Consider the following 144179-nt stretch of genomic DNA (forward strand, 5'->3'; position numbering starts at 1 on the left):
GGCTATGAAGAATTGGGCTCAGAGAGAATGGGGCCACATCTGAGCAACAAAAGAGGTCCTCCAGAAGTAACTCTTACAGCCTCCAGTGTTTTAGAGCAGCTAGAAGGAAAAATCTGAAATAGTGGAATGTATTTCATTATTTCACATAACAAACTCTGAAATCTGTATCTACTTCTTGAAGTGTACTTTGAAAATAAATTTTAAAAAATCCAAACCTTCCCTTAACTCTTGTCCTTCCCCCCAAATTATTTACCCCTGGTATTTCTATGGTATTATTTCTGCCTACCTGTAAAACATAGCCCATAACAAGCAATAGGAGTTTCCCTCCATATCCCAATATTATTTATTCTTTGTACATAATTCATCCAAAAATTTATTTATGGGTGCAAGATGTTGGCATAGTGAGGTGTACAATTTAGTTCATCCTCCAGAACAGCTAGTAAATAAGCAGGAATGGTACAAAACAACTGCTAGGGTGTCCGCGACTTCTCGCTCAGCTTCTGGTCCCCGGCCGGCGGAGGGAACAGGAGGGAGAGAGAGACAGACGCAGACAAATCCGCGCTGGTGAGAAACACAGGTCCAAGACACGTAGCAGTTGTAAGCACAGACCTTTACTGGAGTTAAGCTTGCATTCTCTGTTACAGGTTCCGCGCGGGACAAGATGCCCCGCGGGGGAACAACCTCTATGCGGCCGTCAGGCACGGCTCCCTGTGGGTTGTCTCCGCCCACCCCGTCCGGGTAACCTCTTATATACTGTGCCCAAACCCAATAGGTTAGTGCCACGTATACAGAGGTGATTGGAAGATAGGGTTGGTGGGCGTGTGCGTCATTTGCAAAAGCAGGATGTGAGCGCCATCTTAGCTCACTCGATGGGCGGGGGGAACTCTAGAGCAGGCTGCAGCGTGTCCACTAGGCCAAACCCGGAAAGCGGCTCTCTACATCTCCCCCTTTTTGTTTTTATAAGAGGCATGGTCCGTAGACCGTATTCTTGTACCCAGTGTCTCTATTGATGATGGTGCTCCCGTGGGCCTGAGTGGCTCACAACATAGTTTGGTGCTTTGGGGAGTCTGGACTAGGCTCGCGTCATCACACGACGGAGCCTCTGGCACCGACCAGAATGCTCACCTCATATAGAGACCGGAGAGTCCGTGAACTGGATACCACGTGACTCCTCCCTGCAGTGCTTCGCCTCGCAACTGGGTCAAGCGGGGATTATGAGAGCGACAGCCAGGGCATAGGAAACGCTGCGGAGGCCTCGGTGCAATGGCTAGAGCCAAGCCCAGTCTGGCCAGGACTGCGGCCGCAGCTCCACCGTCGAGGCGGCTAGGCGCGCAAAATTAACAGCCTCTGGTGCCTAGCTAAACACGGGTAGTGGCCAGGGAGCCTGCAACAAACCTTGCTGACAAGAGCTTTGCCCCAGGTGATTCAGACGGGCTATCTATCGAGGAGGGACGCACACCCACATTTGACTGGGAAGACATAGCTAACATGGTAGAAACACGTAGTTGCTGCTGTGTCTGGAACAAGCGTTCTAACAAACATTTAACAGTGACTAAGCCCACTAATAGTCCCACTGCCACGAGAATCCAAGTAGTCAAATTGGGCCAAGAGAACCATGAGGTGACTCGGTTCCACAGACTTTGTACAGTCTCGCCCAGTTTGGAAAGGTCGAAGGCAACGGGGGTTATTAAAACTGGTCCCCCTTCTAAACAATCGAAGGGTGACCGGCGTTTTCGTTGCCATCTCGTCAGTCGCCGCCGTCATCAGCAGAGTTGGAGGCCTGATCTGATGGTTCAGGTTGAAGGCTTGTTGGTTTTTTAGGCAACAGCTCCGTGGCCTCCTCAGGCGATGTCACGGTTCTCACCAGTCTTTCCGGAACCCACACTGGTTGACGTCCTGGCTCCTAGGGAAAAACACAAACAGAGCCTCTGGCCCAGCTGAGCACTGGGTCAGGGCCTTGCCATTGTCCTGACAGGACATCCTTCCAACGGACTAGACTTCTATGTGGAGGACTCGGAGTGGTGTGCTGTAGGGTAGGTGTCATTCCTTGTGCATTTTCATTTAAAAAATTGTACGTAAACAAGGCTATAGACAGTTGAGCCTTTGGGGACAGGCCGTGGCCTATTCCCCCTTTCTGTTTCTTTAGTAAGTCTTTGATGTCTAAGATGAAAATAGACCAATGCTCTGGCAGAGCTGAGAGAAGGGGCAACCCCATCTGAACAGGTCCTAAGGATTCCATGCAATTATTAACGGCTCTTAAATCATGTAACAATCTCCATCTGCCTGATTTTTTCTTTATGACAAATACGGGTGTGTTCCAAGGCGATGTGGAGGGAATGATATGGCTCTCTTTTAGCTGTATAGACACTAGAGTATGCAATGCTGAGAGTTTTTCCTGTGATAATGGCCACTGAGGCACCCACACCGGGGTACTGGTCTTCCATTTTAGTTTTATAGGTGTGGGTGGGAATCTCCCCTCAGTGGCCCCTAGGAAAAACCCAGGCCTCGTCTGTCAGAATTGGAGACAGCTTGTATAGGCCTTGCGCGCCCGTGCAATGAGGCTCCTAAGCCTTTGCCGGGGACATATCCCATTCCTTTTAACAAGCGCTTAGAAGTTGGAGAACAGCCACTGTAATTACCTGATTCGGCCACCAGAGGGAGCCCGTGGTGAGGGTTTTTGGCGAGATCACCAAAACCATTCACCGGAAGCCGCCGCGTCCCTGCAGCAGGCGCTGGCGGAGCGGAAGGCTGCGTGGGTGAGACAGGGGGCCTCCCCCAATCGATCAGCGGAGGCGCGTCTGCACCCTCGGTCTCATTACTATCTGACTCCGAGTCAGAGCTGTCTGAACTGGCGTTTGACTCCGGCGGCTTGCCCTTACAGGAGCCGTCCGCAGACGAAACTGACTGAGTTTCTTGGAGCGCGTGCCGTGCCTGCAGCAGGGCGGAAGACGGACTTAGGCCTGCAGCATTCTCCGCCTCAGGGCAAGCACGGACGGTTTCCCAGATAGGGACCAGGATCGGGTCCATACAAAGGCCCGTCCGGCGCGCCCGTTCTATGTCATTACCAAGTTTCAGCCAAGAAGGCAGGCTGAGGCTACCGGAATGGGCGAACCAAAGGGCAAAGGTAACAACATCGTCAAGGAACCGCAGGAGGGAACTCTTCTTAACTGAGATGCCCCGCTGCTTCAAAAGGGTTTTTAAAGGGGGTAATAAAGGTGAACTTCCTGACTGCCCCATGCTTGCAGTCGGCACTGTCTTTAATCACTCGGAGAGCTCTTCCGAGTCACTGGGGCTACCTGAACGCCCACAGCCCTTAACTCTCACGTAATAGGAAGCACTCACCTTCCCACGGTGATCAGGCATGGAAAGTCCGCCGCGAACTCAGGATGCGCGTCCTCACCAGCTCGGGGAAAGGCAGCAGAAGGGTTCCCCGTACGGGCCACCACTTGTCCGCGACTTCTCGCTCAGCTTCTGGTCCCCGGCCGGCGGAGGGAACAGGAGGGAGAGAGAGACAGACGCAGACAAATCCGCGCTGGTGAGAAACACAGGTCCAAGACACGTAGCAGTTGTAAGCACAGACCTTTACTGGAGTTAAGCTTGCATTCTCTGTTACAGGTTCCGCGCGGGACAAGATGCCCCGCGGGGGAACAACCTCTATGCGGCCGTCAGGCACGGCTCCCTGTGGGTTGTCTCCGCCCACCCCGTCCGGGTAACCTCTTATATACTGTGCCCAAACCCAATAGGTTAGTGCCACGTATACAGAGGTGATTGGAAGATAGGGTTGGTGGGCGTGTGCGTCATTTGCAAAAGCAGGATGTGAGCGCCATCTTAGCTCACTCGATGGGCGGGGGGAACTCTAGAGCAGGCTGCAGCGTGTCCACTAGGCCAAACCCGGAAAGCGGCTCTCTACACTAGGGGAATGTCAGTGACCAGACACACAGTGTACACCAGTCTGGAATGAGTGGAATGGCTGAGATCCCACAAAGAACTGTGAGTTCCCCAAGCTGCAGAGGCCAGTGCCTCTCCCCCATGGGAACTTCAGGCTGGTCCCCCTAGGAGAAAGGAAACAGACTTTAGCAGTAGCAATGGCTTAGCTCAACCAAGCTCCACTTGCAGAATTTATGGACAAATTCTCATTATTGAGAATAGGTCCCCAGCACGGTAAGCCTGGTATAAGCACTAAAGGCACTAGGAGTTTTTGCCCCAGCAGAGAGGGGTAGGGCTGATGAAAAGTAACTACAGGCTTTTTGTGTTAGACAGCACAGAATACTAGAAAAGAGCTAGATTTCCCAAAAGGGGACACATAGTGCCTGGAGGTACATAGAGCATGTACCAACTGAAGCTCTTGATGGGCAAACCCAGGGAGCAGGGATCCAGTTCCATAAAGGCTTTTTGCTTTTTTTTTTTTACTTGATACAACTGCATGCACACTCAGGCTCAAGCACTACCCTAAGCAAAGTCAGAACTAAGGTATGTCTGAGAGACAAAATACTAGTCAGGTGAAAGGGGTTAATTCCCTAAAGGAAAAAGGGGCTGGAAAAAAAACAATTAAAGCACCCCCACTACCTCACCTCTGTCTCATCCATGTCCATGGCAGGCAGAAGCTGCAGAATTTAAAGGCATCTTATCACTTTAAGTTGGTGGAAAGCCTCAGGAAGACAAGTGCCACATGCTGGGTGGGATAGGAAAATCACAGATCCAGGAAAGTTTTATAATCTGCTGCATCTTACCCTCAGGGAAAACTGATGCTGGCTACTCTCCTCCTGAGACATGGTTCTGTGTGGTCTGGGAAAATCTGACTGGGGTCTATAATATTTGAGGAGACCCCATCAAAAAAAATCCATATAGTCAGGGCAAGAAACAGAAAAACAAGAACTGAAAAATTCTGATCAGTTAAAAAGAACCTATGCTAGAGGTCTAGAATAAGTTGAACTGAATGACAAAGAACAGATAGAGAACAAAGCCATCCAGCCTGAAAACTCTAAGGTGAAGTGTGAAAACAACCTCCAGAATAAACTAAGGAAATTAAATGCCTACATGTTAGCAAAAAATAATGTCATATTATGAAAATCAAAGATAAGGCCCAGTCAAAGGAACAAACCAGTACTTCAAATGTGATACAGTAGTTCAAACAATTTGGCATGTTCAAGCTGACATGCAAACTCTCATCAAAAATCAAATCAACGAGTTGAGGAGGGATAAAGAAGATATTGGGCAAACATAAAACTCTAAAGTTTGAAAAAACAAATCAAAGACCTTATGGGAATGAAAGTCACAACAGAAGAGATGAAAAACAATGGAAACATACAAGAATAGATGTGAAGAGGCAGAAGAAAAGATAGTGAACTAGAGGACTGGACATCTAAATCTGGCACAGAAAAGAAAGTATAGGGAAAATAATGGAAAAATATGAGCAGGGGCTCAGGGAATTGAATTACAACATGAAGTATATGAATATACATGTTGTGAGTGACCCAGAATGAGAAGAGAAGGGAAACAGGAGCAGAAAGGCTAATGGAGGAAATAATTACTGAAAGTTTCCCATCTCTTATGAGTGACCTAAAATTAAAGATCAAATAAATGTAGCATACCCCAAACAGAACATATCCAAATAGACATACTCCAAGACACTTACTAATCAGATAGTCTTATGTCAAAGACAGAATTTTAAAAGCAGAAAGAGAAAACCAATCCATCACATATGAGCAATGCTCAATAAGACTATGTGTGGATTTCTTACCAGAAAACAATGTAGGTGAGAAGGTAGTGGTATGATATATTTAAGATTCTAGAAGAGAAAAACTGCCAGCCAAGAATTCTATATCCAGCAAAACTGTCCTTCAAAAATGAGTGGGAGATTAAAATATTTTCAGACAATCATTGAGAGAATTTGTGACTAAGAGCATTTAGAAATACTAAAGGGAGCACTATAGGCACAGAGGAAAAAGCAGGAGAGAGAGGTCTGGAGAGGAATGTAGAAATGAAGAATATTGGTAGAGGTAAAAAGAAAAAAAAATAGATGTGACATATAAAATCCCAAAGACAACATGGTAGAAGAAAATACTGTCTTTATGTAATAACCTTAAATATTAATGGATTAAATTCCCCAATCAAAAGACAGACTGGCAGAATGTATTAAAAATTAAACCCATCTGTATGCTGCCTTCAGGAGACTCACTTGAGACCCATAATGAAAAATAAGTTGGAAGTGAAAGGCTGGGAAAGAAATTTCATTCAAACAACCAGAATGAGCAGGAATAGCTATACTAATAGCTAATACAAATTAGACTTCAAATGTAAAACAATTAAGAGTCAAAGAAGGACACTATGTATTATTGAAAGGAGAAGTTCAACAAGAAGACAGAACAATCATAAATATTTATACATAGAGCCATAGTGCTCCAAAGCACATGAGGCAACCACTGACAACATTGACGGGAGAAGTTGACATCTCTACCATAATAGTGGGAGACTTCAATTCCTCACTGTCATCAACGGATAAAACATTTAGACAAGAGGGATCAGTAAGGAAACAGGGATTTTGATTAATGTGGTCAGGAAGGCTTTTTCACTCTCACATTGCCAGGGCCAGGCTCATTCCTAGGAGTCATGTACCACATTGCCAGGGAGACTTATGTCCTCAGGAATCATGTCCCAAGTAGGGAGTAGGGCAGTGGGTTCACCTGCAGAGGTGACTTAGAGAGACCACATCTAAGCAACAAAGGGGTTCTCTGGGAGTGACTTTAGGCATAATTATAAGTAGTCTCAGTTTCTCCTCTACAGGAATAAGTTTCATAACAGCCCAAGATCAAGGGCCTAGCCCATCAACTTAGCAATCCCCAATGCTTGCAATAATATTAGGACTTCCCCAGGTGGGGAAGTTTAATATTTCCTTTTTCCTCAGTCCTTCTGGGGAACTTTGCAAATACTTTTTAATTTTCTGCTCAGATTACTCTGGGATATATCAGGGCATCACACCAGCCTATTCAAGATCTCACTTCCTATTCACAGTTCCCTTTAATTATAATGTCAAAAAAGCTGACCAGACAAGTTAAATTAGATGGTGTGCTAGTGAAAATATAAATTTTACATCAAATGAACATATATTCCTTTGGTCTCACGCTGAAGTTGAAGTTTTAAAATTCATTCAGTATCATCCTTTACCATTTAGTCTAATATACCTCAGTCTTACCCACATCAGCTTTATTCATGTTTCTAAGTGGTCTGATTACTTTTTCATCCAACTTGGGAACATTTTGTTTTCTCTTTTCCTGAGAAATTCATCTGTATGTGAACTGCACTAGGCAGTTGCAGTGGATTTATTGTTCCTCACAAGTTTTGGACATGGAATTGACAAGTGAATTCTGAACCAGAGCTTTTCATTTTTTGATGAATATTTGACTCCCCAGGATCTTGCTAAACTTCAGATTCTGATTCAGCAGGTCTGGTTGGGGACTTTGTGTTTTTTTACCAACCTCTCAGACATGCCTTGCTGCAAATCCACTTACTGCACATTATGAAGACTTTACCTGTTTGAAGCTGTTATGTATCACAGAAAAGTCTGGTCCAATCCTGTGGGGGTGGCCATGTTTCTTTTAATCCTGATTCAGTATTGTGCAGTGGAAACTGGATTGTTTTCATGAAGATTTGACACATCCAATTGTGGGTGGGACCATTTGATTGGATTGTTTCCATGGAGATGTGACATACCCAAATGTGGGTGTAACATTTTGACTAGATGGAGATGTGGCTCTTCCCATTTAGGGTGGGTCTTGATTAGTTTCCTGGAGCCCTTTAAAAGAGGAGACATTTTAGAGAGAGCTTCAGAGCTAACACAGAGACCTTTGGAGATGCAGAAAGAAAACGCACTTGGAGAAGCTGTTTGAATTAGAGGCTAAAGGACCAGCAGATGCTAGCCATATGACTTCCCAGGTCAGCTTTTCTTGAATTAAGGTATCTTTATCTGGATACCTTAGTCTGGACATTTTTATGGCCTTGGAACTGTAACTTTCAATTTAATAAATTCCCTTTTTTAAAGCTGTTCCCTTTTTTTGTATTTTGCATTCAGCAGCATTGGCAAACCAAAACAAGGACCAAAGCCCAGGTTGGGGTGTAAGCTCCCGTTTCAGTTTGCTAAAGCTGTCAGAATGCAATATTCCAGAAATGGAATGGCTTTTAAAAAGGAAATTTATTAAGTTACAAGTTACAGTTCTAAGCTCATAAAAATATCCAAACTAGGTATACAGAGAAAGATACCTTGACTCAAGAAAGGGTTGATGATGTTCAAGGTTTCTCTGTCAGCTGGGAAGGCACATGGTGACATCTGCTACCTTTCTCTCCTGTCTTCTCATTTCAGGTGGCTTCCCTGGGGACATTTTCTTTCTGCATCTCAAACATGTGTCAGCTCTGAAGGTTTTTCCAAAATGGTCCCCTCTTTAAAAACTCCAGTAAGCGACCCTAATTTGAATGGGTGGAGACACATCTCCATGAAAACCACCTGTTCTAGTTTGCTAGCTGCCAGCATGCAACACACCAGAGACGGATTGGATTTTAATAAAAGGGGATTTATTTTGTTTGTTCTTCAGAGGAAAGGCAGCTAACTTTCCACTGAGGTTCTTTCTTACGTGGAAGGCACAGGATGGTCTCTGCTGGTCTTCTCTCCAGGCCCCTGGGTTCCAACAACTTTCCCTGGAGTGACTTCTTTCTGCATCTCCAAAGGCCTGGGCTGAGCTGCTAGTGCTGAGATGAGGAATGCTGAGCTGCTTATCAGTGCTACATTGCGATCCCTCATTTAAGCACCAGCCAATTAAGTCAAACGTCACTCATTACAGCAGACACACCTCCTAGCTGACTGCAGATGTAATTGGCAACAGATTAGGTTCACGTACCATTGGTTTATGTCCGCAGCAACAAGACTAGGTATGCTCACCTGGCCAAGTTGACAACTGAATCTAACTAACACACCACCTAATCAAAAGGTCCCACCCACAATTTGGTGGGTCACATCTCCACGGAAAGAATTAAAAAGGTCCCACCCAACAATACTGAACCAAGATTAAAGAACATGGCTTGTCTGGGGTGCACGACAATTTCAAAATGGTACAGCCATTAAAAATGAAAATCAAACTCAGGAGATACCATTTCACACCCACTAGAATGGCTCTTCTCTTCATTTTTTAACTGCTAAAACAAACAATATGCAATGTGTTGGCTTGCCAACAGAGATTTATAGTGTCTGAGTTTCAGAGGCTAGACTTGTTTCTACTTGGGGTTGGTATCTTCTGGCTGGCTGGAAAACTTGGGTTTCCTTCAACCTTCTATCACGTGACAATGCTTTTGTCAGGATCTTCTCTTTTTCGTTTGGGTTCTCTTGACTTCCAGTGTCTGGCTGCTTTTCATGGTGTTCTCCTCTGTGTCCAATTGCCTATGCTTACTGGGACTTAGGCATATTGGATTAAAGGCCACCCTCATTCAGTTTTGGCACACAAAGCCAGGGGTTGGGTTCTGGATATGCCTTTTGTCAGCGACATGATTCAGTCCCCAACAGTAAATCTTATGAACCCCCAAAAGAGGTACTTCCATAAGCAAAATGCTTTCATACCATCACAACATTCCAAAAGTCTTAAAGTCTTAGTTATTTTAGTGTCAACAATTGTAAATACAACATCTCATTGAAATTATTTATAGGTATGGTCTATCTTGTGTCAAAATTCTTCTATCTGATGGATCTGTAAACATACAGCTATACCTGGAAGACAGTGTATCTACTTTATACAGTGGTGGTGCAGGCATATGTAGAAGCCACGAGTTTAAAGCAAGACCTACAGAATTTGTTGTAAGCTGCTGGCCTCGGGATGGCAGCGGTAAATTGTGGAGATTGTTATGTAGAGCAGTCTGGGAGGAAGAGAATGTTTACCCAAAACAGTTATGTTAAGTATGAAGAACACTGAGATAAGAATCTTGCTCCCTCAGGAAATGCCTGCATATCTATTGACATCCTGTGGTATATAACAAGGATCTGGTTGAGAATAAAGTTGTCCGAAGTCTGTTTGAAGTAAACTCAAGCTTTAGACCCCCTGAGCCCGTCTGTGTCTTTCTTTCTTTCTTCCTCATCATTCCTTAATATCCTTCGAGCTCCATCTCAATAGGAAGCAACATTGGGCACCCAACGTGGGGCTTGAAGAAGAAGACTCCAAATCAATATTAAGGAACCAAGGAAAAGTCTCATTAGAGGCACGTGTGTCCAGCCGATAGAAGAGGACGCGAGTCATATTGGTAAAGTAAGCATTTTCCTTGGATCATCAGGGTAACGGGTAATCATAATAGGCGGCTGGAGGAGTATGTGTGTGTGTTAAAGCTACTGGGGTGCCTGTTAAAACATCTGAATTAGTAAGCTTATTTGATCTCATTCAAAAACATTGTTGTTGGTTTCAGCCTTAAGGCCATAATGTTTTAAATCTTAAGTAATGGAAATTCATTATGAAGGCTTTGCAGTGAACATAAGATGGGGAAAATATTCCTGTTTCTATTTGGTTATTGTGTTCAGTCAGGCAATGAACTACCTGGCTCATTCTTTGTCTTAAACTCTAAGTTGTGTTTCTTTTCAATCTCCCACTACCACTTCTTACCCTGTTTCGACAGTTGCTTGAGCCGGACTCGGCAATTGGCACCCAAACAGGGATCTAATAAGGGAACTCTTAAAGCATAAAGTGAGGAGATGCTCCAGGGACATCCACTACAAAAACTACAGGTGGGCCTTTTTGGGTTGAGCAGTGGCCCTTATCTGTAGAGAGGTTTGAGGCTCTGACTCGGTTGATTTGGGAACAGTTTGGAGTAAGATGTTTAGAGGAGTCTCGTGGTTCTTGGAATTCTCCAATATTTATTGCAGGAGGGAGGTCAGGAAAATGGAGAATGTTGATTGATTTGATAAAAGTTGATACTGTGGTTCAGCCTATGGAGTCATTGCAGCCTGGCTTGCCCACACCAGTTGTAATTTCTAAGAACTGATTTATTATGATAGATTTTAAAAATTGCTTCTTTGCTGTGCCTTTGGCAGAGCAGGATAAAGAAAGATTGGTTTCTGGGCTTGTTCTTGATGGGCTGCCTTTATATAGGGATTCATGTACACCTGAGTCAGAAAGGATTCAGTGAGAAAGGTGCCATACCAAATGGGGGTCAGTGCTCATTGATGGTTCCTGTGGCAGGTTGGTCCCCAATGGGGTGTGCAGTTCGGGATTGTAGTTCTGACTCAAGGTAGGTTACCTTTGTTTAGTCTGAATGATTATTCTATGAGATTTATACCAATACTACAGGTAAAGTCTTGTGAAGGAGAGTGGGAATGGTAGCCCCATCTTCTTTTGTTGGCTTAAATTCTCGACAGGCAGTGGTTTGGAAACTGGCCATGAGTTTAGCTCCTATTCATATTTTAAAAAGAAATATATTTTAAGAACTTTAAAACTAAAAATTCTTGTTAAAAACTATATTGATAGTTAATGCATATTTGAAACATTAACCAAAGTATTTTAAGTATTTAACATTATTCTAACAAATTTAATTTTGATGGTAATTACATATGTGGTAAAATATTTGTTCAAAGTAATGATTCAAGTATGAAAAATATGAAAGATGTATTTTTATTAATAGGAAAACAAAATAGTTTTATCCTAAAATGAATAACTGTTACTAAGTGAGAAAAATATAGGACAAAGCCTGAACTAATATAATAAGTGCTGAGGGTTTGTAAAAATAGAAATTATGGTTAAAATCAAGAAAGATTTAATGAGTCTAAAATGACAATGTTTTCTTGGACTTTTAGCCTGTTCTAATGAAAAGATATAAAAAAATTCTGAATAATTAGTTAGAAAGCAAAGAGTCTGTGTTTTATCAAAATAACTTATGTTAACTTTTATCATGTTGTTATCTGTATAAAAAAATACTGATTTTCTCCTGGGTATCATTATACTGGCAAAAGGTGCTTCTTTTCTTGCCCTAAACCAGGTGGCTTAATCTATTAATCTAAGTACTATTACTATAAATGAATCTGACTAAATAATATTCAAATCATTTAAATACCTAAATTCCTTTAAGCCAAAATACTTTAATGCTTTGTCCAGTGTTTATATAAACTATATATGTATAAACTAAATTTATCCCAAGATAACCATGGCTTATATTGGAAGCAGATCAGATTTGAGGGTTGAATACAAGGAAAAAATATACTTGTGGAGTCTTTTTTGTTCACCTGATGTTGCCATTACATGCAACTGATATTGCTATCACATGACCTTGGTAAGAAATAGTTAAAATGTACACTCTAGCTGGGAGGACTGGCTATCCCCCCAGAAGGAGGTGTACTTTAATAAAGATATCTAGGTCCCAGGAAGCTCCTCTTGGTCCCTAGCCAGTTCCCAGAGAACCCAACTGGGCCCAGTCATGTAAGCAAATCAGAATTTGGCCACTATTGTGAGAAAATATCATAAAAACTGCATGAAATAAATTTAAAATTAGCAAAAATGCACAACCAATTATAAAGAATCCACATTCTTGCATTCCTTTTTAATCAATCCAATGAATTTAATTTTAAAAATCTGGTCATTTACTATGGGTACACGTCACTATTGACACTCTGCTTTCATTTTTGCTACCTGCCACTTTAGGGATTCCTAATTATATGTTACAAAACTTGTTTAATATTTTACAAGGAGATTCTGATTTATTAAGCAAAAGGCAGTTAACAGCTGTGGCTGAATGAGAGTTACAATTAATTGAACAATGCATTCAAAAAGGACAGCTTGTTCAAATAGATCTAAAAAAGCCTGTTGATTTTATTATTTTCTTTACCTTGCAATCTCCCACAGGCCTATTTTAACAAGACAGTGTTTTAAAATGGATTTTTTTACCAAACAATTGACAAAAATGTTTAAATACATATTTGCAAAAGATTATTTCTTTAATAGTTGAAGGTCACCAAAGATATTATCAATTAAGAGGTCATGATCCTTAATTGCATAGTGTGTGATCTCACAAAGGAAGAGGTTCAAAGTCTATATATTTTCAATACCTCTTCGCAAATAGCATTAAGTGACCTTAAAGGACAAACAAATAATCATTTGCTATGTCAAAACTTTTACAATTTTTAAAAATGAACGCAATGGATTTTGCCTAAAATAGTTCCAGCTTCCCCGCTAGCTATTAGTGTCTTTACCAATGATAATATTAATGGGAAGGCTGCATATGTCACCCCAGTGGAAAACAAGTTAGAAAATGCCTTATACCTCAGCCCAGCTTACTGAATTAGCAGCTGTAATTCAAGTATTGCAAAGTTTTCCACAATCTCTTGATATTGTTTCTCATTTTGAATATGTTTACCAAACAGTTACTCACATTGAGACGGCTTTTTTGTTTAAAAGAAATGAATTGTCCTGAATGTTTTTACATTCACAAACATTAGTCAAAAGCTGAATTACTCCCCTTTTTATCATGCATATAAAGAGCTCAAACCAATCTTCCAGGTCCTTTATCATTACAAAATCAGCAAGCAGATACTCTTATGGGGGTAATGCAAAATCCCACAACATTTCACAAATTGACTCATATCAATAGCAAAGGGCTGTGAAAGAAATTTCCATCTTTTTTAAACAGCAAGCTCGGGACATTGTTAGGACTTGTCAAACCCGTGGGCCTTTAAATGCACTCCCATTTGCATCAGGGATTAATCCTAGAGGTCAAAAAGCAAATGAATTACAGCAAATGGATGTTACTCATATTTCACATTTTAGCAAAATGCAATATGTACATGTTATCATAGACCCTTGTTCTCATTTCATCTGGGCTACCGCACAATCTGGAGATCGTTTTTGCCATGTTCAATCACATTTACTTAATGCTTTTGCTGTTGTGGGATGCCCTCAATCTATTAAAACAGACAATGGTCCTGTTTATACAGGAAAATAATTTCATAAATTTGTACTACTTTTAATATTACTCATATTATAGGAATTCCACACAATCCCTCAGGGCAAGGAATTATTGAACGAGCAAACTGGACGCTAAGGTCAATGCTTTTAAAACAAAAAGGGGGAGACGATGATCAGGAGGATGATGTTATGAAAATAAGTACTCCTAAAGATCAATTAGTAAAGGCATTGTTTACTCTAAATTTTTTAAACATTTATGATAATTCATCACAGACTCCAGCAGAACAACATTTTAGCAATTTGGAAAAGAAAAATGATATGTCCCAAACAGAACTGCAGCTGCAGCCAATCTATTGGGAAGATGTTAAAGATGATTTATGGAAACCAGGAATGGTAAAGGTGTGGGGTAGGGGATTTGCTCTTGTCATTGCAGATGACGGAACCTCGGTTTGGAGTCCCTCGAAGAGAATAAAACCCAGACATATCAACCTGGACAAAAAATAACTAAATGGGTAATGTATACCATAGGACATACAATTTTAATTGCTGAAGGATAGGGACATATTTATACTTACTGGGATTATCTGTGAGCCCTAACATGGGCCAATCCAACTTTACCAAAATAACCTAAATACAAGTTTAGGATTCCCAGGTCCAGTAAGAAGAAAACTGGTGTCAAATTTAATTCTATTTTTAGAAAGACCTATATGCTTAACTCTATGGATACAAAGGATACTTGCCTGTTAGGTGGGAAAGAAAGCTGTAATGGATGGCAGTCATGTCAAATGGATCGAGCAGTTATCATAATTAATGATCCTGTGGAATTGTAAGATTTCCCTGTGGGGTTGAAGATAATTGAGACTATATGGATAGGCAAGCTAAACCAGAGTTATTACATAGAGGATGATTTGTGCCATGATTTGGGATGATAAATACATTATTCAGAGAAATTTATGGGGAATTTTCCTAGGACTGGGACCAATTTTCATAGTGAATTCTAGTAACTATAAGTTTTCTTTAGCAGCCATAAAAACTATATACAAATATGTATTATATTAGAGATCCATATATACTTGTTAAAGTTCATATGCATATAAGAAATCAAACTTCTAATTGTGAAAATTATTCTCTATTCTCTTTTCCCCAAGCATTTATGTTGCAGGAAAATGAGACAATTATAGCAGCAAGGAGAAGAGGTATTTGGCTGCCGGTGCAGATGTCAAGATCTTTGCAATCCTCTCCAGAAACACATATACTGATCCATTTGGCAAAAGAATATCTAAAAAGGACTAATAGACTAATTGGATTCATTATTGCATCTGTCATTGGAATCATTGGAAGCATCACAGGGGCTGCAGTCGCTGGAACAGCATTGCAACAAACTATACAGATGCAGCATTGTTAGAAAAACACCAGTGAACTGTGGCATAGACAATCTCATTGATGAGCAAACTAATAATAGACTAAATGATATAGAAATGACATTCATTCATATTGGAGATCAAATGTATAATTTAAATTTTTTACAAAGTTTAAAGTGTAAAAGGAATGAGAGCAGTTTTTGTATTACCCTCTTTTAACATATGGCCTGTCTGAAATAGAATGGGAAAAGGGAAAAGGCATCTTTTAAGGCTTTCAGATAGTTTAAGTCCTGATATCCTAGAATTACAAAAAAAAGGGTATTAGAATGTAAATTAGAATAATCTACATATAGCCTATGGAAGTAATGTTACACAATCACTTACCCAAGAGCTAAAAAATCTTAGGTTTGGGGCTGTTTATACTTCACTTCCTCCTCAGCTGTGTTTAACAACCAAGAAAAAGGTGATTCTTGCAAAAACTCGTTGGCTCCCTCCTGAATCAAAGTCAGAGAGCTTGACTGGCAGCCAATGACGGGTAAGACCCTTCAGAGCCTAAGGGCAACCTAAGACAGGCGCAGTCACCTCTGCTTATAATAATGTGATTCTTGTGAATCAAAGTCAGAGAGCTTGACTGGCAGCCAATGACGGGTAAGACCCTTCAGAGCCTAAGGGCAACCTAAGACAGGCACGGTCACCTCTGCTTATAGTCATCCTAAAAAGGTGATTCTTGTTTTCCTCGGCTTATAAAATAAAAAGGGGGAAATGTAGAAGCCACGAGTTTAAAGCAAGACCTACAGAATTTGTTGTAAGCTGCTGGCCTCGGGATGGCAGCGGTAAATTGTGGAGATTGTTATGTAGAGCAGTCTGGGAGGAAGAGAATGTTTACCCAAAACAGTTATGTTAAGTATGAAGAACACTGTGAGATAAGAATCTTGCTCCCTCAGGAAATGCCTGCATATCTATTGACATCCTGTGGTATATAACAAGGATCTGGTTGAGAATAAAGTTGTCTGAAGTCTGTCTGAAGTAAACTCAAGCTTTAGACCCCCTGAGCCCGTCTGTGTCTTTCTTTCTTCCTTCCTTTCTTTTTTTCTCATCATTCCTTAATATCCTTCGAGCTCTGTCTCAATAGGAAGCAACAGGCATGGGATAAACATTTCCATTCCAGAATGGAGAAATTGGAAGGAAAACAGGGTTCACAGGTCCAAAAGAAGTCTGAAACTTGGCCAGGAAAACTGCAATAGCTTTCCAAGCCTGAAAATTATCTATCCATTAATGTTTTGTCCTCTGTGACTGCTGGAGTGGTAGCTCCACTCTTCTCAAGTGCTTGCATTGAGGTCATATTCTTCCAAAACACTGCATTATAGACCACCCTCTGAGCATTGGGATGGCAGTCAGGCTCTCTGCAAATGCTGCAGAATATAACCCATCATCTCTAAGCATTTGGCTTGTGGTACTCTCCCTGAACAATGAGGGCATGTGCCTTCCCCCTCCAAGTGCTAGAGCAGATGGCCTACCCCTTCCAAGCACAGGAACAGACTTACCTTTTCCATACAGGTGCGTGGCCCTGCTCTTCTGGGCTTGGAAATCTTTTTTGTCCAGACCTTTGTTTCTATGGTTCTGCCCATGAAATCACTCTTCCTTCAATTCATCCCTTTTCCTTTCAGGCATTGTATTTTTTCATGCAGATTTTGCAAAAACCTTGTTGCATAGTTCAAGGGGACCAATGAGGATCACCTTTCCTTCAGTTTCCATTAACATATTCATTATTTCCTTCTAAGGCATCTCTGAAAGTACCTTTATTGTCCATATTTCTACTAACATTCTGTTTGTTGCAAATTATATATATTTTTTACACACACAAATTTTCTCTACAGCTTTCACTCATTTTTGAGATTCCAGCCTCTACCCATTGCCAAAATCTAATGCCATTTCCATGTTTTTAGGTATTTTAAATAGCAGTACCCTGCTTTCCAGTTCCTAAAATTAGTTTCCTAGCTGTTAAAACAAAGAACATGCAATGAGTTGGCTTACCAACAGGAATTTATTTGCTCATGGTTTCAAGCTAGAACACTTGTTTCCTCCTGAGGTTGGTATCTTCTTTTAGCCAGAAATCTTGGGATTTTTTGGCTTTTGCTTCATATGATAACTGAGTCTTTTTCCTGTTGGTTCTATTGACTTCCAACTTCTGGCTTCTCCCATGACCAATTTTCTTTGCTTATAAGTTATTTACCCATATTGGATTAAGGTTTACCCTCATCCAGTTTGGGTACACCTGAACTAATAACATCTTCTAAGGTCCTATTTACAAGTGGGTTGAGACCTGAAATTGTCTTTTTTGGGGGGCGGGGTGTTGCCAGTTTGCATTTGTGGACCCCAGAAAAGCCATGTGCTTTAATCCTCATTCAATGTTGCTGAGGTGAGGGGGAAATTTTGTGGGGGGGGGTTTCATGGTCCAGGAATCAAACCTGGGTCCCCCACATGGAAAATGAGCATTCTACCACTGAATCACCCATACAGTCAAGGAGGGAGCGTTTTTTATTATTTCCACAGAGCTGTGACTCACTGAATTGTGGGGATTAACCTTTGATTAGAGGGGGATGTGAATCCACCCATTGCAGGTGGGCCTTGATTAGTTTTCTGGAATCCTTTAAAAGAGGAAGCATTTTGGAGAGAAAAAGAGAGCCATGAGAACCAGGAGAGCCCATACAGCCAGAGACCTTTGGAAATGAAAGAATACACCCCAGGGGGAGCTTTATGAAGCAAGAAGCCTGGAGAGAAAGCTAGCAGATGTTGCCATGTTTGCCATGTAACTTTCCAGTTGAGAGAGAAAGTCTGAACATCATCAGACTTCTGGAACCAAAGTATCTTTCCCTGGATGCCTCAGATTGGACATTTCTATAGACTTGCTTTAATTGGGACATTTTCAGCCTTAGAACCATAAACTAGCAATTTGTTAAATTCTCCTCTTTTTTTGGCATGGGCAGGCACTGAGAAATGAACCCAGGTCTCCAGCATGGCAGCATGGCAAGTGAGAACTCTGCTTGCTGAGCCACCATGGTCTGCCCTAAATTCTCCTCTTTTAAAATTTGTTCTATTTCTGGTACATTGCATTCTGGAAGCTAGCAAACTAGAACGGGGTGAGGGGAACATTATTTAATTCCCAAATGTTATTCAAAAAAATCTCCATCAACAGATGAAGAGATAAACAAAATGTAGTTGTATATATACATACATAGGAATATTACTTTGCCATAAAAAGTGATGAATTTCTGATATATGTGAGAATATGGATGAACCTTGACGACATCATATGTTGATTGAAATAAGTCAGACATAAAGAACAAATATTATATGATCTTACATCATATGAAATAATTAGAATATGCAAATTAATAGAGTAAACAACTAGAACACAGGTTATCAGAGACCACGATGGGCATAAGGAATGGAGAGTTAATTTTTTATTGGTACAGAGTTTCTGTTTGGGGAGATGGAAAAGTTGTAATATCGGATGATGGTGATGGTAGCACAATATTGTGAATGTAGTTAACACTACAGAATTGTATTTTTGAAATTGGTTAAAATGGGAAATTTCAGGTTGCATATATTTTACCAGAGTAAACAATTTTGAAAAACTATAGAACTGCACAATACAAACTGTGACCCTAATATAAACCATGAACTACAGTTATTAGTATAATTGTAACTATTATTTTATTAATTGTAACAAAATTGCCACACTAATGAATAGTGTCAATAATAGGGAAATTGTGTGTGAATGGGGGTATATGTAAATTTTACTAAATGATTTTTCTGTAAACTACAACTTCTCTTAAAATATATATATATATACATTTATATACACATTCAATAATTTTCATGTCCTCATCTGAACAGTAAAAGTATCCTTATCTTCTTTATTAACCAGAATAGCCAAGACCTTACTTTGGGCCTTCCCCATATTTCACTTGGAGCATACTTCATGTTCCTGTTGATTTGAAGGGTTGGGATTTGTACCAGTTTGAAAGTATTGTGGACCTGAGAAAAGTTATGTTTTAATCCTGATCCAATCTTGTGGGATAGAGGTTTCTTTTAATCCTGATTCAATATTGTAGGGTGAAAACTTTTGATTAGATTATTCCTCAGAAATGATGGACTCAGTTGTGGGTGTGCCCTTTTGATTAGATGGAGATGTGATTCCACCTATTACAGGTGGGTCTTGATTAGTTTTCTGGAAACTTTCCCAATTGGAGCAAGGAGGGGAGCTGTGGCAAGAAGAAAACCTGAGTCCAGGTGAAGAACAGTAACCAGTATTTCTGTATAAGGAGGAATCTGGTCAGTGAATGACAGGTTTTTGGAAATATCAATTGCAGAATTCTTTATGAGAGTTATCATTTTTGAAATGATGTAGGTAAGGATATTGAAGAAATTTTTGTCAGAGGTAGTCATAATTTCATACAATTATCAATCTCTATTCAAGTCTTAGACTTTAGCAAAATGGATATTCATGTACTATTGGAACTAAAGTTTCACCTTATAGCCCTTGCCCTGGTCCTCCTTTTTGAAGGTTTTCCTTTTCTTTAACTCCACAAAACTGTATTTTCTTTTATTTTTCTCATATTTCAATCCTGAAAATCTTTTCTAATTGTCAGTGCCCTATAATGTGTTTTACTCCTTGAGTATTCCTTAACTTGATATTCTTTCACAGTTAATGGTCAATATTTGAAACATGCAGTGACATTTGGGTCTTTCCAACATTTTTTCCCTAATGCTACCCAAGAAATTTATTGTGTTTTTTATTATTTCAAGCAGGGAGAATGGCTCTGAAAAGCAAGAAGAGACACCCATGCAATTTATCTACAGGAGAGACACATCTCCTATCACATCATTGGTAAGCTTCATGAGTGTGAATCTCCTTCTTCTAAATAGATAACTAGAAATTATATAAATGATGAATTCAGTATAACCACCTAACTGTAAATAAAGTTCAGCTTAAAGGCTAATTAATGTAGAAAAAAGTCTCTGATATTTTGAAATTTGGGAAAAATTAACCTGAGTTCATAGCTTATTGTTTGAACATTATAAAGTCTTAAAAATTGATCAGATAGCTCTGTAGTTGGGATGCTGCAAAAGAAAAATTCACCATGCATGCAGGAAAATAATGTTTGTGTAACTGAGGGATGATTGTAAATTTAGACTATCACTGAATGATTAGTCTAGAATTCATTTGTAGAGAAATTGATAAAAGAATGTATATGGACAGACCTTTTAAGTCTCTCACTTACTTCCCAAATACAGAGATCTTGCATCACTTCAAAAAAATACTTTAAACGTAGTGATTTGCAAGAAAATTTCACTCATGGATCCACAGTGACTCAACATGTGTTAATTCACATGGGAAGCAAAGCCTATTTCAGAAAAGAATTTAAAAAAATTCTCAGTGACCAGTCATCTTTTACTCAACATAACCAGTTTCCTACTATATGTACATCACATGAATATCATCTAAGTGGCACAGCCTTTCCTCAAAATTCTGGTCTTAGAGAGTACAGTGGAACTGATATCAGCAAGAAACTCTGTGATTGTCATCTGTGTGGGAAAGCCTTCACTCGTTGTTCTGCCCTTAAATGACATAAGAAAAGTCACAATGGAGAAAAGCCACATGATGCAATCTTTGTGGGAAAGCCTTCTGTAGATCTTTTCTCCTTAAACAGCATGACAGAATTCACACTGGAGACAAACCTTATGAATGCCTTCTATGTGGGAAATCCTACACTCATTGTTCTGTCCTTAGACAACATGAGAGAACTCACAATGGAGAGAAACCATATGAATGTTATCAATGTGGGAAAGCTTTCACTCATTGTTCTGCCCTTAGGCGACATGAGAGAATTCCCACTGGAGAGAAACCACATCAGTGTCATCTCTGTGAAAAAGCCTTCATTCATTGTTCATTCATTAATTGTTCTGCCTTTAGACAGCATGAGAGGACTCACACTGGAGAAAAGCTATATTGAACGTCATCTACATGGGAAAACCTTCAGTTCATGTTCTCATCTTAGAGAACATGAGAGAACTCACACTGGAGAGAAACCACATGAATGTCATCTATGTGGCAAAGCCTTCACTCATTGTTCTTCCCTTAGGTGACATGAGAGAATTCATAATGAAAAGAAACCCTATGAATGTCATCTATGTAAGAAAGCCTACACTCATTGTTCTGGCCTTAGGTGACATGAAAAGACTCATACTGGAGAGAAACCTCATGAATGTCATCTATGTGGTAAAACCTTCACTCGTGGTTCTGGCCTTACACAACATGAGAGGATTCACATTGGGGAGAAATTATGAAAGATTGATGTAAGAAAGCCTTCACTCAATAGTCTCATCTTAGACAAAGCAGGAGAATGTCCTTTGGAGAGAAACCATAAGAATGTTATCAATGTGGAAAAGCCTTAACTCATTATTCTTCCCTTAGGCAACATGAGAGAACCTATCCAGGAGGGAAACCATATGAATAGCTTCTATTTGCAAAAGCCATTTCTTACTGTTTTGGCCTTAGAGAACATGAAATCTCACACTGGAAAGAATCTCCATGAATTCTTGTATATGGCAAAGGCTTCACTTACTGATCTGACCTTTGATGACATGAGAGGACTCAAAGTAATGGAACCTTATGAAAGTCATGTTTGTAGGAAAGCCTTCACTAGTTCTGTCTTTAGATGAAATGAAAGTCTCACTTTGGAGAAAAAAAAATTACAATATTATCCATGTGGGAAAACCTTATTATTTAACCTTAGGCAACATGAGAGAACTCAAACTGGAGGGAACCCCTATGAATGCCATATTTGTGGGAAGGTCATCAGGTATGATCTGCCCTTAGACAATATAAGAGAACTCACACTATAAATTTTTTGAATATAGAAGAGATTTCAGCCATAGAATTAACTTTTAACATGCCAGAGAACTAGTAGACTGTGTAAAACATTCTCAGGGTCATGAATGGAGGGAAGTCTTTGGTGATCAGTGATCATTCATTCCTTTCTCAGCACAAATGTTCTTCCACTGAGGAGTCAACAGTCCTGAAATCAGATGAGAAACTTTCAGCTGGATTTCACATCAGAAACTTCAGGCTGGAAGATAAACTACTTTAGAAGCACCCTAGTGTGCACAATTTAGTAAAGAACCCAGAATTTTGAACAAGATTCATGAAAAACATGTAGGTTTACAATGCAGGATTGTGAAGTGGCCTGGGAATAGTGTATTAAGAATTTTGTAAGAAATGATATGAAATGAGGTTAAACCCAGTAGATTCATACTTGCATATATATAAGCAATAAAATTGTGTCTAAAAATTCTAGTATGTTTACCACATACTACTTTTTTTTATGTAGTTGTAAATAAATATTTGGATCAGTCAGAAGATAATTTTGAATGTTAACTGGAAACATTTAGAAAGAAAATTGTGCTTTAACTATAACCTTAAGTGTTGTAAATGTATGTGCATGTTAAGGATGAAGACAAACCTGGATAAATACACTTTAGAAGTATAGTCTAATAGTACATAAAATCTCCTTTTCTAAAATGCTATTTAGTATTGCCATCACAATTTACAATGGTATTAAGAATGAAAGTGCTTAAATAAAAGAAGAGGAAATGTTCTGGAGTTTGTGGGTACCTTGGCAGGAAAATTCCCACAATCTGAAATCTGGCAGTATGTTATTCCACACTTTGAAATTTTGTTGCAATAGGACTGTTGCCAACAAGAACACATCACAACACACAAGTACATGGAAAATACACTGGAGAAGTGAGAAGTGTCCAAGTTTCAGGACGCCTTGTATACTTAAATGCTAGTTTGTGTAACCACAAAGAACTGCTCTTCTCAGGCCAGACGGAACACTGGCATAATCAAAAGAGCAGAAAAAAGTCATGAGAATATGATTTAGTCTATGTGTCTGAGACACATCCTCAAATCACTCTCTGGAAGTGACTTGCAGCCCCTACACATGTGGACTTGGGTAGCAAAGGAAATGGTTGTCCTCTCCACTACTGGGATGAGAAGAGAAACTGTGTTTCTTGTATGAATCTGTAGTTTATAATAATCCTTGTTTCTTGAATGGGAAAATGAGAACTAGATGATTATTAATCAGCTCATATTTTATATGGGATTATGTAATACCTTCATCTCCCCCACCCCCATTTTTGTGATTTTCTTTGACTATTTTTTACTTATGGATATTGAAATTCACTAATGTTGGCTTCTATGTGTAGTGTGTGAACCCCATCCAATGAGTTTACCCATGGACCATAGTTTGCTAAACCCTCTGCTGGTGCATGTCTCCATTTTTTTTCATATATTTTAATCATTTTATCAGTTTTACATAGCATATGCTTGTAATTTTTAAGCTGCTAAGACAAATACCATACACTTGGTGGCATAACAACAGGAATTTACTGGCTTACAGTTTGCGGGTAAAAGACTTGCTTTTTCCCTAAAGATTGGCATTTGATGCTGCCTTACTGGCAATCCTTAGGGTAATTTGGATTCCCTGTCACATAGCATTTCTCCACTGTGTTCTGCAACATCAGCTTCTACTACATGTGGCTTTCTCTTCATAAAGCTTTAAGTAAAAGGATTAATTTCCACCTTCAGTTTGGTCTGGCCTTCACTAAAAATGACATCTTCACAAGGTTTTATTTACATAGGTTCACACCTACAGTAATGGATTAAAATTAAGAACATGTTTTCTGTGGTAAATAATTCAACCTGCTGCATATACTTCTTTCTTTCTTTTTTTAAATCCTTTTATTGAGAAATCTTCACATACATACATTCCATACATGTCATATAATCAATGGCTCACAATATCATCACAAAATTGTGAATTCACCACTGTTCTAGTTTGCAAGCTGCCAGAATGCAGTATATCAGAAACAGAACAGCTTTCAAAAAAGGGGATTTAATAAGTCGTAAGTGTACAGTTCTAAAGTCATGAAAATGTCCCAGTTAAAGCATGTCTATAAAAATGCCCAACATTAAGACTCCAACGAAAGGTTACCTTCACTCAAGAAAGGCCAATGAAGTTCAGGGTTTCTCTTTCAACTGGAAAGGCACACGGCAACATCTGCTAGCTTTCTCTCCAGGCTTCTTGTTTCATGAAGCTCCCCTGAGGGCATTTTCCTTCTTCATCTCTAAATTTCTCTGGGTGTGTGGGCTCTCATGGTTCTCATGGCTCTGTTTTGCTTTCTTCGAAATGTTTCCTCTTTTAAAGGATTCCAGAAAACTAATCAAGACCCACCTGGAATGAGTGGAATCAGATCTCCCTCTAATCAAAGGTTAATACCCACAATTGGTGCATCACATCTCCATGGAGATAATCAAGTTTCCACCATGCAGTGCTGAATAGGGATTAAAAGAAACAGCTGCCTCCACATGATGTATCAGGAGTAAAACATGGCTTTTCTAGAGAACATAATCCTTTCAAATCAGTCCAATCACCATGAGCATTTTTTAGAACATTTGCATCACTCCAGAAAAAGAAGTAAAAAGAAAAAACTCATACATGCCATACCCCTTACCCCTCCCTCTCATTGACCACTAATATTTCCACCTACCCAATTTATTTTACCCTTTGTCCCCTCTATTATTTATTTATTTATTGTTTGTTTGTTTACTATTCATATTTTTTTACTCATCTGTCTGTACCCTGGATGAAAGGAGCATCAGACACAAGGTTTTCATGATCACACAGTCACACTGTAAACATATATTTATACAATTATCTTAAAGAATCAAGGCTACTGTAACACAGCTCAACAGTATCAGGTACTTCCCTTCAGCCACTCCAATACACCAGAAGTAAAAAGGGGGATATCTATATAATGTATAAAACCTCTTGACTCTGTTTGAAATCTCTTAGCCGCTGAAGCTGTTTTGTCTCACCTCTCTCCCCCCTTTTGGTTCTGCATTCCTTTTATTCTAATTCCAATATTTATTTTTCTATATGCATGTACATGTCTTCTTTGATTGTTCATCACATTCTCATGGTTTGCACAAGTCATATTTTTCAATGTTATGTCAGACAATAATCAGGCAGAGATTAAGGATGATGTTTTTCCCATGGAAGTTCACTGTTGCCTCTTTTAAGCAAAGAAAAAGAGGGTTCAACACTTTCTTCTTCACAGGAATGAACTGCAGTCTGAGTGGGTGGCACCTTTAATTACACACGGTCTAATCCTCATGCTTTAAGGTCAGCCTTCTGGATTTATTGCAGGCATCTTCAGAGAAACATGGAGTTGCAGGGATACTATACTTCCTTTCTTTTCCAGCCCCAGCTAATAGCCTGTGAGGAAATCATGCCTGAGTTTTTGGATGCTCTTGATTTTAACCTAACTTCCACACACTCATATCACATGTCCATCTGCTGTTTTGTACCTTAGTATCTGCTTATGGTTTTCAGATTCTTCTCTAAGCAAACTCCTTCATGTGGGGAAATGTCTGGGGACCTTCCCTCTCTTTGCAAGGGCAATTTTCTGGAAGCTTAGTTCATGTAGTCCTCTCTGCAGAATTCCCTCATCCTTTAAGCATGCATATTTTAATGAGTCATTTACTTATTTGTCTTGCTTTTAGTCACCACCTTCTATCTGGAACCAGAAGTCCTTGTATTTTGCTTTTGGAAATTGTCACTATTTGTCCTCAACCCAGAAAGGCTGCCTCTTCCTTCTGGAGCTTTATGTCACCCTGAAAATTGTCAAATACCTAAGCAGAAAATCCAGCACCATTGTGCATTGCTTTTTCTCGGAGGTTATAACCCCACTATTCCTGTCTATACTGATTGTTCTCCAGTGCTTCTAAACAGCTGTTTTGATATTTTATCCAGGTTTATCACTGCTTTGGGGGACTACCTCATAAAAACTTCTCAGTTGTAGTCATTGTAGATACTTGGAGAGTGTGTGGTTATGTGTGTGGTCTATATGGAGGTGTGATAGAGTATATGTGTGTGTTGTCAGGTATTTGTGCAATCATTTGGAAGCTCTGTGCTTGTGTGTGTGTATGTATATGAGTTGTTACTGTTCACATTTGTTCTGGGAGTGGGTGGTAAGCATGGGGACTCTGTGATCATGTGTAGATAGAAGCATAACTTCCTAGCTTCATTTAAACATTCAGCCACCCCTGGAGCTCCAGTGATTCTAGCACACAAAGAGGGATTCCCTAGGGTCTGGGAACAGTGAAGGGTCGCTGTAACCTGAAGAGTGCTACTGAGGTAGTAGGGAACAGGATTTTGGCCATTGGGGTCAGAATTCAGAGACACTGCCCACCACTGGCTTTCACATACATGAACAGTAGCGTATCCTGGCTCCACAATAACCAGACCCCCCAAAACAGCACATTTCACACAGGTTTCAGTCCTCTGTTGGGATTTTAGCACAGACTAACCAACCTTATTCCTTAAAAGTGTGTTTAAAAAATTGAGAACACAAACACAGATTATAGAATAAAATGATACCTATGCTTTCATATATTTGTATACAAATATTTCATATGTATTTGTCAAAGCCTAAAGTAAAATTCCACCAGGAACACACCTGTAATTGAATTTATTACTCCTTTCATCAAGAAAAAGAGCACAATGGACTATTGAGAGCTACAAAAAGAAAGAAGTTGTGAAGCATCCAATGAGGTAAATGAATCTTGAGAATAGTATATAGTATGTTGCATGAAATAAGCCAGAAATGAAAAGACAAATATTATGATGCCTCACTAATATGGACTAAATATAATGTGCAAAATTTGAGAACTGAATTTGAGAGCGTAGGTAAAGGCCTGTTGTAAAGGTTTCTAGAAGGTGAAGACCTAGTGTAAAGGTTCCTAGATTGTAAGCTCTTACAGCAGTCACATCTATTCTGGAATTGTAACCGCAGAGAAGCTAAGACTACTTATGATTATGCCTAAGAGTCACCCCCGTAGAACCTTTTCTGTTGCTCAGATGTGGCCTCTCTCTCTAAGCCAATTCCACAGGTAAGCTCACTGCCTTCCCTCCTACATGGGACATGGTTCCCAGGGGTGTGGATCTCTCTGGAAACATGGACATGTTTCCTGGGGATGAGCTTGGCCTTGGCATCATGGAATTAAGAAAGCCTTCTTGACTAAAAGGGGAAAGAGAAATGAAATAAAATGAAGTTTCAGTGACTGAGAGATTTCAAATAGAGTCAAGAGGTCATTCTGGAGGTTATTGTTATGAATTATATAGCTATCCTTTTTCAGTTTTTGGTGTATTGGAGTAGCTGGAGGGAAGTGCCTGAAGCCATTGAATTGTGGTCCAACGACTTTGTTTCTTGAGGATGATTGTATGACTATGTGGCTTTTGTGGAGTGAGTGTGATTGTGGGGAGCTTTTGATTGACAATCCCTTCATCCAGTGTATCGGTCAATGAGTAGAAAAATAAAGATAAAAAAATAAATAATGGGGTGGAGTTGGTTGTATGGGAAGTTTGGGGTGTTTCATTTTACTTTTATTTTTGTTCTCATTTTTATTGTTTTTGAAGAAAATGCTCAAAAATCAATTGTGATGATCAATGCCCAACTATATGATGGTGTTGTGTGCCACTGATTGTGCACTTTGGATGTTATATGGTTTGTGAGACTATCTCAATAAAAACACATTAAAAAAAGAATGGAAAGTATTGCTGACCTGTGATGATCATACTATGGTTGGGAGCAAAAGCAATGTTCAAGTAGAGACTTCCTGGGCAGTTTTGCTCAAGATATATCATTTGTCACTATGTAGCCAAAGATGTTCCATAAACAGTCTGCCCATCTTCAAAATATTTTTCATACCAATAAAATGTAAACTGCATATTACTTTCATTTATTATATCTTTAATGTAAATAAAATAAGTAAAATTACCAAAAAATGAGTATAAAAGCAGCCCTCTTACTAGACTATATATACCTTAATATTGGGGATTGAATCATGTATCTTACAAAAGACATGCTCAAATCTTAGTCTGTGTTCCTGTGGATGTGAACCATTTGTAAATAGGATCTTTGGAAGATGTTGTTTTTAGTCAAGGTGTAGCCAAATCGAATCAGGATGAGTCTTAATTCATATTACTGAAGGCCTAATTATTAGAGGAAATTATTAGAAGAAATTTGGACACAGTCATTGAAGCCAGAAGTCAGCAGAAATCAGAAGAGCAGACATGGGAGAGAGAGGGACAACTTCGTAGGAGATGGAAGACCACCATCACGAGAATGCTACTGACCCTCGGAAGAAGCATCGTCTGGCCAACATCTTGGTTTGGGATTTCCAGCCTTCAAATATATGATCTAATAAGTGTTTGTATTGAAGCAATATATACATATATATATATATAAAACTGTTAACTCTATTCTATAGTTGTAATAGGTGTATTTCCCCCCATACACCACTCTATTTCTAACTCCTTGCAATGCTTAAGTGAGTTATTCAGACTAAAAGGAAAGGGCACTAAGCAGTGGTTCAAAGTGGCATAAAGAAACAAAGATCTGTGGTAGAGATAACCATTTGTGTAATTATAAATGCCTGTGTTATTGTAAATATTATTTGGCATGTAACTCTACTTTGTACTTCCTACAGGTGCTAAAATGCATATGCATAAAAGCAATAGTGAGTCTATGACCTTGGACATATAATATACAAAGTTAGAAGCAGTATCAAGTATAAAAAAAGGTATGGAGGCACAGGGGTATAGGAAAAGTATATGCTCATGCTATTAAAATTTGTGATTATTATGTATTTAGGATGTTAAATTTTAACTCCATGGTAAGCACAAAGATAATAGTGAAAAATACATCCAGATAGAAATAAAAAGAAACATAATATGGTACAATAAAAAAATCAAATTAATATAAATGTAGGCATTAATGGTAGTGATGGACAAAAGAAGTATGACTTACAAAGGGTAAATTAGCCTTTTAGCTATTTTAGCTATTTAAATAAGAATGCCCACTGTCACCACTATTATTCAACACTGCACTGGAATTTTTTGCCATAACTATTAAGTAAGAAAAAAGACATACAAACTGAGTTGGAAGAAGTAAAACATTCCCTGTTTGCAGATGATATGATCCTACAGATAGAAAATCCTGGAAAAAAAAATCCCACAACAAAGCTTCTAGAGCTAATAAACAAATTCAGCAAAGTAGCATGGTACAAGATCAACACCCAAAATCAGTAGTGTTTTTACACACAATGAACAATAATAAGAAGAAATCAAGAAAGGGATTCCATTCACAATAGCAACTAAAATAATCAAATATGTAGTAATAAATTAAAGCAAGGATATAATAGATTTATACACTGAAAAGTACAAAATATTGTTAAAAGAAATCAAAGAAGACCTAAATCAATAGAAAGACATTCTATGTTCATGGATTGGAAGAATAAATATCATTAAGATGATACTACCCAAAGCAATTTACAGATTCAATACTATTCCGGTCCACATTCCAAAAACCTTCACAGAAATGAAAGAGGCAATTGTCAAACTTATATGGAAAGGTAAAGAGCCCAAATATGACTTAATTTGGAGGACTCAGATTTTCCATTCTCAAAACTTACTATAATGTCACAGTAATCAAGATAGCATGGTAGTGGTACAAGAACAGACATATAGACCAACAGAAATTAATTGAGAGCTCATAAATCAACCCTCACATTTATGGCCAACTGATTTTTGATAAGGGGGTAAAGACCACTCAATTGGGAAAGAACGGTCTTTGCAACACATGGTACAGATCCATGCAACTGGATCTCCACTTGCAAAAAAAAAGGAGGACCTCACACCATATACAAAATTTAGCTAAAAATGTGTCAAAGACCTTAATACAATAACTAGAACTAACAAACTCCTAGAAGAAAATCTAGGGAAACATCTTCAGGGCCACCTGTCAGGCAATGGCTTCTTAGACAATACACCCAAGGTACAAGTAAAAAAAGAAAAATATAGATAAATGAGACCTCATAAAAATTAAAACCTTTTGTTCCTCAGATGACCTTATCATGAAAGTAAAATGACAACCCACACAATGGAAATATTTGGAAACCACATATCCATATGGGTTTAATATCCATAATACATAAAGAAAATCTTCATGTTAACAACAAAGTGACAAACAACCCAATTTTAAATGGGCAAAAAACTTGAATATACATGTCTCCAAAGAAGATATACCAATGGCCAGAAAGCACATGAACAGATGCTCAACATCATAAGCGATTAGATTGGCTGCTATTAAAAAATGGAAAATAGCAAGCATTGGAGAGGAAGTGGAGAAACAGGAACACTCAGTCATTACTGGTAGCAATTTAAAATGGTGCAACCACCATGAAAGACAGTTTTGTAGTTTTTCAGAAAGCTAATTATAGAACTACTGTATGACCTGTCAATCCCACTACTAGTTATTATATACCAAAATAATTGAAAGTAATGACTTGAGCACATATCTGCATACAACTATTCATAGTGGCATTATTCACAATTGCCAAAAGATAGAAGAAGCCCACGTGTCCATCAACCAATGAATGGATAAATAAAATAGAGTGTACCTGCAAAGGAATATTATTCACCCCTAAAAAAGAAAGAAATCCTGATACATGCGACCAACATGGATGAACCTTGCAGACATCATGCTTAGTGAAATAAGCCAGACACAAAAGAACAGATATTGTATGATCTCACTAGTTTTAAACGATTAGAATAAGGAAAACAGAGTTAGAATCTAGAATCTAGGTTACCTAGAATCTAGAATTCTAGATTCTAGAATCTAGAATCTAGGGGATGGAATGGGGATAGGGAATGGGAAATTAAGTCTTAAAATGTACAGGATTCCTATTTGGAATAGTAGAAATGTTTTTGGAATGGACAGTAGTAATGGTATCAAAACACTTTGAACACAACAGCAGCACTGAAATATATATCTGAATATGATTAAATGGGGAAATGTTAGATTATATATTTATATATATGATAACAGAATAAATTTTTTAAGTTCTTGAAATTTCACTAAGCAATCAGTGAATGCTGATTAAACCATGGATTTAGCTAATGGTACAATTTTTAAAATGACCTATGAACAAATGGTAACAAATATTCCACACCAAAGCAATGTGTTTGTATTGGGGTGGTGTTTGGAAATCATATATTTTATGCATGATTTTTCTGTAAAGCCACAACTTCTTTAATAAAGCAGAAGTTTTTTAATTCTCAAGGAGATGAAGATAAATACAGTGAAAGAATCAAAGTTATCGGGAAAACAATGAATGAGAATCTTAGCTAAGAGACAGAAATTTTAAAAAAGAGCCAAACACAACCACTGGAACCGAAGACCACAATACCCATAATGGAAAATTCCCAGGAGGGTTTCAACAGCAGATTGAAGCTTGCAAAAGAAAGAATTGGGTATTCAAAGACAAGATATTTGAAATTATTCAGACTGAGGAGGAGATTAAAATAGTATTAGAAAAAGCAAAAGTGGACTAAGAGACCATTGGGATACCATCAACTGTACCAATAGATGAATTATGGGAGGGGAAGAATGAGAACATTGGCAGAAGGAATATTCAAAGAAATAATGACAGATGACATAAGAAACTGAGCAAAAACCCTAAAGATTCACTTGCAAGAAGCCTAGAGAACAAACAGGATAAACGACAAAAATACACCCCAGCGTATATTGATCACTCTATCAATGCAAAGGACAAGGAGAGAGTTCTGAAAGCTGTAAGAGATAAGCAATGTAAGTATTCTAGTTTGTAAAAGTTGCTGGAATGCAATAAACCAAAAATTGAATGGCTTTTAAAAAGGAGAATTAATAAATTAGCTTATTATATTATATATTATTTAATATTTAATATATTGTATATTATTATAATAAAATAATTTATTATACTATTAATTTATATATTTACTATGCTAATTTATATAATAAGTTGCAAGTTTACAGTTCTAAGGCTGTTAACAATCTCCAAACTAAGGCATCCAGTGAAAGATACTGTATGAGTGAAGGTTCTCTAGAGAAATAGAATCAGCAGGAAATATCCATAGATACAAAATTTATAAAAGTGTCTCACATAACCATGGGAACATAGAGTCCAAGATTTGTAGGGCAGGCTGCAAGCTGGTAACTCTGATGAAGGTCCGCGACGAACTCTCAGGAGAGGCCGCCTGGACAACCATGGGAATGGAAGGGTCCCAGGTCTGTAGGACAGGCTGAATGTGATAACTCTGATGATGTTCCTCAACAAATTCTCAGGAAAGGCTGGTTGGTCAACCATAGGAATGGAAGTATCCAGAATCCATAGGGCAGGCTGTGAACCTGATGACTCTGCTGAAGGGTCTGGATGAACTTCACGGGGGAGGCTCACTGGCTGAAGCAGGAAGAGAAATTGTCTCTTCTGAATCCTTCTTAAAAGCCTTCCAGTGATTAGATTAAGTGTCACTCACTGCAGAAGACACTCCCCCTTGGCTGATTACAAATGCAATCAGCTGTGGATGCAGCTGATGTAATGATGATTTAAGTCCAAGAAATGTCCTCATAGCAACAGAAAGGCCAGCACTTGCCTGACCAGACAAATTGGCCAAGTTGACACATGAACCTGACTGTGACAGGTTCAACATCGCAGCTATACACATCACTTTCAACCATATGTAACCGCTAAGTAGAAAACAATAAAAGACACATTTTTTAACTCATCTAACAATACTCAATTGTCCTGCTTACAACTGGAAATGCATTAAATCTCCCCAGAATACAGTAAAAGTACTTGGGTAATATTCACTCTTAAACTTCATATCTTACAACATAAATACTATAACATGAACAAAACAGCATTACAGTCCTTGTTTCTGTAATTGATCATGTGGTCATAGTTCATATTGATCACTACCTTCTTCTACTACCCACTCCACATTCCCTTTACCCTCAAAAGCACTTCAGCTGGCCGTGGTTCTTTGCCTGGTGGGGTGACCCAAACCTTCATTGCTGAAGTTTCAGAGCCATTGGTAGTCCTACCTGGATTGAGTTGTTGCAATTTTCCATTGATTTTAATCACAGGGCATGGTAGTACTAAAAGATGCCCTAGAGGATCTCCTATATTCCATGACACCTCTTCTTTACCTCCATTGTGTAGTTGCAGTCCTCTTTCCCCCTGATAGGGTCAATCACCCCAGCCAGTAAAGAAATCCCCTTGTTGGCTTATTGATCCAGGGGCATGAGTAGCCCAAAGTGACCAGGCGGCAGTCTTAGATTCCAATTCAATGGAATTGTTGTTTCTCCTGGTGGAAGCATTCCCCCTTCTGGAACTAAAACCTGTAGACAAGCAGAGCTCAAGGTCGCAGGGATAGGAATAAAAAATTTTCCTAATAGATCACTAGGGGTAATAGTGAGTGGTGCCACTCTCATTTCCACCCCTTGGTTCCTGGACCCATGGATCCTGCCTATGAGAGAAACAGCACCATACAGCAGATGCTGATTCAGACCATACACAACCTCCTGGAGAACATTACCCCAGCCCTGCAAGGTAGTGTCACCTAGTTGGAACCATAATTGAGTTTTCAAACAGCCATTCTACCATTCTATCAATCCAGCTACCTCTGGATGATGGGGAACATGGTAAGATCGGAGAATTCCATGGGCCTATGCCCATTCCTATACTTCATTGCTGTGAAGTGTGTTCCTTGATTAGAAGCAATGCTGTGCAGAATACTATGATGATGGATAAGACATTCTGTAAGTCCACAGATGGTAGTTTTGGCAGAAGAATTGCATGCAGGGAAAGCAAGCCCATATCCAGAGTATGTGTCTATTCCAGTTAGAACAAATCACTGCACCTTACATGATGGAAGTAGTCCAATGTAATCAACCTGCCACATGTAGCCAGCTGGTCACCTCAGGGAATGGTGCCATATTGGGGGCTGAGTGTGGTTCTCTGCTGCTGGCAGATTAGGCACTCAGCAGTGGTTGTAGCCAGGTCATCCTTGGTGAGTGGAAGTCCATGTTGCTGAGCCCATGCATAACCTCCATCCCTGCCACCATGACCACTTTGTTCATGAGCCCATTTGGGCAGTGATAGTAGTTGCTGGGGAAAGAGGCCGACTGGTCTCCACAGAACAGGTCATCTTATCCACTTGATTAGTAAAACCTTCCTCTGCTGAAGTCACCCTCTGGTGCACATTCACATGGGACACAAATATCTTCATGTTTTTAGCCCACTCAGAAAGTTCTATCCACATACCTCTTCCCCAGATCTCTTTATAATCAATTTTCCAATTATGGTCTTTCCAAGTCCCTGACCATCCAGCCAAACCATTAGCAACATCCCATGAGTTAGTATACAAATGCACTTTTGGTCAGTTCTCCTTCCAGGCAAAATGAGCAACCAGGTGCACTGCCCAAAGTTCTGCCCACTGGGAGGATTTCCATGTTGCTTCCTATGGAACCAGAGCATGAAGGATATTAAGGAATGATGAGAAAGAAAGACAGACGGGATCAGGAGGTCTGAAGATGAGTCAGAACAAACAACAGACAACTTTATTCTTAACCAGATCCTGCTTCTATACTGCAGGGTGACAAAAGGCATGCATGCATTTACTGAGGGAACAGAGTGCTTATCTTTCTTCATACTTAATGTAACCATTTGGGGTAAACAAACATTCTCTTCCTCCCAGACTGTTCTACATAAAGTATATAATAATCTCCACAGTTTACTGCCACCACCCTGAGGCCAGCTGCTCCAAACAAATTCTGCAGGTCTTGTTTTAACCCTTGGCTCCTACATTTCCCCCTTTTTATTTTATTAGCCGAGGTGGCTGTACTGTCTTAGGTTGCCCTTAAGCTCTGAAGGAAGGCTCTTACCCATCACTGGCTACCAGTCAAGCGCTCTGACTGATTTGGGAGGGAGCCAAGGACTTTTGTAAGAATCACACTGTTAGCATGGCTTTGCTTAGTGGCTGTGCCTGTCTTAGGTTGCCCTTAAACTCTGAAGGAAGGGTCTTACCCATCATTGGCCACAAGTCAAGCTCTCTGACTTTCATATGGGAAGGAGCCAAGGGCTTTCACCAGAATCACAGTGTTAGCATGGCTCTGCTTAGTGGCGCAGCTTGCTATTTTGAACATTTGTTGTTTGACACAGCTGAGGAGGAAGAGAAAGAATATAAACAGCCCCAAACCTAACAATGCAGTACCAGAGACCACAGCCACTGTGATAACTCCTGTGATCCCAATGACAGCTGTAATAATGAGTCCAATTAATCTCTTAGTCCTTTTCAGATATTCTTTTGGCAAATGGATCAGGACTTGTGTTTCTGGAGAGGATGCCAGGATCTTGACATCTGCACTGGCAGCCAAATACCTCTTCTTCTCCTTGCTGCTATAATCATCTCATTTTCCTGCAACATAAGTGCTCAGAGACAAGTGAATAGAGAATAATTCTCACAATTAAAAGTTTGATTTCTTATATGCATATAGTGTTTATGGCTGCTATTTAAAGAGAAGTTATAGTTACTAGAATTCACTATAAAAATTGGTCCCAGTCATAAGAAAATTTTCCATAAATTTCTCTGACTAATGTATTTATTGTCCCAAGAATTTGACATAAATCATCCTCTATGTATTAAACTCTGATTTAACTTGCCTGTCCATATAGTCTCAGTTATCTTCAAGTTAAAGATGGGAGACCCCACAGGGGCCGCATCTCTTACAATTCCATAAGAATCATTAATTATGATAACTGCTCCATCCATATGACATAACTGCCATTCATTCCAACTTTCTTTCCCAGCTAACAGGCAAGTATCATTTTATTCCATAGAGTTATGCATATGGGTCTTTCTAAAAATGGAAGAGTTAAATTTGATACCATTTTTATTCTTCCTTAATTAGTTTTGGAAGTCTTGAATCTACTGGACCTGGGAATCCTAAACTAATATTCAGATATTTTGGTAAAATTGGATCTGCCCATGTTAGGGCCTGCAGCAAAGGTGGGTTAGGAATATAAGCCCAATAACTATAATTATTTCCCTGTCCTTCAGCAATTAAAGTTATATGTCCTATAATATACATTACCCATTTAGTTATTTTCATCCAGGTTGACATGTCTGGGTTTTATTCTCTTCAAGGGAATCCAAACTGAGGTTCTGTCATCTGCAATGACAAGAGCAAATCCCCTACCCCACACCTTTATCATGCCTGGTTTCCATAAATCATCCTTAACATCTTTCCAATAGATCAGCTGCAGCTGCAGCTCTGTTTGGGTTGTATCATTTTTCTTTTCCAAATTACTAAAATGTTGTTCTGCAGGAGTCTGTGATGAATTATCATAAATGTTTTAAAAATTTTAAGTAAACAGTGCTTTTGCTAATTGATCTTTAGGTGTACTTATTTTTGCAACATCATCCTCCTGATCATCATCTCCCCTTTTTTGTTTCATGAGCATAGACTTTAGCTTCCGGTTTGCTCTTTCAAGAATTCCCTGCCTAGAGGGATTATGTGGAATTCCTGTGATATGAGTAATATGAAAGGTAGTATAAAATTTATGTAACTGCTTTCCTGTATAAGCAGGACCATTGTCCATTTTAATAGATTGAGGGCATCCCATAACAGCAAAAGCATTAAGTAAATGTGATTGAACATGGCAGAAACATTATCCAGATTGTGCAGTAGCCCAGATGAAATGAGAAAAGGTGCTATGATAACATGTACATATTGCTTTTTATCAAAATGTGAAGTATGAGTAACATCCATTTGCCATAATTCATTTGCTTTTTGACCTTGAGGATTAACCCCTGACGCAAATGGAAGTGCATTTAAAGGTCCACTTGTTAGACAAGTCCAAACAATGTCCTGAGCTTGCTGTTTAGATAAAGACAGAAATTTCTTTCACAGCCCTTTGCTATTAATATGAATCAATTTGTGAAATGTCGTGGGATCTTGAATTACCCCCACAAGAGTATCTGCTTGCTGATTTTGTAATGACAAAAGACCCAGAATGTTAGTATGAGCTCTTATATACATGATAAAAAGAGGATTAATTCGACTTCTGACTAATGTTTGTAAATGTAAAAACATTCGATATGGTTCATCTTCAAAGAAGCTGTCTCAATGTGAGTAACTGTTTGGCAGACATATTCAGAATCAGAAACAATACTAAGAGATTGTGGAAATTTTTGCATAACTTGAATTACAGATGCTAATTCAGTGCACTGGGCTGAGGTGTAAGGCATTTTCCAACTTTTGTTTTCCCCTGGGGTGACTTATGCAGCCTGTCCATAATACTACTACCATCAGTAAAGACAGTAATGGCTCCCTCCAGCAGGAAAGCCTGAACTATTTTAGGCAAGATCCATTGTGTTCTTTTAGAAATTGTAAAAGTTTTGACATAGGCAAATAATTATCAATATTTCCTTTAAAATCACTTAATGCTATTTGCCAAGAGGTACTGAAGATAAATAGACTTTGAACCTCCTCCTTTGTGAGATCACGCATTATGCGGTTAGGATTGTGACCTCTTAATTGATAATATCTTTGGCAACCTTTGACTATTAAAGAAATGATTTTTTGCAGATATGTATTTAAGTGTTTTTGTCAATTGTTTGGTAAAGAAATCCATTCTAAAACACCATCTTGCCAAAACAGGTCTGTAGAAGATTGCGAGGTAAAGAAAATAATAAAATCAACAGGCTTTTCTAGATCTATTTGAACAACCTGCCCTTCTTGAATGCGTTGTTCAATTAATTGTAGTGTTCAGCCACAGCTGTTAACTGCCTTTTGCTTAATAAATCAGAATCTCCTTGTAAAATATCAAACAAGTTCCATAACATATAATTAGGAATCCCTAAAGTGGGTCTAATCCCTAAAGTGGGTCTAATATCTCCTAACAGTTTTTGAAAATCATTTAAAGTTTGTAAATTATCCTGTCTTAATTGTATTTTTTGAGGTATTGTTTTATTAGCAGCTATTTGCATTCCTAAGTATAGGTAAGGCTTAGTCTTTTGAATCTTTTTTGGAGCTATTTGCAGCCCATATTGAGGTAAAATTTTTGTGATTATGTATCCCAACTTAAGTTATTTATTTACTGTCCTTTTCTCTTGCCTCAGGTTCACACTTCTGTATTTCTATTTTGAAGATTTCTTTGGATCTTCTAACATAGTCTCCATATCCTTGTTTTGTTTGTCCTTTCTCTCCTTCAATTACTCCAAATATTCTCCCAATTTTTCTATCTTATTTTTTAGAAATAGCTCCTTTTTTGAAGAAGCATTTTTAGCCTCATTTCCCAACTACAGTTTACCTTTTTCCTGGCTATATTTCCTGGCTGTGTCATCCTTATGCTATTAACTATTTCCCTTTACTATTTTCTTCCTAACAACAAGAACTTAGTTTCTTTATTTTCTCTAAACTCCCTTCTGTTATTGCCAAATGTGGCCTCACTGTATTGTTATGGAAAAATGTTTTCAGTTCAGAACTTTCTTCACTCCTTTTTCCTAAATGTCTCCCATCTCACTAAGGGGAATCTGCTTTAGGCTCTTCTCTGCTTTATCCACAAAGTCTTTTTCTTCAAAATACAAATAACTCTTAAACTTTATCAAAACCTTATTTTTGTAATGGCACCCTAACGATGTTTTCAACACACAAACATACAAACATACATACATACATACTCCTCCAGCCACCTATTGTGATTACCCATTACCCTGATGCTACAAGGAAAATGCCTACTTATCAATATGATTTGAGTCCTCTTCTATTGACTGGACACATGTTCCTCTAATGGAGACTTTTTCTTGGTTCCTTAATATTGTCTTGGAGTCTTCTTTTTCTTCTTCGAGTCCCACGTTGGGCACCAGATGTTGCTTCCTATGGAACCAGAGCACAAAGGATATTAAGGAATGATGAGAAAGAAAGCAGATGGGATGGGGGGTTCTGAAGATCAGCCATAACAAACAACAGACAACTTTATTCTTAACCAGATCCTGCTTCTATACTTCAGGGTGACAAAAGGCATGCATGCATTTCCTGAGGGAACAGAGTGCTTATCTTTCTTCATACTTAACATAACTGCCGCAGTCCAGCCGCAGCAGAGGGAATGGGCCTGAAGGTGTGGAGGGTCGTCGGCATGAGAAGAACACCAAGAGACAGCTTAGAGTGCTCTGAGAAGAGTTGCTTAGATTTATTTTTGCTTAACTGATTTATACCCTTATTCTTGGCAAAAAAAAACAGGTATCACAGGATCATGGTTGTGTCATGGCTTACATTTTTAGGTAAAGTTACAGGTTCAGGGAAGCAAAGCGAAAGTACACGTTCTGATTTTCTTAGGAACATTTACACAAGATTTCAATAGCAGCAAGATATTGGCTTAAACCGCAGACATTGTGTTTGCAGTTTTCTGAGTTTAGACTTTCTGTTCCTATTATTCTACAGGTGAGGCTATATGTCAAGACCTATTTTAATCTGGTTAAAGGTTAGCTTGTTTTGATTAAAAGGTTACATTTGTCTACTTAGATTTTTTATTGTTTCATAGCAATGGACCGGCGCCGTGGTGGGGGAGATTGGGTGGTGATAGGTATCAGTTTTTTCTTATTCTTTTATTTTCTCTTGAAGTTTTTGGACAGGTTCCCTGAACCAGGGGCAGCATGTTAAACTCCATCTTAACTGTGATTTCACTAACTGTTGTAAAAGATCTCGTTTCGTTTTAGGCCCCAAAAGACACCAAGGGGGGCTTGCTCTTCTAAGTTTTTCTATAAATGATAAAGAGTTAAATCTAACGTGCCTACTGTTGACATTTACAATTCTATGGCCATCTTTATTGTAATGATTCGTTTTGATATAATGCTTGGAGCACAACCAGCAACAAGGAACACACAATTAGTGTCGTTAATCCAAGTATTTTTCTATTACACCATTTTATGCCTCGTCCTCTTTTGGGGCATTGAAGGCCTTGCCACCGCCCTTCCTTCCAGGGAACCATGTCAAACCGGGGAGGAAAAAGAGGACGCGGCACATAACCATTTGGGGTAAACAAACATTCTCTTCCTCTCAGACTGTTCTACATAAATCAGATAATAATCTCCACAGTTTACTGCCACCACCCTGAGGCCAGCTGCTCCAAACAAATTCTGCAGGTCTTGTTTTAACCCTTGGCTCCTACATTTCCCCTTACCACTGTCCTTCTGGGTCATCCTGGAAAGGGGTTGTAGTGCTGCAGCTGTCCACTTTTGGGTGGTACCTGCATATCATGCAGAACCATCTGTAAATCAGGCCCAAGTTTTCGCTTCCTCAGTCAGTCCACTATAAAGAACTCCCCAAAAGGCCATGACTCTGGTCTGGGAAAAGAAGGTAATTTGGCAGGAGTGGAGACCATGGGCATTTGGGCCAGTTCCTCATGTAAGTTGTGGCTTCAGGACCTGCCCAACCCTATCTCTCATATATCATTTCTATTTTATGGTGGAGTGCTGCTGCACTCACCCAGCTTTGTGGCTTGGTGAGTGAGACAACACCCAGCTCATGATAGGCAACTCAGGTCTCATGGTAACTTGGTGGCCCATTGTTAACCATTCAGTCTCTACTAAGTCCCAGTAGCAGGCCAATAGCTGTTTCTCAAAAGGAGAGTAGTTATCTGAAGCAGTTGGTAAGGCTTTGCTTCAAAATCTTAAGGGTTTGCTTTGTGATTCTCCTATAGGGGCCTGCCAGAGGCTCCAGACAGCATCTCTATTTCCCACTGACACTTTCAGCACCATTGGATCTGCTGGATCATATAGTCCAAGTGGCAGAGCAGCTTTTACAGCAGCCTGGACCTGTTGCAGAGCCTCCTCTTGTTCTGGTCCCCACTCAAAATTAGCTGCTTTCTGGTTACTTGATAAATGGGCCAGAGTAGCACACCCAAATGAGGAATATGTTGTCGCCAAAAGCCAAAGAGACCAACTAGGAATTGTGCCTCTTTTTTGGTCGCAGGAGAGGCCAGATGCAGCAACTTATCCTTTACCTTAGAAGGGATATCTCAACATACCCCACACCACTGAACACCTAGAAATTTCACTGAGGTAGAAGGCCCATGTATTTTTCTTGGATTTATCTCCCATCTGACATGCAAATGCCTTACCAATAAGTCTAAAGTAGTTGCTACTTCTTGCTAAATAGGTCCAAGCAACATGATATCATCAATATAATGGACCAGTGTGATGTCTTGTGGGAGGGGGAAATGACCAGGGTCCCTGTGGATAAGATTATGACATAGGGCTGGAGAGTTGATATACCCCTGAGGTAAGAGAGTGAAAGTATATTGCTGACCCTTTGAGCTGAAAGCAAACTGTTTCTGGTGTTCCATACTAATTGTTATTCAGAAAAAAAGCATTTGCCTGATCAGTAGCTGCATACCAGGTACCAGGGGATGTAATTGATTTGTTCAAGCAATGATACCACATTGGGAACAGCAGCTGCCATTGGAGCTTACAATAATCCACTGTCATCCTCCAAGACCCATCTGTTTTCTGCATAGGCCAAATAAGACAGTTGAATGTGGATGTGGTAGGAATCAACATCCCTGCATCCTTCAAATCCTTAAGAGTGGCAGTAATCTCTGCAATCCATCCAGGAATCTGGTATTGCTTCTGATTCACTATTTTGCTAGGTAGGGGCAGTTAAAGTGGCTTTCACTTGACCTTTCCCACCATAATAGCCCTCCCTCCATGAGTTAAAGAGCCAGTGTGGGAATTCTGCCAGTTGCTTAGTATGTCTATTCCAGTTATGCATTCTGGAACGGGGAAATAACTGCAGAACCAGTCCAGGGACCCACTAAACCCACTGTGAGGTGGACCTGAGCTAAAACTCCATCAATCACATGACCTCCTATTCTAGTTTGCTAGCTGCCAGAATGCAACACACCAGAGATGGATTGGCTTTTAATAAAAGGACTTTACCTTAGAAGGGATATCTCAACATACCCCACACCACTGAACACCTAGAAATTTCACTGAGGTAGAACTTTATTTTGTTAGTTCTTCAGAGGAAAGGCAGCTAACTTTCCACTGAGGTTCTTTCTTATATGGAAGGCACAGGATGGTCTCTGCTGGTCTTCTCTCCAGGCCCCTAGGTTCCAACAACTTTCCCTGGGGTGACTTCTTTCTGCATCTCCAAAGGCCTGGGCTGAGTTGTAAGTGCTGAGATGAGGAATGCTGAGCTGCTTAGCTGTGCTGTGTTGCGATCTCTCATTTAAGCACCAGCCAATTAAGTCAAACGTCACTTATTGCAGCAGACATGCCTCCTAGCCAACTGCAGATGTAGTTAGCAACAGATGAGGTTCATGTACCATTGGCTTATGTCCACAGCAACAAGACTAGGTATGCTCACCTGGCCAAGTTGACAAATGAATCTAACTAACACACCTCCATAAGCCCGCACTCTGATTGGTGGACCACAGTGACATTTTGGGTCCCCTGGAATTAATGTCACTTCTGAACCAGTGTCTAATAATCCCCCAAATATCTGATCATTTCCTTTTCCCAAATACACAGTTTCCCTGGTAAAAAGCCATAGGACTCCTTGGTGAAGGTTTGGAGGAAGTTTAACAGTATAAATTTGTGGCAGTGTAACAGGGTCCTCCCCTCAATGGGACCTGGCCTCTCCCTCATTCAAGGGGCTCTGGATCTGCAAACTGTCTCAAGTTTGAAAAATGGTTAAGGGGCCATGACTCCACGTTTTTGTAATTCAAGTTAGACTTCTGTTCACTTGACCTCAAACTCCTTTGTTTATACAGCACAAACAAGAATTTAGTAGACTGCCCATATATTGTACTTCTAGGTACCCCATGATCTACTAGCCAACACCACAAGTCTGCACATCAGATTGACTCCTGCTTTGAGTGCGCTGTCCATTATGATAGCCATGTGCACCTTGTCTTTGGCAATTAAGTGCTGCCACCTGGCTTCTGCCATGAAGATGAATATGATCTGGTCATCCTCATTCTGTTTAAGGATTCCAGCTCAGTGACAGAAGTTCCCACAGTAATATCTGACCTATACAGATGGGCAACTACAGAGCTCTTCAGGGATGATGGCACTAGTCTCACAAATTTATTTCACACAGTTCTGGTAAAAGGTGCACCCTCTGGACATTTCTAGGGTGTATGAGCAGGCTTTCTATGATAAATCCACTAACATTCCAATCTCTCTAAGCCTCTGGATCCCCTCATCTACATTATACCAGGGCAGTTCTGGCATTTCATCCTCAAGTAATGTTGGCCACCTTTTGTCCATGTTTCAGCCAACCATCCAAAGTGTTAATGCCTTCTCTAACCCCTAAAGCTTTAACATTGAATGCAGAATCTCTGCTTAGTGGACCTGTATTAATAAATTCAACCTGATCCAGCTTTATATTCCTCTCATCATTATCTCACACCCTTAAAATCCATTGCCACACATATTTCTCTGATTTATGTCAATGTAAACATGCAGTTCTTTTGGAGTATAATGTACCTCCATCTAAATTCTATCCAACAGTAGTACACAATTTTGCAATTCTGTGCCTCTTTAAAACAGGAGTCAACCTTCCTTCCAGTTTGCAAGGTCACATTCCGCTTTTCTGTCTAAAGTTTTGTCAGAGATATCTTTAGAGATCACATTTCTTCCAACAGTCTCTTCAAAGCATTCTAGACCTTCTCTATCAAGCTCCTCACAGTTCTTTCAGAATATTCCCCTTATCAATTTAAAGAAATGTTCCAACATATTTGGTATTTGCAAACTGTAGTAGCAACCCACTTCTCTGGCATCAAATTCTGTTCTAGTTTGCAAGTTATGGAATGTAATATACCAGAAATAGAATGGCTTTTAAAAAGGAGAATTTATTAAGTTGCAAGTTTACAGTTTGAGGTCATTAGAATGTCCAAATTAAGGCAAGGCTATGAAAATGTCCAAAATAAGGCATCCAGAAAAAGATACCTTGGTTCAAGAAGGTTCATGATGTTCAGGGTTTATCTCTCAGCTGGAAAGTCACTAATGTCTGCTAGCTTTTTCTCCAGGCTTCTTCAATGGCTTACCCAGAGCTCTGTCCATTCTGTTGGCTCTGTCAGTTCTAGGGGAAAATAGAGGCTTTTTCCAAAATGGTTCCCTCTTAAAGAGCTACAGTAAGCAACCCCATCTTGAGTGGGTGGAGACACATCTCCATTGAAACCATCTGATCAAAAGTTATGACCCATAATTGGGTGGGTTATATCTCCATGAAAACAATAAAAAACATTTCCCCTAGCAATGTTGAATGAGGATTAAAGGACATGGCTTTTCTGGGGGTAGATAATAGCTTCAAACTGGCACACATGATGTTTTCATTTCCTAGCTGCTAAAACAAATATCATGCAATGGGTTGGCTTAACAACAGGAATTTATTGGCCCAGGATTTCAGAGGCTAGATGGCTTGCTTGTTTTAGGGTCAGTATCTTCTGATTGCCAACAATCTTTGGTGTTTCTTGGCTTTTTGTCACATGATAATGCCTTCTCTTTTCCACGTGGTGATGTCTTCTTTTTCCTCCAGGTTCCATTGATTCCAACCTTTTGGCTGCTTCCTGTGGCTGCTCCATTTGCTGACTTTTACTATTCGTAAAGAATTTGGAGCTCAAAGCCCAATATGGTCCACATATTAACTGAAATAATATCTTTATATTTTATTCTCAATGGGTCCATGCCCACCAGAATTCAAACCAAGGCCAAAAACATGTCCAAACTGGGGTACACAATTCCATCCATCCCATCATATGGGAAATTCTGAGGCAGGAAGAACTCAATACTGGAAGATCTAGAAGAGGATAAATGTGGCTGATACAATGTAATTAGTGGCTAGAGGGTTATGTACTGAGGTTGGAGGTCTTGACAGGGTCAGGACCCTCATTGCTAAGATATATTGATTTAAAACTAAGTATAAAGAAAAATCTCTAATCGGTTTTAAGCAAGGTAGTGATATGATCTGATTGATATTTTTAAAATATAACTTTTTGTATGGGGATATGAATGCATTTAAATATCAATGGACATAGAGTGGAAGACTCAACATAGTAAAGATGTCATTTATCCTCAATTTGATACACAGGTTTAAGACAATTACCAACAAAATTCCAACAAGATATACTGAAGATGTAGTCAAGTTTTTTTTTTAGCTTTTTTTTATTACACAGTAAAGAATACAATACCTGAATTATACTTTAAAGATTTACAAGTTGACAGACCATGCACTACAGTACAACTAAGGCAAAGGAATAACAAGAAGCCACATTTCAGCCATAGTAGACGTCAAAGCTCACGAGCATGCTGATGAAAGATGACACCTAGAACCCACCCTGTAACCAAGAAATTAAGAATTAACAAATTATTGTAATTACTGAATCATGTTATATTTTTTTCTTCCTATTGTAGAATAACCAGAAGTTATTACCTGAAATTACTGAAACTCAACTAGTCTTGGTCCTGGGTATACTTATTTTTATAATGGTTATTCTAGCCTAGCCTCGGGCCTGTTTATACCTTTGTAATCATTATTCTAGTCTAGTCTCACCCATGTTTATACCTACTATATTGTAATGTTCATTCTAGCCTAATCTCAGCCCTGTTTATACTTACTATTGCAGTGGTAACAATTGTCTCCTCTTGTTTGGGTCCATAAAACCCTGAACTCCTTAGAGTTGGGGAGACAAATTTTTTAGCTGGTAGACCATCTAATCTCCTGCTTCACATGTAGCAATAAACCCTTTCTTTCTTTGAAATCCTGGTGTCATGGATTGGCTGTTATGCTCATCAGGCAGAGGAACCTATGTTTGTTTGGTATCAACCCCACAGTGTTAGTCTACCATTAACTTGTGGTACATGCCTGAATTAAGTATTGCATAACTTTAAATTTTCACAATAATGTCACAGAACTGAAAATAGTATTTAAAAAAATTACTTTAAATCTGCATTTTAACAGCCTCCAAATATTTTTTCTGTCCCTTGATGAATTCAGACAATATGGAATTGCTTTCTTTCTATAGGTATTCCAGACATAGGCATGCTTTGCATTGAACTTGACTTGAAAAATTTAAATCCCAAGACATGCACTTACATGTACACAAAAAAAAGTTAAAAAAAAAAGACAGGTGGCCATGTACACACATGGTCTCATGACATACGAAAAGAGAAAAAAGAGAAAGAGAACAGAGTAAGAGATAGAGATAAGAGATTGCAGAATGCCCTTCTCCTTTCACAGACACCATTCAATTCTATCCAATGAATATAACTTTTTAAAAATATGTTATACCTCCAAACTATATTCCCACATGGCCTTATATATAAGTGACAAGCATAACAGAAAAATAACAACAGTTTTCTTTTTGAGGTTTATGAGGTCTGCATTGCTACCAATGAATGATACATTTGCAGCTGTAAGAGCTTAACTTTTGGTATCCTGGTTCTTTTTTGCCCATTTGGTTTGACTAGACCAACTTTTATTAGCTACTGTTGTGATATACATGTTGTCAGAGATTGGGTGAAACTTTTTGCCACTGAGGACAGTGTAGCAAAATAGGAGGAGAGGAAGAGAGGAAGAGGGGAAGGAGGAAGAGGAATCAGAGTTTGAGCTCAGAGTTAGGAATTTTTTGTATTTATTTTCATTCAGGGTGTCCTGAATTGAAAGTAAGAGACATACTGTACTATCCTTATTTTACACACTAGTTTTAAGAATAACAGTGCTGTTTTACATACATCACAGCATCTAGAGATAAAGATGTGTTGGTATGACAAAGCAACAAAGCAAATGGGCACAAAATAACCAGGATACCAAAAGTTAAGCTCATACAGCTGCAAACCATATCCTTTATTGGTAACAATGCAGATCTCATAAACCCAAAATGACACACCTAATTTGGGAGATTATTTGACATGTCATAGCCTAGAATATATAATAGCTCTGTAAGAAAGGACTCTTCAGTGTCACAAACAGACTAGAAGGGATTCCAGGAGCACCAGGTTATGTACTTTCAATTTCATGTTAAGCACGTGTGCTGGCAGATGGTCTTCTAATACCTCATCAGAATTTTCTAAACTAAAAAAGCCATTTCAAAATACATGCCACCACTCAAACAGAATTAAAACCAACTTGTATATGAAAATACATGGAAAAATGGTAAAATGTTATGATTTAAGAGACTCAGAGGAAACCAATTTAGGACTACACCTATGCAGATAGTTAACAGACCATTTAAAACTATATCCATACCACATTTAAAAAAAACAGTAATGAATCATTTTAAATTTGTTAAAAAACATGTCTGGTGTATATATGTATGGAGAAGTGTCTTTCCAGTCTTAAAATTTTGATTGTCTATATGGCCTGCAGCACTGCTCTGTTCTTTAAAGCATGCAATCACACCCTGGTCTACTATTTTCAAAACTAACAAGTAGTTCTGGTCTGGACAATGAAGGTTAATAGATTCACACTATACCTCACTGAACATAAATGTATTTTTGCACTGTCACAATGATTCCCAAGGCATGTTTTTTTTTCTAAGAAAACTCTTTTTACAGATGCTAGAGCCATTTCACTAAGTTTAGCTGTAGTATGGAGTACTAGTGGAATTTTTTCTTTTTCTGAAAAAAATCATTATTAGGGAGTTAAAAGAAATAAAATAAGATATTCTACTTTTTCTGTTAAAAAAGGATAGTGCATGCATATTGCTGTAAGATCACTTAAATATTTCCAATTTTATAGAAAAGGTGAATCATTAGTGCTCCAAATGCTGAGGTGTATATTGACAGCATTAACACTGCTAAATGCCAGGTTATATAGAATTCCTATAAAAAGGGGAGGTAGCCAAAAACTGATCTGATGGACCAAAGTCAGAGCTTTGATGATACATTCTCCCCCAACCCCAGTGGGTCTGCTGACCTTTAACACCTGCCCCAGGCATGTAGGTGGCTGTATGCAGTGACTTTCTCCAAAAATGGAGGCGTGGCAGGGGAATGGGCCTGGGTCCTCCCAATCCACCCCTGTGCCAATTTGAAAATATTATGTACCCCAGAAAAGCCAAGTTTTAATCCTGATTCAATCTTATAGAGGCAGCCATCTCTCTTAATCCTGATTCAATACTGCAGGTTGGAAACTTTTGATTAGATTATCTCCAGAGAGATGTGGCACAGTTGTGAGTGTGACCTTTTGATTAGATAGAGATGTGACTACATCCATTCAAGGTGGGTCTTGATTAGTTTACTAGAGTCCTTTAAAAGAGAAAACCTTTGGAGGGTGTCAGAAATTACAGAAGACTCAGAGCCAACAGAGCCCAAAGCTGACACAGATGCTGACACTTAGAGGACAGAGACACAGATGTTTGGAGAGGCTTGGAGCCCGGCAGATATTGTCATGAATTGTGAAGCAAGCCGGAACCTGGAGAGAGCCATAGGAAGCCAAGAGATGAAAACAAGGCCTGGAGAAGCAAAGCGAGGAGTCCCAATAAGAACAGAGGCTGAAGGCATCAAAGACCAGGAGCAAGGGACCAGCAGATGCCAGCCACATGACTACCCAGCTGACACAGGTGATCCTGACCAATCAGCCTTACTTGAATTAAGTCCCTGAATGGTTTAACTTGCACAATTTTACAGGCCTAGAAATATCAGCTTTTAACTTATTAAATTCCCCTTTTTAAAAGCCATGCCAGTTCTGGTATAGCACATTCTAGCAGCTTGAAAACTAACACAACCCCCATCCAGCAGACTATGTTGACTATAGGACAGAATGCATTCATATCCTATAACAACATTATAAGAGAAAACAAAATACTAGGTGTTCCCACACAGAGATAACAATTCCACAAAGTAATGCAGCAATGGCCAGGAAAGGGAAATAAACCATTCTATTGATAATTGATAAAATCTGTGATTTGTCTTAAATAAAAAGATTCTTTTCCAGGTTTTCTGATGTGCTCAATTCTGCCAGGCCAGAGGAGTATTCCACACAGCCCTATTCACAAGGATCACAGTCTAAAGCAGGCTGGTGGCACCAAACAATGGCACTTTAGTGCACACTCAGCATTGAGACTTATTGTACAGATAGGTTATCACAGGACCCTATTGCAAAAAGGTATTTGCTACAAAACTAATGTCAAAAAGAAGCTTATGGGGAACTATGAGAGGCAAATCTTGTTGAGCTAATAGAATAAAGCTAAATTTCCATTAGTAGACAGAAGTGTTCCTGGAGAAGAATTCCTATGATGGGGGTTCAGATACCATACTTTTACCCCAGCAAGTGCATGGAGCATTCTAGAGTCAAATCCATAGTCAGCCTGGGCATAACAAATGTCCGCAGAGTCATATATAGCATGCCTTGAAGTATAGGGGGGGGGTGGTCCTGGTTTGGTTACAGATACAACTTTTGGCATTTTGTGTATAAACTGCAGGTCTCCAAGAGTTTTGTACATTTGGTGTCCTGTTCTTCTATGAAGCCATCAAGCAGCCTCATGCAATGTTGGCTCTAGGTTATGAATTCTTACTAAAGCATATGATTCAATACTTCCAGGTAAAGAATCAGTATTACAGGCAGAGACATGAAATATGGTTACCTTTTGCTTGTGACAGGCAATCCAGATGTCTTCCCATGTTTCTTTTCCCATAAGGGCCAGCAGACAGCAAGGGCAATGTGGAAGCATTGCCCTTGCTTCCACATGGCCATCCACACTGTCAGGCCTCAGTAACTTTCTCAGTTGTCAGCACAAATAGTTAATGCATCTCCTGGTTAGTGGAAAATGACCATCCATACAACTCTTAATTCAGCTTATTGGTTGCTTTGCATAGTCCCAGTTTCCTACAATATAATGTCTGTACTAGGTTGCACAGGTACTTCCCATCCAGGTGGTGGGCTGCCCATGTGCTGATCCATCAGTGTAGGAGCAAAGGTTAAAACAAGACCTGTGGAATTTGTTGGGAGCAGCTGGCATCAGGGTGGTGTTGGTAAAAACTACAGTTTACTTTATTCTGCTTTATGGAGAACAGTCTGTGAGGAAGAGAATGTTTGTTAACCCCAAATGGTTATCTTAAGTATAAAGGAAGAGAGCACTGAAAGATAAACACTTTGTTCCCTCACAAAATGCATGCATGCCTTTTATCACCCTGCAGTATATAAGCAGGATCTGGTTGAGAATAAAGTTGTAGTCTTCCGGGCCAAGATGGCAGCTTACCAATATGCGTGTTTTACTTTGTCCTCCAGAACAACTACTAAATAACCAGAAACCATACAGAACAGCTCCTGGGGCCACATCAGTGACCAGACACACAGCGTACCCCAGTCTGGACCAGCTGGACCAGCTGTGAGCCCCCCCAGAACCCTGAGTTCCCCAAGCCATGGCAGCCGGCACTCCTCCCCCACAGGCTGCTTCCCAGAGGGGAAAGGAAAGAGACTTTACCAACAGCAGGGGCTGAGCCTAACCAAACGCCAATTGTGGAATTAATTAACAAATTCTGACTACTAAAAATAGGCCCCTAGTGCAGGTGAACCTGGTCAAAGCAGAGGTAGCTCATTTTTGCCCCAGCGCCAAGGGGGCAGGGCTGATGGAAAAAGAAAAAAAAAGAAGGAAGCAGAGGTTTTCATGGCTGTGTTTCTACAAAGGCTTGACTGCCTTTGGATACAGCGGCAGGGCTTCTCAGGCTGCAACTGCCCCAAGCATAGGCAGAAACAAGCTCATTTGAGGGCTTGTCTGGTGTCTGTGCCTTCCCCAGGGGAGGGGTGAAGCCCAAGTCAGGTGGAATCCCCCCCTCAAGGAATTCAGACACCAGGGCTTGGTAATTTGAAGCCATTAAAACCAGCCAACAACCTCTCCTTTGTCTCCACCATGCCCCCAGCAGGGAGAGTCTGCAAAAGTTAAAGGTACCACATCATCTTATGCTGGTGGGACCTGCAGGCAGACAAGCACCACATACTGGGCAGGATAGGAAAAACAGAGCCCAGAGACTTCACAGGAAAGTCTTTCAACCTGCTGGGTCTCAAAGCAGGGTCTCAACCTGATTTTCCTCAGGGAAAACCGATGCAGGTGACTCTTTCTTCCTGATAGGAGGTCAGTTTGGTCTGGGAAAATCCGGCTGGGATCTATAATACCTAAGTGGACCCTCCTAAGTGTGTGTGTGGGGAGGAAAGCCACCATACAAGCAGGGCAAGAAACAAGAAAACAAGAACTGAAAAATTCTCCTCTGTTAAACAAAACTTAAGCTAGAGATCCAGATAAAGCTGAACTGAATGTCAAAGAACAGATAGACAAGAAACTCATCCAGCAAGAAAACCCTAGGTAAAAGAAGTGAAAGCAATCTCCAGAATAAACCAATTAAGGTCATTAAATGCCTAGATGCCCCCAAAAAATAACAAATCACACCAGGAAAATTGAAGATATGGCCCAGTCAAAGGAACAAACCAACAATTCAAATGAGATACAGGAGCTGAAACAATTAATTCAGAATATACAAACAGACATGGAAAAACTTATCAAAAACCAAATCAATGATTGCAGGAGGATATAAAGAAGGCAAGGAATGAACAAAAAGAAGAAATCGAAAGTCTGAAAAAATCAATCACAGAACTTATGGGAATGAAAGTCACGGTAGGAGAGATGAAAAAAAACAATGGAAACCTACAATGGTAGATTTCGAGAGACAGAACATAGAATTAGTGAACTGGAGGACAGAACATCTGAAATCCAGCAAGAAAAAGAAATTATAGAGGAAAAAATGGAAATATCTGAGCAGGAACTTTTATCACTGAAAATTTCCCAACTCTTATAAAACACTTAAAATTACAGATCCAAGAAGTGCAGCATACCCCAAAGAGAATAGATACAAACAGATGTACTCTAAGACATTTGCTAGTCAGAATGTCAGAGGTCAAGGAGAAAGAGAGAATCTTGAAAGCAGCAAGAGAAAAGCAATCCATCATGTACAAGGGAAGCCCAATAAGACTATGTGTAGATCTCTCAGCAGAAACCACAGAAGCAAGAAGACGGTGGGATGATATATTTAAATTATTAAAAGAGAAAAACTGCCAACTAAGAATTCTATATCCAGTAAAACTGTCCTTCAAAAATGAGCAAGAAATTAAAACATTTTCAGGCAAAAAAATCACTGAGAAAATTTGTGACTAAGAGACCAGCTCTGCAAAAAATACTAAAGGGAGCACTAGAGACAGATATGAAAAGAGAGAAGAGAGAGGTGTGGAGAAGAGTGTAGAAAGGAAGACTATGAGTAAAGGTAAAAAGAAGGAAAATAAGATATGACATATAAAATATAGAAGGTAAAATAGTAGAAGAAAGTACTACTCGTGCAGTAATAACACTAAATGTTAATGGATTAAACACCCCAATCAGAAGACATAGACTGGCAGAATGGATTAAAAAACAGGACCCATCCATATGCTGTCTCTACTCAAAGGACATGAGGGCAAGGACACAAACAGACATTTGCACACCAATGTTTATAGCAGCATTATTTACAATTACCAAGAGATGGAAATAGCCAAAATGTCCATCAACAGACAGGTGGCTAAACAAACTGTGGCATATACATACAGTGGAATATTATGCAGCTGTAAAACAGAATAAAGTTATGAAATATGCAACAACATGTATGGACCTTAAGGACATTATGCTGAGTGAGATTAGCCAAAAACAAAAGGACAAATACTTGATGGTCTCACTGATAGGAACTGATATTAGTGAATAAACTTGGAACATTTCTTTGGTAACAGAGAGACCATCAGGAGATAGAAATAGGGTAAGATATTGGGTAACTGAAGCTGAAGGGATACATATTGTGCAACAAGACTGAATATAAAAACTCAGCAATGGACATCACAATACTATCTAACTGTAATACAATTATGTTAAAACATTGAATGAAGCTGAATGTGAGAATGATAGAGGGAGGAGGGCTGGGAGCATAAATGAAATAACAAAGAAAGATAGACGATAAAGATTGAGTTGGTATAATCTAGGAATGCCTAGAGTGTATAATAACAGTCACTGAATGTACAAATTTTAAAAATGTTTTTGCATGAGGAAGAACAAAGGAATGTCATTACTGCAGTGTGCTGAAAATCGATGGTAATTAATATTTTAAAATTTCAATTTATGTGTGAGACTAAAGCAAAAAATGTGCATTTGGTACAAAATTTACATTTTGACTAGAGCATTTCCTAATATAATTTATGTAGATAGCTTGATTGAACACCATAAGTATTTGGAATTCTGGGTAGGACATGAGATTTTGTTGGTTTGTCCAGAGTGATGCCCCAGTGAATCCCAGAGTGATTTGATCAGTGAGTGGAAAAATATTTGCAAAGTTCCCTTCTGGGACTGGTGAGAACAGGGAGAAACTCAACTTTCCCAAGTTGAATTCTTGATATTCTCACAAGCAGTGTGGGCAACCAAAGCTATAGGCTGAGCCCCCATTCTTGGGGTTTGTTTATGAAACTTAACCCCACAAAGGATAGGTCAAGCCTACTTAAAATTAGGCCTAAGAGTCACCCCCAAGAGAACCTCTTTTGTTGCTCAGATGTGGCCATTCTCTCCAACCAATACAAAAAGCAAACTCACCACCCTCCCCCTGTCTATGTGGGACATGAATCCCAGGGGTGTGGACCTTCCTGGTAATGTGGGACAGAAATTCCAGAATGAGCTTAGATTCAGCATCAAGGGATTGAGAAAAACTCTAGAATGAGCTGAGACCCAGCATCAAGGGATTGAGAAAACCTTCTCAACAAAAAGGGGAAAGAGTGAAATGAGACAAAGTGTCAATGGCTGAGAGATTCCAAACAGAGTCGAGAGGTTATCCTGGAGGTTATTCTTACGCATTAAGTAGATATCACCTTGTTATTCAAGATGTAATGGAGAGACTGGAGGAACTGCCTGAAAATGAAGAGCTGTGTTCCAGCAGCCATGTTTCTTGATGATGATTGTATAATGATATAGCTTTCACAATGTGACTGTGTGATTGTGAAAACCCTATGTCTGAATCTCCTTTTATCTACCTTGTCAACCGAAGAGTAGACCATATGGAATAAAAATAAATAATAGGGGGAACAAATGTTAAAATAAATTTAGTTTGAAATGCTAGTGATCAATGAAAGGGAGGGGTAAGGAGTATGGTATGTATAATTTTTTTCTGTTTTCATTTTATTTTTCTGTTGTCTTTTTATTTCTTATTCTGAACTGATGCAAATGTTCTAAGAAATGATCATGATGATGAATATGCAACTATGTTCATATTCACTATGATATTGTGAATTACTGATTATATATGTAGAACGGAATGATCATATGTTTAGAATATTTGTGTTTCTTTCTTGTAATTTTTTTAATTTAAAAATTAATTTAAAAAAAGAAAGACTAAAAATACAGTAAAAAACTAAATTCATACATCACACTGCACTGAATCAAATAAGGGTGGAAAAATGACCTACATGATAGAATTAGAACATATGCAAAAATTGGTATGTAGAATGAAAGCTTTATGTCAGTGTTAAATTTTGTGAAGTTGACACTGTACATAAAGTGGTTATATATATTAATATCCTTGATTGGAAATGTACATGGAAGTATTAAGTTTTCAAGGAGCTTGATGTATATAATCTACTCAAAGTTTAAAAATAGTTGGATTGATAGATGGATAGATAGAATGATATGGCCAATGTGTCAAAATATTAAAATCTGGTGGATCTGGGGAGTTGGGTGCGGGATATGTTGAAGTTCTTCTGTGTATGGGTTTTTGCAACTGTCCTATTAGTTATACATTATTTCAAAATAAAATGTTATACATAAAAAAACTTGCACTTACACGAAATCTCTGTGCACATATCTATATATGTTTAAGCTAGTAGATAAAAATTAACATGTTAGCTACCATGAAGAAATAGTAAGATGAAGACATAAATTTGAAAACGCTGGGAAGATGTAATCTAAAGTACAAATTCTTTTAAAAGTGAGACATGGTGTGATCTAAATATTTTATTTAGGATTTGGCTTTGACAAGCGGAGAGACATAGTTTTCTAATAAAATGGAGCAAAGAAGGATGATATGAGTGCAGCCCTGTGCATAATGTATTAGGGTGTTGAGTGAAGACAATTCAGCATTTGCCTGAAGGGATTTATTTCTTCAATGAATGATTAGGTAAGAATATCAGGTGAAAGAAGTAGGAGTCAAGATTAGAAGAAAAAATGGAGAAGATTGGACATGGATGCTGGGGTGTCTGGGGAGACATTTTACTTTATGTTTTCCTTGGGAGGGGCCAAGTCAAAGTGAAGCTGAGTAGGTTTTCTTGGTACCCTACAGTTCATAGTTTAAATGCAGGCATAGAGGGTGGTGCAATGGTGGCCCAGTGGCAGAATTCTCGCCTGCCCCGCTGGAGACCTGGGTTTGATTCCTGGAGCCTACCCATGCAAAACAACAATAGCAACAACAAAAACAAATGCAGGGATGGAGAGGTGTGGACCAATGTTCTAGTTTGCTAGCTGCCAGAGCACAACACACTAGAAATGGAATGGCTTTTTAAAAAGGGGGATTTAATAAGTTGCTAGTTTACAGTACTGAGGCCAAGGAAATGTCCCAATAAAGCAAGTCTATAAAAATGTCCAAATTAAGGCACCAATAAGAGGTTCTTTCACTCAAGAAAGGCTGATGAAGTTCAGGGTTTCTCTCTCAGTTGGAATGGCATGTGGCGAAGTCTCTCAGCATTCTCTCTTGGCTTCTTGTTTTATGAAGCTCCCCAGGAGACATTTTCTTTCTTCATCTCCAAAAGTCGCTGGCTGGTGGAGCTCTGCTCCGTGGTTCTGTGGCATTCTGCTGTGGCTTTTTCGTGGCTCTAAAAAGGGATGCTCTCCAAAATGTTTCCTCGTTTAAAGAATTAATGGGTGGAGTCAAAACTCCATGGAAAATACCTGATCAAAAGTTACCCCCCACAATTGAGTGGGTCACATCTCCATGGAAACAATCAAAATGCTCCCAGCCACCAATATTGAATGAGGATTAAAAGACATGCCTTTTCTGGGGTACACCACAGAGTCAAACCAGCACAACCAACGCTTAGCTGAATATGCTTTTGATCCTTCAGCCCTGAGTTATAGGCCCAGCAAAATCCTACTGCAACACTTCACTTTATCAGCAGGTCTTCATAATTAATCTTCAAGTTAAATGATTCATTCTCATTCTCCCAGCTACTTCCCGCAGAAATCCTTGGTCTAATTTCACATACAAATAGCAGTAACTCAGGTGATTTCATTCGCCTTGTCACTACTGCAAAGAGAAAGATGGAAAAAGAATGCATTCCACAAATGGTAACTCCAAAGGAAGAAGTGTGCCAAAATACACTGAATGCAGCTCTCATATGGCAAATTATGACTCTGGGACTTTCCCCCAGCATTAAAAAATCAGAATAGACTTTGAAAGAGCCAATAGGGAGCAAGGTAATATTATTCTGGGCTTTCCTCAGTTCCCACATGAACCTCGCGGCTTGAGAGACAGTCTAGACAGAGTGACATGAAAGCCAATATTCGTGCAGCCCAGCTCCCAAGAGTCTTGATTGTACCTTATGGTGTGGGCCTTATGCACTCCAAGAAGCTGGGGGTGGATCAGATCCCATGGCAGGAAGTCTTGCAGGTCATAGTTCATTTTTCAATGTAAAACAAGCCTTGCAATTATAACTAATTTGTTAATTTTTCCCTCCATGGGGACAATGTTCACTTATTATATAGGACCTAACAGGATAAATTCACAGAAATGAAAAAAAAGATTTCTTTACTGCACCTGGAAACCCTGATAGTGAGCACCTAGCCAAGGCAGTCTGGAGGACCAGCGTCTATGACCACTTTTGTGACGTCTGCAGTTCTCTGTGCCCTGGGCTGGGAACACTGTGTAGGGCCTTCCCTGCTTCCATTTGGTGATCCTCACCCCTCCTGAGCCCCAATAAATTTCACCAACAAATTGCCTATATCTCCTGAGGGGTCAGTAGGGTTGAGGGTGGGATGGAGGAAAGGTGGACACTGGGAGGGTGGGATCTCAGTGGGGAGTCACATGGGACATCACGGACATTTGTTTTGGTTTGCGAAAACTGCCAGAATGCAACATAACAGAAATGGAATGGCTTTTATAAAGGGAATTTAATGTTACAAGTATACAGTTCTAAGACCATAAAAATGGCCAAACTAAAGGCATCTAGGAAAAGATATCTTGACTCAAGAAAGGCTGATGTCTGTCACATGGGAAGGCATATGGCTGGTATCAGCTGGTTCTTGCTCCTGGTTCTGTTGCTTCCAGTTTCTGACACCAGTGGTTTCCTCTTTAAGCATTGCTGGGCCCTCACTTAGCTGCTTCAGGACACAGTTCTGGGTTCTGACTTGCTTAGCATCTCATGGGAAGGCACGTGGCAACATCTGCTGGGTTCTGTGTCTAGACATCTACTCTCTCTGTCAACACTCCAAGCATCTCCGAACATCTGTGTCTCTGTCAGCTCTGAAGCAACTATTCTCCAAGAGTCTGCATCTGAGATTTCTTCAAAATATTTCCTCTTTTAAAGAACTCTAGTAAACCAGGGGTGCAAGGGTAGTTCAGTGGTAGAATTCTCACCTGCCATGCAGGAGACCCAGGTTTGATTCCCAGCCCATGCACTTCCTAAAAAGAAACAAACAAGCAAAGAAAGAAAGAAAAAACAAAACAAACAAACAAAATCAACAACTAGTGCTGCAATAATGGAACAGTCACATGGAAAAAGAATGAAATGTGACCTCCACCATACAGCATACAAAAAAAAAGGACTCTAGTAAGCTAATCAAAACCCACCTCAATGGATGGAGTCACATCTCCAGCTAATCAAAAGGCCACACCCACAATTGGGTATGTCACATCTCCATGGCAACAATCCAAAATTTCTCACCTTAAACAGTAGGTCTGGCTCATCAAGAGTGGATTAGGATAAAACATGGCTTTTCTGGGGTACATAATTGTTTCACACCAACACAACACCCATTGTGATGGGCAGGCAGCTGGGGATTAAAGTCCACGTTCCCAGCCCGAAGCGGACAGAGCAGTCTGGGGGCCGAGAGCTGGCTTCCCCACTTCTGCTCCTTCCGAGCGTCCTTCCTTCGGGAGCCCCCAGTGTTGATTCCGCCTAGGGGTCCGCTTCTGCGGGCTCAGTCGCTAGCGCTGAATCCTTTAAACGCAACCCGAGTGATGCAGCCAGGGGTTCCTGCGGAGGCGGTGCCACCGCACAGCCCGCGGCTCCCTGCGCGGCGCACCTCCGGCCGGCAGGGGGCGCGCGGACCCGCCTGCTCTGGCCAAGCAGCCGGAAACGCCTCCCTGTGAGCCGGCCGTGCGCGGTCTCCGCGCGGGGAGAACGCTGGGCTGTGGCCGCCGGGCGGTGGAGGAGGCGCGCTCGGGCGGGCCGGCCAGCCGCCGCGGTGAGTAGCGCTGCCTGTCCTTGCCTCCTGTCGGGAGGGGACGTGGTCGCGGCTTTCCGTCACCTGGCGAGCACAGCACCTTGTTTCTCGGCGCTCGTCCTCACGTGGTTTGTCCTTCTCAGTTAACGTGTTAGCCAGCCTCGTTTCACCGGGCGTCGGCTGCGCGAGAGGCTCGCGGCTCGCGTCTTCCTGCAGACGCGGGTTGTTCCAGACGCGGCCCCTGGTCACTCAGAGTCGGGGAAGCAGACCCGAAACTGAAAGGATCAGGACAGGGACCCTCCCGTCGGATAAGCTGGGGACAGGCCCGTCCCCGCGGAGCTCTGTCGTGCTCCTGGAAATACGATTTAATTTGTCCCCCGTTGCTAACAGTTGAGAAAATGTTGAAAAATTTACAAGCACGGGTAATCCAACCCCCAACATTATTTTAATTTTAAATATTATTTATTTAAAAAGTGAAGAGTTAGAATGTTTTCTAACTCTTAAGCTATCAATGTATTTGAAGAGCCATGTCAGAGATGCTTTTTATAAAGCGGATGTATTTGCTGAAAGTAAACTTACCCTGTTAAAATTTCAAAATCTGAAAGCACTTAGTTTAATTTTGAATATCTCCATTGGATAGGTGAAATTAGGATGTTTATAATCTCATTATTTTGTATATGTCTTTTACCCATAATAAATATTTTCACCTGGTAATGAACCGTTTTCAAATTCTTTTCTGTTTTCAAATTTGAAAATATATTCATATGTTTCAATAAATTTTATGTCAATCAAATATGCTTTCAAAGACTTTCGGATAACTATCTACCTTTATATATTGAAAACTGTTTTTTCTTTGTATGCTATATGACGGGGTCACATGTCATTCTTTTCCCATGTGAGTATCCCATTATTGCAGCACCCTTTGTTGAATTTTTGTTGGTTTGGGTTTTTTGTATTTTTGCTTGCTTGTTTGTTTTTTGGGGAAGTGCATGTGCCCGGAATTGAACCTGGGTCTCCTGCATGGCAGGCGAGAATTCTACAACTGCACTGACTTTGTATCCTCTACCTTTATATATTGTCAGGATATTTTCCTTGACCTTTATTAACTGTTTCATATGGATTGAATATAATCATTCCACAATAAATTGCATAAATATTTGTAATCTGTTTGCATCAAGAAATTTTTTTATTTCAGCATTATTTCTTCATCTGCAGGTAAACACTAGATCCATCTGATATTATATAATTTGATAAATGTTTATTTGTGCACAAAGTGCCCTGCTTACATTTGCTCCCCTCCCAGGTTGTCACATTAAGATAAATTCCAGTATTTTATATCGCAGGCACTTCTCCACCTTGCGAATCCCTGCCATTGTCAAATCATTACCTTGTTCCTATATAGGCCCTAAGAGTTCCCAGTAGACTCCTGGAGAGGCAGAGACAATCCTCAAGTTCTGGCCAAGCGTCTCTGTTCATGACTCGGGAACATGCATGTGCAGACTTACAAAAGACAGCAAAGTACAGGAAACCCAACCTGATCTGAGACCATAGTGAGCTCAAGATCAAATTCCTGAATAGTATGCCCCTGGCTTGAAGAGGGAGTTACATAAGAAAATGTCCTCCATGACTTTCAGCCTGGGGTAAAGAACAGTGAGTCTTCAGAAGATGCAGGGGAGGAGAGGGTTCCTGCAACAATGGGATGTTCCACAAACATCCCAAATCATCCAGGACACCAAAGGCAAAGTGCTATTAACGTAATATTCACATATTCCTTTTTAATGATACAGAGAGTCTCATAAGGGTGATGATGCTACAACATTTATTGAATTCCATTTAGGCATGGTAGTGACATGGCTATTTGTAAAAGTAATTAATTTTGAAATAATGCCAAATGTATAAAAATTGCAAGAGTAATATGAAGAACTCCTGAGCCTTCACTCAGATTCCCCAATTATCATTTTCCCACATTTTTCTATTAAACAATTTCACAAAAATTACTCTAGTGTAATCCTGAAAACCAAGGACATTCCTAGAAAACCACAATTCATGAAGTTGTTTGCAATTTCAGTGTAATCTCATCCACAGACCCCTTCAGCTTTAACTCTCTGTTGCAACCATCTGCAACCACCTACACAGTATGTATTTTACCATTGTCATGCAGTCACCTTCAATCTGGAACTCTTCCTGAGGTATTTCCTCACTTTCACATCTTTGAAGAATTAAGGAGCACAGATGTTTGACCTGGGTCTGCCCAGTGTTTTCTCCTGAGCCAATTCAGGGTCCCTGTTCCCAGCAGGACACCCAGCCTGAAGCTGTGCTCTCCGCAGTGCAGACACCAGGAGGGATGTGAGACCCGCACTCACCGCACTGGGATGTGAATTTGGTTACCAGGCAAAATTTCTGCCAGGTTCCTCCATACGCAAAAGTATGCTGTCTTTGTAATGAATAGCATTTTAGGAGGGCAGATTCTGATTTTGTAAGATTTATCCAGCTAAATCTTAAGGTTTCAGCTAACACACCTGTGCTTTCCAAGAGTTTCCTCACCCCCCACCCCCACCCCCCATCTTCACAAATCTTTTTTTGGGATTATTTGTAGAGGTACAAGTTAACCAAATAAACCAACATATAGATTGTCTTTCTCAGTCTTTTCAAATTGACTTTCTGTTGTCTGGAGCTCTCCTTTGTGGCTTAGCTCTTCTATTTGGAGATCGGTGTGAGGTGAAAGCATAGGGTTCACTCCAGTCTTTTCTGAGCATGCTTCTCCTGGGCATATGCTCCTGGTGTTATTAGCTCCCCGCTTTAGAGGACCTCTAAAGTGTAAGAAATAGACTTCCCCTCTCTCTTGGGTTGTCTTGTAATCTTTAACCCCAGGTCACATTGATTTGATGTTTCTTACATTGACTAAGTTGTCTGGAAACTGCTTCTCTGCCCAGGGCAAGTTCTGGATAGTAAGCCAGAAAGGAGTGTCCTGCTTCTGTGTTTCAGGCTACCCCCTGGATTTGGTTCCTGGTACCTGCCTATGAAAAAAAAGTGCAGATAAGGGTTGCTCTGCTCCCTCTGAAACATGCCAGGGACCCAGGCTGACAGTGCAGGCTAGCTGCACGCTGGGGGAGGGTCCAGTCAGGGTGTCAGAGCTTTTTCTACCACTTTTAAGTTGTGTTTTCTTGATTCTACCCTAGCACAATTATTGAGACCCTTTAACTGGTTTCCAGAGCCCTGAGGGAGATGGATTTGCCAGTTTTTGCTAGTTCAAAGAGTCTGTGAGGGCAAAGAATCCTGAGTGTCTCATGCCACTGTCTTCATCAACTAGCTAATTCTCTCGGTTTTTATCATTGACTTTGACTTTATTAAATGACTCTGCTGCAGAATGGTTATCCATTTTCCTCTTGGTGGATATTTAAAATTTCATATATTTGAATAGCTAAGACTATTCATGCCCAAGTTTTTCTTATAAATATGTGTTTTCATTGCACCTGGGTGATTACCTGAGAAAAAGAACATTTCATCATATGGCAGGAATATGTGAAAAAAAATTTTTTAAACAACTCACAGAATAATTTACATGACTTAAAATTCACCTGTTTAAAATAAATAATTTATTGTTTTTTTTTTCTTTTTGGTAAATGTAGATTTAAGAAACTATCACCACAATCTAATCTTTGATCATTTGTACAATTCCAGAAAGATTCCTCAGGTTTATTCCATCACTGCCTAGCATTGACAACATTTCCTCCCTATTTAGATCTTGGAATTCTTCCAACGCTTAACCTTCAGTGCATCACATCTCCTTTTCTTTTTTAATCTGACATCACTCCCTTTTCCTTCTCTGTTTTCTCTGCCTTTTCTCTTACATGTCTAAGCATTAGTGTCTTCCTTGGACTACTTTCCTATTTCAGCAACTTGTTCTCTTGCTGATTACATCTAGATGCTTGGCTTTAAACACCATCTGAACTGGCCTGACTTCTGTATTTATCAGTCCATCCGATCCTGTCCATGCAGTCAAGAATCACACACAGCTGCTTTCAAATCCTCTCCATCCTAGCAGGTGTTCACACCTCAGCTTTGCCACATTTCTTGACTTCTCTGTTTTTTTCTATTCATATCCACTCAGTCAGCAAATCCCATATGTCATCTTCAGAGGACAACTACACTTGGCACCTTTTCATTTTGCCTCCTCATCTCTCCAGTTTCTTTTTCTTTTCTTTTTTTTTAATTCTTTTTTATTAATCAAAAAAAAGAAATTAACACATTTAGAAATCATTCCATTCTACACATGCACTCAGTAATTCTTAGTATCATCACATAGATGTATGATCATCATTTCTTAGTACATTTGCATCGATTTAGGAAAAGAACTAGCAAAACAGCAGAAAAAGATATAGAATGTTAATATAGAGAAGAGAATTAAAATAATAATACTAATAATATATATATATATATATATAAAGGAAAAAGAAAAAAAACAAAAGCAAAAGATACAAACACACAAACAAACAAACAAAAAACCATATTTCAGGTGCAGCTTCATTCAGTGTTCCAACATAGTTACATTACACTTAGGTATTATTGTGCTGTCCATTTTTGAGTTTTTGTATCTAGTCCTGTTGCACAGTCTGTATCCCTTCAGCTCCAATTACCCATTATCTTACCCTGTTTCTAACTCCTGCTGGTCTCTGTTATCAATGATATATTCCAAGCTGATTCTCGAATGTCAGTTCACATCAGTGGGACCATACAGTATTTGTCCTTTAGTTTTTGGCTAGACTCACTCAGCATAATGTTCTCTAGGTCCATCCATGTTATTACATGCTTCATAAGTTTAGTCTGTCTTAAAGCTGCATAATATTCCATCGTAGGTATATGCCACAGTTTGTTTAGCCACTCGTCTGTTGATGGACATTTTGGCTGTTTCCATCTCTTTGCAATTGTAGATAATGCTGCTATAAACACTGGTGTGCAAATGTCCATCTGTGTCTTTGCCCTTAAGTCCTTTGAGTAGATACCTAGCAGTGGTATTGCTGAGTCGTAATCCATTCTGCCATTCTATGTCTTTTGATTGGGAAATTCAGTCCATTAACTTTTAGTGTTATTACTGTTTGGATAATATTTTCCTCTACCATTCTGGCTTTTGTATTATATATATATCATATCTGATTTTCCTTCTTTCTACACTTTACTCCATACCTCTCTCTTCTGTCTTTTCATATCTGACTCTAGTGCTCCCTTTAGTATTTCTTGCAGAGCTGGTCTCTTGGTCACAAATTCTCTCAGTGACTTTTTGTCTATAAATGTTTTAATTTCTCCTTCATTTTTGAAGGACAATTTTGCTGGATATAGAAGTCTTGGTTGGCAGTTTTTCTCTTTTAGTAATTTAAATATATCATCCCACTGTCTTCTAGCTTCCATGGTTTCTGCTGAGAAATCTACACATAGTCTTATTGGGTTTCCCTTGTATGTGACAGATTGTTTTTCTCTTGCTGCTTTCAAGATCCTCTCTTTCTCTTTGACCTCTGACATTCTAACTAGTAAGTGTCTTGGAGAACGCCTATTTGGGTCTGTTCTCTTTGGGGTGCGCTGCACTTCTTGGATCTGCAAATTTAGGTCTTTCATAAGAGTTGGGAAATTTTCAGTGATAATTTCTTCCATTAGTTTTTCTCCTCCTTTTCCCTTCTCTTCTCCTTCTGGGACACCCACAGCACGTATATTTGTGCGCTTCATATTGTCATTCAGTTCCCTGATCCCCTGCTCAAGTTTTTCCATTCTTTTCCCTATAGTTTCTGTTCCTTTTTGGAATTCAGATGTTCCATCCTCCAGTTCACTAATTGTAGCTTCTGTCTCTTTAGATCTACCATTGTAGGTATCCATTGTTTTTTCCATTTTTTCTTCTTTGTCCTTCATTCCCATAAGTTCTGTGATTTGTTTTTTCAGATTTTCTATTTCTTCTTTTTGCTCAGCCCATGTCTTCTTCATGTCCTCCCTCAATTTATTGATTTGGTTTTTGAAGAGTTTTTCCATTTCTGTTCGTATATTCAGCATTAGTTGTCTCAGCTCCTGTATCTCATTTGGACTATTGGTTTGTTCCTTTGACTGGGCCATATCTTCAGTTTTTCAAGTGTCATCCATTATTTTCTGCTGGTGTCTGGGCATTTGATCAGATATCCCTGGGTGTGGGACCCGGCTGGTTGAAAGGTTTTTCTGTGAAATCTCTGGGCTCTGTTTTTCTTTTCCTGCCCAGTAGGTGGCGCTCGTGGCGCTCGTCTGTCTGCGGGACCCACTAGTAAAAGATGCTGTGGCTCCTTTAACTTGCCAATCCGAATCTCGCAGTCGGCCCGGGAAACCGCGCGTGGAGGGGGGGGGGTCGCTGGCCGCTGCGGCTTGGGGGAGTGCCGGTCCAAATTGCCCAGCTGGCCCGAGACGCCAAGCGTGGCGGGAGGGCCCCGCTATCCAACGTTCCCAGTCAGACCGGGAGCCACGTGCATGGAGGGGACCCCAGTCGACAGCCGCCCCGGCCGGGAAAACGCGCGCCCCTTGGGTATCTCACCGCAGCGGATTCTCCCTGCCCGTTCAGCTGTTCCAGAATGGGGTACGCTGTCTTTTTGGTCTCTGTCGTGGCTCCGGGAGCTGTTTCGTATTGTTTCTGTTTCTTTAGTTGCTTTTCTGGAGGAGGCTCCAGTTTCTTAAGTGCATGGAAAATGTCTATTTTGTTTTTGCTTGCAGTGTTATATATATATTGTTCATTAAGTAAAATTTATTATTCATGATGATCAAATCTGTCTTTTGATAATTTCTCTGCTCAGTCTATCAATTGCTCACAGAGTGTACAAAAATCTCCAATTCTGATCCAAGTTTAGGTTTCTCTCTTTTCAAAAGCCATGTTATTACATGCACACAAGTTTTAATTGTTATATTTTTTCATTATGAAAGGACTCAATTTTTAGAATTTTTTCTTGTTGCTTATTTTATTTGAAATTAATATGGTGACACAAGAACTGCTGTTTTTATTGTTTACATGATACATTTTTTCCACCTTTTATTGACAACAGCGAGCTATGACAAACGAATTTCTTAGGAACCTTATATATTTTCTTTTTAAATCCCTTTGACAATGTTGATTGTTTAATTAGATCATTTATATTTAATTACTATTAAATTTGCATTTTAACCTACTTTCTTTTATCCCCTTTGTTTTGTTTCTCCTGAATGCTTTATTTAGGTCTGATTATTTTTAATGTTTCTATTGTATTTATTTTGAAGAAATACACTATTTTACTGTTCTTTTAGAAGTTGCCTGAGAAATTAAACTATTTTTCCTTGCCTTACCAAATCTAAAGCTAATGTAATATTTTATTCCTTCATGTATTTTAAAACAAGTTTTTGCCACATCTCACTGTTATAACTGATTTTAGGTGTAAAATACTGTTTTGATATGGTAGTTGATATACATTATTATTTCATTCATTTGATATTCATCACAGTTTATGTGCTTAATTAACAGTTCTTACTGCTGTTTGCTCTTACCCAAATATTGAAATTTCTAATCATTTTTCTTGTGCCTTAGGAATGATCTTTGCATTTCTTTTAGACTCAGTTCCTGACTCTTTAGACTCAGTTTCTTAGTTTTTATTTCTCTGAAAAAGTTTTTATTTCACATCATTTTAAGGATTTCACCTTCAGTATTTCTGCTTTGGCAGTTATTTTCTAATGGTAACGTAACAATCTCATGCCTTCCATTGCTTTCTGTGTAGTGTTCTTGGTGTTGGAGGTTACTCTTCATTACTACTTTTAAACTTTTTTGAAGTTATACAAACATATGTCTATGTATGGATTTCTTTACCTTTTTCCTTACAGATTTTCTAGGATTTCTTGATCCTATAAATCAATGTTTCATCAGCTTTTGCAATTATTAGTCATTGCCTCTTCAAATATTACTTCTACCCTATTCCATATCTAGTGTCCAGTAGTTCTCTCAAGTACAATACATTATAACTTCTCACTTTAACCTCTGCCATTCTTAATTCCCTTCATATTTTTATAATTTTGTCTCTTCCCGCTTTATTGTAGATAGTTTTCAGCTTTAAACTTCTGGTACATTAATTCTCTTCTACTGTTTATAGTGGTTTTTTTCCTATTCATTGAGTTTTTCATATTTCAATAATATTTTTCAGTTTTAATATTCATTTTGTGTTTTTTTCTTAAACTGGTATGTAACACTTTTTTTTTAAGAGATGTGTTTTTACAGAACAGGATTCCCATATAACATTCTATAATTAACATGTTTCATTGGTATGGTTCATTTGTTACAATTGGTGAAAGCCCATTTTTATTTTTGTACTATAGAATAAAACTATAGTCCACTGTTTAAAATAGAATTCCCTATTTGTGTTGTGCTGGTCCATGGATTTTTTTTTTTTAATTTTTATTCTGGTACCATTTATAAACCCTAACATTTCCCTTTTTAACAACATTCAGTTATGTATTTCAGTGCTGTTAATTACATTCACAGTGATGTGCTACCATTACCACTGTCCATCACCAAAACATTTCCATCATTCCAAATAGGAACTCTTGTACAATTTAAGCCTTAACTCCCTATTCCCTTGCCCTCACCTCATCCCCTGGTAATCTTTATTTTTTATCGTAACTCTTTGAATTTGCCTATCTAATTATTTCGTATCAGTGAAATCAAACAATATTTGTCATTTTGTGTCTGGTTTATTTCACTCAGCATGATGTCTTCAAGGTTCATATTGTTGCAAGTATCAGAACTTCATTCTTTTTTATGGCTGAATAATATTCTATCATGTGTATATACCACATTTTTTTAATCAGTTCTTCTGTTGATGGACGCTTTGATTTCTTCCATCTTTTGGTAATTGCAGGTAACACTGCTGTGAACATTGGTGTGCAGTTATCTGTTTAGTCCTTGCTTTCAATTCTTTTGAGTATATATATACTCATAAGTGGGATTGCTGGGTCATATGGTAATACTATACATAACTTTCTCAGGAACCACCAAACTGTCTTTCACAGCAGCTACAATATTTTACATTGCTACCAGCAATGAATGAGTGTTTCTGTTTCCCACATCCTCTCCAACAGGTTTAATTTTCTTTTCTTTTTTTTTTTCCACTAGTAGCCATTCTAGTGGTGTGAAGTGGTTATCTCATTGTGGCTCTGATTTGCATTTTACTGATGGCTAATGATGTTGACTATCCTTTCATGTGCTTTGTGGCCATTTATATATCTTCTGTGTTTCTTTGGAGAAATATTAATTCAGGTTCTTTGCCCATCTTTTAATTGGGTTGTCTTTTTTGTTGTTGAGTCAACAACAAAAGGAAAGAATTTCCTTATATGTTTTGATAGTAAACCCTTATCAGTTATGTAGTTTCCATAATTTTCTCCTATTGTGTAGTTTGTTGTTTTACTTTCATGATAAAGTTCTTTGAGGCACAAAAGTTTTTAAGCTTGTTGAGGTCCCAGTTGTCTATTTTTTATTCTGTTGCTTGTGTTTTCTATTTAAAATCCAAGAAACCATTGTCAAACACAAGGTCCTGAAGATGCTTCCCTATGTTTTCTTCTGGTAGTTTTATAGCTCGTGCTCTAATATTTAGATCTCTTATCCATTTTGAGTTTATTTTTGTATAGGGTGTGAGGTAGGGGTCTACCTTCATTCTTGTACATGAAGATCCAGTTTCCCCAGCATCATTTGTGGAAGAAACTATTCTTTTCTGTTAAGTAGTCTTTACTTCCTTGTCAAAAATCAGTTGGCTAATGGGATGGTTGATTTCTGAGCTCTTGGTTTGATTTCATTGGTCTCTGTGTCTGTCCTTGTGCCAGTACTATGCTGTTTGGATTACTGTAGCTCTGGAATAAGTTTATGATCTGGAAGTGTGAATCCTCCAACTTCCTTTTTTTAAGGTGGCTTTGGTTATTCAGGACCCTTTACCCTTCCGTATAAATTTGATGGTTGGCTTTTCCATTTTTGCAAAGAAGGTTGTTGGAATTTTGATTGGGATTGCATTAAATATGTAAATCACTTTGAATGGAATTGACATCTTAACAATATTTAGTTCTCCAGTCCATGGACACAAAATGCCCTCCCATTTATTTGAATCTTTTTTGATTTCTTTTAGTAATATTTTTTAGTTTTCTGTGCACAAGTTATTTACATCCTTGGTTAGATTTATTCCTAGATATTTGTTTCTTTTGGTTGCTGTTGTAAATGGAACGTTTTCCTTGACTTCCTCTTCAATTGCATATTACTAGTTTATAGTAACACTACTGAGTTTTGCATGTAGATCTTGTACCTTGCCACTTTGTTGAGTTTGTTTATTAGTGCTGGTAGCTTTGTTGTGGATTTTTTCTTTTCTTTCTTTTTTTTTTTTTTTTTTAGGATTTTATGAATTTAGGATCATGTTAACTGTAAAATGGAAAATTTTACTTTTTCCTTTCCGGTTTGGATGGGATGCCTTTTTCTTTTCTTGGTGAATTGCTCTGGCTAGAAATTCCAGGTCAAAGTTGTTGGAATTTTGGTTGGGATTTGATGCCTTTCCTACATCAACTGTGATGATCATGTTTTTTCCCCTTCTTTCTTTTAAGGTGATATATTACATTAATTGAGTTTCTTATGTTGAACCATCCTTACATAACTGGGATAAATCCCACTCGATCATGGCATATAATTCTTTTAATCTGCCATTGGATTCAACTTGCTTGTATTTTGTTGAGGACTTTTGCATCTATATTCCTAAGATATGTTGATCTGTAATTTTCTTGTGATATCTTTATCTTGCTTTGGAATGAGTGAGATGTTGGCCTCACAGAATCAATTAGGGAGTAGTCCCTTCAGTTTTTTGGAAGAGTTTGAGCAGGATTATGTTAATTCTTCTTGGAATGTCTGGCTTCACCTGTGAAGCCATCTGGTCCTGGGCTCTTCTTTTTTGGAAGTTTTTTTGATTACTGATTCAATCTCTTTACTACTTATTGATTAGTTGAAATCTTATTTCTTCTTGCATTAGGTTAGGTAATTTTGTGTCCATTAGAGTTCGTGCATTTCATCTAGATTATGTAATTTGTTAGAAGACAGTTGTTCATCGTACCTTTTATAGTCCTAATGCTGACCACTTGCTTCTTCTGGGAAGAAAGACCTTAGACTCAAGGATTTGGAGAGGAAGGCATCTTGAATTCCTGTCTACACTTGTCTGCAGTGGAATTTCCTGTAAATTGGAGTTATTTATATAGCCTCAGACTCCTATACATTAAAGGGATTCCTTCATTTTTCCCATCCCCAGACTACAGGTTTATACTGGCAGGATATTAGAGTACCCCACTTTGCCTAATCCAGGAAACCACTTGAAAATTGTTGACCTAGAGTCATTTTACTTTCTGTCTTCCTTAAGGGTGTCAAAGATAAATTACAACATTTGAAAATTTTATCCAAGTTTATTTGGGTAAGCAACTGCTTGCAAATGGACAGTGCCAAATTGAAAGTGGTAAGGAGCTCCACCTGGTGACTGGAAAGGGAATGCTTATATAGGGCAAACACGGAAGGAAGCAAGAAAATGTCCTGATTGGCTGGTGCTATATTTCTTTTTTACATAATGGGATCTTACCAAGTCAGGAGCAGATACACATTGACTAGTATGATATGCTTGTCCTTTCTGATAAGCTATCCCTAGTAGACCAAGACTGGTTTATCACCAGGTGTTCTTTATTTACAGTTTTACAGGGTGTATTCCTTTGTTCCATTTTCTCAGAAAACCCCTGTAGATCAGTTGTTCTTGTCTTTTGGAAAATCTTTTCTTGGAAGCTGGTCCCTTCTCCAACACACAATGTGGGAGGCCATTTATTTTATTTTCTAGTGCCCCTTTTTGATCATGCCCATTGACTTATTTTCTCATCATTCAGTCCAGTAGACACATTCAGTTGTCTTGTTCCTTTTTGTTTCTTTCTAGATTGCAATGTGGTTCATCAGGACTGTTCAGCTATATTTACGACTCTTGGATTGGGGTTTCTTACTCAGTTCAGCATTTATTTGTACAGCCATCTCTGAGTCAGGTTGCTGCTACTTTTGTTTTTAATCTTGGTCCACTTAGAAACAGTCCCATTTCTACATCATTTTCTTTTTGATTAGCTATCTTCTATCTATCTTGAGGCTGACAAGGATTTTTTTTTTTTTTTTACATGGGCAGGCACTGGGAATCAAACCCAGGTCTCCAGCTTGGCAGGCAAGAATTCTACCACTGAGCCACCATCGCACCACCCTGACAAGAAATTTTAGCAATCTGAAAACCTGGTTTGTACAAAAAGAAATAAAAACATAGAAACTTATAATCACAATTAAAATCATAAATCCAGAGTATACCAGTTGTCCCTATTTTCCATTAAATCAAGAACCTAGGTCAGGAAATAGGTCCATCCATTGAAATGTTTCACATTGATATCGTGAAATGCCTTAACTTGGTCCTTTAAAAGATTTGGGTTGTCACTGTTCCAGACTTACTAACATAGAAAGCAAACATTGTTCATGGACAGTCAAGGTGTCTAGTGCCCCTCTGTTTTGCAAGACCACTGAGGTAAGCTGTTAATTTTCGGTTGCAGGACCTGAAGGGCATTGAGGATGGTGTTAAAGCTCTGTTTCATTATCTTAGATATATGTATCACTAGGTTCACCTGTCAGTTTGTCCAGATGATGGTGCTCAGTTCTCTTGCTGTGGACCTAAATCATCAGCATGTGAAGTTCATCTTTGGCTGATTATATCCGTGGTTGGCTAAGGGGGAGTGCCTTCCACAGTGAGTGACAATTTAATTTAATTAGCTAGAGGCTTAAAAGCAGAGCTCAGTAGCACTCTGAGAAGCTTGGTACAGCCCAGTGCAACAGAGCTCAGATCAGAGAAGCTCAGACTCAGACATTGGAGATGCAGAAAGGACATGCCCCAAGAAAAGCTGTTGGAACCCAGAAGCCAGGAGAGAAGGTCAGCAGATATCACCATGTACCTTCCCATGTGACAGAGAAACTCAGATGAAAGCTAGCTGCCTTTCCTCCTAGGTACTGTAAGTTAGTAACTAAATAAATCCCCTTAATTAAAAAGCTAGTTGGGGCGAGCCACAGTGGCTCAGCAGGCAGAGTTCTTTCCTGCCATGCTGGAGACCTGGGTTTGATTTCTGGTGCCTGCCCATGCAAAATAATAATAATAATAATAATAATAGTCCATTTCTGATGTATTGTGTTCTGGCAGCATTAGCAAACTAAAACATTAGAGAAGGTATGAGGTGTGCATGAAAGAGTGTAACCCTGTCTTATGGTAGACCAACTTTGATTTCTAATGTTCAAAAGGTCCTCAGTTAGGTGGACCAAGATTAAAAATGATGATTTTATCCATCAAGCCTAGGTTATGGGCCCAGCACAATCCTAATGCTACGCTCTGCTATGTGCAAGCTTTTACAATTAACCTTCAGGTCATAGGAATCTTTTCTGCACTTCAACCTGCTATCCACAGAAATCCTCACCGGAGTATCCCACATGTGGTAGTATCAAAGGATTTAATTTTCCTCACCATTACCTAAAACAAACCCCACAAGTGGCCTTTCTGAAGCAGAATTGGGAGCAAAGTGAATTAAAGGAGGGCACTCTTCATTTGGCAAATTATGACTTTAAGACCTGATCCCGGGATTGTTTCTAAGATTTGAGTAAAAGAACTGACATGGAGCATAGGTATTATTCTGGGCCTTTACTTGGTTACTTAACTAACCTCACCATATCCCTCTGAATCAGATTTTGTGTTCTTTTTGTAGAGAAATGGTGAGAGAGAGGCAAGGGGAGCTTAAGATAATCTCAGACACATAGTTGATGGGCTGAGACAGTAGCTGACCAAATTTCATACTCTTCAGGTTCACACCAAGTTGATTACATCTTATAGGGTGTGGACATTATATACTCCAGCTCATTTTGGTAACTGGTAATCTAAGCTTATGGAGGAGAGGTGGGTGATACGTTGGTAAGCAATATTTGCAGAAAGAAACTCATAAAGGTGTCTGTTGTTTTGCAGTTGATTTACCTCTTGCCTACCACACTCAGATCCCTTGATGAAGATCCTTTGGGGAACATAGAGGCTGTTTGGTCTCTAGAAATAAAATGTTATTTGCATTTCTCATTCAGTTGTTAATTTTCCCCTCCCTGGGGACTGTTTTCACTGAGCATAGTAAGAGCTAACATGAGTTATTTACAAAAATGAAATCCTTTCCAGAAATAAGGGTCAACCTTGGGTTATATTGTCTTGCTTCCTGCATTCTTAGATTTCGTTCTCAGGTGTTTTCTTAAAAAAGCTTGTCTCAGACATGATGGACAATAGACATTAATGGGCATTACTCAAGGAAGTATTCTTCTAGTGAAACTTCTTTTATAAATGCAAGGATCTTTGTGGTTAGATCATTACTGTGTGTTTTTTGTTAATATGCATTGTACTACGTTTGACTAAAAAACAAATGCCTGCTGCCAAAATAAAGGTAAAAAATAGAGAACAGAAAAATTAACAGAAAAACCCCACCATATATATAAGGCTGATAAAGGACAAACCAGAAGAAATTTTTAGCCACACTTATGCAAAATTAAAACATTTGTTGAAATTTGTTTACCATCACCATGGGAACCATGCATTATGAGGCTCTGGATGGCAAGGGTTAAAAGCTGTGGGGGAGGGGCCACAGTTACCCTCACAGGTTAAACAGTGCCCTTTGCTCAGACTCCTATTGCTGTCTGCACCCTGTGTTGGGGAAACCTGATTGGGGGCCCTACCCCAGTACAAGCACTTTGAGCTAGTGGTGTGACACTGGGCAGGTCACCCTACCTAAGTCCCAGTAAATTCACCAGTAATATTTTGATTGGACAGGGGCAGAGAGCAGTGTAGAGAAGGGGCTTCTAGGTGGGAGGGATGCCCTCAGAGTGAGTCTAATGATATAGGAAGAGGAGTCCAGAAACAGAGGAGGTTTGCCCAGTCCTGTTCATCTACCAGTCCCTCCTTCCTGATGTTCAGTGCTGACCTTTTGGCAGAGCCCACTCTGATCCACCAGTCTCCTGGGTCTTAGGCACAGACTCAAGTCTCCTGCTCCCTACTAACATCCACCTTTTTAATCCTTGGGGTAGCTAAAGATAAACATCAAACTGAGCCTCTTTCAGATTGGGAGGGAAATACCAAAGTTCAAATGCTCATGATAGTGACAACAGGCAAAGTGTCAGTAGATGAGCAACACTGTGAAAGTTCACTGATGCTAATAAATACCATAGGTATCTCAAAAAGCCTTGGTACCACTGGCTACAAAGGAAATAGGAGTGAAGATGTGAAAGACAGCTCTGGGCAGCAGAATCTTTGTCCCGATCGCCCAAGTAGAAAGAGAAAACAGCAGATGCCAGATATTTCTTAGATGAATTCTCCAAAGGTGTTGACAAAGGAGTGGATCTTTTTTCATCTCAAATGAGAATGGCAGTGTCAGGTAGGCAGAAGCTGGATGAACACTTGAGTCTAACACATTGCAGCATGACACAAGATCACTGCATGTGACACAAGACTGAGGAAATGTGGGTAAAACCCTGGAACATAAATCAGAGCCCTGGTGAGCACCATCATCTGAGGTTCTGATTCTGCAAAATAAGAAAGACATGGTCAGCACTCAGTCTAATTTTTTGCATTTTCTTCTCTGCTAAAACAGATGAATAGCCATGTCAGACCTTAGTAATAGTACATTTATGATGGAGTGCCCAGTACAAGGACTGTCCCTCCTATGTATTAAGTTACCCTAATGAAGCAGACTCAGAGAACATGGTACCCTTCATATGGTCATCCATTCTCCTTGTACTTTGTGGCTCCCTCTGATTTGGGTAAGAAAAAAAAAAAAAGATCCTTTACATCTTTAGTTTAATTTGTTCTTAGATATTTGATTCTTTCAGTTGCTATTATAAATCAAATTATTTTCTAGGTTTCTTTTCCTAATAATTCATTTCTAGTGTATAGAAATGCCACTGTTTTTGCGTATTTATCCTGTACCTCTCCACTTTGCTGAATTTGTTTATTACGTCTAGTATTGTTCTGGTATATTCTTTGGAATTTTCTTTTTGTAGGATTGTGTCATCTGTGAATAGGAAAAGTTTTATATTTTCGTTTCCAATTTGGATTCATTTTATTTCTTTTCCTTCCATACTTGCTCTGGCTACTAATTCCAGTACACTGTGGAATAATGGGGATAAAAATGGGCATACTTGTCTTGTACCTGATCTTAAGGAGAAAACTTTTATCAGTGATTATGATGTTAGCTATGATTTTTTCACTATGCTGTTGATCATATTGAGGAGGTTTCCTTCTCTTCTAATTTTTTGAGTGTATTTATCAGAAAAAAAGGGGATACTAGAATCTTCTCTAGCAGAACTGATAGCAAGTATCAAGAGTTTTCCAGATTCAAATTTTTTTGGTGGAAATACTTCTAGGTGGTACAAACAGCTCAATCATGGACAATAAGACAGGAATGGGGAAAAACAAAAGTATTTGAGTAACTCCTAAAATGTTTAATTAAGCTTGGATTAATGAGTAAGTAACCCTTTATTTTTTCCTTTCCTGTTCACGGGTTGAATAGTATTCTTAATGCCTTTCAATACATGTCCCATGAACCAAACAAAAGTTGTACAGAGTGGTATGGGCTGAAGTAACGTGTTATAATGGAAAAAGTTTTGCAACTTAAAAATTAATTTCATCTTGGCACTTTGTGAAACAAAGGAAAGTAGAAGTTATATTTATAAGTATGGTGTTTTTCTTCCATAAATGTTATTAGTGGTGTTTTTCTTCCCCGATCTGGTGTTTTTTCCACAGATGTTATTATTTACATCTCTGTGATTTCACATAAAAATTACATAAGTACAGTGGACTCAAAATAAGTGCTTTAGGAAAAGAATATAGGTACTTTGTACTCAAATATTTCAAGTAGAAAAGACCTCAAAAGAAAGGAAGAGAAGGAGGAAGGGAAACACATTTGATGCTGCTTTTTGTTATAAGGCATTTTGCACTATGACTTTCAAAACTATATGCATATATAGTTTGATAAAATTTAATTGAAATGTTTAAAAAAGTGCTAGATTTTGTCAAAAGCCTTTTCATTTAAGAGTATCTTTCCCCCCTTCATTCTATTAACGTGTAGTACATTAATTGATGTTCTTATGTCGATCCTCCCTTGCATTCCTGGAATAAAGCCCACTTGGTCACAGTTTACTATCCTTTTAATGTGTTGTTGGATTTGGTTTGTTAGTATTTTGTTGAGGATTTTCACATTCATATTCAAAAAAGAGAATTGGTCTATAATTTTCTGTTCTTGAGGTATCTTTATTTGATTTTGGGATTAGGGTAATGCTGACCTCATAAAGTGGATTAGGAAGTGTTAGAGAACCCTTCAGTTTTTCTCTTCAATTTTTTTGGAAGTTTGAGCAATTTCTTCTTGGAATGTTTGGTATAATTCCCCTATGAAGCCATCTGGTCCTGGACTTCTCTTTATTGGAGGGTTTTTGATTACTGATTCAATCTCTTTACTAGTAAGTGAAGACTGAGATCTAATACTAGTAATAGAAGACTGAGATCTTCTAATTTTTCTTGGGTCAATATAGGTAGTTTGGCCATTTCATCTAGGTTACCTAATTTATTGACATATAGTTTGTTCTAATTTCCTAAAGCTGCTCAAAGCAGATACCGTAAAATGAGTTGGCTTTTAACAAGGGGAATTTATTAGCTTCCAAACTTATAGTTTTGAGGATGAGAAAAGTGTGCAAATCAAGACATCATCAAAGCGATGCTTTCTTCCCAAAGACCAGCTGCCAGCAATCCTTTACTCCTCTGTTACGTGACAGTGTCTGCCAGTTTCTCCCTTCTCTTTGAATTTCATTATCTTATAAAGGACTCCACTAAGAGGATTAAGACCCACCCTGAATGAGGTGGGTCACAATTTAAGATCCTACTGGCCAAAAGATTCTACATACAATGGGTCCACACCCACAGGAATGGATGAATTTTAAGAACATACTTTTCTGGGGTATTTATGACTTCAAACCATCACATTCGTTTTCATACTAGCCTCTTAACAGTCCTTTTTATTTCAGTGGGGCTGGTAGTGATGTTCCCCTTTTCATTTCTGATTTTCATTACTTTTATCCTTTTTTTTCCCCATTGTCAGTCTAGCTAAACATTTGTCTATTCTATTCATCTTTTCAAAGAACCAACCTTTGGTTTTATTAATTCCATTTTTTTCTACTTCATTTATCTCACTCTTATCTTCATTATTTCATTCCTTCTGCTCATCTTGGCTTTACTTTACTCTTCTTTTACTAGTTCTCTTAATGTTGAAGTTAGGCCTCTGAAGTTAGCTCTTTCTTATTCTAGTTTGCTAGCTGCTGGAATGCAATATACCAGGAACAGAATGGCTTTGAAAAGGGGGAATTTAATAAGTTGCTAGTTTACAGTTCTAAGGCCAAGAAAATGTCCCAATTAAAACAATCCACAGAAATGTCCAATCAAAGGCATCCAGAGAAAGACGCCTTGATTCAAGAAGGCCAATGAAGTTCAGGGTTTCTCTCAACTGAGAAGGCATATGGCAAAGATAGTCAGGATTTCTCTCTCAGCTAGAAGGGCACATGGTGAACATGGGATCATCTGCTTGCTTTCTCTCCTGGCTTCCTATTTCAGGAAGCTCCCTAGGAGGCATTTTCCTTCTTCATCTCCAAAGTTTGCTGGCTGGTAGACTCTGCTTCTTGTGGCTATGTCATTCTCTGCTCCCTCAGCAATCTCTCATTCTCCAAAATGTTTCCTCTTTTATAGGGCTCCAGTAAACCAATCAAGACGCACCCAGATGGGTGGAGGCACATCTCTCCTAATCTAGTTTAACAATCACTCTTGATTGGGTTACATCTCCAGGGAGATGATCTAATTACAGATTCAAACATACAGTATTGAATAGGAATTATTCTGCCTTTACAAAATGGGATTTTGATTAAAAATGGCTTTTCTAGGATACATACATCATTTCAAACCAGCACACTTACTTTTTAATATAAACATTTAGAGCAATAAGTTTCCCTCCCAACATTGCCTTTTCTGCATCCCTTAAGCTTTGGTGTGTTGTATTTTCATTTGCCTTAAGATGTTTCCTAATTTCTATTGTGATTTCTTCTTTAACCCATTGGTTGCTTAATAGTAAGTTGTTTAATTTCTACATACTGGTGAATTTTTCATTTCACCCTCTGTTATTGATTTCTAACTGCATTCCATTATGGTTGGAGAATATACATTGTATTATTTCAACATTTTTTGATTTATTGAGGTGTGTTTCATGACCTAACATATGGTCTATCCTAGAAAATCATCCATGTGCACTTGAGAAGAATATGAATTCTGTTTTGTTGGGTTCAGTGTTATATATATGTCTGTTAGGTCTAGTTGTTTTAGTTTTTCATTCAAATTCTATACTTCCTTATGGATCTTCTGTCTAGATGTTCTGTTATTAAGAGTACTGTGTTAAAGTCTCCTACTATTAGTTTAGAACCATCCATTTCTTCCTTCAAATCTGCCAGTATTTCCTTCCTATATTTTGAGGTTCAGCTGTTAGGTGCATAAATATTTATAATTGCTTCATCTTTTTATTGAATTGCCCCCTTTATTAATATGTAATAACCATCTAGTCATTATAAGACTAATTTACTAGCTGCCAGTATGTGATATACCAGAAACAGAATGGCTTTTAAAAAGGGAAATTTATTGTCACAAGTTTACAGTCCTAAGACCATGAAAATATCCCAATTAAAGCAAGTCTATAAAAATGTCCATATTAAGGCACTAACAAAAGATTACCTTCACTCAAGAAGGGCCGAGGAAGTTCAGGGTTTTTCTCTCAATTGGAGAGGCACATGGCAAACATGACAACGTCCTCTCACTTTCTCTCCAGGCTTCTTGTTTCATGAAGTTCCCCTGAGGACGTAGTCCTTCTTCATTGCGAAAGGTCTCTGGTGGCATGGGCTCTCTGCTTCATGGCTCTTGCCATTTCATCAGCATTCTCTGCTCTCTCAGGATCTCAAATCTTTTCCAAAATGGTTCCTCTTTTAAAGAATTCCAGTAAAGTAATCAAGACCACCTGGAATGGGTGGAGTCATATCTCTCTCTAGTCAAAAGTTTATACCCATTCATCTAGTAAACTGAAAATTATTGCTTAATCAAAAAAAAGTTTATACCCACAATTAGGTGAGTCACATCTCCATGGAGATAAGCTAATCAAGTTTCCAACCTACATTATTGAATAGGGATCAAGAGGAATGGTTGCCTCCACATGATGGGATCAGGATTAAAGCATGGCTTTTCTAGGGTACATAATCCTTTCAAACCAGAACAGTTGCTATTCTGAGTGGAATTTTTTTCTTGATTACCTCATCAGATAGTTCATTACTATTATCAAGAAACCACCAACTTTTTGCTTGTTGATCTTCTGTTCTGCCAATATGCTGATTTCATTTTTAGTTTTGTCATTTTTTGGAAGCTTTGTCAATATAGGATCATGTTATTTGCAAATAGTGACCGTTTTACTTCTTTTTCAATTTGGATGCTGTTTTGGTTCATTAAAGCTGCTGGAATACAATATACCAGAAATAGAATGGCTTTTATAAAGGGAATTTATTATGTTACAAGTTTACAGTTCTAAGACTGGGAAAATGTCCGAATTAAGGCACCAGCAAGAGGTTATTTTCACTCAAGAAAGGCTGATGCCATCTGAAACACATCTGTCAGCTGGGAAAGCATGTGGTTGGCATCTGGTGGGGTCTCTTACTTCTGGATGTGTCTGTCAGCTAGGATGGCACATGCAGACATCTGTTAGCTTTCTCTCCTGGCTTCTCATTTCATAAGGCTTCCTTGGGGGTATTTTCCTTCTGTATGGCCAAAGGCCTCTGGCTGTGTTGGCTCTAAAGCTTTTTCCAAAATGGTTACCTCTTAAAAACACTCCAGTAAGCAACCCCACCTTGAATGGGTGGACACACATCTCCATGGAAACCACCTAATCAAAAGGTACCACCCACAATTAGGTGGGTCACATCTTGATGGAAATAATTTTTTAAAACCCGCCAACCGTATTGAATGAGGATTAAACAACATGGCTTTTCTGAGGTACACAGTTTCAAAACTGGCACAGATGCGTTTTATCTCTTCTTACATAATTGCTCTGGCAAGAACTTCTAACACAATGTTGGATGACAGCAGGCATCTTTGTATTCTGGATCTTAGAGGGAAAGCTTTATGTCTCTTAACATTGAATACGATGTTCGCTATAACTTTTCATATATGCCCTTTATCATGTAGAGGAAGTTTCCTTTGATACTAGCTTTTGAAATGTTTTTACTAAGAAAGATTTGTTGGATTTTTGTCAAATGCCTTTTCTGAGTCAATCAAGATGATCATGTGGTTCTTTCCCTTTTGATTTGTTAATGTGGTATATTACATTAATTGATTTTCTTGTATCTCACTACTGTTGCATGTCTGTAATAAAATCCACTGTCATGGTGTTGTATACTTTTTTAATGTGCTGATGGATTTGATTTGCAAGTATGTTTTTTGAGAATTTTTTGCATCTATATTCATTAGGGAGATTGGTGTGAAGTTTTCTTTTCTTGTAGTATCTTTATCTGGCTTTGGTATTAGGGTAATGTTGGCTTGGTAAAATAACTTAGGTAATGTTCCCTTTTCAGCTTTTTCAATGAGTGTGAGCAGAATTGATATTAATTTTTCTTGCAGTGCTTAGTAATACTGACCTGTGAAGCCATCTGGTATGTGCTTTTCTTTCTTGGGAGTTTTTTGATAACTGATTCAATCTCTTTACCTATTTTTGGTTTGTTTGTTGAGGTCTTCTATTTCTTCTCAACTCAGTGTATATTGTTCATGTGTTTCTATGAAATTGTCCATTTCATCTAAGTTGTTTAATTTGTTGATGTACCATTGTGCATATTATCCTCTTATGATGTCTTTTATTTATTCAGAGCTGAACTAATGATCTCCCTCATTCCTGGTTTTATTTATTTGCCTCTGCTCTCTTTTTGTCTTTGTCAGTCTTGCTAAAGGTTTGTCAGGTTTACTGATCTCAAATAACCAACATATATTCTATCCTGGAGAATAACCCACAGGTTCCAGAGAGGTATTCTGCTCCTGTGTAAAGTATTAACCTAATATATCAGTTAGGTCTAGTTGATTTATACCATCATTCAAACCTTCTCTTCCTTTTGTTTTTTCTGTCTAGGTGTTCCACCCAGTATTGAAAGTGGTGTATTGAAGTCTACTACTATTAGTGTAGTATTGTATTATTTCTCCCTCAAAATCTGTAAGGCTGACTTCATAAATTTTGGGGGTCTATTGTCAGGTACATGCATAAATACAATAATTATGTCTTCTTGTTGAATTGACTCCTTTATCAGTATATAGTGTCCTTCTTTGTCCCTTTTAACAGCTTTTTTATTTAGTGTCTGTGTTATCTAATATCTTTTGGTTATTAATAGGATGGAATATTCTGCCCACCCTTTCACTTTCAACTCACATGTATCTTTGACCTTAAGGTGAGTTTCTTGCAGACAGCTTATAGTTGGGTCATGCTTTTTTATCCATTCTACTAATCTCTGTCTTTTGACTGGAGAGTTTAATCCATTTACATTAAAGGAGTTACTCATAATGCGGAATTTTCTTTTTTTCTTTGGCTATTTTTCTATTTGGTCTTTATAGGCCTCATATATACCATTTTTGAGCCTGAATTCTTCCAGTATTGCCTACTTTAGATTATATTTGATTACTGTATTGTACAATTTTGATGCCTGTCTCTTTTCCTTCTGTGTATATTTTTCAGATTTTCCTTATAGTTGTTAAAGCTTAAATTTAACATCCTATATCTAGAATATCATACTTTATTTGATACTACCTTAATTTCAGTTGCATTTGCAAGCATTGTTCCTATACCCTTTGTCCAACCCCACCTTTTTGTTGCACTTGTTACAAAACCACTACCTATAAAACTCCTGGAAGAAACTAGGGAATTCTCTCAAGGACTTTGTGTAGGCCATAGTTTTGTAGACAACACAAAAAGCACAAGAAAAAGATAAATGATATTTCATTGAAATTAAAAGCTTTTGTTCATCAAAGGATTTTATCCTGAAATTAAAAAGACATCCTACAGAGTGGGGGAAATATTTGAAAAACACGTATCCAAAAAGGGTTTAATATCCAGAACGTATAAAGAAATCCTGCAACTCAACAAAATGACCTTTCTATACACATGTGTGAGCCTGCTCTCTTGTCCTGAGAATATATTTTCAGTCCAGACCTTTACTTCCTTTGAAGTCACTCTTCCTTCAGTTCATCTGTTCTCTGTTCTTCCAGGCATTACTTCTGTCCTTATAAATTTTCCAAAAACCTTATTAGCTCTGTATCCAGTTTAAGGGTCCAAATCATCATGCAGTTGAATTTATACAGATCCTTCCTGTATAACTGCATTTCTAATCCTGACTTCCACTGAAATCGCTGGCCAGATTCATGTTTAGCCATTCTCTCTTTAGCAAAGTTTGTTCAGTTAAACTCTCACATGAAGATCTGTCCCATGGGGACCCAGTAAAAGATGGTGGTGGTGGGGACAGAGGGATGTCATAGAGATACCTTTAGTCTTAGCCTCAGAGCACACTATCTGGATAAGCTCAGAATTTTCAAAGTCATCAATTTTTGGTTCCCTTGTGCTTAAGAGTTTAATTCTGAGCTTGTCCTTTTCCTCTAAATTCTTATTTGAAGTGCAAGGAGAAACCAACCTGCACTTTCCACACTTGTCTCCTCAGCTAAATATTCAAGTTCATCACTTGCACATTCTGCCTTCCATCCAATATCAGAATGCAATTTTGCCAAATTCTCTGCTACCTTTTATATAATGAGGATCACCTTTTTTCGGTATCCAATAACATTCATTACTTCCTTCTAAGACATCACTGGAAGTACCTTTAACATCTATATTTCTAGCAGCATTCTGTGCATGAGAAATTAGGTATTCTCTAAGAGATACAAACTTTCTCCACAGTTCTTATTCATTTTTTAAGACCTCACAATTCAGCCTTTACCCATTACCCAATTTTAAAGCCATTTCTACATTTTCAGGTATTTGTTATAGAAGAAGCATTCTTTCCAGTACCTAAAACTGTCTTAGTTCCTGTTCTAGTTTGCTAGCTGCCAGAATGCAGTATACCAGAAATGGAAGGGCCTTTAAAAGGGGGGATGTAACAAGTTGCAAGTTTACAGTTCTAAGGGCAAGAAAATGTCCCAATTAAAGCAAGTCTATAGAAATGTCCAATCTAAGGCATCCAGGTAAACATACCTTGGTTCAAGAAGGTCGATGAAGTTCAGGGTTTCTTTCTCAAGTGGAAGGGCACATGGCGAACACAGTTAGGGTTCCTCTCTCATCTGGAAGGGTACATGGTGAACATGGCATCATCTGCTACTTTCTCTCCTGTATTCCTGTTTCATGAAGCTCCCTGGGAGGTGTTTTCCTTCTTCATCTCTAAAGGTTGCTGGCTTGTGGATTCTCTGCTTTGTGGTGCTGCAGCATTCTCTGCTCTCTCTGAATCTCCATTCTCCAAAATGTTTCCTCTTTTATAGGACTCCAGTAAACCAATCAAGACCCACCCAAATGGGTGGAGACATGTCATCACCTAATCCAGTTTAACAACCACTATTGACTAAATTACATCATCCAGGAAGATGATCTGATTACAGTTTCAAGCATATGGTATTGAATAGGGATTATTCTACCTTTATGAAATGGGATTTTGATTAAAACATGTCTTTTCTAGGGGGCATACTTCCTTTCAAACCAGCACAGTTCCTTCTCCTAATACAAATACCATCCAATGAGTTGGCTTACCCACAAAAATTTATTGGTTCATAGTTTCAGGGTTAGAATGGTTGGTGTCTTCTGGCTGGCCAGCAATTTTGGGATTCCTTGGCTTTTCTCTCACAGGGCAATGCTTATGATAGTCTTTCTTTTCTTGATTCCATTAACTTCCAGCTTCTGACTACTTCACATGGCTTCCTCTTCAGTGTTCAATTTCCTTTGCTGCTTATAAGGACTTTAGCCATATTGGATTCACTCCCACCCTCATTTAGTTTGGGCACACCTAAAACTAGTAAAACTATTCACAGATGGGTTCACTCCCACAGGACCAGAGAGTTGGGACCTGAACATGTCATATTGTGGAGACATAATTCAGTACCCAAAGCTATTGTTCAAAAAGTGGGAAATCAAAAGATTGGAAAGGATGTGGAAGAAAATAAACATTTTTTCATTAGTGGTGGGAATCTAAAGTAGTACAACTATTGTGGAAAACCATCTGGTGGTTTCTGAGAAAGTTACATATACAATTACCTTATAACTCAGCAATCCAACTTCTAGATACAAACCCAAATTAATTGAAAATAGGGACTAAAACAGATATTTGCACACCAGTCTTCATAGCAGCATTATTCACAATTGCCATCACCCCAAATGGAAGCAAACCAAGTGTCCACCAACAGAGAAATGGATAAACAAAATGTAGTGTATACATACAATGGGATATTATTCAGCTATAATAAAGGAATGAATTTCTCATACATGTGGCAACATGGATAAACCTTGAAGATATCATGTTGAGTGAAAAAAGGGATACTCAAAAGGAGAAATATTTTATTATCTTACTTATGAAATAATTGGAATCTACAAATCTGAAAACTCAGAAACCAGAATACAGGTTACTAAGGTCTGGGCTGGATGTGTGGAATGGGAAGTTGATGTCTAGTTGGTACAGACTTTTCTGTTTGGGTTGATGAAAACATTGTTGTAATGATGGTGATGATGAATTTTATCTTTGAAAGTGGTTAAAATGGGAAATTTCAGGTTGTATGTATTTTACCAAAGTAAAAAAATTTAAAAGCCTTAGTACTTCACAACAAAAACAATGACCCTAATGTAAAGTAATAATGTAAACATTATTTATATGTAATTATAAAAATGTTTCATTATCACAAAAGTACCACACTAATGCAAAATGTTAACAATAGGGAAAACTGTGTGAGTGAGGTTATATGGGCACTCTTTATGCATGATTTTTCTGTACATGTACAACTTCTCTAATTAAAAAAAAATTAAGCAATAATTTTCATGAACTTACCTGTACAATGAAGCTATTCTTATCTTCTTTATTAGCCAGAGTAGCCAATACCTTACTTTTGGCCCCGGGAGAGGCAGGTGCTCCCCATATTTTTCTTGGGGTACACTTCATGTTCTTGCTGATTTGGTGGGGTTATTCTCAAGTGAAGAGTTGGAATTCATTACAGGTGAGTCTGGAAATTGTAGAAAAGACTGGAGTTTCATACCTCTTTCTCCATTCTCAGCTTTGCTTACCTACTGCTTTTCTGTGAAAACCCAGAGGAAGACCACCTGAACTGTTGACAATGCAACTGCTGGTGAGTAGGAAATTCTCCTTTCAACTGGTAGCACATTTATGTTGCCAACAGATGGGCAAATTCCCCCTATTGGCATGAACATTCTAAGCACATTGAGGCACTTTTCAAAGATCTGAGCTCCAGTTTAAGTTTATTCAGGCCTCCGGGATGGTTATGGTAGGTGAGGTGTTCATCAAATAAATATTCTCCTTGTCAACATTTTACTAGTTTTAAGAGATGAAAGAAGCATTCTTTTTCTCATTCAACTCTTGGCCACATTGGAGAAATTATGCAGTCATTGATTTAGTGTCTCCAGTTGGTTTAGGGATGTGGTGAACATAGATGATGGAGATGACTAAGAGCAGAAGGTACAGTCAGTAGTCGTTGATGTTTCAGCAGGTGAGTTTAATCAAGTATTACAGGTGCTAGAATGGAAGACTGCATTGTTGAGAAGAGCACAGGCAAGGGTTAGATAACTGAAGGAAAGGAGGAATCATTAATTTATTTTCCCCAATCTTATCTTTCTGTGAATTTTTAAAATGTGAGAATCAATTCTATCAAAACATTAAGAAATCTAAAATTTTCTTTTCCATATTTGTTCTCAATTACCTAGTTTCCATTTTTGTCAGTAACCTTTATTTAAATTTTATTAATGGAAGCAATGATTAGGAAGTACTGTTTCTGTAATTTTGGTTTTGCACTCAGGAGAAGTGTTGAAAGTAGAGTAAAATTCATAGCCTTTTAAAAACTTTTGAAGAGGTTAGGGAGAGCAGAAGTTTATGGCTGGTTAGGTATATATAGTTGGTAATGTTTCAACAGGTGAGATAAATCAATCTAGTGTTACAGATGCTAGAGTGGAAGGCTGTGCATTGTGGAGAGGAACATAAGCAAAGGTTAGGTAATAGATTAGGAATAATCTAACCATATTCGTGGTTTAAAAGTGGTATATCATGTGTTGCGTGAGTAAATTTACATGAAGTTGATAGAAAAGAGTGCTTGTAATGAACACTCAGGTACACATTGATCAGTGTCAGGAAGTTATAATTACTAGTTGATTGGGAAATTTCTAGCTTTTATCATACCATATATCATATAACATTCCTTTCTAATGGAGTTGTATGTAGTCAGCTTGTGTATGTGTCTCGGTATGTAGTTGAAAGGCTGATGGCACTTCACTACTGAGAATTACCTGACTGGAACTTCCCGCACAGTTTGTGCTTTCTATACACAGTTTACCCATTTTCCTACTTACTTAATGTTGTCATTTTTTTTTCAGAGAATAAATATTTTATTAACTAATTACAGTTGAAAGTCACAAACAAAAAGTGATGTATTAAGTCAAGGCCACATATAGAAAAAGACATATCTGAAGACCGTTATTCTTTACGTTTTAATAACCTCTGCACTTTTCTTTTACACATTTTGCAATGTGCTTTTTTTTCTTTTAAGTTAAAGAGACAAATCTTGGCCAATATTTCTAAGTCATATTTTAATGATAACTTAAGGGATCATGGATTGAGACAATTACTAGTGATCAAATGCTGATAGTTTCTCAGCATATTCCATGTGTGGTGGTACATCTGATTTGCATTCATTTATGTCAGTGTGCACACTGTGAAAAGTGGTCACTTTCTCTTTTCCAGCAAAACACATTTTGCTGGAAAACATTTTAAATGATTTTAATAATCTTAACTAAAATAAGCTTGGATTTCCAAGATTTCATGCAAGTTAGTCAAATGCCCAAATTGCATATTATTTTCTCTCCTTCCCTAAACCCTCTTATATATTTTAAACAGGCTTTGGAATATGATTGCATAGTTATATTTCTGTTCTATAAATTTTGAGTTTGAAATTCCAAAATTATTTCCTTATGCCGAGTAGCAGTGCAGACAGCAATCCTACAGAGTGTAGACTCATTTTTCTTCTATATAGCTCCCTTTTATAAAAATAGGCAAACATACACACACACACACACACACAAACAAAACATGAATTTAGTGTCCATCTGAAGGAAAAGGCAGAGAGAAGCTGACATTATCCCAGAAAACTGAATAGATGGATTTATTTGGTATTTTCAAGAAGCTTCTCCTTCTGTCAGGAATGTAGGTGTTGTTGGAGTGCAGTTCTGTGTAGTTCTGCATGAACAACTGATAGGGCACACTACTGGCCTGACTTTTTGGCCCCTCTAGCCCCACCTACCTCTAGCCCCACCTCCAGGGCTGCCATCTCCAACACCAGGGCCACCTGGGGAGCCAGTCTTTTTACTCGGAAAACTATTGAAGAAATTTGTCAGGATACCTTGTAGTTCCAGCTTTCATGTTTGAATCGATTTTTGTTTTGACCCAGCAGGGATGGGTGACACTGGCAACATTGGATGACACAGATCTGTTTGGTGTTCAAAGGGAGACTCCTGGGATGCTAGGTGAGGCATCCACAGGCCTTCCATCTGCAGTCAGTGGTTGTTTTGCTAAAAGGGACTGTAGCTTCATAAGAAAAACTTGGTCATCTTCTGCCACAATTTTTTTCTCATGCACAAACTTTCAGACAGGTAGTTTACTTATGATGTCTTCAAAATTATCTTCCGCTTTAATGTTTGAAAATTTTCATGTGATATTCCTATTTTTTAAATCATTATCCCACCCTGCTGAACTATAGTTTGTACTACTGTCGCTTGTAGATTTTACTAATCCCAGGAATTAGGACTTCAGGGACAAAGCTCAGGAGACCCATCGTTCAATGCTGTCATCTTGAACATTGTAGTCAGAACATTGATAGGAGTGATCCTCTTTTCTGATATTTTAGGAATCAGTGGCCTTCAAAGATGTAGCTATAGACTTCCACCAGGAAGAGTGGGCTCTCTTGGACATATCCCAGAGAAAACTGTTCAGAGATGTGATGCTGGAGATTATCAGTCATCTTGTCTCAGTGGGTAAGTCTCAAAATTTATCTATCTCTCTGTTTATCTATCATCTGTCTAATCTGTCATCAGTTTACTGAATAAGTATCTAGAACAGCTTCTCCAAATTGTTTCATATTCCTTTTTTATTATATTTTTATCCTTTATGTTTAAAATGTACTTTATATTGTTTTTTAACAGTAACAACTACCTAAAAGAAATGTTTCTTAGTATTGCTAGTTTTTCACCCCATTAAAATGTGATCTTGTTGACCACAATTTTGCATCTTTGTTGCTACTCAGTCTCCAACAGTTCAACACTGCTGGAAACTCAATGAATATATTTTGAAAGGATAAATAATTGGATTAAATATTTCCTAAATAATTAATCTGCTCTCGAAACTATGCCATGGCTTCAGACCATAGTAGTAAGAACAACAGACCTATCCTTTCTCACATACAAATTAGATTGTTCTGATGACACTTATTTTTCTTGGATTCTTTTTGAAAAAAATAATCAACCATGGAGGAAACTTGAACTTCACCATGTGTGAAAATATGGAGGATACTGAAGTGTCTTTTTTATCTTGGTCATGGGCATGTACAACCATACATCTTCACTGTATTTGCACACAAGCTCAAAAGTGCCTCTTTGTTGTGAAGTATCTTTTATCAAGGTACTTTACCCTTGACTGATCTTTGTTACCTCATTCTTCTTTGGTAACTTTCCTGCTGTTGATGATAATACACTGTTATCTGCACAGAACTCAATAATCTATTCCTCTTTTTCCCACAAACAGGATATCAGGTCTTCAAATCAGATGTGCTTTCCCAATTAGAGCAAAGAGAGGAACTGTGGAGAGAAGGATTAGAATATCTACAAAACCTGGGTTCAGGTGAGCTCTAGCAACTGATACTTCTGTACAAGGAGTGGGCTGATCAGTGAGAGGTTTTGGGAAATACCAACTACAGAATTCCTTAAGAGAGCTATATGTTCTGAAATTTAGCTGAGAATATTGGAGAAATTTTCCTCAGATATGGTCATTATCATCAATCTCTATTCAAGTGTCTTTGGATTTAGGGTAATAGATATTCATGTATTATTGGACTAAGCTTTCATATAATAGCCCTTGCCCTAGTCCTCCATTTTGAAGGTTTTCCTTATCATCACTTCCCTAGTACCCTTTATTTTTTGTTTTTTTTCTTCACGTTTCAGTCCCTAAAATCTTTTCTAGTTGTGAATATCCTATAATGTGTCCTATTGGCTTGAGTATTCCTTAACTTGAGATTCATTCCCAGCTTAAGAGTCATTATTTGAAATATACTCAGAGGGACATTTGGGTGTTTTCAACATTTTCATTCCCCTAATTTGTGCTGGTTTTGTTTTGTTTTTTTTTTTTCAGTTATTTCAGACAGTGAAAGTAGCCTTCAAAAACAAGAAATGATATCCATACATTGTGTCTATAGGAAAGATACATCAACCATCATGTCATTGGTAAGCTTCATGGGTTTAAATTCTTTCTGGTTTTCCAAATGGGTAACTAAAATAGAATCATCTGTGGATAGAGTTTATTCCTTGTAGTAATTAAAATTTGGATTAAAGGCTAATTGATAAAAAGCCTGTGATATTTTGAATTTAGAGAAAAAATAGCCTGAACCTATAGCCATAGCCTGAATTCATATCAAAAGACCAGTGTATAAACATGGGATATATACCTAATCTTTAAACATCTTCAAGATGTTGAAATTAATCACATAGATTTGCAGTGGGATGTTTCAAAATAGAAATACTCTGTGCATGCAGAATAACATGTATATAACTAATATGGGAATATTTTAATTGGAGATGGTCAATGAATGATTACTCTAGAATGTAGAGAAACTGATATATGAATGTCTATTGACAAACCTCTTAAGTCTTTCATCTAATTCCCAAATGCAGAGATCTCGCATCATTCGAAGTACACCCTTTAAGTGTAATAATTTGCAAGAAGATTTCACTCACAGATCCATAGTTACTCAGCATGTGTTAAGTCATCAGAGAAAGAAATGTTATTTCAGCAAACCATTTGGAAAAGCCCTCAGTGACCAGTCATCTTTTACTAAACATAAGCAAGTTCATACTAGATGTAACTCATATAAATGTCATCTAAGTGGTGAAACCTTTATTCAAAATTCTGATCTTAAAGAATATAATGGAACTGATACTCAGAAGAAATCTTATGAATGTCATCCATGTGGGAAAACCTTCACTCGTTGTTCTACCCTTAAACGACATGAGAAAATTCACAATGGAGAGAAACCATATAAATGCCATCAATGTGGGAAGGCTTTCAGTAGATCTTTTCACCTTAAACACCATGAGAGAATTCACACTGGAGAAAAGCCCTATGAATGTCATCTGTGTGGGAAAGCCTACACTAATTGTTCTGCCCTTAGACAACATGAGAGAATTCACACTGGAGACAAACCATATCAGTGTCATCTATGTGGGAAAGACTTCAGTGCACCTTATCATCTTAGAGAACATGAGAGAATACACACTGGAGAGAAACCATATGAATGTCATCTGTGTGACAAAGCCTTTACTCATCGTTCTGCCTTTAGGCGGCATGAGAGAATTCATACTGGAGAGAAACCAAATCAGTGTCATCTTTGTGGAAAAGCCTTCACTCATAGTTCTGGCCTTAGACGACATGAAAAGATTCATACTAGAGAGAAGCCCTATGAATGTAATCAATGTGGGAAAGCCTTCAGTACATGTTTTAATCTGAAAGAACATGAGAGAATTCACACAGGAGAGAAACCATATCAGTGTCATCTATGTGGGAAAGCCTTCACACAATGTTCTGCCCTTAGGCATCATGAGAGAACACATACTGGAGAGAAATCATATGCATGTCATCAATGTGGGAAAGCATTCACTCATTGTTCTAGCCTTGTACATCATGAGAGAACTCATTGGAGAAAAACCCTATGAATGTCGTCAGTGTGGGAATGCTTTCACTTGTACTGGCATGCAAGAACTCAGATTGCATAGAAACTGAATGCTACTGATGTTAGAAAGCCTTCATTTGATGTTATCTTAGACAGAATGAGACAACTCACTTTGGAGAGAGACCAAAAGAATATAATCAAAATGGGGAAGCCTTCACTCATTGTTCTGCACTTAGGTGAAATGGGATAATTCACAATGAAGAGTAACCTTATGAATGTCATCTATGTGGGAAAGCCTTCAGTACATATTTTTACCTTAACATGAGAGAATTCATGCTTTTCTCGTTGTTTTGGGTTTAGAAAACATAAGAGACTTCACACTGGAAAGAAACCTATGAAAGTCATCAATATGGGTAAATCTTCCAACATTTATCTAATCCTGAACAACTTGAATGATTCTGCTTTGAAGAAAAACCATTGCAGCATCATCCATATGGGAAAACCACAATTTATTTTGTAGCCTTAGGCAACATGAGAGAGCTCAAATAGGAGTAAAACCATTGAATGTCATATATGTGGGTAAGCCTTTAGGGAAAATTGTGATCTTAGATGATATGGAAAAACTCACATTACATATGTTTTGAGTATAGAAGATATTTAAACCATAGGATTAACCTTTAACATACCAGAACACTCACATACTATAAATACACTATGTAATCAATATGGAAGAGCTTTTGTCATCATTACTACTTCAATTGGTCTGAGCTCATTCACAGCAAAAAGAATCCATCTGAATTTCATCTATCTAGCAAAGCCTTCAATTGATGGCTGGATGAAATACAACATGAGTGAACTCACAATGTATTTGTAATGAAAGTCTAATAGTCCTCATCCACTACTCTGATAAACCAGAGTAATCACATGAGATTACAGAGTAATTCTGTGTTTGTACTCAGTGTGGAGTTGACTCCATATAATTTATCCTTTAAATAAAGTAAGTGAATATCACACTAAGTCTGTAATCACTGCCACACCATTCAGCTAAGCACAAGGTTTGGTGTGCAAAAGAAAATTCAATGTGGTAATAGCTACATAAACAGAAAACCAGAGAAAAGTCTTTAATAGTGGGACAAAACCCTATGTGTTATTGCCAGATAATTCATACTGGAGAAGGCATTAAGTGAAAATCATGAGAAATCATGTTATTTGCACAGCAACCCTTGTTAGACCTGTGAGGATTCATGCTGTGTTAAACACTCTCAGGGTCATGAAATGAAGAAAGCTTTCAATGATCACTCATTCCTTAGCATTAATACTCTCCCACAGAGGAGACAACAATCCTTTAATCAAAATGAGAAAACCCTCAGCTCACCTCAGAAAACCAGTGTTTTTTTAAAAACTTATTTTATAAGGACCTTTGAACACACATTCAGCAATGAATCCAGAATTTTGAGAAAAAAAAAGTATATCGAAAGCATGTAGGATGATAATATAGCATTGTGCAGTGGCCTGGAAAGGTTGTATGAAGAATTTTTTAAGTAGTAATATGAAATAAAATTAAACGCAATAGGTTAGTACTTGCATATATGTAAACAATAAAATTGTTGCTGAACATGTTCAAGTCCAATATGTGAATCAATAAAAAATAATTTGCAATAAATTTAAACATTTAGAACAGAAATATTTGTATCTTAACTATTATTTTAGTCTTAAATGTGCATGGTAAGGATGAAGACAAACAAAGATATATAAACACTTTCAAAGTGTAGTCTGAAGGTACATAAATTCTCTTTTAAAATGCCACTAAAAATTGCCATCAACATTTAGGGAAGAGTTAAAAATGGAAGTACTTAAATAAAAGAAATGTATCAGCCTTGGAGCATTGTAGATACATCCACAAGAACATTCATAGTCCAGATTCTGGCACTGTGTCATTCATACATTTGTATATTGTTGCAAAAGGGATATTGTGAACAAGAAGAGATATCACAACACACAAGTACATGGTAATACATTGAGGGTATGGGGAGTGTCCAATTTTCAGAATATCTTACATACTTACAAATTTATGTAATGCCAAAGAATTGCCTTTAGGCCAGGCAGAACTCTGCCAAAACTGAGAGAGCAGAAAGAAGCCACGAGAATTTGATTTAGTCCATGTTTTCCAGACACAACACTCAGGAATCCTCAAGTCATTCATTGGGAATGACTCCCAGCCCCTGCCATACACATGTGTAGAAGGGTAGGAAAGAAAATGGTGGTGCTCTCTACTACATAGATGACAAGAGAAGGCATATTTCTTGTACTTATCTGTAATTGATCACTATCCTTGTTAATTGAGGGGGGAATGAAAACAATTTTAATTAATAAGCCCATATTTTATGAGAGTTCATAAAATGCCTTCATATTTTCCCTCTTTATCCTTTTGTCTGAATATTTTGTTTGAGTTCACTAGTTGTGGCTTCTATGTGTAAGGTCTATGACCCTTAATCATTGAATTTACCTAAGGACAGTAGTTTGCCAAACTCCATTGATGCACTTCTTTTTACATATTTTAATCATTTCCTCATTTTTCTGTCTGTCTTAGTTCATAAGCTGCTAAGACAAATACCATATAATGTGTTTACCATTAGGAATTTATTGGCTCACGAATTCAGGTGGCTGGTCTTCTCCCCTAAGACTGTGGCATTTTGGTACTGGATTGCTGGTAATACTTGTGGCTCCTTGGATTTCGTGTCACATAATGATATCCTCTCCTTTCTCTTCTTGATTCTGTTGATGTTCAGCTTCTCTTCCATGTGGCTTTTTCTTCATAAATCATCCAGTAATAGGATAAAGGCCCAACCTCATTCTGTGGGACCACATCTTAACTAAAAATAACATCTCCATAAGGTCATATTTACATGGTTTCACGCCCACAGGAATGAGTTAAGATTAAGAACATTTTTGGGGGTACATAATGCAACATGCTACACATACTTAAAATAATAATTCTACATTCTTTTCCTTCTGACTCCAATCTCACAATATATATGTATTTGTCTTGTCTCAGATTCCCTGATGATTTGGAGAGATCATATGGTTTATTGAATGTTAGACATTGTCTAATAATCAGGCGGAGATTGAAGATGTGTTCTTTTACCCAAAAAGGATGACTATTGCCTTTCTTGGGCAAATGGAGGCTCACCACTTTCTTTCTGTTAGGAATTGAATTGCCCTCTGGCTGGATTGCTGCTTTAATTCAATTAGTGTAATCCTCATGTTTTTTAAAGTCAGTCTAGTGAATTTTTTGCAGGGACCTTTTGACCATTGGACATTGTCTCCAAATGACTAAAACTCCAAGAGGTATTATGCTGCTTTTATTTTCTACCCCCCTGCCAGTAGCCTGTCAGGAAAATCATCCCCAATTTGGGGGATGCTCTGAATTTCAATCCAACCTTTACCACTCACCATATACATTTCTTCTTATTTTGCTCTGGTAGTGGCTTTCTGATTGTGGTTTCCATTGTCTACACTACTGTGTAGAGCAAATTCCTCCAAGTGTGGAAATGTTTGGGGATCTCCTCTCTTCTCAACAAGGGCTCTTCCCTTTCTGGAATCTTAGTGCATGTACTCCTCTCTGAACAATTCTCTGATCCTTAATATGTGAATGCTTTAATGAATCCTTTATTTAGTTGTTGCTTTGCCTCTACTCTCCACATCTCACCTGGAATCAGAAGTCCCTATTTTGCTTACAGAAGATGTCATCCTCTTTGTCCTCAGCCAAGAAAGGCTACCTCTTCCTTTTGGGATGTTATAATCCAAGCCAGTAAATTGTCAAATGTGTCAGCAGAAAATCCATTGTAGACTTTGCACTCAAAATTGGGCTTCCTTTCTTCTCAGAGACTATAACCCCACAAGTCCGATCTGTACTGGTTACTCTTCAATGCCTTCCAACAGTTGTTTTGATAGTTCTATACAGGTTTATCATTGCTTGTGGAGACTGCCTAATAAAAACTACTTGCTTGAGGTCATGTAGTCATATGGGTGATCTATATGGAGGTATGATGATCACAGTATAAGTGTGTGTTGCCAGGCTTGTGTGCAGTCCTTTGAAAGTTCTCTGTCGTGTTGTCACACACCCAAAGAGAATTCCAAGGGGTCTGGGAACAGTTAAAAGTGCAGCTGTAATCTAAAAAGTGCTATTGAAGACTAGAATTCAGGGGGGAAATGAGTCATACTAGGGAGCCTGTGGACATCAGTGATTCTGACTCTGTGATGGAGACTGGTTGAGAGTTTGGGGCAAAAGATTGGGTGTTTGAGGACTAAGTTATGGAGATTTCTGGTGGAAACATGGTAGGTTTGGGAATTGGAGGATGTGTGAAATCTGACTTTGGCATCTGGGGTAAGTGTATGTGGCTGAATGGGACAGCACTTTGGGTGCCTCTAGAAAGTGAGTGATAGTCACCTTTTGAGTCAACAATTAAGAATCTGAAGGGTAAAGCAGATATACTTGCTTTGTTTTGATCTTGGAACAATACTTCATCTCAGTGTCCAAAATATTCACTAGGTAGTAAGGTTTGGCCCTCACTGAGTCAAGCAGAAGCTCACGTAGTTCCCATTGTCCCTCACTACTGGTCCATTAGTGTCATTAAGAATTCATTACAGGACTTTCAGGAAGATGGCCAACTAGAGCAGCTGAGATTAGCCCTGCCCCACAGAAAAGTTAGAGAAGGGTCAGGAGGGTGACTGAGGCAGCAATTCGGGAGTGCAGCTGACCTGGGAGAGCCTTCTGCACTACATGTGACAGCTCTGGTTGCAGAGGCAGAGGAACTGGGAGGCAGAGGGCTGCAGCCTGTCTTGGAGGTGCGGAGTGGCAGAGCATGCCTGGGTGCACGGGCGGGTACATGGAACTAGGAAGTAAACCAGACTGCATTCCTTGGGCACACTACCCTCACTGGCACAGCACCGTGACTGGTTACTCACCCCACACCCCATGCACCTGAACCCCCTCACCCGCTCCCATTCCCTGCGCTCCAGGTGCCCCCACCCCAACAGCCCCTAGTGCACATACCTGCCTCTCACCCCCACCCTAAGTGTATCCCAACCCACCTCTCCTACACCCCTCCCAAGCACTACCTGCCCCTCCCTGTTCCCTGCAGGCTGTAACCAGTGTATAAAGGTTGCAGGCACTAACCTCCATACCTAGCCTACCCCCGCCCCCTTCCCACCCATTGTGTCACACAGCCTCACCCCACACTCTCTGAGCTTAGCGCATCTGTTGACACTCCCAGGCCCACACATGTGCATGGGCCCCCAATCACATCATTTAGCTCTGGGAACTGCACATTACAGCAGTCCTAGAACCGCGCATGCGCACAGCCTCAGCCTCACTTCCTAGCTCTGAGAAAGTGCCGACCTGCACAACTGGGTCACATCTGTCCCCAATTCATGAAGGCTTAACGCCAACCTGCTGTCACAGCTCTATGCATGCACACAAAGGGCCCCATACCTTAGACCGGCACACACTAGGGTTACATCCCCCAGACAGGTGCACCCCCACAGCTACATCCTCCCTGGCTGCTGGGTGCCCACGTTCACAAGCACCAATATAACATCCCCAACCTGTGCCCATACCTGCCCTGAAACAAATCACCATACTGAGTGCTCCACCCTGTGCCCTGCTCCCTGCTGTACAACCATCCACAAACACAAAGCCTTAGACTACTGAAAGAAATCACTCCCAAAGTAAATTAATCAAGCTATCTACATGTGACAAAGCAGATCACTAATCATTGGCAATGCAGACAGATATAGTTCCGCCTAATGACCAAATTAAAACGCCAGAGGAGACACAGACATTGGAACAACTAATCAAAGATGTTCATACAACTCTAGTTAATAAAATAAGCGGGATAGTAAATGATATAAAGGGGATCAGGAAGACAGTAGAAGAGCACAAAGAGGAATTTGAAAGAGTAAATAGAAAAATAGAAGAAATCACAGAGGTTAGAGACTCAGTTGATTAAATAAAAAACATACTAGAGGCACACAACACCAGATTTGAAGAGACAGAAGAAAGAATAAGTGATATAGAGGACAGGATAATTGACTTCAAAGACTCAAAACAGGAAATGGAAAAAATTGAATGGGAACTCAGGGAAATGATAGACAAAGCACGCAAATATCAGAATCATTGGTGTCCCAGAAGGAGAAGAGAAGAGTTTAGGGTTAGGAAAAGTAGTTGAGGATATATTGGGGAAAACATCCCAACCCTCAGAAAGGACATAAATATACAAGACAAAGAAGCCCAAAGAAGTCCAAACTGAAAAAATCCAAATAGGCCTTCTCCAAGGCACATACTAATCAGTCTGTCAAATGTTGAAAAGAAGCAGAGAATTCTGAAAGCAGCAAGAGAAAACAATCTACTACATGCAAGGGAAATAAAATTAAGACTGAGTTCAGTACTCAGCTAGCACCCTGGAGGCGAGAAGACAGTGGCATGATATATTCAAGATCCTTAATGAGAAAGACTTCCAGCCAAGAATTCTGTATGCAGCCAAATTGTCCTTTAAATTGAGGGAGAGATTAATGCTTTCACAGACAAAGAAATCCTGAGAGAATTTGTCAACAAGTGACTGACCCTACAAGAAATATGAAAAGGAGTTCTGCCAGCTGAAAAAAAAAAGAGCCAGGAAAGGAAGGACTGGAGGATGGCACAGAGTTGAAGAGTACCACTAAGGCTAATTTAAAGACTACAAAGAGAACAAGGGAAACGAATATATAGATCTGACAAATAGAATTAAAAAGATAAAATGGTGGAATCAGGAAATGCCTTTTCAGTAATAACTTTGAATGTTAATGGACTGAACTTAACAATTAAAAGGTACAGATTGACAGAATGGATTAAGAAACATAATCCAGCTATATGCTGCTTACAAGAGACTCACCTTAGACACAAGGATACAAATTAGATTGAAAGTGAAAGGATGGAAAAATATCTTCCATGCAAGTTGTAACCAAAAGAAAGCAGGCGTAGCTATGCTAATATCAGACAAAATAGACTTTAAATGTACAGACATCATGAGAGACAAAGAAGGACATTATATACTAATTAAAGGGTCAATTCACCAAGAAGATATAACAATCATAAATGTTCATGCTCCCAATCAAGGAGCTCCAAATTACATGAGACAGACATTGGCAAAACTGAAGGGAGTGATCAATGTCTCAACAATAATAGTAGGAGACTTCAATATACAACTCTCCTCTATAGATAGAACAACCAGACAGAAGATCAAAATGGAAATAGAGAAGTTAAATAACTTGATTAAGAATTAGATCTAACAGACATATATAGGTCATTGCACCACAAACACAAGGTTATACATTATTCTCTAGTGCTCATGGAACATTCTCCAGGATAGATCATATGCTGGGGCACAAAGCAGAACTTTATAAATTTTAAAACATTGAAATTATTCAAAGCACTTTCTCTGATGGAATGAAGCTAGATCTCAATAACCACCAAAGAATGAAAACATTCAAAAATATATGGAGATTAAATAACATATTCTTAAACAACCAGTAGGTCAAAGAAGAAATTTCTAGAGAAATCAGCAGCTATCTGGAGATGAATGAAAATGAGAATACAACTTATCAGAACTTATGGGATGTGGCAAAGGCTGTGCTGAGAGGGAAATTTATTGCCTTAAATGCCTATATTAAAAAACAAGAATGAGGACCTAACTGCAAAAATTGAGGACCTAACTGCACACCTGGAGAAACTTGAGAAAGAACAGCAAACTAATCCCAAAGCAAATAGGAAAAGAGAAATAACAAAGATTAAAGCAGAGATAAATGAATGGGAGAACAAAAGAACATTAGAAAGAATCAATAAAACCAAAAGTTGTTTCATTTCGAAAATCAGTAAAATCGATGGGGAACCAGCAAGACTGACAAAGAAAAAGAGAGAGTGGATGCAAATAAACAAAATCAGAAATGAGAAGGGGTGCATTACCACAGACCCTGAAGAAATAAAAGAAATCACAAGAGGATACTATGAACAACTATACGCCAACAAACTAGACAACTTAGATGAAATGGACAAATTCCTGGAGACACACAAACAAGCTACACTGACTCAGGAAGAAATAGAAGATCTCAACAAACCAATCACAAGTAAAGAGATTCAATCAGTCATCAAAAATCTTCCTACAAAGAAAAGCCTGGAGCCAGATGGTGTCACAGGGGAATTTTATCAAACATTCCAGAAAGAACTAACACCAATCCTGCTCAAACTTTTCCAAAAAGTTGAGGTAAAAGAAACTCTACCTAACTCATTTTATGAAGCTAATATCATTTTAATACCAAAACTGGGTAAAGATGCTATAAGAAAGGAAAACTACAAGCCAATCTCCCTAATGCACATAGATGCAAAAATTCTCAATAAAATATTAGCAACTCATTAATCCAACAACACATTAAAAGAATTATACACATGACCAAGTGGCATTTATACCAGGAATGCAAGGATGGTTCAACACAAGAAAATCAATTATTGTAATACAGCACATAAACAAATCAAAAGGGAAAAATCACATGATCATCTCTATTGATGCTGAAAAAGCATTCGACAAAATTCAGCATCCTTTTCTGATAAAAACACTATAAAGGATAGAATCAAAGGTAACTACCTCAATATGATAAAGGGAATATATGAAAAACCAGTAACCATCATTGTACTTAATGGAGACTGAAAGCCTTCCCCCTAAGATCAAGTGTAAGACAAGGATGCCCACTGTCACCACTATTATTCAACATTGTGCTAGAAGTTCTAACTAGAGCATTCAGGCAGGACAAAGAAGTAAAAAGCATCCAAATTGGAAAGGAAGAAGTAAAACTCTCATTATTTGCAGATGACATGACACTATACTTGGAAGGTCCTGAGAAATCTACAGCAAAGTTACTTGAGCTAATAAAAAAATAAAGCAAGGTGGTGGGATATAAAATTAATGTGCAAAAATCAGTAACATTTCTATACACAAGCAGTGAGGTAGCTGAGGAGTCAGTTAAGAAAAAAAATCCACTCAAAATAACAACTAAAAGAATTAAATACTTAGGAATGAACTGAACTAGGGATGTAAAAGACTTGTACACAGAAAACTACATAACATTGCTAAAAGAAACCAAAGGAGATCTAAATAGGTGGAAAGACATTCTCTGCTCAAGGATAGGAAGGCTAAATATAATTAAGATGTCAATTTTCCCCAAATTGATCTATAGATTCAACATAGTACCAATCAAAATTCCAAAAACCTATTTGAAGATTTGGAAAAGCTAATTACCAAATTCATCTAGAATGGAAAGAGACCCTGAATACCTAAAAGCATCCTAAAAAAAGAAGAACAAAGTGGGAAGATTAACACTCCCTGACTTTAAAACCTATTATAAAGCCACAATGGTCAAAACAGCATGGTACTGGCACAAAGACAGAAGCATTGACCAATGGAATCAAACTGAGAGTACAGAAATAGACCATAAATCTAATGGTCAACTAATTTTTGACAAGGCTCCCAAACCCTCTGAACTGGGACAAAATAGTCTTTTCAATAATTGAGCATGGGAGAACTGGATATCAATAGCCAAGAGAACAAAAGCGGACCCCTGTCTTATACCCTGCACAAAAATTAACTCAAAGTGGATCAAGCACCTAAATATAAGAACTAGCACCATAAAGCTTCTAGGAGAAAATGTAGGGAAACCTCTTCAAGACTTAGTAATAGGAGGTAGCTTCCTAAACTTTAACCAATGCATAAACAACAGTAGAAAAAATAGATAAATCGAAACTCCTCAAAATCAAATGCTTCTGCACCTCAAAAGACTGTTAAAAAGGTGAAGAGGCAGCCAACTCAGTCGGAGAAAATATTTGGAAACCACATATCAGACAAAGGTTTGATTTCCTGTATATACAAAGAAATCATACAACTCAACAACAAAAGAACAAACAAACAAATTATAAAATAGGCATTTTTGAAGAGCAAATACAGATGACTCAAAGGCACAGGAAGAGATGCTCATTTTCACTGGCTATAAGGGAAATGCAGATCAAGAGTACAATGAGATACTACCTCACACCTATAAGAATGTCTGCTATTAAACAATCAGGTAACTATAAATGTTGGAAGGGATGTGGAGAAACTGGAATACATATGCACTGCTGGTGGAAATGTACAATGGTGCAGCCACAATGGAAGACTGTTTGGCGGTTCCTTAGAAAACTAAATATCTAGCTGCCCTATGACCCAGCAATAGCACTACTTGGTATATACCCAGAAGAGCTGAAAGCAATGACACAGACATTTGCACACCAATATTCATAGCAGCATTATTCACAATCACCAAAAGATGGAAACAAACCAAATGCCCATCAACAGAAGAGTGAATCAACAAAGTGGAGTATATACATATGATAGAATATTATGCAGCAGTAAGACAAAATGACATCCTGAAGCACATGACAAGATGGATCAGTCTGGAGGACATAATGCTGAGCAAAATTAGCCAGACACAAAAGGACAGATACTGTATGATTCCACTTTTATGATCAGCATAAAGGAATCCCTTATAAGAGAATGAAATTAAGACCAAGAGAGAGCAAAGTAAAGCAAAGAAGAAGCTGAAATGGAACCTGAAGGAGAAGGAAGAGAAAAAAAGATTCCAATGTGTGACTTGCCATGTGACAGAAAAAACCAGGATCACTGACAGCCAGCCCCAGAATACCACAGCCTTCAGGGAGAAAGCATCACCTTGATGATGCCTTGATTTGGACATTTTCTCCACTTCAAAACCATAAGTGAATAAATTACCATTGTTTAACTTAATAAAAAAAAGAATTCATTACAAGAATCGATTACCAATTGAAGGTGAACATGATTGAAAGGGGTTCTATAGATTCATGTGTCTGACTGATTAATACTAAAAAATCTAAGTAAGTCCCTTTATGAACTACTGCAAAGGTATGGATCTTGTACAAAGCATGTATAATTTGGGAGTATTGGGGGATAAATGCTATTGCATGCTATGGGCTACATTGACCCGGAAAGCATCAATAGTACCACAGCAATGCCAAGGGTACATAATAGGGGGAGGGACAAGAGTTAGGGGGGAGGTTTGGATTTTCTATTTGGTGTGTGGGTATCTTTCTCTTGGAAACAATGAAATTATTTCAAATTGAGAGTGTTGATTGTTGACTTTGGACGTTATACACGAGTCCCAGGAGATGGATGTAGTTGAAGGTGCACTGACAAAAGTAGATTGGTGAACAGTGGTATATATAAATGATTGGGCATTGTGCTGCTGCAAAAAGGAATGAAATTGTGAGGCATGCAACATTGTGAATGAACCTGTGGGACATTTGGTGAGGCAAAATAAGCCAGAAACAAAAGAGCAAATTTTGAATGATCTTATGTAGAAATGCTTATAAGAAAACTGGGGCCTAGACTGTAAGCTCTTATAACAGTCACTTTTAGTCCAGAGTGATAATTGTTATTTATGGATTTTGAGGGGCTGTTTTATATTTGTATAACCTGGTATTTAGAGATAAGAATGAAGCCAACCAGGTCTGGATTAAGATAACTCAAAATATAACGTTAGGGAAGAAATTGTCTATTTTAGAATTTCACCTACTCTTTAAGACCAAAGGAAGAAATGTTTATTTTGTCCAGACCTAAATTTTCTGTTGCACATTATCATGGTCAGGTTCATGTGTCAGCCTGGCCAAGTGGTGGTACCTGATTGGTTGTGCAAGTACTGGCCTGTATGTTGCAATGAGGACATTTCATAGAATTAGATCATGATCATGTCAGCTGCATCCACAGCTGATCCCATTTGTAATCAACCAAGGGGAATGTCTTCTGCAGTGAGTGATGCTCAATCTAATCACTGGAAGCCTTTTAAGGAAGATTCAGAAGAGATAGGCTCTCTTCCTGCTTTGGTTGGCGAGCCTCTCCTGTGGAGTTCATCCACACCCTCCATTGGAATCATCGGCTTCACAGCCTGCCCTGAGGATTTTGGACTCTGCGTTTCCACCGTCACATGAGACACTTTTATAAATTTTATATTTCAAACTCAATCTGTCTGGATAGATCATTTAAACAATCCAAACACAAGAAGCCCAGAATAACAATGAGAATCTTTAATCCTGTACCACTCAATGTAATGCCTGGATATATCCAAGAGTATATTAAGCATAATCAAAAAGTATTGGCAAAGTCCCTTGAGGGATGGGAGAGAAAATATGGGACTATTAAACTTTACCATTGGGGAAACCCCGGATGCTGAGTCACACATTAGGGACACCCAAATCAATGGACCAGGTCTTTGATCTTGAGGCTTGCTCTTGTGAAGCTTATGGATGTGGCAGAGAAGCTTAGCCTGCCTGTTGGTATGCCTAAGAGTGACCTCTGGATGACCTCTTTTGTCGCTCAGATGTGGCTTCTCTCTCTGTAAGCCCAACTCTGCAAGTGAAACCACTGTCCTCCCCGCTATGTAGGACATGTCATCCAGGGGTGAAAGTCTCCCTGGCAGCATGGAGAAAACTCCCAGGGATGAGCACCAAGGGATCAACAATGCCATCCTCACTGAAAGGGGGGAAATAAGTGTAACAAGGTATCAATGGCTGAGAGAGTTCAAATAGAGTCAAGAGGCTACTCTGGAAGTCATTCTTACACACACTTAAGTTAGACATTGCTACATATTATAACTTGCCAACCCCCAACCAAAGCCATTCCTGCCAATCCTAAAGAGTACCTAGGGCATACTAGAAGATTCTACAAAGCTTCCATGCACTAGGGTAAGTTTCCAAAACCTACAACCTCCAGATGAGTCTCTGGACCAAATAAGTCCTGAAATGCAGAGGGGCCAGCCCTTCTGCATGGAACATCAACTAGTTCCACCCCTCTATCTCATATTATTGACAGCCCCTTCCAACATGAGAAAGTTTGAATGGGTATAACACAGATACCCTAAAGAGTAAGAGAATGATTGAAGGTGATGATAGAGTATACAGAGAAGGTAGGGTTTTACAAATAAGCATGAGTGCTGAATCATTATATTGATTTTTTTTAGGCTCCAGTACCTTAGAGCAGTTAGAAGTAAAAACTTAAAAGTGTGGAATTGTAACCCGTGCCAAACTCTGAAATCTGTTCTACAACTCATTGTTGCAATGTACTTTGAAATTGATTACTTTTATGTATATATGTTATTTAAAGACAAGGAGGAATATAGCAAAGATAGGATTTAACAAAATGAGTATGACTTCTGAATCATTATATTGATATTTCTTTTTGTCTCCAGTGTCTTGGAGCAGCTAGAACAAATAATGAAAAATTGTGGAACTAAAACCCATACCAAATTTTAAAATCTCTTCTAGAAATACTTGCTAAAACATACTTGGAAATTTATTGCTGTTTTGTATATATGTTATATTTCACAATTTTAAAAAGTTAAAAAAAAGAATGCATTACAAGAATCAAGTCTTGTTAATCAAAAATGTCACACACTTCCCAAATCTACAAGACCCACAAGTACTGCCATTTAGTGTGATCAGTTGCGGAAAACCACTTCATGAAGACAATTTTAGAAAAACTGACTCAAAGCATGCATATATATACCTTTCAACCATCATCCATAATTTCAAGAGACTGAATGTTTTCCTATAAAAGTTGGAGACATGAAAATTATGTCTATTCATACCAACACAACTCACATCTTATGTAATAATGAAAGACTGAATGTTTTACCCTAGAGCCCAAGAGAAGGCTGTCACCTCTCATCACTTCTATTTAATATATAGTGGAGGACTTGGAACAATATGTCAAAGAGCAGGGGGGAAATGCATAAGGGTCTGTAAAGGAAAAGGAAATCACATATTTGCAGAGAGCATGATTGGGTATATAGAAACCCTTACTAAGTTAACTAAAATTTCTTGAATGTTTAATAAATTTAGAAAGGTCATAGTTAAAAAGTATGAATAAAATTCAATTGTATTCCTATTTACTAGTAATCAAAAATGTAACAAAACATAAGCATTTATGACCACTTCAAAATTTTAAATATGGGAATGATTTCCCTCATATGTAAAGCTCTATACTGAAAATTAAACATTGTTGCATTTAAAAAAGTATATGGGAAATATACCACACATGTGGATTCAAAAGCTCAGTACTATTAAGGCACTAGTTCTCCTGCAGATGATCTAAGATTCAATGCAATTCCAGTCTACATCTGGTATGTCAAGAATTGTGGAGAGTCTGAAATGCTACCCCACTTGCACTGCCATGTACTTTCTGAAACTGGGGATGCTAAAGAAACACAGGGCACCTACACAAGGAAAAGGTGTTTTTTATAGACACTCTCACCAGATTAACAAAAAGGGTAACATTTCAACATTGAATTGTAGGTTATCCATGAAAGCAGATGAAAAAAATACTTGTTTTTTATTAACATAAGATTGAAATTGTTTGAAAAACTTGTATGAAATAATTGTCCTTTAAGTAAAAAAATAGTGTGACAAGATATGAAACAATTTTTATTGTGAATAAGGCAGTAAAACTACTTCAGCAAAACTAATATGTAGTCCACAGAAAGCACTGTTCTGTGTGACCTTGTCGGTAGTTGAAAGCCAAGTCAAATGCCCTTACCCTAATATTTATTAAGACACATTTTTAAAACAATTGGATCATTACTTCTTAAACTTGCTAATCTTTGCTCCTATTGTAACTGATTTCTTTGTTTGCTTTTTTCTTTATCTTTTTTTTTGTAACTGATTTTTAATGCCTCTGCTCATTTTATTTGTCCTGAAGTTTGTTACTTACACATAAAGCATTTTTAGTTACTTTCAGGAAAGTGTAAATGCCATTTTTCATTGCTAGAATGAATTCTTCAAAAATACTTTGTGACTTTGTCATAATGATCTTTTTTTGTTTATGCATTTCAGCTAACACTAAAGACACATTCATTATCAGATGAGCTACACAGTAGGAGACTATTGGGAATTGCACTTCCCTATCTCAAAATTCTCAATTACTGTCGGTGCTGATAATAGTGAAGACACCTTAGTCCACTCTCTGCAGAAAGAAACTTATTTCTGTTTATTCTAAAATTAGGTTTTGGCCTGCAGTGTGATCAGGGTGATCACCACGCTGGATCAGGACTGCTTGGTGGAGGGACTGCAACCAGGTACCTCACCCACTGCCTAGCACAACCGAGCCGAATAGGTCCAAGGGAGAAGCATGGGTTTCCTGGCTTTCATCAAACACTCAACACCCCTGGAGGACTTGAATAGCTTTTTAAAAAATGTTCTCTGTGTTACATGTTCTGATTTATTTCTTTCCCAGCATAGTGCTTGAACCCCCAAATTATACCTTAAGAATGTGCAGTACTACATTTTGGAGGTCAGTGGACACTGCACTGTCTGCCTCATGTTGGAGTAGCCCCAGTGACTCAAGTGTAGAACTACTTGATATTTCAGTAATACTGGACATGTTAAATATAGCCTTTTGTAGTTCAGGTACCCAGTCTCCAGGGATGATGATACAGACTGCCTGACGTTGGGTACTGCTGTGCTTCAGAGGGGTTTATCTCTCATGGATGGCAGCAATGTACAAAACAGTCAACACTGGTGATTTTGAAGGATGGTATATTTCTTTCTTGTGTGATATTTAAAGCCACATGTCTTTAACTGCATTACCCCCACCTGTATGGGGGCAAGGCATTATATAAATGAGCCTCACATATAATAAAGTGTCCAGCTTTTCTTAATGCTGGTTTTAGTGTAGTCCCCTTAATGCTGGTTTTAGTGTAGTCCCCTTGACCCACCAGTTATGACAAATGATTTCTTTTTAGCTAGCTGGATGTCAGCACATTGCCATTCTTCACAATAGTCAATAAAAGTTCATTCGGCCACCTTGTTAGAACAGTAAATTTTTTATACTGGTGACAGTTAAATAGGGTGCTGCTATTACCAGGCTGGGTGAGCCTAAACTTAGGTCTGTCCAATCAACTATGTGGTACTCTACCCTTAAGGGGATACTTGTAGATTTCTAGTCCCCTATTGTACTGCATATACTAGATTCTCCAGTGTGCCAGCTGTTGGCTCCAGTTACTATATATTGGAATATTTTCTCATGAACTCCAATATTGTCCATAGTAACATTAAATTGGGACTTGAAAATACCATCCTGTCATCAACATGGTTCTGTCATCAACATGGTGACATAAGACATACCCTGAGAAAGCATCCCAAGAGATTTAGCAAATGAAAGGACAAATCCCACTGGCTTAGAACTCTGGAAGATGATAGAGACTAGAGAACTACTCCACAAATGCTGAATCAAAGAAAGAAAATATCAGGAAATTTCTGTCCTGGGCCTACGCATCCATCCCCATTTTCCTCCCCATTACCTGGCCCTGTGCAGCTTATCAGAAGCAGAAACCTGGGTCCCTCTCACCATGGACAAAGACTATAAAGCCACTTGCAGCAGCAAGTGAAAACCGATGGATATCCAGGCACAGGGATCTTAATTTACAGAGGCCCAGTGCAGAACACAAGGTGCTGAAGCATCCTGCATACAAAAATGGCCCATGGACTATGGGGCGGGGAGGAAGACTGTGGCAGAACTGCTAGCAAGAACTGTTGTTTTCTCATTCAATGCAGTTTCTGTTAGCTCGACCTCCTAAAGCCAAAACATTCTTTTCTGGAATGTCCCAACTTTTCTAGATTGAATCTGTCTGGCTCTTTGAGGTGTTTACCTTAACAGGGAAGAAACCAGAGACAGAAAAGCCTGAAAATAAAATAAGGGAAGGAGTGTTGTACTGTACTGCTATAAGATAGGACAGGTCTCAGAACAGAAAATTGTAAAGAAAATGTGCTGAGTGAGGGAGAGAATTTAAACAAATCATAGAGCAGGAGAGAAAATTCTGCACAGAAATAAAATAGATCAAGATTCCTGGAGAAGGGAATAAGGAAAGGAAGCTTTCTCCTGGAAAGAAAGCAACTGCACACAGAATGTCAATCTTAAAAACTACACTGCTGGACTTCCGGAGAAGATGGCAGCTTAGTAAGGTGTGCGCATCTTAGTTCCTCCTCCAGAACAACTACTAAATAACTAGAAACAGTACAGAACAGCTCCTGGAGCCACGACAGAGACCAGACACACAGTGTACCCCAGTCTGGACCGGCTGGACCGGCTAAGAGACTCCACTGCAGTGAGGTCCCCGAGCAGAGTGCGCTTCCCCGGGCCCGGTGGCTGGCGGTTGGAGCCACTCCCTCCCTCCTTCCCGGGCCAGCTGGGAGCTTCGGATCAGCGGTTCCCCAAGCCATGGCAGCCGGCACCCCTCCCCCACGCGCAGCTTCCCGGGCTGGCTGGGAGCCTCGGATCGGTGGTTCCCCAAGCCACGGTGGCCGGCAACTGGCGCCCCTCCCACATACGCGGCTTCCTGGGCCGGCTGGGAGCCTCATCGGCGGTTCTCCAAGCCGCGGTGGCCGGCGACTGGCGCTCCTCCTACACACAGCTTTCCGGGCCAACTGGGAGCCTTGGATCAGCGGTTCCCCAAGCCGTGGTGGCCAGCGACTGGCACCCCTCCCCCACAGGTGACTTCCCGGAGGGAAAGGAAAGAGTCTCCAACAGTAGTAGAGACTGAGCCCAACCTAACACCAATAGTGGCATTAATGAACAACTTCTGACTACTAAAAATAGGCCCTCAGCTCAGGCGAAACTGATCAAGGCGGAAGTCGCCTATTGGGCTAACTGAAAAAGAGGAAGGGGGGCAAAACAGAGCCTTCTGCGGCTGTTTCTATGGAGGCTTGGTTGCCTCTGGGCTCAGCGCTGGGATTACACAGGTTGCAACTGCCCCGAATGCAGAAACAGGCTGCTTTCAGGGCGCTCTACCACCTGAACCTTCCCTGCAGGAGGGGTGAAATGCAACTCAGGTGGAATCCCTCTCTCAAGGAATTCAGATCCCAGGACTTCACAATTTGAAGCCATTAAAACCAACCTACAACCTTTCCTCTGTCCCCACCCCACACCCAGCAGTGAGAGTCTTCCAAAGTTAAAGGAGCCACAACATCTTTTGCTGGTGGGACCCACAGACAGACAAGCACCACATACTGGGCAGGATAAAAAGAACAGAGTCCAGAGACTTCACAGGAAAGTCTTTCAACCTGCTGGGTCCCACACTAATTAAATAATTAATATCTGATTAAATGCCCAGATGCCAGCAAAAAATAACAAATCACACCAGGAAAATTGAAGATATGGCCCAGTCAAAGGAACAAACCAATAGCTCAAATGAGATATGGGAGCTGAGACAACTAATTCTGAATATACAAACAGAAATAGAAAACCTCTTCAAAAACCAAATCAATAAATTGAGGGAGGACATGAAGAAGGCATGGGATGAACAAAAAGAAGAAATGGAAAGTGTGAAAAAACAAATCACAGAACTTATGGGAATGAAAGATACAGTAGAAGAGATGAAAAAAACAATGGACCTACAATGGTAGATTTCAAGAGACAGAGGTTAGAATTAGTGAACTGGAGGATGGAACATCTGAAATCCAAAAAGAAACAGAAAGTATAAGGAAAAAAAATGGAAAAATTTGAGCAGGGGCTCAGGGAATTGAATGATAATATGAAACGCACAAATATACGTGTTGTGGGTGTCCCAGAAGGAGAAGAGAAGGGAAAAGGAGGAGAAAAACTAATGGAAGAAATTATCACTGAAAATTTCCCAACTCTTATGAAAGACCTAAAATTACAGATCCAAGAAGTGCCGCGTACCCCAAAGAGAATAGATCCAAATAGGCATTCTCCAAGAAACTTACTAGTTAGAATGTCAGAGGTCAAAGAGAAAGAGAGGATCTTGAAAGCAGCAAGAGAAAAACAATCCATCACATACAAGGGAAACCCAATAAGGCTATGTGTAGATTTCTCAGCAGAAACCATGGAAGCTAGAAGACAGTGGGATGATATATTTAAATTACTAAAAGAGAAAAACTGCCAACCAAGACTTCTATATCCACCAAAATTGTCCTTCAAAAATGAGGGAGAAATTAAAACATTCTCAGACAAAAAGTCACTGAGAGAATTTGTGACCAAGAGACCAGCTCTGCAAGAAATACTAAAGGGAGCACTAGAGTCAGAACCAAAAAGACAGAAGAGAGAGGTATGGAGAAGAGTGTAGAAAGAAGGAAAATCAGATATGATATATATAATACAAAAGGCAAAATGGTAGAGGAAAGTATTACCCAAACAGTAATAACACTAAATGTTAATGGACTGAATTCCCCAATCAAAAGACATAGACTGGCAGAATGGATTAAAAAACAGGATCCTTCTATATGCTGTCTAGAGGAAACACATCTTAGACCCAAAGATAAATATAGGTTGAAAGTGAGAGGTTGGGAAAAGATATTTCATGCAAATAACAACCAGAAAAGAGCAGGAGTAGCTATACTAATATCCAACAATTTAGACTTCAAATGTAAAACAGTTAAAAGAGACAAAGAAGGATACTATCTACTAATAAAAGGAACAATTAAACAAGAAGACATAAAAATCATAAATATTTATGTACTGAATCAGAATGCCCCAAAATACATGAGGAATACACTACAAATACTGAAAAGGGAGATAGACACATCTACCATAATAGTTGGAGACTTCAATTCACCACTCTCATCAATGGACAGAACATCTAGACAGAGAATGAATAAAGAAACAGAGAAGTTGAATATTACAATAAATGAGCTAGACTTAACAGACATTTATAGGACATTACACCCCACAACAGCAGGATACACCTTTTTTTCAAGTGCTCATGGATCATTCTCAAAGATAGACCATATGCTGGGTCACAAAGCAAGTCTCAACAAATTTAAAAAAATTGAAATCATACACAACACTTTCTCGGATCATAAAGGAATGAAGTTGGAAATCAATAATAGGCAGAGGACTTCCGGAGAAGATGGAGGCTTAGTAAGACGCGCAGGTCTTAGTTCCTCCTCCAGAAAAGCAACTAAAGAAACAGAAACAATATGAAACAGCTCCTGGAGTCACAATAGAAACCAAAAAGACAGCGTACCCCATTCTGGAACAACTGAATGGGCAGGGAGAATCTGCTGCGGTGAGATACCCGAGGGGTGCGCGTTTTCCCAGCCGGGGCGGCTGGCGACTGGGGTCCCCTCCACTCACGTGTCTCCCTGGTTTGACTGGGAACGTTGGATAGCGGGGCCCTCCTGTCACGCTTGGCATTTCGGGCCAGCTGGGCAATTAGGACCGGCACTCTCCCAAGCCTCGGCGGCCAGCGACCCCCCCCTCCACGCGCGGTTTCCTGGGCCGACTGCCGTGCAGACAGACGAGCGCCACGAGCGCCACCTACTGGGCAGGAAAAGAAAAACAGAGCCCAGAGATTTCACAGAAAAAGCTTTCAACCAGCCGGGTCCCACACCCAGGGAAATCTGATCAAATGCCCAGACACCAGCAGAAAATAATGGATGACACTCGGAAAATTGAAGATATGGCCCAATCAAAGGAACAAACCAATAGTTCAAATGAGATACAGGAGCTGAGACAACTAATGCTGAATATACGAACAGAAATGGAAAAACTCTTCAAAAACCAAATCAATAAATTGAGGGAGGACATGAAGAAGACATGGGCTGAACAAAAAGAAGAAATAGAAAATCTGAAAAAACAAATCACAGAACTTATGGGAGTGAAGGACAAAGAAGAAAAAATGGAAAAAACAATGGATACCTACAATGGTAGATCTAAAGAGACAGAAGCTACAATTAGTGAACTGGAGGATGGAACATCTGAATTCCAAAAAGAAACAGAAACTATAGGGAAAAGAATGGAAAAACTTGAGCAGGGGATCAGGGAACTGAATGACAATATGAAGCGCACAAATATACGTGTTGTGGGTGTCCCAGAAGGAGAAGAGAAGGGAAAAGGAGGAGAAAAACTAATGGAAGAAATTATCACTGAAAATTTCCCAACTCTTATGAAAGACCTAAATTTGCAGATCCAAGAAGTGCAGCGCACCCCAAAGAGAATAGACCCAAATAGGCGTTCTCCAAGACATTTACTAGTTAGAATGTCAGAGGTCAAAGAGAAAGAGAGGATCTTGAAAGCAGCAAGAGAAAAACAATCTGTCACATACAAGGGAAACCCAATAAGACTATGTGTAGATTTCTCAGCAGAAACCATGGAAGCTAGAAGACAGTGGGATGATATATTTAAATTACTAAAAGAGAAAAACTGCCAACCAAGACTCCTATATCCAGCAAAATTGTCCTTCAAAAATGAAGGAGAAATTAAAACATTTATAGACAAAAAGTCACTGAGAGAATTTGTGACCAAGAGACCAGCTCTGCAAGAAATACTAAAGGGAGCACTAGAGTCAGATACGAAAAGACAGAAGAGAGAGGTATGGAGTAAAGTGTAGAAAGAAGGAAAATCAGATATGATATATATATAATACAAAAGCCAAAATGGTAGAGGAAAATATTATCCAAACAGTAATAATACTAAAAGTTAATGGACTGAATTTCCCAATCAAAAGACATAGAATGGCAGAATGGATTACGACCCAGCAATACCACTGCTAGGTATCTACTCAAAGGACTTAAGGGCAAAGACACAGATGGACATTTGCACACCAGTGTTTATAGCAGCATTATCTACAATTGCAAAGAGATGGAAACAGCCAAAATGTTCATCAACAGACGAGTGGCTAAACAAACTGTGGCATATACCTACGATGGAATATTATGCAGCTTTAAGACAGACTAAACTTATGAAGCATGTAATAACATGGATGGACCTAGAGAACATTATGCTGAGTGAGTCTAGCCCAAAACTAAAGGACAAATACTGTAAGGTCCCACTGATGTGAACCGACATTCGAGAATCAGCTTGGAATATATCATTGGTAACAGAGACCAGCAGGAGTTAGAAACAGGGTAAGATAATGGGCAATTGGAGCTGAAGGGATACAGACTGTGCAACAGGACTAGATACAAAAACTCAAAAATGGACAGCACAATAATACCTAAGTGTAATGTAACTAGGTTGGAACACTGAATGAAGCTGCACCTGAAATATGGTTTTTTGTTTGTTTGTTTGTGTGTTTGTATCTTTTGCTTTTGTTTTTTTCTTTTTCCTTTATATATATATATATATGATTAGTATTATTATTTTAATTCTCTTCTCTATATTAACATTCTATATCTTTTTCTGCTGTTTTGCTAGTTCTTTTCCTAAATCGATGCAAATGTACTAAGAAATGATGATCATACATCTATGTGATGATACTAAGAATTACTGAGTGCATTTGTAGAATGGAATGATTTCTAAATGTTGTGTTAATTTCTTTTCTTTTTTTTGATTGATAAAAAAATTTAAAAAAAATAATAAATAATGGGCAGAGTGCCAGAAAATTCACAAACACGTGGAGGCTCAACAACACACTCTTAAACAACCAGTGGGTCAAGGAAGAAATTACAAGAGAAATTAGTAAGTATCTCGAGGCAAATGAAAATGAAAACACAATATATCCAAACCTATGGGACGCAGCAAAGGCAGTGCTAAGAGGGAAATTTATTGCCCTAAATGCCTATATCAGAAAAGAAAAAGGGAAAAAATTCGGGAATTAACTGTCCACTTGGAAGAACTGGAGAAAGAACAGCAAACTAACCCCAAAGCAAGCAAAAGGAAAGAAATAACAAAGATTAGAGCAGAAATAAATGAAATTGAGAGCATGAAAACAATAGAGAAAATCAATAAGACCAGAAGTTGATTCTATGAGAAAATCAACAAGATTGATGGGCCCTTAGCAAGATTGACAAAAAGAAGAAGAGAGAGGATGCAAATAAATAAGATCAGAAATGTAAGAGGAGACATAACCACTGATCTCACAGAAGTAAAGGAGGTAATAACAGGATACTATGAACAACTTCATGCTAATAAATACGACAATGTAGATGAAATGGACAAGTTCCTAGAAAGGCATGAACAACCAACTTTGACTCAAGAAGAAATAGATGACCTCAACAAACCAATCACAAGTAAAGAAATTGAATCAGTCATTCAAAAGCTTCCCCAAAAGAAAAGTCCAGGACCAGACGGCTTCACATGTGAATTCTACCAAACATTCCAGCAAGAATTAGTACCAACTCTGCTCAAACTCTTCAAAAAAATCGAAGTGGAGGGAAAGCTACCTAATTCATTCTATGACGCCAACATCACCCTCATACCAAAACCAGGCAAAGATATTACAAAAAAAGAAAACTACAGACCAATCTCTCTAATGAATATAGATGCAAAAATCCTCAACAAAATTCTAGCAAATCGAATCCAGCAACACATTAAAAGAATTATACATCATGACCAAGTAGGATTCATCCCAGGTATGCAAGGATGGTTCAACATAAGAAAATCAATTAATGTAATACACCATATCAACAAATCAAAGCAGAAAAATCACATGATCATCTCAGTTGATGCAGAGAAGGCATTTGACAAGATTCAACATCCTTTCCTGTTGAAAACACTTCAAAGGATAGGAATACAAGGGAACTTCCTTAAAATGATAGAGGGAATATATGAAAAACCCACAGCTAATATCATCCTCAATGGGGAAAAATTGAAAACTTTCCCCCTAAGATCAGGAACAAGACAAGGATGTCCATTATCACCACTATTATTCAACATTGTGTTGGAGGTTCTAGCCAGAGCAATTAGAGAAGAAAAAGAAATACAAGGCATCAAAATTGGAAAGGAAGAAGTAAAACTATCACTGTTTGCAGACGATATGATACTATACGTCGAAAACCCGGAAAAATCCACAACAAAACTACTAGAGCTAATAAATGAGTACAGCAAAGTAGCAGGTTACAAGATCAACACTCAAAAATCTGTAGCATTTCTATACACTAGTAATGAACAAGCTGAGGGGGAAATCAAGAAACGAATCCCATTTACAATCGCAACTAAAAGAATAAAATACCTAGGAATAAATTTAACCAAAGAGACAAAAAAACTATATAAAGAAAACTACAAAAAACTGCTAAAAGAAATCACAGAAGACCTAAATAGATGGAAGGGCATACCGTGTTCATGGATTGGAAGACTAAATATAATTAAGATGTCAATCCTACCTAAACTGATCTACAGAGTCAATGCAATACCAATCAAAATCCCAACAACTTATTTTTCAGAATTAGAAAAACCAATAAGCAAATTTATCTGCAAGGGCAGGGTGCCCCGAATTGCTAAAAACATCTTGAGGAAAAAAAATGAAGCTGGAGGTCTCGCGATGCCGGACTTTAAGGCATATTATGAAGCCACAGTGGTCAAAACAGCATGGTATTGGCATAAAGATAGATTTATCGACCAATGGAATCGAATAGAGTGCTCAGATATAGACCCTCTCATCTATGGACATTTGATCTTTGATAAGGCAGTCAAGCCAACTCACCTGGGACAGAACAGTCTCTTCAATAAATGGTGCCTAGAGAACTGGATATCCATATGTAAAAGAATGAAAGAAGACCCGCATCTCACACCTTATACAAAAGTTAACTCAAAATGGATCAAAGATCTAAACATTAGGTCTAAGACCATAAAACAGTTAGAGGAAAATGTAGGGAGATGTCTTATGAATCTTACAACTGGAGGTGGTTTTATGGACCTTAAACCTAAAGCAAGAGCACTGAAGAAAGAAATAAATAAATGGGAGCTCCTCAAAATTAAACACTTTTGTGCATCAAAGAACTTCATCAAGAAAGTAGAAACACAGCCTACACAATGGGAGATAATATTTGGAAATGACATATCAGATAAAGGTCTAGTATCCAGAATATATAAAGAGATTGTTCAACTCAACAACAAAAAGACAGCCAACCCAATTACAAAATGGGAAAAAGACTTGAACAGACACCTACCAGAAGAGGAAATACGGATGGCCAAGAGGCACATGAAGAAATGCTCAATGTCCCTGGCCATTAGAGAAATGCAAATCAAAACTACAATGAGATATCATCTCACACCCACCAGAATGGCCATTATCAACAAAACAGAAAATGACAAGTGCTGGAGAGGATGCGGAGAAAGAGGCACACTTATCCACTGTTGGTGGGAATGTCAAATGGTGCAACCACTGTGGAAGGCAGTTTGGCGGTTCCTCAAAAAGCTGAATATAGAATTGCCATACGACCCAGCAATACCATTGCTAGGTATCTACTCAAAGGACTTAAGGGCAAAGACACAAACGGACATTTGCACACCAATGTTTATAGCAGCGTTATTTACAATTGCAAAGAGATGGAAACAGCCAAAATGTCCATCAACAGAAGAATGGCTAAATAAACTGTGGTATATACATACGATGGAATATTATGCAGATTTAAGACAAGATAAACTTATGAGGCATGTAATAACATGGATGGACCTAGAGAATATTATGCTGAGTGAGTCCAGCCAAAAACTAAAGGACAAATACTGTATGGTCCCACTGATGTGAACGGACATTCGAGAATAAACTTGAAATATGTCATTGGTAACAGAGTCCAGCAGGAGTTAGAAACAGGGTAAGATAATGGGTAATTGGAGCGGAAGGGATGCAGACTGTGCAACAGGACTAGATACAAAAACTCAAAAATGGACAGCACAATAATACCTAATTGTAAAGTAATCATGTTAAAACACTGAATGAAGCTGCATCTGAGCTAAAAAAAAAAAAAAAAAAAAAAGAAGAGAGAGATACTATAGCATGAAAACCAGGAAAGAGGCTGCAGGCCTCCAGGAACATTCTGCAAAATTAGAACAGGCTGAGACTAAGGGTCCATAGTTTTGGGAAGAGGTGATTTATTGGCTCATGCGCATGGAGCTCAACTGAGTCACCTCAAAAGTCTGAGCCCTGAACAAAAGGCAACCTTAGCTTTTATAGGCTGTATTACATGCTAGAGATAAGGTAAACTTAACATGGCAACTAGCAATATTAAAGGAAAGACAATTGGTCAGTTTAAGGTATGAAGCGGGTTACATAAGCAGATGAGCTGTTGTTTATCTGTAGTGTCACCCATTCCTGGAGGTCGGGAGAGGGGGTCTGGGGATTTTCTACAGAGAAGGCAGCCAAATAAGAAAAAGAAGGGGGGCACCTGTTTGCTACATTTCCCCCCTTTCATGCTTACCCCAACTTAATAGGGCGGGGTTATAGCATCACTCTAAGTTGAACAGTTTGTACATTTTCATTAGGAGGATTTGTGCTGTGGCTTGCCGGGTTATAGTATCTTCAATGAATCTCTTGAGGGCTCTGATTACATAGGGACCTAAAGTGATTAGAATTAATAGGGTAAGTAGAGGACCACTAGCAGGAGGATCCAGTTGGTCCAGGTTCTGGGGTCCCAATTCTCCAGGTTTCTAATTGTTTGCCCCGGTTTCAGATCCTCTCTCTAAGTTCCTGAATCTTAGCAGCAACTATGCCAGATTGGTTTACAAAATAACAGCACTTTTCCCCTAAGAAGATACATGTCCCTCCTTTTTCTGTGGTAAGCAAGTCTAAGGCTCTTCGGTTCTGCGAGGCCACTGCTGCCAGGGAGTTTAATAGGTCTTGGAGGGAGACTAAGGAATCTGCCACTTGCTCTAAGTCTTTGTTCAGTTCTTGAGACAGCTTGTAATAGAAGCTTACAGAGGAGCCCAGTCCTGCTACCCCTGCTCCTACTCCTGCGGTAATGCCAACTCCAATTAAAACTGAAGCAAGCATGGCCCTTTTTGGTTGCCTATGTTTTCCTTGCTGCCTGGGTCTTAGGGCTTGCTTAAACTCCCTTTCAGTGTAAACGGGTACTTCTCAAGTTAGGTAAACTGGGGTGCAACTTCCTGTCCAGTTGGCTTCTAGACATCTATAAGTAGAGCTTCTGCATAAATAGAACACCCTGGGGAGACTGCACTGTATTTTGTCAGCCAGGAGGGTCTGGTTTCTGATACACAGGTGGGTAGGGATAGACCCCAGTGACTCACTTTCTGATGAAGGGTGCTCCTGAGACAGGTCAAATTATTCCCTGAGACTGCTAACCAAACAGCCTGGGCAACTGGGCCGATAAGTACACTTTGGCCTTCAACTAGTGGTTGTGTATGGTTCTGGGCAGATTGAGAAGGGATGCCTATAAAAGCATTCCTTGCAAGGAGAAGGCAGAGCCACATGCATTAAGTTGTGCACTGGCATTATGGAGGCATGCATAGGTTGCATTCAGCATGTGGGTTATTTGGTGTGCAGGATTTATGGACTGGCTGAGATGGTCAAGCCCTGTGAGGTTTGCTCACTTATACTTAGGACCTTGCGCTAGCGACACAAGCCATTCCTTAACTTTTTCGGCTTTTTGTTCCCAGGCTCGATCCTAAACTCCTCCCCCATCACTCATGCCTACATGTGTATAATAAGGCCAGCAGGCAGGCTACCTGGCCCTCCCATAGGTCCTGCAGTTTCACCCATACTTAACATTACCAGTCCAATATTTGTTTTTGTCTGGGCCTATGCAAAGTTTGGCTTCAGAAACAGTGTAACAGGATGCTGGCATGTAGGTTCAGGCAGAAAAATACTTTGATTTACTTGTCGCCCTATAACAGCTGTTGCAGGATGGGAGGCTACTGCTACTGAGAGACCCTAGAAGTGTACACAGGACAAGATACAGATACATTCTACACAACATAGGTACGTTAGAGGAATCAGGACTTTTTCTAGCAGATTCCAGTATTGGAGAGCTACTGCTGCTAACCCAATACTAGATAACAGAGCAAGAAATCCAATCAGGAGCAGGAGCCAACAATTCACATGGCAATATGAGGACTACTAGGGATTGTGGCTAGGAAAACACAGGGGAGTTTGGGGGGTGCACTCGAAGTGCAGGAGCACTAATGGGGGGAGGGAGGGGATACACAGGCTGTATCCTCAAGTTTCAGCTATGCATAGATCAGTCAGCTTCTGGGGGTGACTGAGGCAGAGCTTGACAATCTCCTCAAGCTTTGGCCATGCATACAGCAGCTGATTCCAGTTGTGCAGGAGGGGGATGCAATGGCTTCTAGAAATGACACAGGGCAGGTGCCCAGGAACAGGGGTACACTCCCAGGGGTCGTCTACTGTGGCTCTCTTTACCCAGGAGTGATGGATCCATGGAATGATTTCTGTGACTTTGACAGCTGTAGGGGTAGCTAAAACAACACAATAAGGGCCTCTCCATTGAGGCTGGCAAGAGCCTTTTTTTCCAGTCTTTGACCCACACTAAATTCCCTGGCTTGAATTCATGTATGGAGGGGTAGATGCTGAGGGGTTCGGGTACTGCCTCTAATGCTCTCCCTTTTACCTTATTCAGGACCCATCTCTGCTGCATTAGGTGTTGATTTAAATTTAGATTTCCAATTTCTCTGAGGTTCCCTGTAGAATCCTAGTAAGGGGTGGTGGTCTTCCATATATTAATTCAAAGGGAGAGAATCCCATTTTTTTTTTTAATCGGGGTAGACCTGATTCTAAATAAAGCTATAGGGAGCACCTGTACCCAGGTCAGTTTTGCTTCTTGGCAGATCTTCCTTAATTGTCCCTTTAGAGTTCAATTCATCTGCTCCACTTTCCCACTGCTTTGTGGCCAGTAAGCAGTGTGGAGTTTCCAAGTTATCTGTAAAGACTTTGCCAGTTTTTGAAGGGCTTCAGCCACAAAAACGGGGCCGTTGTCAGAGCCGATGGCAAGTGGCATCCCATAGCAAGGAATGATGTCCTTCAGGAGAGCTTGTGCTACTTTCCATGTAGTTTCTGAATGGGTGGGATATGCTTCTACCCACCCTGAGTAAGTGCAAACAAATACCAAGAGGTTTGGATATCCCTGGACCCGTGGCAGTTCTGTGAAGTCCACCTGTAGGTTTTTGAATGGACTGAGGCCAGCCAGCTGGTTGTTCAGACTCCCTAGTTTTGTGCTGGGCTCCTTGGCATTATTCTTTTGACAGGTAGTACTTCTTTTGCACGCTAGTTTCACTCAGGAGGGAAGCCTAGGTATGTATAGGTGAGCACTGAGGCTGGTGGTGAGGGCATTTTCCCCAAAGTGAGTTTGGTGATGAACATGCTGTACTAAAGGCCACACTAAGTTTTCAGGAATTACAATTTGTCTGTCATGTAATATCCCTTATCCCTCATGGCACATTTTTCCTTCCTTGTGTAGCCAGTTGCTTTCCAACTTTGAGTAGTTTAGTGTTTTCTTCCACCATTGGAACAGATGAGAGATGAGAGGGGTGACAAGTAGTTTGTCTTTTGGGGGAAGTGTTAGGTGCTCTAGCGCTGCCTGCTTGGTAGTTGAATACGCTTTTCGGTTGCCTCTCACCATTAAGGAGTTGCCTTTTTGATGACCATGGCAATGAATAACCATTACAGCCATGGGAGCCCACAATGCTTCCAGTAGAACTGGAATTTCAGGTCCATATTTGACATGCTTTCCCCCTGCTGTCATTAGCCCCTGCTTTCTGTATAATGCTCCATGTACATGTAGGGTTGTGAACGCATACTTTGAGTCAGTATAAATATTAGCTTCCTGTCCTGCTGCTAATTGTAACCCCCAGGTGAGCCGAGCTTATAGCTTATAGCTTATAAAGCTGAGCTTATAGCTTTCTGAGGTGATGTTCCTGAAGGCAGGATTTCTGCCTCTAAAATTTCTGCTAAAGTAATGATGGCATATCCAGCATAATGCACTCCATCTTTTATCATACTGCTTCCATTGGTGAACAGTTCAATGTCAGGATGTTTTAATGGTTGGTCTTTAAGGTCAGGTCGGCTGGAGTAGACTTCATCTATGGTTTCCACGCAGTCATGTTCTGGGGCTCCCAGCCCTATGAGCAGCAGGGTGAACAGGTTGAGGGTCTGACAGACACCAAGCTGTAAGTTTGGAGTTTCACATAAAGTTGGCTGGTACTTGATGAGCCTTGCATCTGATAGCCAGAGATGCCCTTTTTGTTCCATGAGCATGATGACCAATTTGGGGACTAGCACAGTTAGCTTCCACCTGAATGTGAGCTTCCCCACTTCATGGACCAGGAGGGCAGTGGCTGTGACAGCTCTCAGGCAAGAGGGCCATCCCAGTGCTCCTTTTTCTAGCTGTCTGGAGAGATACGCAAAAGGCCTATCCAAGGGTTTGGGTTAAATCCCCAATGGCCATTCCTTCCCACTCATGGACAAACAGGGTGAAAGGTTTTTCTAAGTCCACGAGGCCTAAACTTGGGGCTTGTGTGAGCAATGTTTTTGGATGCTGGAAAGCATGTTCCTGCTTAGTTCCCCATTGGAATGGGTCCCAATCACCCCCCCCGCCCCCTCAGTGGCACCATAGAGGGGCTTGGCTAAGAGTGCATAGTTCATAATCCAGACTCTGCAGAACCCGGTGGCTCCTCAAAATTCTCTAATTTGCTTTTGGGAGGTTGGTGTGGGGATTGCACAAACTACCCACTTGCGCTCTGGCCCAGGCTCTGGGTTCCCTGTTGCAGGTAAAAGCCTAGGTGTTTAACCTGCTGTTGGCAGAGTTGGGCCTTTTCACAAGACACGCGGTAACCCACCTGATCTAGGTGGCGGAGGAGACACTCTGTCCCTTGCTTACCTTCATTGAGAGACTCGGCAGCGAGCAGGAGGCCATCTACATATTGCAGGACAATACAATTGTAATTTTTGGTTTGGAATGATTAAGTCTTTCCCCAGTGCTTGCCCAAAAATAGTGGGAGATTTTTAAACTCTTGGGGCAGCTGGGTCAAGGTGTATTGTTGTTTGTTTCCCCCAGAGGGCCTTTCGCATTCAAAAGCAAATATCTCCTGGCTAACTGGGGCTATTTGTACACAGAAGAAGGCATCTTTTAAATCTAAACAAGAGAATCATTTGGCCTATCTCAGGGCCATGCTGGGAAGGGCGTATGAATTTAGAACCACAGGATAGGTGGTTTCCACATCTGTATTAACTGCTCGCGGGTCCTGGACAGGGCAGAATTCCCCAAGTTGGGACTTTTTCACGGACAGCAGTGGAGTGTTCCATGGAGAGTTGCATGGTCAGATGATTCGGTGTGGTTCTAACCACACCAATTGGTTTTGAATCCCTTTGAGAGCCTTTTGAGGGGTTGCATACTGTCGCACTGCCATGGAGTGCATCATGGGTTTCAAAGCAATTACTACTGGAGGGCAGTTTTTAGCTAAGCCTGGTGGGTTATGCTCCACCCAGACACTTGGTATGTCTAGGAATGGCAGGTTAGGAGAAATTTGCCCACCTGTTTCGGGCTTCTCATGCAGCTGCCACTCTTCTTGTGTAAGTGTAGTTAAAGACAGGATTTTCTGCAGGTCATTAATTTTCAGTGAGTCTTTTCCTCCAGGGCCAAAGGTAATCTGGGCATGCAGCTTCCTGAGGAGGTCTTGCCCCAACAATGGCAGTGGGCATTCAGGCATATGCGGAAACTGGTGTGACACAGAGTGGCCCCCAGTGCTACACTCTCTGGCTTTCAGGAATGGCCTCCTTCATATTATACCCATGATGCCCACAATGTCTATCATTTGGCCAGAAAATGGGCAAGTATTCCCCAGGGGCTGAGTCACTACAGAGTGTTCAGCACCAGTATCCACCATGAAGTTTGTTGTTTGGTCTCCTAATTTCACTTTGACCATGGGTTCCTGGGGGCCTAAAAATATGGAACCTGGTCTGTCCTAGTTGGAGAGTTCATCAGCAACCACCTCAATGGTGTTGGGGGTCCAGATGAGGTCTGGGGCTAGTGTCCTGCCTCCTTCTACCTGCAAGTGAGATGGTTTTATTGAGACACTCATTCTTCCAGTGCCCCTCTTCTTTGCAATAAGCACGCTGGTTCCAACCTAAGGGCACTCAGGCTTGCCTCGTTGTTCTCAATCGGGGCCCTTCATCCCACTTCTCAAAGGCAGCAGCACTTATTTGAACTCTCTCCCTGAATTCTCACTTCCTTTCTTTAGCTTCTACCTGGTCCTGATTAAAATATCTTTATGGCCACCTCTATCAGTTGACAGTTCATGCCTGTAAACCCATTTAGTTTCTGGAGCTTACACCAAATATCATGGGCTGCCTGTCCTACAAAAGTGGCATTTATTAGCATCTGGCAGTGTGGGGCCTCAGGGTCAAATGGTGGTATTGGCAGAAGGATTCCATCAATTGCTCAAGAAATTAGGCTCACTTGGCTTCTGCAAGACTTCTTTGACCTTGGTCATGTGTGATGGCCTTTTGGCTGCCTATCTGGAGGCCCTGGAATAGGGCCTCATGAAACTGTTGGAGGGACTACAACCCCACATCAGTGTTTGGGTCCCATTCTGGGTCCTCTCCTGGAAAACTTCAGGTAGCATATTGGGCTGGGTCTAAGGTGCCATCGGGGGCACTTTCCTCCAGGTACTTCCATGCTGCTGCTACCATGCACCAACGTTCCTCTGTGCTGAGGAGAGTTACAAGTAGCTGGTTGCAGTTGGGCCAGGTGTGTTGCAGTCTTTCAGCAACCCCTGCGAAATAAAAGACACAGATGCGGACACTTCCTGTGGAATGAGTCACACAGACACACACAGAAGACAGACAAGATGACTGCAGCCCCGAAGAGCTCCAGCTGCTTTATTTTATATCATTTCTCATAGCTTTTTTGCTGATTATTTTCAATATAGCCTCCTGGATATCTGGGTAGCAAAAAGGGAACATTTCAAACTTCGTGTGTGAAAGTAGGAACAAAGCAAGTCTGTTTGCATACCTGTTCCTCCCCTTACAGATAAGGCTCACAGCTGGGAGCTTGCTGTTTGCAGCAGACCTCCTCAAGGCCAATTTGAAGCCAGTCACTCCCAATAAATTCTGCAGGTTTTCTGTTAACCCTTTGGCTCCTACAAGGTGGGCTGATGGGTCTGGACAATGGTCTTGAACAGGTCAGTGTAGGATGGTGCATGATTCTTCCAGTTTAGCAAGTCAGTAAAAGTGAATGGAACTGTGTTAGTTAGATTCAGTTGTCAACTTGGCCAGGTGAGCATACCTAGTCTTGTTGCTGCGGACATAAGCCAATAGTACGTGAACCTCATCTGTTGCTAATTACATCTGCAGTCCGCTAGGAGGCGTGTCTGCTGCAATGAGTGATGTTTGACTTAATTGGCTGGTGCTTAAATGAGATATCGCAATGTAGCACAGCTAAGCGGCTCGGCATTCCTCATCTCAGCACTCGCAGCTCAGCCCAGGCCTTTGGAGATGGAGAAAGAAGTCACCCCGGGGAAAGTTGTTGGAACCCAGGGGCCTGGAGAGAAGACCAGCAGAGACCATCCTGTGCCTTCCACGTAAAAAAGAACCTCAGTGGAAAGTTAGCTGCCTTTCCTCTGAAGAACTAACAAAATAAATCCCTTTTTATTAAAAGCCAATCCGTCTCTGGTGTGTTGCATTCCAGCAGCTAGCAAACTAGAACAGGAACATATACAAAGTTTCTTCTCCCTTTCTGAAAGTCTCCCTGGGCATCAACATAAGGAGATCCTCAGGTGTCTCTCAGGGGCATTAAGAGCATGGCTGTGGGTGGAGCAGCCACACCTGGCCAGGACCACAACTGCGTGGCTTGGGGGGTCCAGGAATGGCTGGACTCAGCAGAGCTTCAGGAGATACCTCTGGGCTGCTGGCGGGGGGGAGGGTTGCTGTGCAGGAGCTCAACAGGACTGCAGGTGTTGGTGGTATGAAGTAAGGTGGGGGGTTTTCTTCTTCTTATGGTGTTCTGGATAAAACTGGGACCTTGGGCTTGTTGCTTGGTTTCTTGTGGGGCTTATTCACCACTTGGGCAAGAAACACCTGGCACTGTCCATCAAGACAAGTTTTTATGCACCCTGGCTTCTTCTCTGCAACCTCCAGCCAGGTGGCAATGTAGGGAAACTGACCTGGGTGTCCAGGTATCCCTGACACTATACTGTAAATTGCTTTTACTTTCTCTAATTCAAAAGTTCCCTCAGATGGCCAATATACCCCAAGGGTGGGCCATTCTAGCATGCAGAATTTCCTGAGTTGGGTCAGTTTGACTCCCCAATCATCAGAAAAAGCCTTCTTAAAGTTGGACATCATGCACCGTAACGGTGTCTTACTAGATTCGCCCCCCATATTGGCAGAGCCAACAGTTAGAATTAAGGGTTTACAGACAAACAACAAAAGGCTTTTAGACAATCTAGCACTTTGTTCGGCCTGGCTGCTCCCCTAGTGGGGACGTTGGGTGCCTCTTGGCTTTGGTGGTCCAGTATAAACCCCCATCCGGCCCCGCTTTTGGGGCTGCCCACCCTTAACCATATCAGGATCACCATGGACTCACAGAATCCAAACTCACTCACGGCCTGGTACTCAGCTCCTATGGCCCAGGACTTCCATCCACCCACTCAGTCATGAACATTCAATCAACATTCCTCCCACAATGCCCTTCCCAAAACCAAATCTGAAGACTTCTGTTTCCCCTGCTCCTCTGGACAGAGACCAGTACTTGGAGAGTCTTGGGGGTTGATCAGGCCCCCCTTCCACTTAGGCCCCTGGCCTTCTATGAGTGGGGTGACAACCTGACGCACATGAGGGCTTCCCAGGCAGGCAGTGCTCCTGATGCTTGGTTCCTGAAACTGTCCCAGATTCGTCACTGCTCCAGTGGTGATGAGCACCCTGGCCGGGGAGGTCAGGAGTCCAAAAGACGGGAAGATCCTGGTGCCAGCACTGGATTCTGTTGGGTCTCCAGTCTGAACAACATCCTCTGCAGGCGAGGAAAGTGAGAATATTGCCGCCACTTAGGTCCTGGACGAGCCCCAGAAATGTAGCGCGAAAACCAGGAACAAGGCCACAGGCCTCCAGGAATGTTCCGCGAAATTAGAACAGGCTGAGACTAAGGGTCCATAGTTTTGGGAAGCAAATGACTTATTGGCTTGTGCACCCGGGGCTCAGCCAAGTCACCTCGAAAGTCTGAGCCCTGAACAAAAGGTGACCTTAGATTTTCTAGACTGTATTACATGCTAGAGATAAGGTAAGCTTAATATGGCAACTGGCAATATTAAAGGAAAGACAATTGGTCAGTTTAAGACATGAAGTGGGTTACAGAAGCAGATGAGCTATTAGGAGAGGGTTCCCCATCCCAGGAATGCATCTTATCTCATTTATCTGCAATATCACCCATTCCTGGAGGTCAGGAGAGGGAGTCTGGGGATTTTCTACAGAGAAGGCAGCCAAATAAGAAAAACAAGGTGGAGGGGGGGGACCTGTTTGCTATAATACAAGTGCTGGAGAAAATGTGGAGAGAAAGATGTACCTATTCACTGTTGGTAGAGAAGTGGAGAGGTGCTGCCCCTATAGAGGCAGTGTGGTGGCTCCACAGGAGGCTAGGGGTGGGGTTACCAAATGATCCAGCAACCCCATAGTTAGGTGTATGCTTAGAGAAACTAAGAGCAGTGGCAGGAATGAACATTTACACATTGGTGTTCCTGATTTACAATGGATGGAACATTGTAAGGGTACATTGAAGAATGGAAGGGGGAATTGTGTGTACAGAGGATAGTGAGTGGCTGCGAGGAGTAAAATCATTAGGCATGCAACTAGGGGAATGAACCTTTAGGACTTATGTTGAATTAAATAAGTCAGAAATGAAAAGAAAAATATTATTATGCCTCATTGATATGAACTAACTATAATGTGCTAAAGTCAGAGAAGTGAATTTGAAAACATAAGTTATCAGGTGAAGTCCTGTGCTGGTTTGAAAGGAAGTATGCCCCCTAAGAAAAGCCATGTTTTAATATAAATCTCATTTCATAAAGGTAGAATAATCTCTACTCAATACTGTATGTTTGAAACTGTAATGAGATCATCTCCCTGGATGATGTGATTTAGTAAAGAATGGTTGTTAAATTGGATTAGGGGATGACATGTCTTCACCCATTTGAGTGGGTCTTGATTAGTTTCTGAAGTCCTATAAAAGAGGAAACATTTTGGAGAATGAGAGATTCAGAGAGAGCAGAGAATGCTGCAGCACCACGAAGCAGAGAGTCCGTGAGCCAGCGACCTTTGGAGATGAAGAAGGAAAACGTCTCCCTGGGAGCTTCATGAAACCGGAAGCCAGGAGAGAAAGCTAGCAGATGATGCCCTGTTCACCATGTGCCCTTCCAGCTGAGAGAGAAGCCCTGACTGTGTTTGCCATGTGCCTTCTCACTTGAGAGAGAAATTCTGAACTTCATTGGCCTTCTTGAACCAAGGTATCTTTACCTGATGCCTTTGATTGGACATTTCTATAGACTTGTTGTAATTGGGACATTTTCTCAGCCTTAGAACTGTAAATTAGCAACTTATTAAATTCCCTTTTTTAAAAGCATTCCATTTCTGGTATATTGCATTCTGGCAGCTAACAAACTAAAACAAGTCCTATTGCAATGGTTCCTAGACTGTGAACTCTTACAGCAGTCACATCTATTCCAGAATTGTAACTGTTATGTCTAAATTATGAGATACTGAGTTCTTTGTGTATAACTTGGTTGTTCTCTGGAACTTTAGGTAGATGTGTGACACCTGAGACTCAGATCTAGAGTTCCAGCTATGGAAGTCAGCATTACCCCACACAGCAACTATTAAAAACACTGAAAAATGATCAGAATTCAATTAGAGATATGAATGAAGCTGATCTGGGTAGGACTGAAGTAAAGCAGACTAAAGGGTAAAGGATGATTTTGACTGTATTTTAAAACTTCAACTTCTGTATGAGACCAAAGGAAGAGATGTTTATTCAGTGCAAAATTTATATTTTCAGTAGCACACTGTCAAATCTAACTTGTATGGTCAGTTCATTTGAACACCATAATTACATGGAACCTTGAATTGGGAGTGAGATCGTGTTGGTTTTTACAGTCTGGTGAGATGCCCTGAAACATCCCAGAGTAATCTGGGCAAAGATTAAAAAGTACTTGCAAAGTTCCCTTTAGGGACTGTGGAAAAAGGTGGAAGTATTAATTTTCTTCACCTGGGAAATTTCTGATATTCTTGCAATCACTGGGGACTACCACTTTGATGGGCCAGACACTTGATCATGTGGCTTGCCCTTATGAAACTTATTTCTGCAAACAAGAAACTAAGCCTATTTATTATTAGGCCTAAGAATTACCCCCAAATAACACATTTTTTTGCTCAGATGTGGTTTCTCTCTAAGGCAATTCCACAGGTGAGCTCATTGCCCTCTGTTCTGTGGGACTTGACTCCCAGGTGTATAAATCTCCCTCTCAATGTCAGACATGACTCCTGAGGATGAGCCTGGGTCTGGCATTGTGGGAGTGAGATGCCTTCTTGACCAAAAGAGGGAAGAGAAATGAAACAAAATAGAGTTTCTGTGGCTGAGAGATTTCAAATAGAGCTGATAGGTTATTCTTATGCAGTATATAGATATCCTCTTTCAATTTTTGGTGTATTTGAGTGCTTGAGGGGAAGACCTGAAATGATTGACCTGCAATTCAATTGCCTTGATTCTTGATTTAATTACCATCAAGCTTTTAAGGTGTGATTCTGAAAACCTTATGATTGACACTCTCTTTATACAGTATATTGACAGATGAATAAGGGGGGAAAAAGACAAGAATAGATAGATAAATAATAGGAGAGGAGGGGATAGGGATCTTTCAAGTGTTCTTTTTCACTTTTATTTTTACTTTTATTCCTTTTTATTTGGAGTAACAAAAATGTTCAAAAATTGATTGTAAGACAAAGGTACAGCTATATGATGATACTGTGAACCATTGATTATACAGTTTGGATGATTATATGGTAAGTGAATAAATAACATATCTCAATAAGATTGCATTTAAAAAAATAGGATGGTAGATGGGGAAAAATGCCCCCAAATAATTTATGGACTACTAAAAATATTGAAACCATAACAATTTTAAAAAGTAGGAAAAATCTTCATGAACTCAGGATTAGGGAAAGGGTTTTAGATATATTATGTTAATAGTATGATTCATTAAAAAGAAATATATTTGGACTTTATAAATTAAAAATTTTGCTCTGTGAAATGCACAGAGAATGAAAAGGCAAGCCACAGAGTGGGAGAAAACATTTTCAAATCACTTATCCATCAAAGACAAGTGTCCAGAACATACAAGGAACTTTCAAACTCAACATTGACATGAGCAAGGATGTGGAGCAGCTGGAGCTTGCATATATTGCTGGTGGAAAGGCAACACATTTTAATTTGGGGACAAATTTGGCAGTTTCTTATAAAGTTAAACATAAATTTCCTATATGATCCAGCAATTCCAACTCCTAGGTTTGTACCCACAAAAAATGAAAGCTGAAGTTTACACAAAAACCTGTACAGGAATATTTCACAGCAGCTTTATTTTCATAGTCAAAAATGGAAAACAACCTAAATATTTCTCAGCTGGTGAATGGATAAACAAATTGTGGTACATCTATAAATGGAATATTACTCAGTATGCTGGTTTGAATCTCTTATGTACTCCAGAAAAACCTTATGTTCTTTTAATTCAATCTTGTGGGAGGGGGCAGACCTAATTTTGGAGTATTTTGATTAGCTTGTTTCCATGGAGATGGGACCCTGCCCATTCAAGGTGTGTCTTAATCCACTTGCTGGAGTCCCTTAAGGGAGACACATTTTGGGAGGAAAGCCTTAGATCTGAGAAATGCTAAGAGAGACTGAAACACTGGGGAGGGACAAGCAAGAATCCACAGGAGCCCAGAGACATTTTGGAGAGATAGACCAGCAGACATCACCCTGTGCCTCCCCATGTAACAGAGGAACCCTGGATACCATAAGCCTTTCTTCAGAGTCAATGTATCTTTCTCTGGATGTCTTAATTTGGACATTTTCATGGCATTAGAACTGTGAATCTGTAACCTGATAAATCTCCTTTGTAAAAACGAATCCATTTCTCATACATTGCATTTCAGCAGCTTTAGGAAACCAAAATAGATTTTGGTACAAGAGAATTGGGGTGCTGTGATTGCAAATACCAAAAATATTGGAATGGTTTTATGATGTATAAGAGATAAATTCTAGAAGAATTGTGAGATGCTTGATAGAGAAGGCCAAATTACTTTGAGGAGAGTATTGATAAAAATATAAACATTACAGGTACTTCTGAAGAGGACTTAGAAATAATGAAGGTGTCATTGCAAACTGGAAGGAAGGTGCTTTTGTTTGTTAAAACAACCAGGATGAAATATACCAGAAATGGAACGGATTTTTAAAAGGGGATTTTTATTAAGTTACAAGTTTACAGTTCTAAGGCCATAAAAAATTTCCAACCTCAGGCATCTAGAGAAATGGACCTTGACTCAAGGAAGGTCAATGTCTCTTACATGGGAAGGCACATGGCTGGGGTGTGCTAGTCTTCATTCCTATTTCAGTAGCTTCCATCTTCTGATGCCAGTGGTTTCCTCTGTAAGCATCTGTAGACCTTCACTTAGCTCCTCTGGGACACAACTCTGGTTCTCACTTGTTTAGAATCTCATGGGAAGGCACATAGGGATATCTGCTTGGCTCTGCATTTCCAAACGTCCCTGTCTAGGCATATTCTGTCTCCATTGGCACTCCAAGCATCTCCAAATGTCTGTCTCTCTGTCAGCTCTGAAGCAACTGTTTAGCTTCTGTCAGCACTCTCAGTTCCCAACATCTCCTAGGGCTTTTGCAGTTTTCAAAATGCCTGTGTCTGCATCTGCATCTAAAATTCTCCAAAATGTTTCCCCTTTTAAAGGACTCTAGTAAATTAATCAAGACCCACCCACATTGAATGGAAAGAGTCAAATCTCCATCTAACCAAAAGGCCACATGCACAATTGAGTGTGTCACATCTCCATGGAAGCAATCCACAATTTCCACCTCCTCAATAATGAATCAGGATTAAAGGAAATATGTTTCCCCTTACAAGATTGGGTCTAAAAAAGGACATGGCTTTTATCAGGTACATATCTTCAAACTGCACATTCAACCCTTTGGACCCCAAAAGGGCATGCTCTTTCCATATTCAAAATTCATTCATTCCATTACAATATCACAAAAGCCTTAAACCATTTCAGTAACAATAAAAATGCAATAAAAAGTCAGAAACAGTACAAAATCTCATCAAAGTCACTTACAGGCCAGGCAAAAAATTCTTGTCTTACTCTGGAGCTGTGAAACTCAGAACAAGTTATTTGCTTCCAATATACAAAGGAAAGATAGTTATAGGATGCATGTTTTCACTGCCATAGAAAGAAATGGAAAGGAAAACAGGGGTTGCCAGAGCAAAACAGTTCCAAAGACCTATTGGGCAAACTCCATTGGATTTCAAAGTCTCAGAGTCATTTGGCATTGGGGCTTCAGAGAGTGGCACTCCCACCGTTTCCAAAGGCCTATGCAGTGGCCCTACTCTCCAGAAACACTGGGGTAAGGGTTGCAACACTGGGGCACATTGAGGGTGAGGGGAACACCCTTCTGTTCCACCTTCTCAAAAAATCAGGGCAGCTCCTGGGCTCTGTTCCATCTCTGGGTCACATACTCAACCCCTTCAAAACAACTGGATGATCTCCAGGCTCCCCCCCCCCATTCCCAAGTTTATGTGCTCTACCCTCTTCAAGGTCAGGGGCACTAAAACTGTTCCTGAACATCAAAGCAGAAAACCCACCTTCTGCCTCTAAGGCAAGTTCACCCTTTCCATGTGCATGGGTGGGTTCACTGTTCTGTCCTGTGATTTCTTGGCTTCACACCTTAGCTTCCATGGTTCTACCTTTGAAGTAATTTTTCCTTCAATCTGTTCCTTTTAGTCCAGACTGGCAGTGGTTCTGCTTATATAGATCTCACAAGAAACTTGTTGGTTTTCTAGGCAGTATACAGGGATCATAGCCATCAGACAGTACGATTTTCCACAGATACTGAATAATGCCATCTCCTGTCCTCACTTGCTCTGTAATGGCTGAGTGCTTCTGTGTTTGGTTAAATTCTCTTGTGGGGCATTATTCTCTGGAGTCCCCCTTTCTGGAAACCCAAAATTTGCACACCATCAAATTCTGGTTTCTTTGTACCCAAGAGATCAGTTCTCAGCTTATCCCTTTCCTGTTGTATTTCACTGTAAGCTCCAAAGAGAAACCAGGTCACACTTTAAAACAAGGATTGTCTCTCTATGAGTTTTCAATAACACATGCATCATTTCTGTCCAAAGCCTTATTAGAAGTATCTTTAGAGTCTACCTTTCTGCCAACAGTCTCTTCAAGGCATTCTAAGCCTTCTCTATCAAGTGCCTCACAACTCTTCCAGAATTTTCCCCTTATCCACTTAACAGCCATTCCAACATGTTTAGTATTTGAAAACCACAGTGGCACCCCACCCTTGGTACCAAAATCTGTTTTGGCTTGTTAAAGCTACTGGGATGCAGCATACCAGAAGTGGAATACTTTTAAAAGGGGGATTCATTAAGTTACAAGTTTACAGTTCTAAAGCCATAAAAATGTCCAAACTAAGGCATCCAGATAAAGATACCTAGACTCAGATAAGGTTAATGTCTGTCACATTGGAAGGCACATGGCTAGTGTCTGCTGGTCCTTGTTCTCAGTTCCAAAGCTTCCAGCTTCTAAAGCCAGTAGTTTCCTCTCTAAGCATCTTTGGGCTTTCACTTATCTCCTCCTGGACACAACTCCAGGTTCTGGCTTTCTTAGTATCACATGGGAAGAAACATGGCAACATCTAGGCTCTGCATTTCCAAACGTCCATGTCTAGATGAATGCTCTCTCTTTTGGCACTCCAAAATCTGTGTCTATGGCTGCTCTGAAGCAATTTTTCTCCAAATATCTACATATGAGGTTTCTCCAAAATGCTTCTCCTTTTAAAGTACTCAAGTAAACTAATCAAAACCCATTTTGAATGGGCAGAGTCAAATCTCCATCTTATCAAAAGGTCACACCCAATATTGGGTATGTCACATCTCCATGGAAACAATCCAATCAAAGTTTCTACCCCACAATATTGAATCAGATTAAAAGAAATATGGCTGTCTTTACAGGACTGGATCAGGAAAAAGGTCATGGATTTTCTGGGGTATATGACAGCTTCAAACCAGCACAGAAGTCAACCTTGTTTTAAAATGGCAGGGAACTTGGCAAAATTGAGTATTGGTGTTTTAAGGTTCTGAGCTGGGATACTTCACTGAAAAAATTTCCAAATTTAACATTGGAAATGCAACTAGCTTCTCATTGCAGCTTATGTTAGAATGCAAGAGGAAAGGGATGAGCTGAGAACTGAACTCTTGGGTGTAAAGAAACCAGAAACTGAGAGTTTGGAGAATTCTGAACTTTTGGGAAATGAGTCCCCAGAGAGTAGTTCTCCACATGAGGTTTTTTTGTTTGTTTGTTTGTTTTTAGGCTATACAGGTTTAAAGAACCTCTTTTTTACCCTGGGTTCCCTATGTTTCAGTTGTTCACATGAACTATATGGATAGATTGAGTTAGATTATGTGCTACAGAAAATTTCAGTTTCAGACCAAATAAAATTTCTTCCTTTGGTCTCAACGAGTATGTGTGGTTCTAAAATATAGACATTGTCTTCCTTATCCCTGTGTTCTGAATTACTTTAACCCCAACCTGATTGGTTTTGTTCTTATCTCTCAGGTTATAACAGCCTCTCGAAATCCAGAAATAATAATTAACCACTCTGGACTAAACGTGTCTTCTATAAAAGCTTACAGTCTAGGCCTCTGTTCTCTTGTAAGCATTTTCTAAAGAAGATCATACCATTGTTCTTTTGTTTCTGGCTTATTTTGCCTCACCAAATGTCCCACATGTTCATTCACATCGTTGCTTGCCTCAAGACTTTGTTCTTTTTTTGTGGCAGCACAACATTTGTTCATAAGAATGCACCATTGTTTGTCATTCTACTTCTCTGTCAGTGCATCCTTCAGCCACCTGCATTCATCAGGGATCACGTACAGTGCCCAAAGTCCTCAGTCCATCAAAACTCTGAATTTTAGATAATTTCATTGTTCCCAAGAGAAAGAAAACCAATAAACACACCCTCACCAGATAGGAAATCCAAACCTCCTCTTAACTCTTGCATCCCCCACCCCATTATCTATTTCTGCTATTGCTGTGGTAGTGCTGATGTTTTCCTTTTAAACATAGCCCATAGCATGCAATCCCATTTTCCTCCTGTACCCTGGACTTAAATACTCTCTGTACATGAATCATACCTTTGAAGTAGTTCTTGCAAGAACTAATTGATATTTCTAGTGTTCATCAGTGGGACATCTAGGTCTGTAGATGAATAAAATTCAATTTTCAATATGGTAATATTACTTACAGACCTACTAGAGAGAAACTTCACTTCTATCTATTCCCTTACCTTGGAGTTCAATCTCATTAGCTAGCCGTTCACCTATCTCTAGCTTCTATGCATTTCAGTGTGCCCTATATTCTGTATTATAAACCTCTGATTTTACCTTTACCATAGTCATAAAAGTGGAATCATATGGCTTATTTTTGTGTCTGGCTTATTTCATGCAGCATTATGTCCTCAAGGCTCATCCATCTTGTCATGTGCTTCAGGATGTCATTTTGTCTTACTGCTGCATAATAATCCATTGAATGTATATACCACATATTGTTAATCCACTCATCTGTTGATGGGCATTTGGTTTGATTCCATCTTTTGGCAATTATGAATAGTGCTGCTATGACCATCAGTGTGCAAATGTCTGTGTCATTGTTTTCAGTTCTTCTGGGTATATACCAAGTAATGCTATTGCTGGGTCATAGGGCAACTAGATATTTAGTTTCCCAAGGAACCGCCAAACAGTCTTCCATCTTCCATAGTGGCTGCACCATTTTACATTCCCACCAGCAGTGCACAAGTGTCCCAATTTCTCCACATCCTCTCCAACATTTATACTTTCCTGTTTGTTTAATAGCAGCCATTCTTATAGGTTTGAGGTTGTATCTCATTGTAGTCCTGATCTGCATTTCCCTTACAGCCAATGAAAATGAATATCTCTTCTTCATGTGCTTTTGAGCCATCTGTGTGTGCTCTACAAAAAAATACCTATTCATATCTTTAGCCCATTTTATAATTGGGTTGTTTGTTCTTTTGTTGTTGAGTTGTATGGTTTCTTTCTGTATACTGGATATCAAACCTTTGTCCAATATGTGATTTCAAAATATTTTCTCTGGTTGAATTGGCTGCCTCTTTTACTTTTTGACAGTCTTTTGAGGTGCAGAAGGATTTGATTTTATCTATTTTTTCTTTGTTGCTTGTGCTTTGTGTGTAAAGTTTAGGAAGCTACCTCCTATTACTAGGTCTTGAAGATGTTTCTCTACATTTTCTTCTAGAAGCTTTATGGTGCTAATTCTTATATTTAGGTGTCTGATCCACTTTGAGTTAATTTTTGTTTTAGGGTGTAAGATAGGGATTCTCTTTCATTTTTTTGGCTATTGATATCCAGTTCTTCCATGCCCATTTATTTAAAAGACTATTTTGTCCCAGTTCAGAGAATTTGGGGGCCTTGTCAAAAATCATCTGACCATAGACTTGGTGGTCTATTTCTGCACTCTTAATATGATTTCTTTGGTCAATTCTTCTATCTTTGTGCCAGTACCACGCTGTTTTGACCACAGTGGCTTTATAATAGGTTTTAAAGTCAGTGAGTGTTAATCCCCCCACTTCCTTCTTCTTTTTTAGGATACTTTTAGCTATTCAGGGTCTCTTTCCCTTCAGGATGAATTTGGTAACTAACTTTTCCAAGTCTTCAAAGTAGGTTGTTGGAATTTTGATTGGTACTTCTGTTGAATCTATAGATCAATTTGGGTAGAATTGACATCTTAACTATATTTAGCCTTCCTATCCATGAGCAGGGAATGTCTTTCCACCTATTCCACATGAGGTTTTAACCAAACATAGAACCACTCAGCCATTGCAGGACAAGACAGGATTGGAAATGCAGCTATCCAGAAATGACTTGTGGAAAGTCCTATTGTCTGACAGTTTGACAAGCCAACATATATATATATATATTTTAGATCTTTTTTAATGGAGCCACATCCCGTCTGGATGAAAAATGACAGTAAAAGAACAGAATAAAGGAGAAATTACTACAAATGCAGAGCCATGGAAGCTAAGACCTGGAAGCAAGAAATCTTGGACCAGTAGGGTGGACCCACTCATGCACATTGAGATGGTGAATTTGCCCCAGAGGCAGAGGGCAAGCCTTCTGCCTCAATGTTCAGGAAGAGTTTTGGTGCCCCAGGCCTTAGAGAGGGTGATTTGGGAGAGCCTGGTTATCACCCCATTGTTCTGAAGGGGTTGAGCATGTGCTCCAGAGATGGCAGAGAGTGTAGATGCCATCTAGATGTTTGAGAAGGGTGGAGCCAAGAACAAGGTGTTCTCCACAATGTTTGTAAATGTTAAAACCCTCACCCCAGAATTCAGAGAGAGCAGGGCCACTGCATAAACCCTTGGAAAGGGTGGGACTCTCATCCTCTCAAGCTCTGAGGATAAAGCATCATTCTATAAATAATTCTCTGACTTTGAAATCTAATGGAGTTTGCCATGCAGGTTTTTTTTTAACTGTTTGGGTACAGTGACTCCTGTCTTTCTTTCAATATTTCCCTATGGCAATTGGAATGTTTATCCTATGACTCTCCCTTCTTTGTATATTGGAAGAAGATAAGTTGTTCTAAGCTTCACAGGTCCACAGCCAGAGGAGAACTGCGCACTAAGATAAACTATGCTTGTAACTGATTTTGATGAGAATTTGTACTGTTTTTGAATTTGGATTGTATTTGGATTGTTACTGAAATGGCTTAAGGCTTTTGTGGTATTGTGATGGAATGAATGTATTTTGTATATGGAAAGAACATGTCTTTAGGGGCCAGGGCATGGAACATGCTGGTTTGAATCTGTTATGTACTCCATAAAAAACCTACATTCTTTTAATCCAATCTTGTGGGGCAGACCTATTGTTGAGTGAGACATTTTGATTATATTGTTTACATGGAGATGTGACACTGCCCATGCATGGTGTGTCTTAATCCACTTGCTGGAGTCCCTTAAGAGAGAGACATTTGGGGGGAGAGCCTTACAGCTGAAAGAAGCTAAGAAAGACAGAAACACCTGGGGAGAAACAAGCAAGGACACACAGAAGCTCAGAAACATTTTGTAGAGATGGACCAGCAGACATCACCACGTGCCTTCCCATGTGACATAGGAACCCTGGTTACCATTGGCCTTTCTTCAAAGTCAAGATATCTTTCTCTGGATGCCTTAATTTGAGGATCTTCATGGCCTTAGAACTGTAAATTTGTAACCTAATAAATCCCCTTTGTACAGGCTAATCCATTTCTGGTATAGTACATTCTGGCAGCTTTGGCAAACAGAAACATTCAGCAATAAAAATAAACTAACAACTTGGTTGGATCTCAAAGGCATGAGTTAAGTGAAAGAAGCCAGTCTCAAGAAATACATATTATATAATTCCATTTATATGATAATCTCAAAGAGAAAACTATAGTAACAGAGAACAGATCAGTGGCTGACAGAGCTAGGGGTGGAGTTAGGGTAAGTGTATGAATACAAAGGTGCAGCATGAGGGACTTTCTTATGGTTATGGAACTGCTCTGTATGCTGATTGTGGTGCTGGCTACGTAAATCTACATATTTTAAAAATTTTATACAAACTGAACACCAAAAAGTGTCAGTTTTGCTGTAAGTTAATTTAAAAAACAAAACTAATTTAAATAAAATTAAAATACATAAAGTAGCAATAATAAGTTTATCAAATGTTAATATAAATAAGTTAATTTATGAAAAATAACTATCTTTGCAAAAGAAAAAAATTAGTGAGAAAAGTGGGATTGTTTTACACTCTTGCAAATCTTCAATTTCTGCTAAAATAAAGACATTTGGATTATCATACCTGCTTCTGCATTCTGCAGTCTGTTATGATTTCATATATCATGTAGTTTCTATTGGTTTTAGGAAAAAATATTTCTTTATTCTCCACAGAAATAAAATTAATTTATTTCTTGAATTATGATATACAGATATAATTTTTGCAGTCAAACTTGGATGTTTATTGTGGTTAAATGACACTTTGTTCTATGATTTCCAGCAATGAACTGTCCTAGAAATGTGTCAAAGATATTGGCCTAATTACATGGAAGAAGGAATATTAATTGTATGCTGTCAAAACTTAAAGTTGTTGTTTCTTTTTTCAGTGACAAAAAGTGTTTCTTCTAAGGAGAGATTCACCTTTCTTGAAGATACTTTCATACCCCACATCAGGTCATAACTGCACTGTTAGGTGAGCAGAAAGTTTTACTTCCTCAAAAACTTCATGAAATCTATAAGCAGTTTGAGACTGACCATTAGTACTATGATATTTCTAATATGCATATGACCCCAAACTCTGAAATTGTGACCGGTGCTGATTGCAACATTGGAAAGGAGGAATTTCTTTTCCTCTGCAAGGGTTGGGCAATGCAAAGGGTGGAGCAGGTACTCACACCTGGGGTTAGACTGAAAAGGGCTTCTCAAAGTCTCTGACCCAGCAGGTTTGCATAGAACCTAGTTCTGTAGGTGCAACTGTATCCCAGATAATAAAGAATGTTACAGAGGACATTTTGATCTAGTCTAAACTATATAACTATATTTGGAATTGGCTTTGTTTCCCCAGGAAATAGGCTTATTCCAGAATTTGAGCCTCATTAGCTAACAAATATTTGTGGATAGTTATACTGTGTTTCCCAGCCGCTGTGTGGAAGAAGTCAAGGCTAACTTCAGTGGAAAAGAAAATAAAAGGCTAGACTATCAAGACTCCTTTTTTCCCAGAGAATAAATGGGGAACTTTCCTCCTTTCATAAGTCGTCATAAAGACATCTGGGGAATGTCAGGTCTCAGAAAAGCAACTTGAACAGAGCAGTGTGTCAGAACCCTAGCAACCAATCCAATCATTAGTCAACAAGCCCCTATTCAATCAAGGGACGACACACCACCTAGTGGGCCCTCTCCCCTCCCAACCTCACCGTACCTTTAAAACACAGCTCCCAGAACAAAGAACTGGAGCCGTTTTTCTTTCTTTTCACTGGCTCCTCAGTTGGGAACCATTTTCAGTCCCCCACCCTGTTTTCTCCCCTTTGCTCTCCCACCTACCTTCTCCCACCTACTTTTCCCTGTCCTCACCTTCAATAAACCTGTTAAGCTTTGTCTCCCTATCCTGCACGGATTCCTTAAGGACTCCGTGCCTCAACGCGAGGACCACATGGAGACCCTGGGTTTAGTATCCAGACTCTGTGAAGAACGCTTAGCGCTCAACAGCAAGGAAATAAGCACCCCAGTTAAAAATTGGGCAAAGGACCTAGATAGGCAGTTCTCCAAGGAAGATACACAAATGGTATGCTCAACCACATTAATCACTATCAAAACCACATGATACCATGTCACCTTCACTAGAATTGGGGATAAAAAGCCACAAAATAATCATTATTGGCAAGGCTGTAGAGAAATTGTAACCCTCCTTTAAAATGGTGCATCCACTGTAGAAAACAGTTTGGCAGTTCCTCAAAATTGAATATAATTACAATATGACCTGGAATAACACTCTTAGGTATATACCCCAAAGAATTGAAAACAGGCATTCAAATAAAAACTTGTACATAAATGTTCATAGGAGCATACTGATAATTGTCAAAAGATAAAACACCCAAATGTCCATCAATAGATGAATGGCCGAACAAAATGTGGTTCTTTTACACAATGGAGTATTATTTGGTCATGAGAAAGAATGAAGTCCCAATACATGCTCAGTGTGAATGAACCTTGAAAACATGCTAAGTGAAAGAAGCCAGTCACAAAAGACCATACATTGTATAATTCAATTTATATGAAATATCCAGAATAAGTAAATCCATAGAGACAGAGCAAATTGGTGGTTGCCAGGGGCTTGGGGAGGGGGGGCACCTGTGGTGTGACTGCTAAATGACAGATCTATGACAGATTCCATGCAAAAGGAATCTGCACAGATTCCTTTTGCATGATGCAAGTGTTTTGCAACCAGTTTATGTACTAATACCACTACTAATACCACTGAATTGAATGCTTTAAATTGGCTAATTTTATGTTATGTGGAGTTCACCTCAAATTAAAAAAGGCTCCTTAAGGGCGAGCAAAGACCTGAAGACCAGAGTGCGAATCAAGCAGAAAAAAAAATTAAAAAGGAGAGCATCAGTAAAATGTGGGTATCAGCAGGCCAAGAGCTGGTCTTTGGCCAGCTGACCCCCCAACCCCATCCCCCAGACAGGGCAGGTACTGACCATGTCATCCTTATCTGAATTCCAGTCTTTATTTTGTTCTTTTTCTCTCATAAGTATCAAGTATTGTCCCCAAGCCTGCACTAATGTTTTCTTAATCGTTGAGGCCAATTCTTACCTTCAGGACCAAGGTGCTTGAAGATCTAAGTTAAGGACTTGTGTGCCACAAACAGCAGCACCTGGAGAAGATGTTGTAAGGGGTGACCTGCAGAAAATGGAGCAAGGGTAGAGAGCAAGGATGCAGCGCTAAGGGGCATGAGGTGTCAGGCAACCTTCAGACATGCACAGGTGGGGCTGGACTTTTTCTTTTTAATTGGAAGACTTGTAGATTTACAGAAAAATCATGCATAAAATTCAGGGTTCCCATATGCTAACCTATTGTTAACACCTTCATTAGTGTCATATAATATCGGTCAGGGGCTACACTAATGTTATGTGGAAATCAAAGAGTCTGAGCTATACTGAGAAACACACAGGCAGCAGAAATCTCCCTGTGCAGTGGAATTCTGGAAAGCTCATGGTCCAGAGCCCAATGCCAACTCCCCCAGACACAGTATCTGCTGATTCTGACAAGGTGAGTTTCCATTAGACAACCACTCTCCCAGTAGCAGCTGGGAAAGATATGCATATAGGTCAGGCCAGCATCTCCCAATCCAGTTCACAATCCTCACCCATGGGTGGCACTTGTGGGTGAAGGGTGAAGTCCCAATCTGTGCAAGGGAGGTGGTGTGAAAAGAGCCACAGCAAGCATTAACTGGGCAGGGTGGGGGCTTGGTGGACATTATCATTCATTCTGGTTGGAGGCAAATGTGGAATGTGGTGGTATGCCCTAGCACCAGGAACATGAAGGTCTCCAGTGTCTAGGACCTGTCAACAGTGACTTCAAAGTCCAGTTTAGTAGACCCATGGACTGCTGGCTCCATTAGGGTGAGGCATTGGGTTTGGTCACAGCATTATCCCTAGTGCCCAGAACAGTCTCTGGTACATGGCAGATGGTAGAAAAGAAAATATATATATAGCTGGCTGAGAGAGAAGGAGGACTTGATACCAGATGCAAACTAAGAGACCTCATTCAAATTCAACCTGGGAGTCCATTCAGAAGCTACTTTTAATAGTCAAGACTCAACTGCATCTCGTTTCAAGGTGGGGAGTGTCACAGCAGTTCCTTCACTGCATTCTACTAGCTCACGTTTTCAAAATTTGTTTATTTTTTAATTCCTTTATTTTCAGCTTCTGTCACTTCATTATTCTATAAAAATGCCCTTCACAAAAAATGAGGGTTCATAAAAATATGGTTTAAGGAGTTTTGTTTTATGTTTCCCTCTAATAGTTTCTTAGACACTTAACAATGTGTACCCATAGATTCCTTTTAATATTGGATAAGCACTGACCATTGGCATTAAGTTTTAAGTACAGCCTCATGGTCCATGCCATAAAGGCCAAAGTTCAGTGTGAAGCAGACTGTGTACCATGAGTAAGAAAACAGAACGTGTGCTCCACAGAATGTGTGCTGGGAGCTTACACATTCCATGTCATCCCACACCCCCAAGGTGGAGGGGATTTTGCACATGAATAGGACCCTCAGCAAGGTTGAGAAATTCATGGAAATAGCAGTGATGAACTAAGTCTGCCTGATATCCACGACCAAATTCTACCCATCAGATAGTACCATCTGTCAGCTTCTTCATGTCAGTGATATGGACTCCTGCATGCACTTCTGCCCTAAAACACCCTCTGCTCCCTTCTCAGCCTAAAGGCCCACATTTTTGTATTTAAAGATTGTACACAAGATATTGGTAAATCCATAATTGTTCCACAATTACATTTTTTGGAAGGCAACTTGACATTGTTAATTAAAATTGATAATGACATACCACTGGACTTGGCCACCACTCCAAGCACTCTAAAATTACCAGCACATGGGGATATATTCAGCCTTATTGACTGTGGCATTAAAAGAAAACAAACCTGGAACCAAGTTCACACTAACCTTGGAAAAAAGAATGGCAGCCATGATCTATATAGATTGAGGATATATCTTTGAGGATAGGACTCCATCTGGCTTACATTTAGAATAAATGTCCAGTTTGCAGCAGGGAATCAAGACATGAGGCAGAAATAAAAATGAATTAATTCCCCATTCCTTACCCAATGAGGAGATAGGAAATTAAGAATTAATTCTTAGTTGATAACGAGTTTCTGTTTGGGGTGATGGGAAAGTTTCATGGATGGTAGTGATGGTGGCACAACATCGTGAATGAAACGAGTACCCCTGAATCATATATTTGAATAAGGTTAAAAGGGGAAATTTTAGTTTGTAATAAGTAACTAGAATTTAAAACTGTAGCACTGTACAACACAAACAGTGAACCCAGATGTAAACTATGGAGTATAGTAAATAGTATAATTATAAAAGTATTGTTTCATCAATTGTAGCAAAGATACCACACTAATGCAAAATGTTAATAATAGGGAACACTGCAGGGTATATGGGACCTCTGAATTTTCTGCCTGGTTTTTCTGGAAATGAGCATCTTCTTTAATAAAAAATGTTTTTAAAGATTTGGAAAGTTTGGAAACAAACAGTGTTTGTTAGGATCAAGGCATACTCAAAACTATTGTATTACGAGATCTAGTTTTTAAAACTTTTTTCTTTCTTTCTGCTTGGGAATCTGATGCCAAGATGCACAGCAAATTAAATGGCAATAAAATGTATTTTTCATTTATGTGTGTGCATGTGTGCGTACCTACTTATTAAGAAACAGATGAAAGGATGATCCTAAAAATATCAATTGTGGTTATTGGAGTGGGGAGATTATAGGTACCCTTTATTATATTTGTGAAATCAGAGAAATAAAACACAACCAATTAAGTTATATTCATTGTGGGGAAATAAGAGCATGACTGCTTTAGAGGCATACGAGACTGGAGCCGGGTTCAAATCCAGGCTTTGTCCCTTCCTGACTATGTGATATGGAGCAGGATGTTTGACCCAGCTCAGCCTCAGCTTCTCCATCTGTAAGGTGGGCCTGATTCAGCACAGGGCTGCTGGGAAGGTTGGATGAATAAATGTTTGTGAAATGTTTAGCACAACATGTGACATGTAGTTCATTATCAGGAAGAAATCACTCTTTTTATTATTATAAAGTATTTTGCACTTTTGTTTTCAGAGAGTTAACCATGAATGATTGGTCATATTTCTTTGAGTCTTTAAAGGTTTCTTAGGCTCCATGAATGCCCCTTTAAAGCCTCAACACTCCTCAAAGAGGTCACATCATGAGCTTTGATAGCTGGCATTTTTGTCAAGTCCCTGCAGAAAAATGTCCCCAGGTGCTATCAGGCCCAGCTGTAAAGGATGCAAGTCACTGGGACACAACATGAGGTCCCCACTGGGCTAGGAGTGAAGGTGTTGACAAGGAAGGGAAAGATTATCAAAGACTGAGGTCACCCAGGACGGTTCTGCCACAACCGCTGCCACTGCAACCACCCAGCTCTCATGAAGCAAGGTCATCTCTGGTTTTTCTCAAGACCTTCCAAGGCAAGAGGTCTGGAGGTGTGGAGGATTCTTCAGCCTCCTCTATCGTGTGGTGGTATGTGGTGGTATGCCCTAGCACCAGGAACATGAAGGTCTCCAGTGTCTAGGACCTGTCAACAGTGACTTCAAAGCCCAGTTTAGTAGACCCATGGACTGCTGGCTCCATTAGGGTGAGGCATTGGGTTTGGTCACAGCATTATCCCTAGTGCCCAGAACAGT

General features: G+C 39.4%; 2 protein-coding genes and 2 long non-coding RNA genes across 4 annotated transcripts; 2 read left to right on the forward strand and 2 right to left on the reverse strand.

The window, feature by feature from the left end:
- Positions 1-720: 720 nt before the first annotated feature.
- Positions 721-3688, reverse strand: LOC143665508 (uncharacterized). Its single transcript, XM_077138998.1, has 2 exons — positions 2640-3688; positions 721-1903 (listed from the first exon to the last, which is right to left on the reverse strand). The coding sequence occupies exons 1-2, from the start codon at positions 3235-3237 to the stop codon at positions 1842-1844; spliced, it is 660 nt and encodes a 219-aa protein (XP_076995113.1). The 5' UTR covers positions 3238-3688; the 3' UTR covers positions 721-1841.
- Positions 3689-10120: 6432 nt separating this feature from the next.
- LOC143658862 (uncharacterized) lies at positions 10121-24888 on the forward strand. The gene is made up of 3 exons (XR_013163349.1): positions 10121-10280; positions 20093-20171; positions 20579-24888. It is a non-coding gene; the product is annotated as an uncharacterized LOC143658862 (long non-coding RNA).
- A 10715-nt stretch (positions 24889-35603) lies between these two features.
- On the reverse strand, positions 35604-58511 carry LOC143658868 (uncharacterized). Its single transcript, XR_013163350.1, has 3 exons — positions 58226-58511; positions 39038-39175; positions 35604-35712 (listed from the first exon to the last, which is right to left on the reverse strand). It is a non-coding gene; the product is annotated as an uncharacterized LOC143658868 (long non-coding RNA).
- A 158-nt stretch (positions 58512-58669) lies between these two features.
- LOC143665523 (uncharacterized) lies at positions 58670-102175 on the forward strand. Its single transcript, XM_077139014.1, is given in 7 exon segments — positions 58670-58748; positions 85184-85255; positions 88037-88163; positions 88930-89025; positions 89533-89624; positions 90072-91090; positions 91092-102175. Coding segments are annotated over 6 exon segments (1431 nt in total). The 5' UTR covers positions 58670-58748; positions 85184-85243; the 3' UTR covers positions 91177-102175.
- The last annotated feature ends 42004 nt before the right edge of the window (positions 102176-144179 follow it).

Source organism: Tamandua tetradactyla, chromosome 2, assembly GCF_023851605.1.
Source record: "Tamandua tetradactyla isolate mTamTet1 chromosome 2, mTamTet1.pri, whole genome shotgun sequence".
Classification (NCBI taxonomy): Eukaryota; Metazoa; Chordata; class Mammalia; order Pilosa; family Myrmecophagidae; genus Tamandua; species Tamandua tetradactyla.

Bases quoted from the DNA above. Each gene is read 5' to 3' on its own strand.
- LOC143665508 (XM_077138998.1), bottom strand. From the start codon at position 3,237: ATGGGGCAGTCAGGAAGTTCACCTTTATTACCCCCTTTAAAAACCCTT. The intron at 1,904-2,639 runs GTAATTACAGTG...GTTTTTCCCTAG, and splicing joins CCCTCTGGTGGCCGAATCAG to GAGCCAGGACGTCAACCAGT.